This window comes from Dermacentor albipictus, chromosome 8 (genome assembly GCF_038994185.2).
Source record: "Dermacentor albipictus isolate Rhodes 1998 colony chromosome 8, USDA_Dalb.pri_finalv2, whole genome shotgun sequence".
In the NCBI taxonomy this organism is placed as follows: Eukaryota; Metazoa; Arthropoda; class Arachnida; order Ixodida; family Ixodidae; genus Dermacentor; species Dermacentor albipictus.
The window spans coordinates 42212067-42356245 of record NC_091828.1 but is presented as its reverse complement, the minus strand read 5'-3'; the positions used below and the strand labels follow the sequence as shown (position 1 = coordinate 42356245).

Sequence of the window (144179 nt, the reverse complement as noted above, 5' to 3'; positions counted from 1 at the left end):
AGCTGGGCTAACACGGTCTCTTCTCCCAATGCTCAGTATCCTAAGATACAGGCTCTCGAGGCAGAACTCCAACAAATGAGGCAGTTAATAGAACAACAGCGAACCGAAATCACTAAGCAGCGTGCAGAAATCACCCGATTACAACAAAAACAACAGGAGCGCAGTCAGACGCCGCGCCCTACCCCACCATCTAATCCCTCACTCAACACCACAGCACCACCACATAAACGTAAGGCAGAAGATCATACAGACAACTCTTCAGACATATCACCAAGATTCGAGAAACTAGAACATATGATTACTGAACTTGCCAACCAGATGCTTCAGCAACATCAGGAGAATGGTGCCCACTTGCAACAAATAAGCGCACGTCTAGACGCTCTGGAAACCAGAAGCACCAACCTAGAGTGTCGGGTAGCCGCGACCGAAGCCAAAGTACTTCGCTGGGAGTCGAGATTTACATCCACGGCCTCCGGCTCCCTTAAGGGCGTGGCATCCAAACCCTATGACCGTCCACCCCTATCCGAAATCTCCAAACCGATCGCTGAACCCCCGCCACCTCAGAATGGCTCACACTCCTAACTACAAGATCTGGCAGTGGAACTGCCGTGGGTTTCGCCGCAAACGGGGAAACCTTCAGCAGTTCCTTCGGGGTAAGGCGGCCCCTGATATCATTGCCCTTCAGGAGACGGGAGGCCACGCAAAATTGGCAGGGTACAAATCCTATAATGCTTCTGGGTCGGATTCCACCACCGCTATTCTAGTTCACAGAAATCTAACAGTCATTAAACATGATATTGAAGAAGTCGACATAGACCACGTCTTTATTGAACTCATTCCTAAACGTAAGGAGGATGAAAGCATATTCATTCTTAATGTTTATAGTAGCCCAAAGTGCCGACGTCACAAGTTCGGAACTCTATTCAGGAAGGTTCTCAGAATCTCCCAACAAAAGGCCATATTATTATTAGGTGACTTTAACGCTCCCCACACTGCATGGGGATACCGCACAGAGGTAGTCAAAGGTCGTAATCTTTGGCTAGAAGCCCAACAACAGGGACTGACTCTGATCACAGACCCCCAGACACCCACCCGTATCGGGAATAGTGTCAGTGTTGACACCACTCCCGATCTAACTTTCATCAAAAACATAGGCAACTATGATTGGACTAATACCGGGGAAAGCCTCGGTAGCGATCATTATATCATAGAGATCCACATTCAGGCGGGTCCACCCCGCAAGAAGGGCAAACGAGTTTCGCTCACGGAATGGGACCGCTTCCGCCAGATTCGGGAGACAACCGCCACCGAGCATATAAACGATCTCGAGGCCTGGATCGGGGATCTCAGAGATTGCGTGAAACGCGCCACGAGGGAAATCCCTGAAGACGATGGTCTGGTCGAGGTGGATAGCCGCCTCCTACACTTGTGGGAAGCCAAAAACAGTATGCAAACCCGCTGGAAAAAGAATAAACTAAATCGCACACTCCGCTTGCGCATCGCGCAAATTAACATAGAAATCGAGGAATACGCTAACCAATTAACCAAAAACCAATGGGAAAAGGTATGCGACAGCATGCAGGGACAACTCGGTCTAGCCAAAACGTGGAATCTCCTCCGATACCTTATGGACCCGGATAAGAGTAAATCCGAGCAGAGGAAATGCCTCAATAAGATCACTCACCAATACCAGGGCACGAACGACGAGCTCCTCACAGAGCTCAAAACCCGGTACATAGGCACAAATGCACAAATCCCCCAGAAGCCATACACTGGTCCGGAGAATCTTAACCTAGACGCACCCATCCTAGAGGCTGAAGTACGAGCCGTCTTGCTGAAACTCCGAACTAAATCTGCACCAGGCCCCGATGGAATAACAAATAAGACCCTCCGAAATCTAGACGACGTATCTATCACTGCCCTAACAGAGTACTTCAACCGCTGTTGGGAAACAGGTTCTATCCCCTCGCAGTGGAAGCATGCACAAATAATATTCATACCTAAACATGGTAAGCGACTACAGCTCGAGAACTTGCGCCCGATCTCTCTGACCTCATGCGTAGGAAAACTCATGGAGCACGTTATACTTAACCGCCTCCACAATTTTGCGGAGGACAACAACTTATTCCCGAACTCCATAATTGGCTTTCGTCCAAAACTTTCCACGCAAGACATCATGCTTCAGCTTAAACATCAAGTTCTGGACCACATACCCAAGAATGGTACCCGGGCTGTCCTGGGCCTTGATCTTATAAAGGCCTTTGACAACGTAGCGCATCAGGCTATACTAGAGAATCTGCAGCACCTAGGTGTGGGCCAGAAGACCTACAACTACATCAAAGACTTCCTCAACCACCGCACAGCGGAACTAAGAATAGGAGAACTACGATCGGACAAGATCCCTCTTGGAAGTCGTGGCACCCCGCAGGGATCAGTTTTATCCCCGTTCCTCTTTAATTTAGCGATGATCAGATTACCGGAACAACTTAATCAGATTCCAGGTCTACACCACAGTCTGTATGCAGACGACATTACCCTGTGGGTGGTTAAAGGTAGCGATGGAGATGTAGAAACCACGCTGCAACAAGCTGTAGACACGGTTGAAAAGTACGTTACCGACAAAGGCCTCGCCTGCTCCCCGCAAAAATCAGAACTCTTCCTACTCAGAGCCCCTACAAACCGCAAATCCGACACTGCGCCATCCCCAGAAATCACTGTGCGAGCCGGAGGAGGCGCGATCCCGGTGGTGACCACCATCCGTGTACTAGGCCTCTTCATGCAAGCTCACGGGCGCAACGGCAACACAATTCACAAACTGGAAGCATGCGTTCAGCAGACGATGCGACTCATTTCAAGAATTGCCAACCGAAACTCTGGCATGAAAGAAGCCAACCTCATAAGGTTGGTACAAGCCTTTGTTCTCAGCCGCATCACCTACATCACCCCGTACCTCTGCCTCAAAGCGGCTGAGAGAGAGAAAATAGAGGGGATTATCCGGAGGGCCTATAAACAGGCTCTTGGGCTACCTATAAGAACGGCCAACGCTAAATTGCTAGCCCTAGGTGTGCACAACACCCTCGATGAACTAGTAGAAGCGCACCTTATATCTCAATACGAAAGGCTAGCTCAGAGTGCCGCCGGGCGAAACATCCTCCAGAATCTCGGCATCAACTACGAGTCGATGCAAAGCGTTAAAGTAGACATTTCTCACGATCAGAGGCGCCATCTCAAAATTAATCCACTCCCTAACAACATGCACCCCGAATTCCACAAGGAAAGGAGGGCCGAGCGGTCCAAAGCCCTACATCAGAAATTCCACGCCTTCAAAGACGTAGTCTATGTCGACGCAGCAGAATACATAGAACGCAACTGTATGTCCCTTGCAGTGGTGGACTCCTCAGGTCAAATACGCGCTGGTGGTTCAATTCGCACCAGAAGCTCCGAAACAGCGGAAGAGGCGGCTATCGCTCTGGCAATAGCCTCCACACATTGTCATTACATTATCAGCGATTCCAAAGCAGCAGTACGCAATTTTGCGAAAGGTCGGGTCTCGGCTCCCGTAAAACACATAATAGACACAAACCAACACCCACGACCAATCCACATAATTTGGGCACCAGCACACTCCTCCCTACCCGGCAACGATGCCGCCCACACCACCGCTCGAGGACTCGCCAACCGAGCACCCGGACGGCTCACGCTAGGATCAGGGAGGGATCGCATGGTCAGTTACCAGGAAATAACTCAGCACTACAGGTTAGCCAGGGCAGTGTACCCGCCAGCACACAAATCGCTTAACAAGCGACAAGAAGTAGCTTGGAGACGACTTCAGACGAACACCTACCCCAACCCCGTAGCCTATCACTACTACTACCCGGAGCAATACCCTAATACATGTAAGCATTGTCAGCAAAAAGCGGATCTATTCCATATTATGTGGTCGTGCCCAGCCGAAAATCATACAAATCACGAAATAAGTAATACTGAGCAGTGGGAGGCCGTGTTGCTCAGCTCCGACCCTGACCTGCAGGCCAAGGTCATCGAGAGAGCTGAAGAAGCCGCCCGGGCCCAGGGGCTCGTGGCTGCCTAACAACAAGGTCATCCGTCAATACCTTGTTTTCAAATAAAGTCTTTACTCACTCACTCACTTAGGTTGGTCAAATACCACTATACGTATATTACATTTATTTTTGCGGCTTAGAGTGGCATTGGGGCAAGGAAACAACCAATCCCATCGACGGCTACGTCAGATTGTAGGAATGAACAGAAAAAAGGGTTTATTGCACGGCTCCAGTTACGGAAGCCCACCCCATGCCGGAGAAAGTTAAACGTCCGATGTTCACATCAGGACCATCTGTCCTACTGGTCGAAAAGTCTCCGTTTTTAATACCGTCGTCTTCTCTCGGCGAGTCGACTAGGGAATCTGAAGACTGTTAAGCAACAAATCACAATCGTCCAATCCGTTGCGATACCACGCACATGCTCGCAATGCTCCGGAATAACCCCGCTTCCGAAGCTCGATGGTATGCAACCTGCGCATCCAAGTTCACCGTCTTGTTAGATAGCATTTGATGGTGGCCCCCTTCATCATTGTCAGGTGATGCTGACATTTTGTGGCCCTTTGTGGACCCATCAAGAGTCGGTGTCCACGCCGCGCTGACGTCTAATTAACGGCTTTGTGGTGTTGAGGCGTAAGAATATGCTTGGTGTTTTTTTTTTTGCCCTGTGGAACATGTCATCTAAAGGGGATCTCATTTCTTCTACGGACGGCTGCTTACGTAGAACGAGTGAGTGCGCCGTAGGATGCGACGAACAAAATCGACAAATAAAATCGCTCTCGTCCTCTTCTATCGCGAAAAAGGAAAAGATAGAAAACGTACGTGCTAACGCCGCAATAAGACCTCGCATGGTCATGCCGCATGCCTGGGCAATGCACCATATTGAGCAAGCAGAGGTCCATAACCATGCATCTTCCACTGCTTCTTCGGACGCTTGCGCAGTCCGCTGCAGCTCAGCCAACCGCTCGACAAGTGTAATTCACGCTGCGCGGTAGGCTTTTATTATTGCGATAGTAATTATATGCACACTCCAGGCGCATTTTTGCCGTTGCGTTCGCCCTAAGCGTCGCCATGATGTTCTGTAAAAATTCTAAGGGCGATAACCGTCGCCGCGCGCCGTATGCTGTATGTGCGAGTGCTGCACGCGAGAGGAGCCGAAGACCGCGGCTGATTCTCGCGCGAGCGAGGGAGCAATCGCGCCGTCTCCCTTCGCGCGGAATTAAGGCCTGGGTGGAGGGGAAAGGGGAGGGAGGTGGCCGGCGTTGTACGTGGTTGTACATCGGCACCAACGACGGATTGCGCGACCACGCCTGAGGGGAGCCCACGACAGCGTCTCAATTTGGCGCGCGCAAAGGAAGGAAGCGGGACGGTCGCGCGCTGCTTTCTTGGCGTGCATGGTCGGTCCCGAGGGGAGGGGGCTGGGCGTTGTACCATAGGTTGTACGCCCGCAGCAACTGCATATTCCGTAACTGAGGTTTCTTAGCGCACGAAAAGGGATGAAACACAGTGGCAAGACGCCGCTAAGAAACCTCAGTTATGGAATACCAACACGCCCTAACCTACGCTCTTTCAAGTTGCGTATTCCGGGGCCGCGCGCGTCTTCCGGTCGCTCCGCTCGCTGCTACTGCTGCGCTTCCTCACGCCAGCGTTTTGGCAATGAGTGTCCGTGGTCACTGAGCGTGAAATGTTAGTTTACCTGTACGTGCTCACACTTGTTAATTTAATAACTAAGCGAATGCTTCCAAGTTTATACGGCCGACAAAACTACTATCCTTATACTTCGTATAGTTGCCTACTTATTTGATATCGCAAACGATATGCTTCGCCTTTCGGGTGAAACTGCAACTTCTTGCTTGTAAAAACTGCTTTATTCGTGGGAGGAAACGTCGTGCAGCAAATTATGTATCCGCACATTGTATCAAGAGATAACAATTTCAACGCCTGTAAAAGTAAACAGCGCTCCTTATTTCGTAGCAGAACAGCACCCACACTGCTGGCATCGTCATATGTTTCGGAACTACTATTTGGTGCTAGATCACAGCTTAGAAGTTGAGTGACAATGCTGCAGTAATGTTATAGTAGTGAAACAAATTTTCAGATGCATAAAACTGATCTCCGAAGCTAACTGTAGGCCCAAACAAGCACGCGCACATTGCGCTGGGTGATCTGTCCACCTCATCACCGCAGGAACTACGGCCATGCTGACGCGAATGGATTCAGTACGTCGCACAGAATTGTTTCCCAAGCAGATTACGCCTTTTCGTACTAAAAAGACCGCGCGACCCGAAAGTCCCCACCAGAAACTGCCGCTGAGCGTATGCCTGACATACAACAGCTCACCCAAGCCAGCATACCAACTGCACATAAACGACGCCACCGCATACGCAATACGGTACCCAATCGCGTCATTGGGGCTACAATAAATATGTGGTGGTGCGTGTAATCTGCAAAGGAGTAATGGTGCCTGCGCTAACGTTCGCAAATGCCGTTGTGTGCTTAAAATCGGATATCTTGTCTGGGCTCGAAGCTAACTGAAGATCGGCAAGCCGGTTGGCTTTGGACGCCCACGGTCAAGCCACAATTGAGGCTGTGCAGAATGACATGGGTTAGGCCTCGTTTGAAGTCACAGAAACGCCGAGCAAAATTAGTATTCAAGAAAGACTCGAGAACATTGTTCAAGATAAATGAGCGGCTAAAGTGCACCAGCATCTGTACCTGAAAAACGTGGACGCAGACTGGAGGAAGAGGTCAAGGAAGTTGGCAACCAAGTACCTGGTTATTGAAAGTGCAAACAGACAACCAGGAGTCATCAGAAAGAAAGTGAGCAAAATAGAGACAGTGAATTGGATGCAAAAAAATGGAAACAAAAATACCATAGAGGTTTACAAGAACATGAAGAAATTAGACGGGAAAATTTACGATAAAATGAAGCAAAGGGCGTTGCTATTTGAGGCTCGAGCTAGTTGCATAAGGACAAACACATACTCGAGCAAATGTTCGCAAAAAGATGAGGCATGCGTATGTTGCAGTGAAAATCCGGAGAACACTTAGCACATTCTAATGGAATGCGAAGGGTTTCACCCAGTGGGACCCGCAGGTAACACTTCCCAGAAGTGCTTGGATTTAAAGCGGATGGTAGCATCAACCGGCCAACAGCTAAGATAAACAAGATACGTTTAGAATACTGGCTGAAAAAAAGGCAGGGAAAAGATTGATTTGACTGGGTCCGTAGCAAGGTAGATAGAAAAGTTTTGAGGAAGAGTAGCAGGAATAAACTTTATTTGAAAGAATGAGCTGATGGTGGAGTCGTCCGAGGTGGACGGCGTCCCTAGTCCAGGATGCCGTGGGCCTGAGCCAATAGCTCGGCCCTAATCACCGGACAAATGCTGCTCTTCAGGGCTCGGGCTTGTCAGCTGGGCATCCCACTCCTCGACGGTTGGTCCAGATATGTGTGGTGTCAATGGGTTGTGTCCACACTCCCATACCACGTGGTAGATGGTATTGGGCGCAGGGCAGAAGAGAAAGATTAAAAGAAAGATTTTGCTAGAATGAAAAGCCTGTATAGCATACCTCGGTAACTCAAGCAAACTAGGTGACTGTTTGTCACCGCACCACTTCAAAGGGGCTGCCAATGAATCAACATCTTCATCATCACGTGGCGGCACCCATGATAAAAACGGTCTAAATGCCGAAGTACTTGTACAAGTGAAATTGTGGCGGGGCTAGCAAACTTCATTTTAATGCTTTACTGAACATGATTGTGGAATGGTTTTGATTTAACAATATAGGAGTTTATTTTAAGGCGCCATCTTTGGACGTTGTTTTGAAGCACCGTCAGTCATTTTAGACACGGCATGCCAAAAGAAGTCGCCAGATAGCCAGCACAGGCACAGCGGCTACTTTCTCATTTATTCAGATGTCTCCTCCTACATCTGTTTGCTGCCGCTCAAGAATTGGAAGACACACGCACTCGCATGATAAAAGCTAAACCTTCATTAAGTATCTGCACAAACTTAAAGAAAGGTCCTGACTGGAGCAATTTCACAAACACAGGACATCAAGCGCAACTCACCCCAACTCGTGCACGGTCCCTTCTGCCTATTAGCAAGCCCGTCTGTCTTCTAGGTATATTTCTTTGTTCCGCATAAAATGTAGTATGTTTCCCCAGCTCGTCCACTGGCGAATTTTTCTTAACTAAGACTGTTCAACAATGAGATACAACGAAATGAGGCAACAAATTTAAGTCCGTAGGCTAAAATCTTGGCATTGGTACTTCCTGTACCCCGTAAAAAAACACGCAAGAATTTAGCCTTGGGTATCGTTCATCATCCGAAGCGCAGAATTTTTGGACGGGAATGTCGGCGTAGGTTTCCGTTCTAAATCAGAGGCCATTTGTGACTGCTGTCAAGACCGTACGGACCAATGTGCCGATATCTAGATGCGGCCACAAAATATGTGATGATACTGATTAGTGAAGTTCGTATTGCAGTAATCGCTGGATGATGAAGGCCGTTGCTCCATTTCAGAAATCTAAGACTTTGAACATACAAAAGCCTCTCAATTATGCCGTTCGTAAGACGGCCGTCACCAACATTGTCGGAGCACTATTTATGCCCAACATGTGCTATTGCAGTTACATTGTGTGTACATGTACGCTTCTATTTCCTGGAAGCTTTTGTTGTTTATTTAGTTTCTCTCTAAGGTACATGGTTGGCGTCAGCGTGTCTATTTTTTCTAGTTTCAACTTCAGTGGACAAAATTGCGTCATAACTAATATTGTTAGCATGGCCACGCTGTCTGCTTGAAATGTTGCCCGAAGTAAGCATCCTTGTCGGGATTCGTACATGCACCTCTTGGTGCACTCTCTTTTGCATTGCAAAAAAAAATATAAATTATTCACTTCATTAAATCAATCAATCAGTCCATGGGGTTCGATCAATCTGTGAATCAACTGAACAATAATTCAATGCACCAGAACGTTTTTGGTAAACAGTTAAAATTTGACCATCGTTATCATATTAGGATACTAAATCAAGAAAAAATTCGACATTTGTTATACAAGACAGTTGTTCACAGAACCCATGCTATTAACTGCACATAATGCAATATTTAACTGTGAATATATATTTCAGAATTCATTTCAGTGGAGCAAAGAGGGTGTGTGGTGATGCCCCACGCTTAAAAGCCTCCCTCGTAGACTGGAATAACATTTCTTACATTCCATTCAAATGATAAACAACCATTGGCTATGAATTGTTTTATAATATGTAAAGCTAAATCGACAGTGGCGTTAAACAATGCTACAGCTGACAAGGAGATATGTCCGGACCGACAGTTTTTGAATTTTGTACTTCCCCTGTAAAATTTTCCTCTCATTCCTGCCGTATTAATCTGTGATGGCTGCACGGCCGTACACTCCTAATGCGTGCAGCTACGCATAGTAGCTACGCGTGAGCAGAAATTGTGCCCAGGTCGTGTGAAATTGCTACAGCAATTCCCCAATTAAAGCCAGGACTTTTTGCGTGCCATTAGTCTGACTGGCTGCACATAAAGAACTCATAGGCAGCTGTTACATATCGTTGCAATGCCCGCCAGCTTGATCAGATGATCGCTGCGTGATAGCAATGATCATAATTTTCATACTATGGCAGATACCCATGACAGGAGTCTGCCAAGAAGCGTGTCCATGTGCTGATTATAATCATTAGTCTCGCACTATGGCACATGCCTCTAATCAGCGATTGACCAAGAAGTGGCTGGTGCATTTAAAATTAAATAAGAAATTGGGAAATACAAGCCTGTATAACATTTGTCACATTTCATAACACAGATGCACAAGAATACATGCAAGCTCCAGTTTACTTTACGCTCAAGATGTAGGAATGAAATGGGCTAACTTATAGATTCCAAAAACTACTTTACGAAAGCTTCACTTGAAATAAACTACACCAAATGTGTTTTTAAAATGCCTCTTTATTTTAGAGCTGCAGATGCATGGGCATAACTGTGCCAGATTGTTGGGTGGCGAAAAAACAACGGGCACCCCATGCCTGTTAGCTACCTTCTTGATACTGTGTGAAGTCTTGTGCAGGTACGGCACAACCAAAGGCTTGTCGGTCTTCCGGCGGTCGTCTTTCCTTCGTGTTTCTAGTTTTAGCTTCTGAAGGAGGGTCTCACACACAGCAATCAAGACTAAAAAGGGGAACCCCGCCGCCAAAAGTCGGCTGGCCTGATTCTCAAAACTTTTCTGCATTAGGTGCAGGCACGACTTCTGAAGAGACGATTCCGAACAGTGCGACGCTATAGCTCTTTTTACAGTTTTGGAATGCGCTGAATCATATGGCAACAAATCCTTTTTTGCGCTAGGAAAGTAGCCCCAGCAAATGTGCTTTTCATGAAAGGTTAGTCTTAGGTCTAAAAACTGTAAAACATCTGCGTCAGGCAGTTCATGGGTAAAATTGAGCCCAAGTCCATGCTTGTCAAATGCGTTTAAAACTTCACCTACTGTATCTGTATCTTCACCTACTCTTGCTGTGTCTGAGACCCTCTTTCAGAAGCTAAAACTAGGAACATGAAGAAAAGACAACCGTCGGAAGACCGACAAGCCTTTGCCCTAGTAGCACGCTTTGTTGCCTCAGTGTGGCCACAACGTTAGCTTCTAACATTGCCTTAACGTGGCTAGCGTCCTCTTTTTGCAACGTTAACGCAACATACATAAGACAACGTTGAGACAATATTGCTCCAATGTTACATCAACTTTCAGTCAATGTTAAAGCAACTTCTGGAGACAATATAAATGCAACATTGCTACACCTTTTTATTTGCACACATGCAACGTTCCCACGACAATGTCACTGCAATATTGCCGCAATGCTGTCATAACATTTCAGAAACTTTGAGACCGCATTCTAAATCACTGAAATATTTCAGCTATCAATGGTTGCTGGTCAATAAAATAATCTCGTGAAAGGCTAAACAGTCTGCAATGGTATCCTCATACCACAACGGTTACGGCAGTTTAAGGTCGCAAGAATGAGCAACTGACCATTACTCCTTGCTACACAGTGATGCGGTGCTGAAAAAGACCACTTTAGAGCAACGTTATCAGCATGTTGCTTGGTAACATTGCAGCAACATTATCTAATGTTGAAGAATGTTAGCGCAACATAATACAACATTGGCAATGTTGTTGCAACGTTGCAGTAACATACTGTGCTACTAGGGTGGTTGTGCCGTACCTGCACAAGACTTCGCACAGCCTCAAGAGGGTAGCCAAACAGGCATGGGGTGTCCGTTGTTTTTTCGGCACCTGACAAGCTGGCACAGTTATGCCCACGCATCTGCAACTCTAAAGAAAAGAGGTTGTCAGCTAAAACATGAGAAGCCGTTCATCAAGTGTTCCACAGGAGTGGTATAAGCCATTCCCTTGAAGTGTGGAAAGGCTTATGTCGGCCAAACCGGCCGCTGCATTAATGAAGGCTTGGGGGAACATACCCGAAACTTAAGTAACTTAAAGGACAAGTACGCACATTTGGTCGCGCACGTAATTGAATGCACAGGCTGCGAGGCTCTATTGGGAGAGACGAAGATTCACGGTAGAGTGCCGACACGGCAGCGCGCATCAGTTTGGAAGCGTTCCACATACAGAAATATGGCAGCAAGCACGTAAGCACCCCCTCTGTATCGCTTTTTGCGGCAGAGCTTCAATTTTTGGAAGCGACCGCTTACTGATTCGATTGTATATTAGTATACATCGCCTTTTTTCTAGTTTTCGCTTCTCTGCGCCTGATTCCAATGACTGCTGGCACATTCGTTCATCGATGCGCATAGTCATTTTCCCCGATTGTATCACTCCCTTCCCCCTTCACTTCTGCCTTTCCCCTTACATAAGGTGTCCATTTTCCGTCAATAAAATTTAGTTGACAGTCAGCCCTTGTGTCTCGTCCTTGTTACTTTGTGGTTGCATGTGTTCGCGCTGTTATAATTTTTATGTCACGTATATGAATTGACGGCATATGCAGCTGGACGTCGGTCTTTACGCAAGCGCATTCATGTTTCCAAAAAGCAGTGATCCTGACATTGATGTACCTCAGTGCTAAAGGCCTCAGCATTTCGACTGAGAAGTGCGCCTTGGTGGCTTTTACCCCCAAGCCCATGACGTGGAACCCCGTTTCTATTGACCACCAAACGATTTCATATACAAAGACTCAGCGATTCCTAGGCGTTATTATTGAGAGAGACCTTTCATGGATCTTCCGCATCTTACATTTGAAGGTGACATTAATCTCTATGCTCAATCGCCCACTGCACATACGAAGGTTTCTCGCCGGTAAAAGATAGGTCACATCCGTGATATCTATGGTTCAACTTTACAGGATGCTCTTCCTAGGATACTCAATTGGGATACATCAGTGCTGTCCAGTTCTGGCAAAACTAACATCCGTGTTCTACAGCGCATTCAAGGCCCAGTCCTTCAAACATGTCTGGGGATACCATTGCTGAGCTTCAATCATAGCAACAATTGTCAGCGCAAGAGACCTCCCACCAACAGCTTTTATAGGTATTGATACACGCCGGGCACATATTTGCCATATATCCAGAGTTCCTGACCACCATCTTCTCTCGCTTTCCAGAGAAAAGACCCAATGAGTCATTTCCCAGATCAATTACGTCTAACTACAGCACTCTGTGTCATTGAGATACTCGCTGATAACAAGAACCCTACCCCCTATGTAGTGCCTGAAAAAGCCTCCTGTTTACTTAGCTGTTACAGGAATTGCGAATAAGGCTAGCCTGTCCTCCGCGGCTCTCAAAAAGATCATAAGGAAGCTTTTACATAGTTCATACACTAACAGAATCCATGTTTACACGGATAGTTCGTTCTCGGAAAGTTCGACGGTTCCCATTGTTATACTATTCGCAACTTTCACGTACGGTGGCGCCGTCATGCGGCGGCGGCCGGAAATAATCGAAAGCTTATACTCGCTGCTGTCTGCCGCCCGTTCGCGTAGCGTATTGGTGTTGTCTACGCTTTTCCTTCACTTTGGTTGATGTTTTAACGCGTTCAAAGCTCCCGTGGGATCCTGAAGGACACTTAACATGCTCAGAATGCGCAAACATAGATGTAACCGTATTTGCTGCGTGCCGCAATGGGTGCCGAGCGGTAGTTATGCGGTAGGTGATGTGAGCCTTCACTCATTCCCACCGGCTGCGTCCATGAGGAAGAAATTGATTATTAAGCTGCGAATCGGCAAAGCTTTCACAGAAGCGATGAAGGTTTGCAGTGCGCACTTCATGCCGGAGGACTTTTTTTTTGGAATACGACAGATGAGTGACGATTCCGAGCTCTTGAAATCACGAATAGACGCACGTCCATAAAGACGCAGGCATAGCACTATATTATGTGCAGGGCAAGAAATAACGCGCAATTTTAACTCAAATGTGTTGTAGGATGATTGGTGCTTGCGTTCTTGCCACTCATGCCCTTGCGGCTACGTTGGAACGCAAACATTCTCCGTGAAGCCTTGTACCTGCTTCAAAATTTCTTGTTCTCGTGCGTGCATTCGTGCTCTGCAACGCTTGCTTGACATTCCACCATTTTCGAACAGAGAGACGAGTTTCTCATTTGTGCATCGCAGCAAAGTGACGCAGGCGTAGAGGGACCTGGAATTCGTAACTCGTCTGCCATTTCGATGCGCGGTTGCAACGTGTGCACAGGCGCGCATGACTGCACTCATAAAGTAACAAATCCTAGTCCAACTAACGTTAAACTACTGTGCAGTGTTTGCGTAGCGAACCCTCAGCTGATCTGCGAGCATATTATTTTATAAAGATAACTGGAAGAATGAAGCGAGCGTTACCGCGGACCAGTAAATATCGGTAATGTATCGCTTGATCTGTCTATAGGCAAGACGCGGTAGGACTCACGCAGGCTGTAAAGCTACCGCAAGACTGTAGCTTGCACAGCACGCATAAAGCGCAATAACTAAATTACAAGGGTGAACTGTTATCGTATTAGCTCGCAAAAGCGGTCAGATATGGTTGTCTGCTTATTTCTCGATTTCTACATCCAGCTTTGTGAACACAGGCAGGGATAACTAAACAAGAAATTTTCGCACACAAAACACTGCTTTAGGGCTACTTTTCACGCCGTCGATGTAAAGGACTTCGGTCGCGCAACACCAGGAAGGTTTTTTTTCTCGACACGGCGGCTTATTCAAGCGGTCTAAGTAGCAACTTGCAGAGAGCACCACACCGTATAAAAGCTCATGGTACCCGTTCAACGAGGTAAAATTAATAGAATAGTAAATAGAAAGCACGGTCACTTCTCCTAATAACACCGTCGCGGTAAAACTGAAACCACAGCTCGTGTAGTTTGCTTCGAAGCCGCGAAGTTTGTATGCAAAGGCCTTGAACAGTCACGGACTTCGACGTGCACGCTTTTATGCCGCAGCACACAAGATGACCAGCGTTTAGGACTTCCTCGCCTTCAAGCAGGCTTCGAATCCTGTGTTCTGCTCGCCCAATATGAGCCATTACGCAGGCTAAGGATAGCGGGCGTGTAAATTGAAGATAAATTTCAACATGACGACGCGAAACAACATGTCACTGAGCAAGACGACCGCAGCACTGCACCGACTGTTCTAGTTCTTAATCTCTCGGACAGCCATGTTGGATTTAAGGTGGTGCCCCCTATAGGTCGTGAAAGTTGCGAATTCTGATTGGTCGTCATCAAGTTTGACTTCACACGTAAAGACATCTACAGTTTCGAACTCATGTGGCTAAGTCTTAATATTTAAAAAATATCCACCTTGCAAATGGGCAATATTTGTGACTCAAAAGCAGCCCTTCAAGGTGCATGCAGTTTACGATGAAGAAATTACAAACAACTGGCATTCCAAATCAACGAAATTTGTCATTGCATTTTTCAACGAGGTCATGATATAATCTTTCAGTGGCTGCATGAACATTGTGACAAAGTTGATAACCACCTCACCAATGATGCTGCCCGACGTGCCTAAGCTGTAGCACTGACACTTATGCCTTAATCAACAGCAGACGCGACAAGAGAGCTTTGCCATCTCACACATACCATCAAGTCGAGTCACCGAAATACCCCGCAGAAATCTAACCATAGATTACACAGCCTAGAACGATCACTAAATCTGCAGTAACAAACAAATCTTTGAGAAATTGATGCAGCACTACTGAGTCAGCTGTGGCTAGTAGTAACCTTCACTAACTCATGTAATTATGGCATTGGAATGGCTGACTTACCCAAGTACGCTGAGTGCAGGTGCGAAGAGACCGTCGATCATCTCTAGTGCCCCTGTTCACGCTTCAATAAACGCTATACTCTCCAGTGTGGCTTCAATAGACTGGACGATTGACCATTCGCTGAAACAATAGTCTTAAAAGCCTGGTATCACAGCTCATGAGCCCAGAAAACCACTCAAGCTCTTCTACAATGCCTGAAGGCCACAGGCTTGAGCGCCCGACTATAGATATGCTGCACCTGGCTTAGTGCATACGAAGGCGTCACCAAGACTACTGTCTCTCTCTTTCTTTCCCTCCCTGATTCCACCCCTACACATAGGGTAGCAAACAAGACAGTCCAGTTAACCTTCGGGTCTTTCCTTCCTTCCTTCTCTCTGGACGTTTCTAGTGAACTAGAAAACGTTCTAGTGCTCTAGCTGCAAAGTACAAGAGTAGCCAGAAATGTGCCTCGCTTGTGCCAAAGACGTTTCTAGTTCAGACAGAGTGTGAAAAGGAAGAGGTACAATTCACAATCGCTTTCTAACTACCATTAAGCTTGAAACTGGAAACACGCTTTACTCTTCTTCTTCTACTCATTCTCTCTTTATTAAGGCTAAAGTCTTATGCCTCATCAGTCAGTCAACCTTCAAAGGCCTCGAGCGAAAAGGCTTCGACGACATGAAAGGTACAAAAAGACTACGAACCCTCGACCTTTGGTGGAAGTCGAACCCATGACCTTTGGTGTTGGCTAAGGCTATGAACCTCGATCTTTGGTGGGAGAGGAATCGCGACCATTTATGGGAGTCGAGCCTACGGCCTTTGGTCTTAATAAAGGCAAAGTTAATTCAGGCACAGTTAATCAAGTTAGAGTTAAGGCACTCGAACCCACAAACATTGGTCGGAGTCAAATCTATCACCTTTGGTGGTAACTAATGCGAAGTTAATTAAGACACAGGTGATTAAGATGGAATTAAGGCAATCGAACCCACGACCTTTGGTTGAAGTCGGAACAACCAGCTTCACCCTTGGTGGTAATTAAGGCAAAGTTAGTGAAGGCCAAATTATTTAAGATAGAGTTAAGGCACTCGAACCCACGACCTATGGTGTTAATGAAGGTGAATTATACTTCAGTTAGGATAGGTAACCGAGGCTGTCGAACCGTCTACCTTTGGAATAAATAGGGATGAAGAAGTGAAGTATACTAAGTGAATTAGGGGGGACGACTAAGCAAATTAAGAGGATGAATAAGGTTAGTGGCAGAGGATGAGTGGCAGGTTAGTGCACATCTCTTCTTCTCCATCTGCGGCTGCATGCGTCCTATCTTTGAGGCAATCAGGCAATCTGAGGTGGGTTCGAAGGCTAGCCTACCTGAGATAGCTGATGGCGTCGTGTGCTCTTTGTTCTCGAGCGAGTAGTTTGCGTTGAAGCGACAGGCAGAAAGGGGAATTCGTGCACCGCTGCTGCCGTTACTAATCACACCAGCATTCCGACAGCGTGTGTTTGTGGTCATAGAGCGAGACGTCTTCGTGTTTGCCTTTGCGCACGTGATAACATGCTTAATTTACTTCGTGGGCAAATGTTTACAGCAGCTTATGCAACTAATAAAATGACTAACCTTACTTCGTGTTGCTGTCTCATAACTTGCAATCGCAACCAATGCTTCGCCTTTGCGGCAAAACTGTGACTTCCCCATTCCCTTCCCCAAACACCGCGATTCAAGTGTCCACCAGTGTCTAAGACAATCACTGAAATTTTGCTCTTTTTACAGTCACATCTCTCTCTTTTTCCAAGAAGCGGGAGTAAAGAGAAGAGGAGAGGAGGTAATTGCAGCCACGTACTGCCACGAGGTACGCCTAGGAGTGGCAGATGCCTTGTTGATTTTCCCGGCCGCTGCTGTCGCTTCTCTATGAGCCTTTGACACCGGACGGGAATGCGTGTTCGCGAAATTGGGGCAACATGCTCCACGACCACCAGTGGTTTCAGTGCTGCCGTTTGGCGTTGGCACGCTTTTGGGGAAAGCCTTGGGACAATGCAGACGTTCAGAAATGTGAGGCATTTCTCTGATTAGTCAAATAACAGCCAAACGCAAGGCCCGCCAAGGTCATGCAGACCCCCATGGACTGCTTGCTCGCTGCTACAGGCAGCGAGAAAGTGAGTGGCGCGCACACCGCGTACTTGTGTGCGCACCACAAATAGGCATGGCTCGGTTGCGCTAGGTGTGCCATGTTGCACATAGGCCTTTACTCGTAGATTGATACAACAATGGGCCCACGAGAGTATCAAGTGGAAGAGGAGCGTAAAAGTGCAAAGGCTACGGGGAGACACAAGATCGAGGTATGAGATGCGTACCGTAGTGGCGAGGCAATAGCAGAAGCGTTGGGACCACAAGCAACGAGTGGAAGTGCTCAGCCGAGGAGCAGCGCCTTGCCATGCAGCGCGAACAAGAGTAGCAACGTGTAGCCTAAATACAGTCAAGCGGACGAACGTCGAATAGCCCACCGAGACCAAGTGGCGCCGAATGAAGGACCTTGCGGAGCGCAGACGTGTACGTTCAAAAGCACTTCGCCGAAGAGAAATCTGGTGGAGCGTGTTGCGTCTGCGACCGCCGCCTCTTGTTCCCATCACATGTTGTCATGGTGTTGCAGCCCTCACATGTGGACGTCCTGCGAGGGACGTCCACTGGAGGTATTAGACATTCCTACGATATCCATGTCCCGATAGTGGATATCCATAGGACGTCACTGTTGTCACTGGGGTGTGCCTGGGCCCATCTGTGGCAGGTGTTACACATAAATGTTTTGTGTCAGGGTCGTAGTTCAGCTTACACTATGTGAAACCTGGCTTTCTACATGGTTCGAAATTTCGTTGCAATCTTTGACTTACCATTGGCTTAATTTTTTTTATTGAATGAAAAACGAGTCTTCGAAACCTCTCAAAGAACATTGGCGGCAGGCATCAGAGTGCCATAAATACTCTAAAATAATACCTTTCGCAAATCTGTTTAGATACCGTGTAGGTGGATGCGTCACGACCTCAGGACACGCTGGCTTGCTTTATTGCTGCTACGGCTGCGACTACCCCAAACGAGTGCCACCACATGAAACAAACTGCACATATTTTTTTTTTTTACGAAGAACATCATCTAATCTCTTCTCACTCATTGCACAGCTAGTCTCGATCTTGGCAACCTTGTCATGAGGTACATAGCATAAGGGGGTTTATAGGCCACTTACCTGTAAAGTTCACATACTACGTGGCGCCTGCCATTAAAGAGATGTTGCACACAAAGGTCGGCAGAATAAGAGGATAGTCACTCACTAATAATTTTGCAGGCTACGCAATCATTCACGTGCACACATCATAGTACATACTCACACGAGTTCATAGTCGCTTCCATTCACACTTACTGGCACCCACTCATGATTACACTCACAACCGCTCCCATTCATATGCATACTCACATACGCTCACACTTGCCGACAGTCATGTCCATACTTATCACTAGTCAAGCTCGCCGTAACTGACTTTCAATCATACTTACGTAACCGGCACTCACTCCCTTTCCTATTCGCACCCAGTCACTCTCTGTCGCTCAGTAATGCTTTATCTGATCAAGCCTGTGAAACGAGCGTGGAGCGATTGTATGCACTAATATGGCGACACATGGTTCCACATACTCTACCATTGGCCGTGAAAGGCATTGGCTAAAACTCCCAGGGCTAATCATGTACAGACGCGGCCACTGCTAGCAGTTGCACAGCACCGCATGGTGGCGCTCCGTGGAACGCAAAAGGTAATGAAGTGGTGGCAATTTACCAAGGACAGAAGCAAGGATGTCCTTTGTTTCCATTGTTGTTCGCACTTTATGCTAAGGGTGTAGAAAGACTGGAAAACAGCGAATTAGGGTTTCGTTCATGCTACATGCGTAAAGGACAAATGGTGCAACACAAGCTCCCTAGACTGACATATGCGGACGACATAGTGCTAAAAGCAGACAATAAAAGAGGTTTACAGATACTTGCGAACATATGTGGCAATGCAGCAACAAATCCAAACCTCAAGTTTAGCAAAGAGAAATCAGGAATTATGATTTAATGAAGATGCGAGAAATTACGTGGTGTCAATTCAACTGCATGTCATACCCATAGTCAAGCAATATAAATAACTTGGCGTATACATAAACGAAGACTTACTCAAACACCCACTAAGACCTGAAAATAAACGGGATGCGGAATGCTGCAATAATCAGCACTGTGGACCAAATTAAGTATAAGGTGGTGCGTGGAATCTGGAAAGGTGTAATGGTGCCAGCGCTAGCGTTCAGAAATGCCATACTATGGTGAAAATCGGATAGCATGTCTGGATTGGAAGTTAACCAACGATCGGTAGGCCGGTTGGCTTTGGGAGCACACAGTAAAACCACAAATTGAGCAGTGCAGGGTGACATGGGTTGGGCCTTTTTTGAAGTCAGAGAGGCACATAGCAAAATTAGTTTTGAAGACTCAAGAACATAACTGAAAACCAATGGGCAACTAAAGTGCACAAGTATCTGCACTTGATAAGCATGGACACACAATGGAGGAAGAGGTCAAGAAAGTTGGCAACCAAGTACAAGGTCACTGAAACTGTAAGTAGACAGCCAGGAGTCAACGGAAAGTGAGAGCAACAGAGACAGTTAAATGGATGCAAGGAATGGAAACAAAAAGGATAATGGAGATTTACAAGAATAAGAAGAAAGAACTGAGAAGGGAAAGTCTGTACGATAACACAAAGGGCAGTGCCTTGCTATTTGAGGCTCGAGCCGGTTCCCCAAAGACAAAAACATACCGGAGCAGATCAAAGCAGAAAGCTGGGCTAGTTGGTGTATCATCATTATTCAAAAGACTAGCGCAATATAGCAGGGACAAAGACAGAGAAGACGACAGGACAAGCGCTAAACATCAACTGGTTTTTTACAGCAAGAGAAGGTACATATATACATTTCGTTGGTGCATGCGCACACAGTGTTAAAATAGTACAAACTCATTCTAATGAAAATGTGGCAGACTGTTCTGTAAGTACATTTTTTCTTTTCTGGACAAGGCAAGTGAAGCCGTGCTGACACAGTTATCACCCTCCCTGTCTATGTGATATGCCTCACTAATCTCGCGCCCCCACCTTGTGCCTCCCCTACCAAGCACACACGTGGCGTCAAACGCAGGCACGCACCCGCATCGCTTACAGTGCATGGCCAAATGGCCGCCCCCCGCTAATGAATCTACTAGCGTTCGGTGCTCTCGTAGCCGTTCATTTAGGCAGCGTCCAGTCTGCCTCACGTAGCATCTACCGCATGAGAGAGGTATGCGGTATGCGACCCCAACCATGCAGGGTACAAACTTGCATTCATGTTTTTTGGCGCAGACCGGTTTATGCTTCTCGTTTACGGCTTTGCACAAGCGCACCAGCTTTTCGGGGGCAGTGAACATCACGTCCACGCCACACTTTTCACCAACTTTCCTCAGCCGGTGCGATAGCTGGTGCACGTACGGAATAGCTGTACGTTTCAGCTTCTTGCAGCTTTTTTCGGCTGCTACGCCAGGACGTCCACCTGCTCTGATTTCTTTCAGAAGGCATTCCGCCACAGCCGTCACGATCTCTTTCGGAAAACCGGCGTTCTGCAACCGGAGCACTTGCATCTGCAAGCTAACCTCAATCTTATGGTGGCAGGACTTTTCAAGAGCACCACGCAGGCAATTTTTTGCAATGCCCCTCTTAACCAATTTTGAGTGAGCCGAATTATATGCTAGAATTTCCTTTTTAGTGCGAGGCTGATACGACCAGCAGATGTGCCCTGTGCCAAAGTGCAAACACAGCTCGAGGAATTGGAGACATCCGTTCATCGGCACTTCAAGTGTTTGCACTTTGGCACAGGGCACATCTGCTGGTCGTATCAGCCTCGCACTAAAAAGGAAATTCTAGCATATAATTCGGCTCACTCAAAATTGGTTAAGAGGGGCATTGCAAAAAATTGCCTGCGTGGTGCTCTTGAAAAGTCCTGCCACCATAAGATTGAGGTTAGCTTGCAGATGCAAGTGCTCCGGTTGCAGAACGCCGGTTTTCCGAAAGAGATCGTGACGGCTGTGGCGGAATGCCTTCTGAAAGAAATCAGAGCAGGTGGACGTCCTGGCGTAGCAGCCGAAAAAAGCTGCAAGAAGCTGAAACGTACAGCTATTCCGTACGTGCACCAGCTATCGCACCGGCTGAGGAAAGTTGGTGAAAAGTGCGGCGTGGACGTGATGTTCACTGCCCCCGAAAAGCTGGTGCGCTTGTGCAAAGCCGTAAACGAGAAGCATAAACCGGTCTGCGCCAAAAAACATGAATGCAAGTTTGTACCCTGCATGGTTGGGGCCGTATACCGCATACCTCTCTCATGCGGTAGATGCTACGTGGGGCAGACTGGACGCTGCCTAAATGAACGGCTACGAGAGCACCGAACGCTAGTAGATTCATTAGCGGGGGGCGGCCATTTGGCCATGCACTGTAAGCGATGCGGGTGCGTGCCTGCGTTTGACGCCACGTGTGTGCTTGGTAGGGGAGGCACAAGGTGGGGGCGCGAGATTAGTGAGGCATATCACATAGACAGGGAGGGTGATAACTGTGTCAGCACGGCTTCACTTGCCTTGTCCAGAAAAGAAAAAACGTACTTACAGAACAGTCTGCCACATTTTCATTAGAATGAGTTTGTACTATTTTAACACTGTGTGCGCATGCACCAACGAAATGTATATATGTACCTTCTCTTGCTGTAAAAAACCAGTTGATGTTTAGCGCTCGTCCTGTCGTCTTCTCTGTCTTTGTCCCTGCTATATTGCGCTAGTCTTTTGAATAATGATACTGGAGCAGATATTCTGAAATAGATGAGGCATGTGTATGCTGCAGCAAAAATCCAGAGACCACTCAGCACATCCTAATGGAATGCTAAGATATTCACCCACTGAGAACTGTAGGTAAGGTACACCTTCCAGAAGCACTTGGGATTAAAAGTGGATGGAAGCACCAACCGGTCAGCAGTTGAGATAACCAAGAGACGTTTAGAGCATTGGTGAAAAAAAGCAGGGAAGGGATTGATACGACTGAATTTCTTAGTCATGGGTAGCGGTACAAGGTAGATATTTAGGGGAAAAAAAGATTAAGGAGATCTATACAAAAATGCTAGGTAAAAGACATGTATTGCACACCTGATTAAGTGAAGCAGGCTTGGCAACTATTTTTCCCCTGTCGTTCCGAAGGGGATGCCATTAAATTATCATCATCACCACTACCATGACACTTCATGAAGTCTTGCAGCGTAAGCGCAATCAAAGTGGTAGGCGGAGCACCGGCACGTCGTCTCCTACGGTTCCTCCCAAATAGTGTGCCTGCACGCAACATTGATAACTCAAAGCTGCGAGTATACGCAATCAAGATACCAATGTGCGCGGCAGAGAGGAGGAACCATAGGAGATGATGCACCGGGCACTTCCTCCATCGCTTTGCTTGCGCCCACTGACCTCCACTAAAATTGTTCTAGTGGAGATCGGTGATTGCGCGTGCCCCATAAGGCTTCGAGATGCGTCAGCGGTGGCGCTTCATGGAGTGATGCCACGGGCTCTCGTGTTCCCGCTAGCGCGGCCCCAACCTGTACTCGCACACAAATACCCAAGAATGTCTATGGGAAGATGGCCACTGTGGTAGCCTAACGTAAAGCACCGCAAACATACGTAATATGTAACATGTGGGTTTGGCTTCAACCTGCAGCAACTTGCCTTTTATATTTTGCTTTGACTGATCATTTCTCCAATTTTATGAAAGAAGCCGCCGTTTCATTTGAAAGGCGAAGCATCAAATGCGATAGCAAATTAGTAGACAGCTATATGAAGTAAGGATAGTAGTTTTATCAGCCGCATAAATTTGTAAACATTCGCTTACTAACTGCATTAACAAGCATGCATGCTCGCACAAGCAATTATGAGCACATCTCACTCTATAACCATGGAAACTCGCTTTGTCAACACTGGAGTGAGGAAGCGCGGCAGAAGCAACGAGCGAGAGGCCACCTCTCGCTTCAAACGTGAACTAACCAGCCAGAACATAGCGTCCACAAAGCTATGAGCCCGTGGCGAATCCAGACTCTGTACTCATCGCGAATCACTTTCAAGATAAGCCCTGCGCAGCCGTGTCATACACAGGAGCAGCCGGAGTAGAAAGCACCTCAACCCGTACCTCCCCCCGGCGCCTTGCTCGTGATGAAAGACGATGCACTTCTTCCCCACTTTTCTCCCTTGCGCACGCGAGGTTGAAGTGCCATTGTCGGCCCACCGTAGCACGCTTTCACTCGCACACACAGCAAACGGTCCGCGCTGACGATGTTATCACTCTTGGACTTGATATGGAACATCACAGCGACGACGGCAAAAATGAGCCTGGAGTGTCCATGTAATTGCTATCACAATAAAACAACAGTTATTGCCTTTATGCTTTCCCTGGCCTCCTTGTCTGTTTGCTTCATATGTGTAATTACCTTAACTCGCTGTGTCGCTACACGTCAGCATATGCTGGCTCTGTGTTACAATAACCTGCCGTCATCTCCAATTCAGTATCAACTTAAAATATCTTATTTAACAACTCAATTCTTTGCTAAGCATCATCCTTTTGAGTGCTAGGAGCGTGTACAGTTTCTAAACATTTTAATATATGGGTCACTAATCATTTAAAGCACAAAACGGATGTAATCATGATTTGCGGTTTTGAAATAAGCAAGCATAACTGGACAACATCTTTTTGTTTCTCTTAAAATCATGTGTTTTTCCAAACTTTTACTAGCTACAGCATCATCGCATCACAAGCAGTCAACAAAGATACACGCAGTTGCTTTTTCACCAGGTCTCAGAGACCCAGAAATTCCCTTTCCACAGCTGCAGCCATCTCTTCATCGACAGACCCAATTGACCCATTCGACCAGTCATCTGTGGACTTTTCACTGTTTGAACGTTCACTGTCCTCCGGCAGTTCACTTCTCGGAAACTTTGGTGGCTGCGATGCCTCATCTTCTGTCAAACATTCGCGCCCTCTTTTCCGGCGCCGTCGCTTGCTCCATCCACGTGGACACTCGCCACCCGAGAGCGACTCGGCGGATGATTCGGTGTCCGAATTATTCCTCGTAGCCCCTCCAAGCACGGAAGAGTCTTGGCTCGACTCTTCGTCTTGCGTCTTTTCTGCATTTTCTTTGCTCTGCTCTACGTCGTCATCGTCATCATCATCGTCGTTGCTGCATTCGTCCTCAACTTCGCGATCCATTTCCAGCAGCTGCTCCGACGACATGCTCAGGTACGGGTTTGCCTTCTCATCGAGTTGCGGGTGGTCATCTTTGCTTGACGATGGTTCGCTGCATTAAAGAGAATAAAGAACACAATTCAGTTAAAGTAGTAGTTCCTTACCTCCCCCTCCTCCCGTTTTCCAGGGCTACCCTGTCTGTCTGCCCTTTGTACGGTCGTAAAGAAAATCAAGCCTGAACACCTTGATTCCCCTTATTTTCTTCTTGATCATTGCATGGCAACGTTTTGAACCATGGCGGCTTCAATGTAAAGGCAGCACACCAGTGTTTATTGATCACTTTCATTACCAAGATAGAAGGACCTTCCTCAAAATAAGTGTTAATTCGAAGGCAGGGTTGCTTAATTTGACAAGTGCAAACAAAAACTTTCCTAGCACCAGGTCAACTTCATTTGATACAGGACACTTGCCAGTGATTCCCCAGCACAATGCACAGACTATGGAAAACTCTCAAACACTCTAAAAACTATAGCTCATAGCTGGAAGTGCTTTTTGTGTAAATATGTCTGAAATGTTTCTTTCTCCCACTCTGTAGCAGCCCGGAAGGGATTAAAGGGCCCCTCATCAGACCACAGAAAATTTCGGTTATATGCTGGAAGTTGTTACATGTCCTATAGGGAGCGTTCTGCTTCTTGGCATGCAGAAACTGATGAAATTAGTACGCACTTGCGCAGCCAAAGTTTAAGCCACTTGAACAGCGTGCTGTAAGGTGCTAGCAGCAGTAGCAGGGCCAGTAGCAGTGGCCAGTAGCAATGCTGCAAAGCTGTCTGAATAATCGAGCCTGTCTGAATTATTGGCGTCCAAATTATCAGTCAGTGACTACAATGTCTGCATATAATGAATGTTTGGGGATCAGTTGTATTATTAAAGAAATTTGCCCACATTATATAACATAGACTTCCATAACTCTTGATTGGCACTGATAAATTTCTGTGGGTCAGTATTTTCATTTTTTCTATCGTACAATTGGCCCTCACCAATTATTTTAAAACTGTTCATTTTGTGCTTGAACCCAAGTGCGACCCAAATGGCTTCAGACTCTATGCTGGCGGTGCTATGAGACAGTTAATCCACAGACGAAATGTTATGTCCTGCTGAAAACATTTATTTGCAGCCTATCTTAGGAATATTTTTTGGCAAAAATGGCAGCTCACAGTGAATGGTTACTATATTTGCTAGATCCTACAGCACCTTTCTTTCTTTTTTAGGAAATTGGTCTGGAAAGAGCCTGTATGGTGCAATCGGATAGAAAACTGAAATCCTGTTCTCAGAATTCACAAGAGCTTACTGCCAGAGCCAGCGTGATAGCCATTGTCGGCAGAAGATGGTGACAGTACAAGTTCTCACACAGTATGGTGAGGACAACACACTGCTTTCAGTTTGATTACGAAAGTTAATTCAAAAGCTAAATTATTTTACATGCTAATGCTAGCGGCAACAAAATCGCATCACGTTTTCTTCGTACGGGGAATCACATACGTGACAGGGTGAACTAACAAAGCGATTAGTCCAAGCGTGAGCCATCACTCCATTTGCAATTGCTGCAGAGTCATTTGATAAATGCAGACTAATATCAAACATGCAATGGCACGTGCCAAGGACGACATGCTGTGGTTTGTAAAATGCAATAAAGTACTGTCTCAGAGAAACAGCAATGAACATTAAGCATGAATGAATTTCTATACTGTGAAGGTAAACTTTGCTGGTTTTATCCTTATTTGAGTGCCGGAATTAAGAGGCACGCCATATTTTAATTTTTGTTATAAAATTTGGTGTGCTAGGCCTGGATTTACAATTCTTTTTCTAATTTGAACCCACAAATTCTGGGTGCTCGTTAGAGTAGGGTGTTTTAGAATTGGTAAATACGATTATATTAAACTCGGGTAAATCAAATGATCTTTTATGTTGAAAACTTTTAAACACTGTAATGCTTTACCAGCAATGAATAAAAAATCAATGGCTACATCAAAGAAAAATAGCCAGAATATTTGAGAGACAGAACTTAAAATAGTACAAAACACTTCAAGTTGGCGTTTCCATAACATGCCAATAGAAGGTGGCTTTCCTGCATGAACACCGGGAAAGCAAGTGGTGTGACTAGAAGGGTACCACATGGAGTGACTAGAAACTACAGCTTGTCATCACTTGCTTTGCTGCTTTGTCTTGTGATTCCTCTTTTTTTCTTTTGCAATGAGATTGTCATGTGATTCTTTGTTGTGACTGCATCAGATGTTGACTCAATTGTTTGACCGTGTGAGGCGTGGCTATATTGCTTTGGCATGCTTCTCTGCTCTCTGCCTTTGATTTAACGCAATGACTGTGAAGCTGAAGATAATCTAGAAAGCTGAATGCAATGCATACAAGTCTAATGATACTGCAGCATACAGAATCCCAAGCAGCATGCTGGGGCCGTATACTGTAACGGTTCACTTTGCAATCGCTTGGCTCTGGCTGTTATGTCAGGGTTACGTTACTCGGAGAAAGAGCTGAATGGGGCAGCAGGAGGGAGACCAGTGAAGAGCAGCAGTCTGCCGTAAGGTAATATCATCATTTTTGTTTGTATTTTGGGGACAATATAGTAATTGAAGGATGTTGTTTTGATAAAAAATATATTGGTTTATATAGAACACTTTCTCATTTAATTTCAAGTAATAAACCTGAGCTAGCAGCAAATACAGCCACTGATGTTCTAATTTTATTTGCATTGTTTTCTTTTATAGCTGCTAGGTGGTGTGTCATATGATAAGTAATCGTAGAGGTTCTCTGTGTGCAGACTGTGAGTCTAATAGGATTTCGTTTTGCCAGGGCTGAGCTTTTTAGGGCGGACAATTGCGATTAGAGTTCTGGCCACACATCCCACAATTTTGAGAATCTTGCTGCAATCAAGGAAGCGTTCCTTGACTGCAGCTTTCTCCTGCGCCGTGGAGGGGAATCTCACCCACACTTTTTATTTTCCCTAAACCAATATTGGCCCTGGCGATGGCGGTAATGATGCGACTGACTGACGGTTGCGACATTGCACTGGCTTCTTCATTCAAGACGCACTGCTGAAAACAACCAGGGGCAAAAAAAAAAGAATGCAGCACACACAGCACTTCTGTCGCAATGTCAACAGCACTAACTCTTCTGGTCCGAGATCGCACTGTGTCTTCCGAGAGCCTAAAATGTCTTTGGAACTCTCCTTCGCTCCTGTCAAATGCATCTCACTGATGCCTCTCGTCACGTTGTATTTCACCAATACTCGCCAGCAACACAACGAAGGACCGGCCATTGGCACTTCTGTCTCGTAGTACCGGGCAGCGCTAGACTAGCAGACAGCCACGGTTGCATATCATGCTCGCGACCATGCATGCCCATTAAGTGAACTGCTTTTCCATGGATCTGTTCGTAGCAGATGACAAGTTCGCTTTTCAGATGGCTGACAACCTGTGTGACAACAAAATTTGTAGTAACGCCCACCAGGGATAACAACAACGAAGCTCCGGCGATTGGCATTCGTGAGTGCAAACCGGTTGCAACGTTACCCATTACAGAATACGACCCCTAAATACGATATCAAAGAACAAGGCCGACATTATGGCTAATGCAGACGAGAGGCCTGCTGCTTCCAGCACCTGATGAGTGTGCACAGCTGCAAATCAGGGTGACGAGATGGCAGTTTACAAGTGGCTCCTTGACGTTACACTGACGATTTGTGGAGTGAGCTGTCCGGTTTTTTAGGTGCCATTTGTGATGGAATGGCAGCAACTGACTTATTGTCCTTATTGAGACTACTAGAGAGCTTGCTGATGAAGGCGTTGCAAGTCTTGCTAGGGATCGAGCCAGCGACAGTAAATGTGAGGACTCGACGTGTTCCCATGCATTTCACGGACTAAACACTGTTCTCCGCTTCTGTGTGTCAATAGAAGGCTGTGAGTTGAAAAGTGTATGTTGAACAATGCTTTAAAAAGAAAAAAATATTGCAGGCTCTCCCTAGAGAGTAGATGTAAGCATGAAATGGCAACCAGCAAAGGAGATTGGTCGGAGATGATAATAGCCAAAATCTTAAAATGGGTGCAGTGCATATTTGCAACAGCACGCCGCACCACGCCATACTGTGCACTGGTCCATATGGATGTTGCCCAGTTAGAAGAAGACAACCGGCTGAAGGCTGCATGACGAGCAGCAAAAGACGCCAGGGAGACAGAGTGCACTGCCCAGCTAGAAGAATGAACTGAATTCTGTGGTTTTTACACCGTAGTTGGGGACTCTGGATTAATTTTGACCACCAGGGGATCTTTACTGTACCCACAATGCACGGGACATGGGCGTGTTTGCATTTTGTCTCCATCAAAATGCAGTCGGCACATCCGGGACTTGATCCGGCGACATCGTGTTCAACAGCGCAACACCATTGCCGCTAAGCCACTGTGGCGGATAGAAGCACCTGAAGGAGGCGCCATGCAACGCGCTGCCATCTCTCGAGGTGACGCAAAACCAGTGCTGTGAAACTCACAGGCTGCTGGCATTCAGCGCTCAGTGCCAAAAGACGACAACTAAGTGTGTGGTGCCCTGTATCTGCCTTTTGAATTTCACTATTGGGTATGACAAAACTTCAGCGTACTAGCAATTAAGCTTGCATGATATTGTGAACAAACACTATGAAGAACTTAGAAGCAATATTTTTTGTAACATGTTTGGGCAGTAATTAGCCTATGTAATGCAGTCCTGTACAAAGGGTTGGGGGCCAGAGACTGCATTATTTCTATACTGGTTGCCCGGGTGATGTCATTTTGTTCTCACAAACTTGCCCAAATATTCCCGTTTGAGTGCCCAGATAACGGCTCTGGCTTTTGGCTTAAGGTCATTTGGAGGTCACCAACAATGGGAACTAAAAGCATTTCATGCTTAAAACAAAAAACAATTGGAGACTATCTTTCGCTCTAGTATGCACATGCTGCATGCATTTAGAAAGTAAGGAAGCTTCTTTACGAGATACATATTATATCCAAGTTCTATATGCAATTACACAACACAATCCATGACCAAGTTTTTGGACATGTCCAATAATTCGGATGCCTTTGCGGCACCGTCACGTACCCCATGAAGGCAATGTATATGGGCGTCTGAAATCTCGGATACTAGATCTTTTGCCGTGTGATCTTCTAGAATTTTTGCCGTAACCGCAGTTCCGAATGGCATTAACTGAAGCCACCATCGCACCAATTTTGACTATATCACATGTCAAAATGACACTTGCAGCCGCAGCCAATACCAAGACAAAGCTAGGCTTAGCTGCTTTGATGTTCGCTACCAAGCTTCCTGCTGTTCCCTACCCCGTTTTTCACTGAAAGAATTCGCCACTGTCAGCAATGGTGTTAACCCTGCCTTTGTGATCCCGCCGATGGCTTCGAAGCGGGAAAAGCATAACACGGGTCAAGTGCTGCATAATGCCAGTTTCTAGTAGTCAGCTTTGCCGCAATACAGCACTGTTACACGGTGAAGCATAGGTGATGTATTGCGGTGAAGTATACTAAAACTGGAAGGGAGCCACTGTCATGGGACACATTTTGCATTTATTATACACGTGTGCACTCGCCGTCTGCTGTAACAGCAAGAGCACCGATACGCCTAATAACTGTAATGGCAAAGCTTCAGAGTTATTCCAGATGTTCCTGTGGCGATTTGAGCCCTTGGGGACAGTAGAAAGCATGCATTCGTTTTTTCGGAATTCCAGATTTTTCACACTTTCACGGCACCTAGGGAGCCCGAAAAATATGATGACTAGATATTGAACTAATTCCCCACCCCTTTTATTGCGATGGCATTACATGAACGCTCCAAGCACATTTTTGCCGTCGCCATCATGTTCCATATAATGTCCATGTGCGAGTGAAAGCACACGAGGGAAGCCCGACAATCGCGGCTCAATCTGGCATGCTCAACGAAGAAAGCGGAGAGCAAATGCGCCGTGTTCCGTCGCACGTCGCACTCACCCAACTTTCACTTCTTTGTAACAAAAGTCAACTGTATACAGTAAAAACTCGTTACTAAAACTTTAGATCAATACTTTTTTAGAATAGTGAAAGTTTAAAAAATTCCCAGGAAAAATTTCATTGTTCTAATAAAAAAATATGCAGTACTATACTATTAATTCTAAAATGCCAAATATTTCAAATAATTAAAATTTTATCTTGCATCTATTACTTGCATATCAAAATATTGGATTTGTACCCCGAAATGTCCTGTACATTTGCAACTTAAGAAACTGAAAAATTAGGCGTGCCACCATGTTAGCAGGTATTCCTGGATAGCTCTGGTCACAAATCCCCACCAGCTCTATTGTGATTGCCCGCAGTAATGGTGACCCACTCAAATATAAATACACAAATTGGTGCTGTCGGCACAGCACCAATGTGAATTGTGATGTTCTCTGAAGCCATGGGATCATCTAACCCATCTCATTGTTCAAAATCGGGACAATCAAGAAGGATTCAGAAGAACAATCACCGGCAAAAGGAAGGTTTTCTATGAATGCCACCTGGCTCTGAGATTGATAAGCAAGTTGGCAAATAACACAAAGAAAGAAATAAAATTTGTGGATCCTTCCAAGTTTCAGTAACATTTGGTGATGGTGCACAGTGTCACAGTTTGTACAGTAGGACCTTGTTGATACGATCCTGTTTTGTAAGATTTCTCAGTGCCAACAGCAGTAGATGCTCACCTATGTCATATGAAAATGCTGGAATGCACTCAGACTCCTCTCCTGTCACCAGCCAATCTCCACGCTGGTTGACACTCGTCACATTCATTGCTACCGCCACCAACCCCACTGCGATAAGCATCTTCATCTAGCTGCTTTACAGCGTGTGTAGCATAGTGGCGTTCGAAGCATACTGCATGTCTTAGTAGGCGATCAGTGAAATGCGCAGCTGTTCCCTGTTGCAGGCAACTTGAAGAGAGCGTCACATTGTGCACTGGCAGCAATGTATACAGCCGTTGCACACCAACTCGATTTCGTTTCAGCTTCCCATCACCACCTTAACACACTACACAATAGCAAAACAACAAAGTGTGACTCGGGCCGCTTGGGCCCTGCCAACTCAATGCACGTGGGTGCAACGATTCTCGTCGAGTGGGCACGTCAAACCTTTCCACCAAAATGTGCCGATCAATGATGCTGCCGATGTAGGCTCAATTCGAACAGCGAGTGTAAGCTTGCAGAAGACACAAAAACAACATGCGTCTCTTTGGAACAGCCCACGACAGCGTCTCATGCTGCAATAATGACTACCTACAATGTTTTGCGTTACGTAGATATCAACTACAGTTGAGTCTGACAATTTCTTAGTGACTTCGAATCACGTGTTTTCCCGGTTGCAGTCAATCCCGGATATATCAAACTCAGATACACAGAATTATTGTCTATATCAAACAGTTGTAAAATCCTCTTGAACAACAAGTCATGTACCAGGCGTACATTGAACTCCTGTTCACCGCCACATTCAATATATCGAATCCTGTGCCACGCCACACATCTGCAAGTGCACTTCTCCTTAGACATGTAATCCTTTCTCTTTAGAACTGAAGTTAAACAGCGCGAATAAAACAAGGACACAAGGAAACAAATACCACAGACAAGCGCTGACTGCCAACTGGAAGTTTATTTGAAATTCACCAGCCATTTATACCTTATTCAGCATAGGCATGCGCACACCCAATCCTTTCTCGCATTGTCGGAAATATTTAATGCTGATGAATTCAAAATGGCACTCTTTTGGCAGATGCTGCCCAACAAGAGATTCAATCTGAAGGACAGTACATGCTATGAAGGAAAAATGGGCAGAGTGCTCTTCATTTTGCTCACTGTGAATACGGATGGCTTCTGCAAACTGCAGTCATTCATTTTTGGGAAGAGCAGATAGTCACTCTGCTTCAAGAACACAAAAGGCTTTGTGGTACAATACTTATTCTACATGAAAGCGTGGATGACACTTCATCTTAGTTTCACTGAGTGGCACCTGGCATGGGATGCCGAACTGGAGATGCTGTGCTGCCAGAATTGTCTTGTAGACAAGGGCTTTCCTGCAACGGCATTTCAGGATTCCGCAAGTGGCCAAAATAGATTTCATCCTAACCTACACTTGGATGAGTCTTTACCATTACAGTTTCAATTTAGCAAAATCACCGCATGACACATCCGCACTGAGGAAAGACCATTGCGGTAGTGGTGCACAACACCCATTGCTGTGCAGTTTGCGGGTCTGTGCTGAATGCATTTCATTTGTGCTGAAACGGTTACTCAATGTTCTGCAAGCTGAAAGCCACTTTAGAAACTAACAGTATGTGTGAAGCGTCGGCAGCCACTGACACAGGGGCCAGAGCAGAAACGCTCAGAATGAAGGGATGTACCGACCACGAAGCATCGGAGCACTGAGCGGCATGCAAGAAGAGAGGCACGACTCTTTAGGGTGGTCGAGAACCAAGTACGTTTGGCTCCAACATCAGGTAGGTTCAGAAACCGAGCACAACAGTCTGCCTGGCTCATTGCCCATGTATGAAGATAGGTTGCTTAAATGGAGTAGTGTTCGTAACGGACATGCAGCCAGGCATGTTCATGTATGATTCACAGTGCAACTACGCTGATGTCGGCAAGGCACATATCCATGCAAGCTAGCGTGCTTCCATGGTGAATCAATTTCTACCTTATCTTGAATCAAAACGACCAACAAGCACATAGACATGGGCAATGAGCACTGCAGGCTCATGTCTGGGTGATTTGGGCTTTTAAGGTTAGCAGTGCGATCATCCTGTCAAAGGCCATTTTGCAGCTCGAGAAAACCAACATTCGTGGGCAATAAGAAAGTCATTTTAAGTCACTTTTGTATGTACAAGGCTCTCATTTCTTCTTATTTTGGATTTTGCGTGCAAGAACCACGATTTCATTATGAGGCATGCCATAGTGGGAGGCTCCACGTTAATTTTTACCACCTAGGTTTCTTTGATGTGTACACAATGCATGGTACACGGGTGTTTTTGCATTTCACCCTATAAGATCAGACCTTGGAGGAACAAATTGGTAAGTTTCGGCTTTTCACACTCTCAGGGAAGTGTCTAAGACATGGAAAAAGCTTCACATACGCACATTTTACATTTCGAATTCTCGATATAGTGAGCTATTTCATGATCTCCTTCACATTCGATATATCCGAGATCGACATTCCTACAGCTTACACCACTTACAATGTGACCACCTACATAGTGCAGAGTTAGCTACAACGCAGCTTTATCCGACTCCCATTTACTTTCCCTTAGAACTCTACATATATGCATACCGCTTACAGTGCAAATGAGCGAGACAAAATACCAGTTATCGTGTGGATTCAGCAGGAAACTTCCACATATAAGCGTCGTTGTGAGGGAACTTCTCAACTATGTGAGCCGGTCGATGGGAGGGGACAGCGATAAAGGCGATGTGGAGGGGCAAGCGTGGAATTAACGGACAAGATATTTTTAAAAATGATGAGGATCACTCGCACTGTGGCAATCGAAGAAAGCAAAGTTTTCGGTGCTGTTTGTACCTGTTCTTCGGCTTTGATAGCACCATGGCATCAAGCACACGAGGATTATAGCTTTACACAGTGCACTGCACACAGACGACCTTGCTTTGTCAGATGGAAGAGAGGGCAGCTCAAAAAGTGCTGTCCCCTAGTGAGAGTTCAGATCTCAGCCGACCATCATCATCTGTACAACCGCCTCAAACAAGGTCTCCAACACCGCAGGGGTGAAGGAGATTTGGGGTTCGAGGCGGAGGTCATGTTCAGAACGGGAACAAGCCACCGTATTCTGGTGGGAGCGGCTCTCAGCACCATAGCACTGCATTTGAGCGCACTACCAGCGCCTTCGTAAGTGGCGATCGAGTTCTTCAGAATTCCACAACTATCTTTCCTTGTCGTTGGGAGAAAATTATCATAGGTCGGCACCAAGTTTGGGAGAATGGGAGTGTACCCAAATGACGTCTCTCCCTCTCCAGGTGGAACCACAGTTCCTTCCTGATTTTTGCCAGTACTTCGTGGAGTCCCGGTTGTTTGTGAGTGAACGTTGCTTTGCATCTCACCAGCCATACCTGATAGCTACACTCAATTATCAATAGAGTAAACTGGTTTATCCCTTCTTTGGGGAGTGGGTTCATGTACCGGAGAGTCAGGTATGGCACTCCCGGCAGTTTGAAAATATTTTTCACTCTCTCAATCAGTGCTGCCAAGATCAAGCACTCGTAGAAGATGTGCTCAGGCGTCTCTTTGGCGTTATCACCTAGCCAACACCACTAATCATACACACAAGCAGCAGCAACAAGATGCACCATGGACGAAGGCATGCATGAAATGCAAAAGCTACATTGGCTCTGGCTTTGGTTGGCCAAAAGACGCCCGACAAATTTTCAGAGGCAGCAAGTGCCTTTCAGATTGTTGCGAACTCCCTGTGACAGTGCAACGACTACAACACAGAACACCTACATAAACTTGAAGAAAAATAATTGTACCTCCCATAGTGCAACGGAAATAAGAGTAGCGGTGCTGTTGTGAACTAACGTATGCGACCGAGAGATGTAGCTAGCAACATCAATACTAATATCATCATTATTACATAGTGAGCAATATGGCCACTATGGTAGCAGCTAGTACAGCTCATTGTGCTGCTCGCTCGCTGGTTTTGGGCGCTTTGTTACTGCTTTCAGGGCAGTATTCATGTGTACGACTCTCTAACATGACTACAGATACCTTTATTACGTCGCGAGGTGACCGAGAGGCCTCAAGTGGCAAAGAAACACTTCAAACAAGTAAGCTTACATTGTTTATTGTCAATGGTGAATGAAGCAGTACATGCCCACAATTTTCATACAGGTCAGGAGGAATTAATGTTGTCAGTCATTGAGTTCACAACATAGAGAAACACAGATATAACCTATTTAATGAAACTGAAAGCAGAAATTGAGTTTTCTCATCGTGTTTGGCTAAAGCAAGTGAAACGAAGCTTCAGACAACGATACTTATGCTGGGCTATCCTTGTACTTGTACTGCGCATAGTGCTGCTTGACATGTTTCACAGTATACCGTCTGTGTTCAACGATTTCAGGTATATTAAAAAAAGAAAAAAAGAAAGGTGCTCGTCAAAGATGCACTGTCAGCAAGATAAGCTGTAGCTGTAATGTCCCATTGTTTTCATAACACAATGACGACAGGCACAAAGTGTAGCGGGAAAAAAACATTATGCTAAACTCAACATCACACATTGTCTGCCCTTGATGGTTCTGCTGCACGTTTAGTGTTCAGGTGCGGCAGTAAAGACTTTAACACAAGTGGAGTACAGCCGACACTCATAACAACGGACCCTGATAATCCGACAAAAAATGTCTGTTTTACCTGAAATCCATAATATCTGAAACGCTTACTTCCAAATCTTTTTCATGTTATTGCAATGAGTGAGTGACGATCGACCAAAGTAAAGAACAAACAAAAAGAAAAGGTTGCAGTTACACCCAAGAGATGAAGCACCGATTGCAATAGCAAATTAGTAGACAGCTATGTGAAGTAAGGATAGTAGTTTTATCGGCCATATAAGGTTGCAACATTCGCTGACTAACTACACTAACAAGCATGGTGTCACGCGCGAGTAGGTAAACATTAACACATCTTGCTCAATGACCGTGGAAAGTTGTTGTCAAAACGTTGGGAGTGAGGAAGCGTGGTAGCAGCAGCGAGCGAATTGCCCTTTGTGCTGTCTCTCACTTCAGCGCAAACTAAATGTCCAAAGCACAGCGCATACAAAGCTAACGGCACTGGACGCACTTTATCCACACTGTAGAAGCTCTCAAGATATGGCACCCGTGCGGCCGTACCATAAGCAGAGCCGTAAGCAGCAGCCGCCGGAGTATAACCCCCCCCCCCCTTCCTGTTCTTCACGTGCAAAAGAAGACGGCGCGTTTCCGCCTCGCCTTTCTCCCTCGCATGCGTGATATTGAGGAGCGTTCGTCAGCTGAACCTCGCAAGTCACTTGCCAGCCCGCGTCGACATGGCAAACGTCCGTTTTATACAACTGATCTTGATGAAAATTGCCACTAATTTCATCTGCTGCAGCCGATAGTCCGTTATAGTGCGGTCCGTTAAAAGCAAACCTCGTTGCATTAATAAAATAGGTAGAGCAAACTAAGGCTGAAATAGTGTTACGTAGGAAGACGCAGACGAAAAGCTATGTACAAGTATATTTACAAGGAAATACGTCGCATTTGGACAAAAGGCAACAGCTCGCGCTAGCCTGTAATCGTTGTTGTCTTCACCCTGCTTGCCTCTTTGTGATTGCAAATACTGTTCCGTAGCAATATGATCCGTTATATCCGAAAGTCTGTTGTATGCGGGTCCGTTGTAATGAGCATAGACTGCACTCGTAGGAAAGTGAGGAATGTTGTGGACACAACAGTGCTTACAAGGACCTCTGCAAATATTGTGTGAGTAAACAAGGACACTAAATAAACACATAAGTAAGGCCAATTAATGCTCATGGATCCTTGGAAAATGCAATTTACAGTTTCATGTTGAAAAGACATATCGGTTTGTGTTTTCACACAAGTCAAAGAGGTTGCAAGGAGATGAACATTTAAATTGAGTAACAGAGGTGAGCAAGCGAAGCCTCAGCCTGGAGCCAATGTTTCAAGAGGCAAATACAGTCGAAACCCGCAATAACGAAATCGCCGGGGAAAGCAAAACATTTCGCTTTTGCGGGAATTTCGTTAGGGCAAGAATGAGGCAGAAAAAACAGGGAAGGGAATTGGCTTGCAAAAAAAAAAATGTATTGCCAAAAGTCAGTCAGCTTACTTTGCCGAGCCTTGCCTTGCAGCAATTTCACTGCTCTCGACTCGCACTGCAAGAAGTGGCCCATTGCCACGTCGTCATCATGCTCACCGTAAAATGATCGAATTACATCGAAGGCATTCAACACATCCCGCGGGTTCGCAGTCCTCTCTTGATTTGGTGCATGGTGGTCGTCGGCGTCGGCGGCACCTTGGCAAACGTTACTTATGATGACCTCGTCAGTCATCTCTTCATGGACGACAACACCTTCATCCACACGAACAAACTCATCGATGCTGAGGCCATCCGGAACACCATCTGTCACGGCAGAAAGTTCATCCCATGCATGAGCCAGCGATGGCAGCACTGCGCCGTCAGCACCGTCAACTAGTGCACCTTCAGGCGAATCTTCTTGCGATGCCACTGGATCAGCGCATGATGCTTGCCGAGTGGCAATGAAGCCAGCATGATTTAAACAATTAGCTATCATGGCTGGCGGCGTCGCAACCCATGCGGCAGCCATCATCTCAAATGCCATGAACATGTCCATTACGGTGGGACGCTTCAACTGGAGGTACAGCAGCAGACGCTGAATCAGCCTCTTCTTGTAGGCGCACTTGACGCTACGAATGACGCCTCGATCAAGCGGCTGCAGCACGGAAGTGCAGTTCGGTGGAAAAAAAACCAAGCGCATGTTTCCCAGTTCCATGTCATCGACATGATGGGCACTGCAATTGTCCAAAAAAGGCAGACCGATCTGCCTGCCTTCCGCATGTCCGTATCGAAGGCCTCGAGCCAGCTGCCAAATATGGCCCGGGTCATCCATGCCTTCAGGTTCACGGTGTACTGTACGGGCAGCCGACGATTTCCATTGAGAGCAGCGGGCCTTCTTACTTCTGCCGATTACAAGCAGTGGCCGTTTATCTGTGCCGTCCATGTTGGTGCACAACAAAATTGTTACACGCCACTTGCTGTGTTTCCCCCCGCGGCATTTCTGGCCTTTTAAGTCCAGGGTCTTCGATGGCTGCATCTTGTAGAATAAGGCTGCCTCATCTGTGTTGTAAATGTCCGAGGGCTTGTACTGGTCCAACACTTCTTCGCTAGTCAGTAGCCGACGACGACGCTGTCAAAGGGTCGACGGCTGCTGCCTCCCCGGAAATGACTTTGGCCACTATGTCGTGGCGGGCTTTGAAACGGCTTAACCAGCCAGGGCTAGCCTTAAAATCAGCGTGCCCGAGAATGCATGCCAAGTCCAGCGCTTTCTGCTGAAGAACTCTGCCATACAGCGGCACTTTATTGGCATGCTGTTCACAAAACCATGCAAACACCGCCTTGTCAACGTCTGGAAAAGCCGCAGCGCTCACCGTTTTGTTTTTCACACTCACACCATTTCTGAGCGCGCCAAGAATAGAGGCCTTGTTTTTCAGAATTGTCGATATCAAACTGCACGCAATTCCAAATTTTTCGGCGATATCCATTTTCTTCCTGCCGTTTTCAGCTTGGGCAATAATTGCAGCCTTATCCTGCAGTGTCATAAGTTTCCTCTTTTTGGCTGGAAGTGGCATCTCAGCAGGCTGTCAAAGCAAATGGTCTGATTGGCACAGAGACACACAATTGACGCACTCTAGCACCAACGGCACTGAGCACACGACCATGTGCGGCGGTACACAAAGCCCGCTGATACTAAAGCGTCATCCGGGTTATCGGAGCCTTCAGGTGTAGTAGATGTCGATATGGCTGCCATGCACGCAGGCGTTTCGCTCCGCATTTAGCACAAGCGGTAATGGCACAAAGGATTAAATAAAACGTGCTCACTGCGAGATCGCCTACGGTTCTTGTCTTTTTTTATTTGTATCATTTAAATGCTAATTGCATTTTTGGCCCGGACACTGCGCAGTAACCTGTTGCGACGGGCGAACAACCACCATCATCATCATCGCTGTCGTCTGTCACGAGAGGTGGTGGTATTGTAAACAATGATGGCGGCGGCCACGCAAGTGTACTGTGGCGGTAGTTAATGCAATTTAAGTGCACAACAAATGCATTTGAGCAGTTTCCGGACACAACTACTGTTACATGAGTAGATTATTTGCAGACTGTCATTTCAGAAAATTTCATTGATGAGGGATTGCTATAGAGAAATGTTTCGTTGTCGTGAGATAGGAAATGCATTGACTCCTATGGCTGTTTGCCGGGGATCCGAAAATATTTCGTTGCGGCGAGAATTTCATTCCCTCGGGATTTCGTTACCACGGGTTTCGACTGTATATTGGTAAGGGCCATGAAGAAGACAACTTCCCACGCTTAGGTACATTTATAGATCAAATAGCCTCATTGAGCGCCCTAGCAGAAAAAATACAAATTAAAGTATGTGACCAAATTATAGTAGCTTCTCTTGTGCGCTCCATGCTGGAATGCACCACGGTTGATTTTTCGCCATCTGTAGCGATCGCTGGAACTTGAGATTGTTCGGGACCTGTCTACACTTTGTACAACGCTGCCATTATGAACCAGACGAAAAATGCTTTTGAGGAGCATGATACCGACATGCTCTATGTGCCTGCGAGGTGCATGAGCATCCTGCAGCTGGCTGACGTATATTGGAACAAGCCGTTTAAATCCACCCTTTGGCGTTTGGGGGAGGAATATAAGCGCGAGGAAGAGAGAACACCAAAAGAAAACTTGAAGAAGCCATCGCAGCAGCAGGTCCTTGATTTTGTTGCCGAGGCGTGGGCCGCTGCACCGGAGTGGCAGGCTCCTTCAAGGGGTGCATCATTACAAACGCACTCAATGGCTCAGAAGATGGTGACCTGCATGGGCAGATCACCACACTGGCAGATGTTTGAGCCGTGGCGCCAGAAGACCGGGGTGGACTTCAAGCGGAGTGCTGCGAGCTTTTTTTGCTACTGACTCTGAGGAGTTTTTCGATCATTTCGAAAGTGACTAACAGCAGTAACATTTATGGGCTAATAAAGTTCATCTTCCTAATAAACTTTTAAAAGCATGCAGACTGTTTTTTTTTGCGCGAGAAAATTTTGTTGTCACCATCTTGAATTTTGGTGCCATTCCGGGTTGCGCACCACCCTTCCCCCGCGCTTTGCCGGTAACTTCAACTTGCTGTGGGGGGGGAGGGGGAGCTTGATCAGAATTTTACAGTAGTTATTGGTTCCGAGTCCTAGCTGCATGTGCATTTTCGCAGAGGCAGAGAAAATTTGCACACACTAGGGGGCCAACAGCCCGTCTGTCCCACCTGGGAATTCAAAAGTGCGAAATCGTAAGCAAATTCACACCACGTGAAATGGACTATACTCTGTTGTTGAGGTCGGGGAATATTAGACTCACCAGGGCCACTCTTCTGAGGCAGCAAGTGTTGGCACACTCCCAGCAGTTGCCGCCTGGGGCCCAGAGGCGGCAGCACGCTCCCCACTCCGCCATATCCTCTTCCCAGTCACCGCATCGTACACGGGGGCTTCCACCGGCTGGTCAAGTTGTTTTTCATGCAGAAGGGCCACTTCAGCCACAGGCTCCTAAGCAACCAAAGAGAGAAAAAAAAACACATTTAGCCATTTCATGCCAAAGTAGGTTAGTCGGTTTGATGTGCTTTCAGTAAAAACATCCCTTTCCTATCAGTCTAGTCTTACTTTTGGATCAGCTCGCCGCCTTGACCCGTTGAGAGTCAAAGACGTAAACATATGGCACTGCAAACAAGTCCCAAATGGCCGATGCCGTATAGAGTTAAAGCTGGACGTGACGAACTTGAATGTAAGAAAATTCTAGACGTAAAGAAGTATCTAACTTTTCACAACCTCTTGTCATAGAACACCATGTATTAAGGACCTCAGTATAACGAAGTGAATTTGTATTCGATTTCCATATAATGAAACTTTGCTTCTGCCACAAAGGAATGTCGAGAAAATAAATAAGAACTTTAGCGAATGCAGAAAAAGAAAATTGAGAAGAAAAGTGTAATGATTGAATTACACGCAGCTGCTTGAAAACGCACCTCTCAGCCGTGGCTGCACATGGCTGAGCACATATGCAGCCGCGCACCCTGTTTTAGAGATAATCTGCGGCGTGTGCAAAGAGTGAGAGTGTAGAGAATGCGTGGCATCATGTAAGCTGTCCTCCCACGCGTTTAGTATTGGGGGTTGCGTAATCTCAAGCTTTGGTGACCCGTTGGAGCGAGAGGCAGACGAAGCATTTGCTCCTCACTGCCGGCGCTTCTCATGATAGCGTCGTCCCAGTGCGTGCGACGCTATCAGCCGCAAGGGCAGAGTGCACGCGAAAGCATGGCTGGCTTCGCTTAATTTATACAGCCGACATTATCATATCGTCGATGTGGCATGGAACCATGTCATTCATCGCCGACTCCCAAATTTATGAAAATGAATTGTTTTCCTCTTCAAATTTACTTTTTCGATTGCCCGATAATTAGGAAAATTCTACGGCCCCTTTCTGTGCAGGAAAAATCCATCGGCAACCGTACTTATTTGCATAAATGGTCGAATTTCAATACAATGAATTTTTTATATAACAATGCAAACTGATGATTTACCTACTTCGTTATATGGAGGTTTAACTGTATTTACGACAATGCCATCTCTATGTTTGAAAAACACGCTACTTCTACAACTCTGCTGCCCAAGAAGTGCTGCCACCTTGTATGAATACAAGAAATTTTTTTTGTTACTCCATAGTCTCTTGGTTTTAGTTCCACGACTTGCTTACGCCAGTGTGCCAACGACTTGCTTGTTTATTGCTTACAGGAGTGCGATTACATCTGTTGACAGGTGAGTGCTAGTACTAGTAGGTAAGTGATGCGTCTGTATGCGAACGATGCTGCCATGCCTGTGTGTCTTTTCTTGAGACTTGAAAGCTGATTGCCCCTCATTGGCAATGGTACAAAGGATTACTGCAAGTTTCTGACTCATTAGGTTCTTCTAATGTGTGCACAACCATTGAGTTTGGTGGCCCGCACGCCATCATGTAGCGTGGGTGGGACGCGCTGAGCGGTTAATGGCAGCAGATACGGACGCACGTAGGCAAACATATCTGCCCGTCTCGGCATCATTAGTTTAAGTGGAACTTAGGAATGCAAATTCTGCATTAAAACGTCTTCCAGAGGGCAAAATTTTCATCATTATATCCGATACACGGTGAATAACGTATCGTAATATATGTTTTTTTTTCGCATAGCCCTAATGTATAAGTTGACACCCTTAAGACGGCTCATCACTATAACTGATATATACGTGGTATCGCTAACAGTGGACTGCCCTGTAAACAGTGCATGTTTACCTACGGAAAATATTTTTTTGTTACTTTATGGCCACTGCAAAAATATTACGGTAAATTTTTTCAGAATGGGTCACTCTGTGATGATTTTAAATCTGCAATAAAAAAATCAACCCTGGGGCGTTGAATTAGGCAAAGAAAAATTTACTCTCAAAGGGTTAAAGGGACAGTAAATTGAAACATGGAATAAGTTTAAGTTGATAAGGTATTATTGAAGGACTCTACCTTCCTTGATTTCGAGGTGGTAGCTTGATTATTAAAAGAGCAAATTACAGTCGAAGTTCTCATTTTCAAGTTTCATGCCGAAGCCTCAGGGCTGGTGCGTCATGGCAATGCCACAGATTGCAAAGTATCTTTTCACATTTACACTATTCCCAGATAGCCCAGATGCCCACCGGCACCATTGTGCCTTCGGCACTTGCTTGGCATCGAGCCGACAGCGGCAGGAGGCAGTGAGCCATTAGTGTGGTGATCCCAAAAACTCTCCAGAGGGGAGTCAAGCGGCACGAAGCTGCAGAAGGCTTCCCACTAGTGTGTTCATTCCTTGAGAAAAAAAAAAAGAATTTTCATACATATCTGCAAGTGGCCGGAAATATTTGCGCGCTTGGATTGAAGCAGTGAGGTATGTTGTATATGCAACATCTAGACAAAATATGCACAAAATGTTTTCCACTGTAGCCCATATTTCATTAAAACCGGGTCCGATAAGAGCAGAATTTATTGCAGGAATAATAGTATAGGCAAACCAAACTAAGTGAGAAGAATGGTCTGTTATATCTGAAAGTATGTTGTATGTGGATCCGTTGTAACATGCATGGACCTATTTTTGAAAGGGTAATTCACTAACACAGCTTAAATAATTTTCCCTTTTAGGGCTCCTTCTATGTTTCCTCATCATTTTCCCACTTGTTTCTCAGTGTACTGACTGATTGACTAATTTATTGATTCATTCGTTCACAGGTGTTAACATCCCAAAGCAACACCAGTGCAATGCGGAGCACCTTAGTGGAGGATTCTGGATTAACTTTGACAGCTTAGAGTTCTTTAGTGCACTTATATATAAAGTATGTGAGCCTTTCTGCATTTTGCACCCACCAATAATGCCGCTGTCATATCCAGGAGGAGAACTAGTGACTTCATGTTTAGCAGCAGAATGCCATAACCACTCTGCTATTGAAGAAGATGTTCACTGGCTACAGTGGGACAATAAGGCAAATACTACTCAGTCAAGATTAAAGTGACACACATTTTTCAAATAAGAGGCAGAACCGATGAGCCCAATTTTTGTCTGTCCCTACCATATGAAGTCCCACCATATGAAGCCAACAGATAACAAAACGAAGGAAAGCATAGGAGAAGCTATCGTATTTACTCAAATCTAGGCCGGCCCCGATTCTAAGCCGACCCCCGAATGTCCAAAGCCAGAAAGAATTTTAAAAACTTACCTCGAATGTAAGCCGAACAAAAAAGTGAAGACAGCGTTCACAAAATGAAAACAGCTGCGACGAAGAAGATCGGCAGGCTGAAAAGCCCCGTTGCCATCGCGTGGCACGTACCCAGTTTGTTCGCTGGCTGCGCCCTACCTGCTGGAGCTGAGTTTGTCGCTGCTGCTCTACGAGCCGAATAAACCCCCTTTACAATTGGTGGAGGTGCTGGGTACAACCAGAATTCTGGAACTTCGTAATCGGACACTGCAGCCCGTCTTCATAATGCCGGAAGAAGGACCACCACAACCACAACCTGCTGCCCCTGTGACTACCGTGGTCTGCCCCGGCCCGTTGCGGCAACGCGACCCACCCATCTTCAGTGGTACAGAAGACCATGATGTCGAAGACTGGCTCGCTGACTACGACCGGGTGAGCATCCACAACCACTGGGACGACACCCAAAAACTTAATTATGTGTCGTTTTACTTGAGCGGTGTCGCCAGCATGTGGCACCGCAACCACGAACGTGATCTGGCGACGTGGACGGCCTTCAAGACTAACGTGACAGAGGTATTTGGGCGCGCCGCGGTTCGCAAGCTTCGTGCCGAGCAACGTTTGCGTGGCCGTGCGCAACAGTGCGGGGAGACATTTACGAGCTATATAGAAGATGTTGTCGACCTCTGCAATCGCGTTGACGTCGCAATGCCTGATGCCGAGAAGATCCGCCATATCTTAAAAGGCATTGAAGACGACGCCTTCCAGATGCTGTTGGCGAAAAATCCCTCGACAGTCTCTGAACTCGTCAGTCTGTGTCAAAGCTTTGACGAACTGCGCAAACAACGCGTAGCCACCCGCCAATCTACACCTCAGGCCACTTCAATGTCGAGCTTGGCTGCAGCCCCTGATAACACTTCGCTGCTGCTACAGATCAAGGAGTTCGTCCGTGAAGAGGTGGCTCGTCAGCTTTCCTTGATTCCATTTGCACACGGCCAGCCGAGTACTCCGTTGGCGCCCGCTCTCCAATCTATCATCAAGGAGCAGGTAGCCGACCACATTTCGCCTTCTCTTCAACAGGCTCTGACGGCCGCTCCCCTGACGTACGCCGAAGTCGCGATGAGGCCTGCGCCACAGACCTATGGCCCCCTTCGCCCACCTTTGCGCCCACCCGTATCCCCTCCAGTCCGTCCACTGGTGAACTATGCACGACCACAAGACCATTGGTGCACGGAAGACAACCGTCCGATTTGTTTTTATTGTGGCCGTGCTGGACACGTTGCACGTCACTGTCGCCTGCTTACACCGAACGTCCCGAACAATGTGCGTCCGTATGCCCCACGTTTCCAACAACGCCGTAACTATTCGGACGCCTTTGAATCTCCTTCTGCCATCGACACCGCATTCTCCGCCGCTCGCCGTTCACCTTCTCCTCGCCGCCGCTCGCTTTCTCCCATGCACCGGCGGCGGAGCCCTTTGCGCCAGGAAAACTAAATATCGCAGTTCAGGAGGCGAGAACTGCGGTGCCAGCGAAATCTATAAGGCCTCACACTTCTCCGAAGAATGTTATTGAAGTCGCAATCGAAGGAACATTGACGCTAGCACTTGTCGACACCGGCGCTGCACTTTCAGCGATAGATGCCCGTATTTGCCGCAAGATCGGAAAAGTGACGACGCCGCTTTCTGGACTGTCTCTTCGAACTGCCAATGCGCAGCACATCGAGCCATCCGGCGCCTGCACTGCTCGTGTCGTAATTCAGGAGGTCCTCTATATCATAGAATTCATCGTGTTGCCATCATGTTCACACGACGTCATATTAGGTTGGGACTTTCTCTCCACACATCATGCGATCATTGACTGCGCCCGCGCTGAAATCGAGCTCTTTCAGTTTTCGCACGATATTATCACTGACCATAAGGACCATTGTCGCAAAATCGCTGTTTCAGATGACACCGTTATACTTGCCTGGTCTTCCACTCTTGTCAGTATCTCTTGCGAATCTGTAGATGACGGCACAGTACTCTTCGCTCCGTCTGAACTCTTAGTTCGCCGCCGTTCACTACCACTGCCATTCGCCTTCCTCGAGTTCAAAGCTGGTGCCTCTCTCATGTGCGTCTCCAACCCATCGGCTGAACCAATTATTCTACGCCGCCGTGAAAGCCTTGGCAGAGCGGAGCCACTGACCTCACCTTCAATTTTTGACACGTTGGACGACTCCACTTATCTTGCTGCTCTCGAGGCATCACCTCCTCAGTCACTGCCGCGTTCTTTTACGCCAGCTATTGCCAGTGACCTTACGACGCAGCAGCGCGACGAACTTCTTCGCTTGCTCCTAGGCTTCTCTTCGTCTTTTGACTGCCAAGCAACATCACTCGGCCGCACCACGACTGTTTCGCACACTATCGACACTGGGAGCCATGCACCAATTCGACAGCGTCCCTACCGAGTATCGGCGACTGAAAGGCGCGTTATCAATGACCAGGTGAACGATATGCTCAATCGCGGTGTCATCCAGCCTTCTAGTAGTCCTTGGGCATCACCAGTCGTCCTAGTTAAAAAGAAAGACGGCTCCATACGATTTTGCGTCGATTATCGAAGGCTTAATAAGATTACCCGAAAGGATGTATACCCGTTGCCACGTATTGACGACGCCCTTGACTGTTTGCAAGGAGCGGAGTTTTTTTCCTCCCTAGATCTCTGCTCTGGCTACTGGCAGGTGCCCATGGCTGACGCTGACTGTTCGAAAACCGCGTTTGTAACACCTGACGGCTTATATGAATTCACTGTGATGCCGTTCGGTCTGTGCAATGCGCCCGCCACCTTCGAACGCATGATGGACAGCATCCTACGCGGCCTGAAGTGGCATACTTGCCTCTGCTACCTCGACGATGTTGTCGTCTTTTCTCCTGATTTTCCTACCCATCTTCGGCGTTTACATCAAGTTTTGACCTGTCTCCGGAATGCTGGTCTCCAGCTTAACTTAAAAAAGTGCCGATTTGCAGCTCGAAAACTGACCATATTAGGCCACGTTGTCTCCAAAGAAGGCATTCTTCCTGATCCTGCTAAACTTCGCGCTGTATCCGAATTTCCAAAGCCCACTAACTTGAAAGCACTACGCAGCTTCATTGGCCTATGCTCTTATTTTCGACGTTTCGCTCGCAATTTCGCTACTGTGATCGCACCACTAAACCAACTTCTCCAAGGCGACAATGAACTTTCTGCTTGGTCGGAAGCCTCTGATGATGCGTTTACGACTCTTCGTCACCTACTCACGTCTCCGCCAATCTTGCGCCATTTTGATCCCAGCGCACCTACAGAACTTCACACTGACGCCAGTGGTGTCGGCCTTGGTGCCGTGCTCGCACAACGCAAAAACACTAATGCCGAATACGTCGTCGCCTACGCCAGTCGTGCCCTCACGAAACCTGAGGCCAATTACTCAGTAACAGAAAAAGAGTGCCTGGCTATCGTATGGGCTCTTCAAAAATTTCGTCCGTATCTCTACGGTCGACGCTTTGACGTTGTGACGGATCATCACGCTCTTTGCTGGTTGTCCAATCTAAAAGACCCGTCGGGCCGCCTCGCTCGGTGGGCCCTCCGAATCCAGGAATACGATATCCGAGTCGTCTACCGCTCTGGATGCAAACACGCCGACGCCGATGCCCTCTCGCGCTCCCCTGTTACTTCAGACAGCAGCACTTCTACCGACAGACATGACATCTCACCACTTGACATCCTCGACATGGCATCGGAGCAACAACAAGACCCATGGATCGTCATGATGTTCGACTTTTTGTCAAATCCTCCGGCAACTTCGGCACCTCGAGCGCTACGCCGAAAGGCGCAGCATTTCAGAATCCGGGACAGACTTTTATACCGCCGCAACTACCACAATGACGGCCGCAAATGGCTTTTAGTAGTGCCTCGCCACCTACGACAAGAGTTATGCTCCGCTTTTCATTCTGACCCGCAGTGTGGTCACAGCGGAGTGTCAAAAACTTACACACGGCTTCGCCTACGATATTATTGGCGAGGGATGTACACCTTCGTCCACAAATATGTACGCTCCTGCATTGCCTGCCAGCGACGCAAATGTGTCCCGCATCTCTCCACCGCTCCTCTCCAACCACTTCCCTGCCCAGCTCAGCCATTTGACCGTGTCGGCATTGATATATATGGGCCTCTTCCATCTACTGGCGCTGGCAACCGATGGATTGTTGTCGCCGTAGATCATTTGACACGGTATGCTGAAACCGCCGCCTTGCCTGCCGCATCAGCAAAAGACATCGCCTCGTTCATACTCCACAACTTCGTTCTCCGCCATGGCGCACCACGTGAACTGTTGAGCGATCGGGGCCGCGTATTCCTCTCAGATGTCCTGCAGTCACTCTTGTCTGAATGCCAAATTATTCACCGCACTACTACCGCTTATCATCCACAGACCAATGGCTTAACAGAACGATTCAACAGAACTCTTGGTGACATGCTATCAATGTATGTTGCATCTGACCACTCCAACTGGGACCTTGTACTTCCGTTCATCACTTACGCATATAACACTGCCTCTCAAGCCACTACCGGATTCTCCCCATTTTTTCTGCTTTACGGACGCCATCCCTCCAGCACCATTGATACGGTTCTCCCGTACCGGCCGGACCCTGCTGAATGCTCACCTGTTGCTACGGTTGCTCAGCACGCCGAGAAATGCCGCCAACTGGCCCGTTCGTTGACGTCTGCTCAACAGTGCCGCCAAAAAGAACGCCATGACCTCAATCCTCCCCCTCACCCCTTCCCCGTCGACTCACTCGTGTGGCTTTGGGTACCGCCTGTTGCTGCTCCTGGCCTTTCGTCCAAGCTCCTCCCGAAGTACCACGGGCCCTACCGCGTGGTTGCACAAACATCACCAGTGAACTACGTGGTCGAACCCGTATCGCCATCTTCCGATCTGCGTCGTCGGGGGCGAGAGACTGTGCACATTGACCGGCTGAAGCAGTATTACGATCCGCCCACCTCTTCCTAGGTCGCCAGGATGGCTCCTCTTCAATTCCGGGGGTGATTGTGACGAAGAAGATCGGCAGGCTGAAAAGCCCCGTTGCCATCGCGTGGCACGTACCCAGTTTGTTCGCTGGCTGCGCCCTACCTGCTGGAGCTGAGTTTGTCGCTGCTGCTCTACGAGCCGAATAAACCCCCTTTACACAGCCTCCATTTACCATGAACATGCCGAGCTCACTCTACATTATCATAGCTGCTAGCCTTGTCGCTCACCCAGACCACACGCACACTTGCGGATGCGCAAGCTCGCGTCCTCGCGCCCATGCATGCACAGACAGTACGGCATCACACGCATCAAAATGCGGCGCAATCTCGGTGAACAGCTCCTTTGTGTTATTGCGTGCTTATCTTCCTTATCGCTGTCATCTCTTCGTTGCAGTACAGGCAAAAGCATATCCCACTGCTCCTTCCAACGCAGAAGTTTTTCTCATCGATGCTGAAGTCCCGCTTGTCTTACTATGCCTCTGCGGCTAGCACAACTTTTCGTTTGAAAGTGGCACTATAGTGTGCCACTATGATAAGACCATGCCATACGCCGATACCATCGAACCAGCTCTGATACGACACAGGTCAAAGCAACGACATCGCTCATGTACTTCAGTTGGCTATTAGCCTGGCTAGTAGTGGCTGCTATACTGACCTTTCTAGATGGCGCTAGCTATGAACTATATTTACCATTTTCAGTTGCAAACAGGCACATTTTCTAAAATCTTCAAATCTAAGCCGACCCTAAAGTTTTGTATATGATTATTTGGGAAAAACTATTCACCTAGATTCGAATAAATACAGTATATGTAGTTTCTATTTGAAGTGTACAAATGATGACTACAGCAGAACCTCGATACGGTCCCATTTTGCAGAATTTCCTGATGCCGATGTTCGCGATCAAGAATACATAAAAAGACAGGATGCAGTCACATTTCTTTTGTACCGGTTAATAAGTTCCTGGAAAACACATTATTTCCACACCAACGTCCACTATATCCCACATAAACCATAAAAGGTGCAGGACAGGCACGATCGAGAGCCGTGGGCACCGCAACGGCAGCTTCCCCACAGCACTTGCCAGCCCATACCAAGTGAAAAAGTCAACCCCACTCGGATTTCATTCCTGCACTAGCAAATGTCCTCGCAGATCGTCACCCCATCACCATTCACAGCAACAGCACAATAGCCTCCAACCCACTGCGATAAGTGCCTTCACTGGTCTGCTTCTCACCACTACACGCACTGTAATAACCCAAATGCATCGCCGTTCTCTCCTGCAGGTAGTGCGAAATGAACATCCCGTTTCGCTCTGGCAGCATCGTGGCATTGTATTTCGACGTTGCCCACGGGCTCGACTTCACTTCGGTTTCCCATCACTGTCTTAAAACAACAACCCGCATCTAGGGCTCCCCAAGCTCGGCATGTATTGGCGCCGCATGCCACAACTATTCTCCTCACTGAGCAGGCACTTCAAAACTTCCCGCCAAAATGCATGCCTGAAGAAGCCGCTGAGCTAAGGCAAATTCAAGGAGCACGAACGTAGGCTTGCCAAAGATACAAAACGGCAACACGCATGTCTGGCCGCTAAGGCCCGAGCAGTGCTTTGGCAACGTGTGTTGCTACACTTGACACAATGCGTCACATTTTGTGGATGCCAACTACATTTGAGCCTGGCAAAGATTTTCGCTACATCAGATCTTACATTAACCCGGTTAGTACACTTTTTTTCTTTTTTTCAAAAATGTGTTGAATAGAAGTGAATTCTGGGGTTTTATGTGCAAAAACCACAAGGTGATTATGTAATAAACGAGAAGAAAGGGGGTTAACCGAGGGGTCCAATTTTTATTAGTCATATAAGAAGCCAACAAACACTGACAACATAGGGGAAACTACTCGTGCTTAATAAATAAAATAAAGAAACGATAAATTAAGAGAAATGAAAGTGGATGAAAAAACAACTCGCTGCAGGTGGGGAATGATCCCACAACCTTCGCATTTCGCGTGCGATGCTCTACCAATTGAGCTACTGCGGTGCCAAAAGTAGACGGGGAAACGGCACCGCGGTAGCGATTGAGAACAAAAAAAAAATGATGCAATAGAGTTACGCTTACTTTGTGCTAGTTCATACGTTCCAGGAAAAACACGATTTTTCGGCACCAATGTTCGATACATCGCCAAACTGCGATCATACGATACGTTTTCAGGCCACTAGATTCCATGCAAACAAGAAAATGCACAAAGCGCATGCAATCGAAAACAGTATACAGTCAAACCTCGATATAACGAACACGCATATAACGAATTATTGAATATATCGAACTCTTCCGAAATACTTTTGTCAAACACATGTATTTTTAACTTCCTTTAGCGAACGCGGTTTGGCATAAAACGGATATAACGAACTTCGCGACGCCAAGCCCTACCTCCCTTTACTAGTAGGCGGCAGGCTTCGTTGCACTACAGCTGTGTTGTTCGGCGCAGCAAACGTTCAGGACTACCTCGCAGGCGCTGACAGCTCCACAGATGCCACGTCGTCATCGATAGTTGACAGCCAAAGAAATCGTCCGCATCTCACAACCGCTGACAGCGCCGCTTCAGCAGCGGCGTGATCGAATGTTGCTTTTGCGTTTTAGTGTTAGCAGTGGCGTGGCCGTCGTAGCGTTGTGTGGAGGCTCTTTCGGTGGTCGTGTCGAGTGCGGTGCGCGGGTGTGCGTAGTGCTGTGATGGCGATGAATGCGAAAAAAAGAGTGGCACTGACGTTAAAGACCATGCTCGAGATTATTCAACGTGCAGTGCTATTGAGGGCAGTGGGTTTGCCCTTGTTGAGTGTTTGCAAACTGTGGAACAGGGCGTGATACGGTATGCGATCAACACAAAGAAGCAGGCCGGGATAACGCAGTTTTTTGTGCGTAAATAAATGAATGTGACCCAAGTAAGCATCGTTCGAGTTGCTGTGCCTTCTCTGATTGAATTTTGCTCTTCTTGCATGTATTTTTTACGAAATTTTATATTACGAATTATGGATATAGCGAACTAATTTCCGAATTTTTGACTGTTCGTTATAACGAGGTTTCACTGTATAGCCACCCGCTATGGCAGCTTCACTGCAATACTCGCCCACAAGTCTCACGAGAACACGACGGGACACACACAGTTACTTATTCCGGTACCAGCAAATCACTTCCGGGGTCGTCGCAAGCAGCATTCACAGCTATCGTTGCCAACCCTATTGGAATAACCATCTTTGCCTAACTGTTTTAAAGCACGTGGGGCGTAGTGTCATTGGTAGCGTACTGCATGCCTTTAGTAGGTGATAATCCAAACGCGCTGCCATTCACTGCTGCAGGCAGCCCTTCGGCAGCATACAGCGTCGCCCACCACCTCGATTTTGTTTCGGTGTCCCGTTGCCATCTTTAAACACAGTGCAAAGGAAAACAACAAAATCTGTCTCAGGCTGCAAAAGCCCCACCAGCTCAACATGCATTGGCATCTCATGCCTCGTGTGGAATGATTCACCATTACGTACATAAAAAATACAGTTGAGGCTGTCATTTTTTGGTCACTTTGGATCTTGCATTTTCTCGGTTAGCATGTTTTTTTCTCAAATTTTTTTCCAGAACGTATGAACGATGTTCTACTGTAATTGCTATTGTAATACAAACAGTTCTTTATGTACTGTTCTAGTAGAGAATGAGCCGTTCGTTCTGGCAGACGGAATGACACTAGCCAGATGCACCTTCAAGCGTGCTGGCTTTGCGACAATGCCGATCCGAAGCCACCCCATCCAAGCATTCCCATGCATACAACAGCAGCACAGCGCCAGTTTTCCCTCTGGGTAATACAGTGACAAACTCTATAGACTAAGAAAAAGGCATGACTAAGTTTTCTGGGGTGATGAACACACTGGTGCTACAAAGTGGATAAAACGGTCTATAGTGATCTGTTGACAGCACCTCGTGCAGAACACTCGTTGCTTGACCAAGGGTCAGTGTCAACCTGCCATGGTTGCATAGTGGCTTCGGTGTTGTGCAGCTAAGCACAAGGTCACGGGATCAAATCCCGGCCACGAGGGCCGCATTTCGATGGGGGCAAAATGCAAGAGCACCTAAATACTTAAATTTAAAGAAACCAAGGTGGTCAAAGGCAATCAGGAGCCTTCCACTACGGCGTACCTCATAATCACATCGCGGTTTGGCACATAAAACCCCATAGTTTTTTTTGTTCCCCAAGGGTCAGTAACAAAAGAACCACACACCCTGAGGTTTGGGCTGATGGAGGCCTGCTGCGGACGTCTCTCGGACGCGCCTTCTCGACTGGACGGCCTGAGTGGGAAGAGGGCTTCAGCGACGTGCTCCCAACGCTCAGCACAGCACCACAGCCACGATGGGTGCACCACATGAACACCAGGCATGCGGCGAGCCTTGTTCACCTGGGCAAAGTCGTGAAGGGGAGGGAGCACACAGGTGTGACCAGGCACAAAACACAGTACATGATGGGCCACTCAAGTATAACCTTGGCGCCACCATTAGAGGGACACTAAAGAGGTACACTTTATCAGTTTAGACTGGTAAAGTATTCTTTAAAAACTATATTTTCATAAGTTTCCCAGCAAGGGTTTGATCAATGGATGAGAAAATGAAGGGCAAGCTTCCATTTTCTTATCTAATAACCAACCTATTAACATGAAATTAATGAAAATAGAGATTAGAAAGGATGCTTTATCAGTCTAAACTTATTTAGCATCTCTCTTTAGTGTCCCCTTAACAGAAAATGCTGTTCACTCACTTAACCTAAGCAATAACTTATTTATACGGCTCATTGCAGACATGTCGGTTTCTTTGTCTTGTTGCGAGATAACCTGTTGGATAGCCTGAAGCGCCAGGATGAGAAGCAAGTGTCGATACTAATCCTGGGAGACACACGGTTAGCTGCCGGCTGAATTCTTTTTTTTTTCTATTTGGCCTCAAACATATACCATTTGGTAGAGGTAGCATGGCCTTCCAGTTTAGAGTTATATTATTTCTTTGTTTCTAGGATAGAAATGGTTGCTCCCATTAAGAATGCTTTGGAGTTTCATAAATCTAGATTCTCAAGCTGATGACCCTTTGGGATTACTTTACTACTACCATACTGCCTTTACTATTGAACATACAATGCTGCTTTGAGGCAATGACCCTACTGTCACGATGTAGTGGCAGTGAAGAATCAGTCAGTGGCAAACTGTGAGTTACAAATGTAACTCTGTATTGGGTGAACCTGTACCCAGCAAAGCAAGTAACACTTCGAACATGACGATAGTGGCAAGCACAATCAACTGACGTCGAGAGATGATCTATGGATCAACTGCGTCTGCTATTTATACATGACTCAGTGTAGATTCTAGCATAATCATTGGTGCTAGCATACATTCAAGGAAGTACAGTAGAACCCAGTCATATCGAACTCGAAAAAAATAAATAAATGCCTATCAGTTCGATATAGGGCATAATTCGATATAAGCCTGCTAAAGAATTGAACATCATAAAAGCACATAACATATACAAAAATACTTTACCTATGAAATTAGCTTATTTTGGCGTGAAATCGTTCTGTATCTTCTTCCGCTTGGGCAACTTCGCTGCCTGCGACAGCATGCACTTACCCACATTGTCTAAAGAGTCGGAGCAGCTGATGCCGCAACCTTCCACATTCGCGCAGAAGCGCCAGACTAGTGTGAGTACAACAATCACCTCAGAAATTGTGGGCAAAGGATCGTCATTGCTTTCCTCATTGTGCCCACTTTCACTTGTGTTGAGTAGGATGTCAGCAATGTAGTCTTCGTTTTCAGACTCCCCGTGGTCGCGACACCACTATCCGCACTCACAAACTCGTCGACTGTTGATCCGTCAATGGCTTCTGGAAATGGTGACAGCTCGCTCCAAACTTTGGTGACACCAGCAATGGCTTCGTCGCACATATAAGCACTTTCAGAGTCATCACCAGGCACATGAAAGCTGGCATGTCTAATGCTGTTTCGGATGAACCACTTGTACACGGCCGCCTTAATGCTACTGTGGCTGTGCGCACACGTCGGGCACCATGGGCACCGTGTCGTTTGTCCACTTTAGCCCTAATCTCCCGCTTATTTTTCAAGACCATGCTGAGAGTGAACCTCAGCATCTTGCACGCTGTGGTGACAAATGACTTCTTACCGCAATTACGATTACTTGATTTATGATTTCGAACTTCACGGCGAAAGGCAAATTCAGTGCGCTTCGTGCTAGCCATCATGGCAACACTGCAGGAGAAGGCCCTCAAGGCACAAACACAATGAATGAGAAAAGCAGCAAGGCAACTCGGACTTGCACTATCTTGCATGACGAGTTCACAAGAGCCTCTGATTGGCTGTCTGAGCAGGCGCTGCGGGCAGGACAGAGTGATTTTTTGCAGGGGGTGTCAGCGGCGCGGTCACGGCAGGGAGAGTGGGAAGATGGAGCCGCGCCGCTGGGCTAAACCACTTTTGGTATGTGTTGGCGGGTTTCCTTGCCAGCGCGATCAAAAGCCAACTTCTGGGGGCACTTTTGCGCTGCTTGACGTTCGATACATCGGGAGTCACTGCTGTTTTTGTTCGACGTAAGCGTAACTTTTGCTATATATTCTCATTGTAACTATACCATGTTCAGCAGTTGTTGGATATACAGGATAATTCGATGTAAACATGTTTGATATAGCCGGGCTCGAATGTACACCACTATTTGCATCGCACACGCATTTTCATCACACAAGAGTCTTTAGCTGCAGAATTAGCAAGTTCGAGAAAGTGATAACAATGTAACAGTTGTTAGCCAGTAAAAAAAGGTCGACATAAAAAGATAAACAATGTACAGTGCCAATATTACATGCAGCTACACATACTGCAGTTCTTCTTTTGTTCCTGTCTTACACTGCTTCCAATGTTACTACCAGTATGACATTTTAATATGACATGCTACATATACAAAATATGGAAGGCTAGCACTTGGCTGTTGATGATTGTGCGCTTCGTGTCATTTGTGTTCTCACCGCTAAGTTCGCATTGAAGCGAGATGCAGCATAAAGGTCAATTCGCTCGTTGCTGTTGCCGCTGTTCCTCATGCCAGCATTTTGATGAGCGTCCGCAGTGATATGTTCATGTTTCCCTGTTAGTACTTGAATGTTTACAAGTTAACATGGCCGATAAAACTACTATCCTTACTTCGTATAGCTGTCTAATAATTTCCTATCGCAATCAATGCTTCACCTTTTGGGCAAACCTGCAAGCTTTGTTTAGTGACTTCACTCTTGCCAATTTTGGCTGCTTCTGGAACTTTTCTGCATAAATTTGCTTGAAGCAAGTACTCCACTAACGTCGGTCCTCCATCAGAAGACTTCCAACTGAATGTTTGGAGACCAACAGGCAAAAGTTTTGGGAACAATATTTTTGTAAACCTTGATGCAGCATTCGTAAGAGTAAAACGAGTCCCAATTTGTCAACTTTACAGAACATTCTGGAGAGTTGGCACATATTTGCATCTCTGTGCACTTTTGTCAATTCTTTTCTTTGTCAATATGTGCCCCTCTTTCAACTGCTATCTTTCAGCAACTAGCCAAACAAGAAGTACCTCTAAGAGCAATCTGACAAAGACAGTATATATGTTAGACTACAGTGAAACCTCGTTAAACCGTAGTTGGCCGCAGCTCAGAAAAAGTACGTACCAAATGGTAGTACTGCTTAACCGAAATAGCATGAGATCGCTCACTTACCTGTCAAAAACGGAACTTGGAGAGAGTGCGATGAAAGGGGAGAAAAACATGCAATATTTATTCACTTTGTGCGACAAAAGTGTTATTTTCGTTTGATGCTGCCACAGCTTAGCAGCGACGACAGCGGCCTGTCGTCGACTCAGTCATGATATGCTCATTTGCGCAAGATGCGCAAGCCAGCCAATCGCAGTCGAGAATTCCAATCTGTATCTGGCTTGATCTTGATCAAAAGTGTTCACCGGTATTACTGAAGCTGCGAGCCAGCTTTTCAGCCAGCCCCCTCTTCTCGCCAAGCACTCGCATGGCAGATTCCTCATCGGCATTGCATGTTCTCCATGCATGCAGGCGGTAGCACTGCAGAAGTCGTGGGGCACCTTTTTCATTGCAGGGTGCTGTTCTCATCGTGGCGATTGCACTCATAAGGCTGACGTAATGCGCAGCTTCTGCCACTGTCGGGCCTGAATCGTCCGTGCTGTCGCTTTCTGTATTGTCTTCGTCACTGTCGCTGGTGGACACTTCGGCAAGAACCGAGGCAACGATTGCGAAAAGTCGAACCTCGTAGCCGACACCTCTTCGCGGTTGCAGCAGCACTGCCAAGCAACTTCTTCGCATCTTAAATGACACATGCCGTAGCCAACAATAGATCCTTGTCGCATTCCAGCGCCGACTTCATGTCACGTTTGATAGCACAAGCAATGCCAAATTTTTCTTCTATACTGAGCACTCAGTGTCTTTTTTATCAGAGCTTCGGCATGACGCAAGTCCTTCTTCGCATGATGCCACAACGCTCTCTAGCATGGCACCGAAATGATGTTCATGTGGCTTCACACGCAAACGCACACGGCGCTTGGAGATTGTTCTGATTTCTGAGGCTTGTTGTTCTGCCGGGCCGCGCGATGGAGACAATGCACCGCTGTGTTTGCGTGACGAAAAGTGGAAACACTATGTGTTAACCTATATGTACGCAATAAGCTGGTGCGGTTTATGTGGATACAAAACACATTATTTTCAATGGCTGCTGAGTTGGCGATTTGACTTTACTACTTTTAAAACGAAACTACTGTTAATGCAGGTACGGTTTAACAAGGTTTTACTGCAGTTACTCTGTCATGGTGGAAAAACGAGCGGCTCAAAATGATAATACTTAGAAAGTATAAAAACAAATAAAGGTAACTTCGATGCTGCAAGCCGGCACCATGCATTAAACTGCCATCATTCTTTTGCACTATACTCTGTTTTATCAGACTAACTGTTCCTCCAGCCAAGCTTGCCTAGCCACAGCGACACAGTATTACCTTTGCTGTGCCAAGCCTTGCTGCTACGAGATGGGTCACACCAGGGCTGAGGTCACGAGACACAGTGGCACCTAAAGATTTCGCGACTTGCCATGCACGGCTCTTTTCAGCAGCCTGCATAGAAAAGAAAGAAAAGCGTAGACCTGACTCAGATGCCGGCCACGACAACACTGTGAAAGTCACTGATTTTGGGGGAGAGGGGGGAGGGAGTCCAATGTGATGGAGCAACACAAAGGCTACGAGAGATGCATTCCACAAAAAACAAATAGGTGTAAGTGACCGCTTGTTCAGCTGCCTTTTTTTTTTGAGTTCATCTCTTTTTGATGCCCTTTCTTTTTTCCTTTCATGAAGATGCAATACTGCAGTGCTCTGGATTGATTTTGACAAGACGAAGCGATAATAACCTTTTAAGTGATTTCACATTCGCAGCAAGAAATGACCTCAGGTTGCATCTTTCTTTAACTAAAATATTTTCGAACTTCCCTGTTAATAGAACACTTCCCATGTGTTTTCAAGTAACTTACAACTTACTTCATATTCTATGTGTGCAAATCTTATTTGAGCTCTTTACTAAGCATTATACACGCATTTGCCTTCGCTACAAATGGTACTATTGGAAACGAGGAAAATCCTTTTTTATTCAGTGCTTCAAAATTTTAACTAATCTGTAAGGCAAAATAAAATAGCAGCTTTCTTTTGGATGTGCGACCCACATGCAAGCTGTCAATGGCAGACGCCACAGCAAGTGCTACAAGATGACGAATGACCGATGAAAATCGGCTTGGGCATGCATAAGGACTCTTTCCTACATACATTTGCCACTGAATTCGATACCTGTCACTGAGTAAGAACAGATGCATGTGGGTGGCAGAAAGGTCAACATAAAAGCTAGCCATGTTTACGGTGCACTAGCACAAGCTTTCTTGCATGACAGCCACAACAAGACAATGAGTACTAGTTAGTGTGTATGGCTGGTACAGCTATGACACCAGCTCCATTTACACCACCAATACATGACAATGAGAGCAGAGCATGCACACAAGACACAATATTGTTCCTCTTCAACCTCAAAATGACATGCATTGGCTGGAAAAAAAAAGAATAAGGGGAGAATTGAGGGGCATTATTTTTTGTTAGTTACAACCATACATATGAAGCAGCCATACAAAAAGTCCGGCCTCTCAGTTGAGCTCATTTACTTTCATCGGATAGCAAGGGTCTTGACTATGGCAACTGTGTTGCCTTCAGGTAGCATAAAAGAGTTTATTCCCATAGTTGCCAGCTCCTAAGTTCACATACTACGTGATGCTTGTGGTTGAAAAGGATGTTTTGCATCCACAGCCATGACTGTGATAGGTGCTGGCTAAAACTCCCAAGGCTAATCTTGTAGACATACATGTGGCAGAACAGTGCGGCGCTGCTTCTGCATCTGCGCGCCACGTCGGCACTTCTCAAAATGTGTGCCGGTAAAGGTAAGAACACTCTTGCTAACAGAAGCTAGATAAACCATGCGTGCACCCCGAAGGGGATCAGTTGCTGCAATCTGTCTTGCATGGAAGCATTAAAGCCATGTTTTCCCACACCTGGTGGCTCAGAAACTGAACCTATTGCACCGCCATGGCCGACCAGGAAGCCCTTGCCGCTCTTCACCAACAAGTGCAACCACTTCAACACCAACTGCAGGCCCAGCAACAGGTGATCCAGAACCAAGAGCAGCAGCTTCAGAAACAGCAGCAGTGCACCCAAAACGATTCCGCACAGCCCCTCTCGGGCCACGCCCACCAAAGCTCCACTCCAGCGGTCGCTGTCACACAGGCACTGCTACTACTGTGGCCGTCACTGACCCGGACGTCTGTCACGTTGCCGTAAAGCGTCCATCGTTTTGGACAGACTCACCGGAAGTGTAGTTTGCACAAGGAGAGGCACAGTTTTCTGTGGAACGTATCACCCAGGATCGGATGCGCTACGACTACGTCATCGCCCATCTGGACTCTCATTACGCGACTGAGCTTAGCGTATACTCACAAGTCCTCTGGCTGACTAGTGTTACCTGTAGCTGAAGGCAACTGATCCCCTGGCTTTTACCTTCAGAAGCCCAGAAAGTGCATCAACTACTTCAGCCCAAAGAGCTCGGTGACTGCAAGCCATCGCAGTTCCTGCGCCATATGCGTGCCCTCATGGGAACATGCGGATTGACGACTCCCTCCTCCGAACCATCTGGCTTCAGCGCCTGCCGTCAATGCAAAGGCCATCCTCAAAATTCAGCCAAATCTACCGCTGGACCAGCTTGCCCAGACTACGGACCAAGTTGTCGAGGTCGCTCTATCATTGGCACCACTCACCGCCCATGCCGTCGATGCCCCACAGCCCACCCCTGAGCTCGCGCGCCGTATCGACGACATCACCCATCTGCTGAACTTGATTCAAAGGCATCTAGATCAACGCCCACAGTCACGTCCCTGCAACTGCTCCCAAAGCAATGACCGCAACAACAACTCATCGCATCATAACGATAACGGCCGCTGCTACTACCATCGTTGCTTCAGCGACAGGGCCCAGAAATGTCAACCACCCTGTTCAGCCGGACATCAGGGAAGCTTCAACAGCAGCCTGTAGAGACGGCCGCGAGCTGCCCACTTGGAGGCCGTCGCATTTTTGTCAACGACCAAGTCACTAAGCGGCGGTTCCTCATCGACTGCGGTTCCGACATCTGCTGCTTTAGACGAGCCTTCCTGCACGTTAAAAACCCTTGCACATCCTTTGAGCTAAGTGCGGCGAATCAATTGAGCATGAAGACCTACGGCTCGCTCCGCCTTAACATCCACCTCAAAACATATGCCGTGAATTTCCATGGAATTTAATCATCGCCAACGTTGCAGAGCCAATCATCAGGTGCGACTTCTTGGCGTATTACAATCTCCTACCAGACTGCCAACACGACCAACTTATTGACGGCACAACAGGTCTCTTCTCGCCGGGTCAGCGTATGACCATTCAACAGCCCAGCATTAAGGTGCTTGCCATCCAAAATCAATCGCCGTACCGTGCCCTCCTCGCAGAATTTCCCGACTTGACTCGACCTAACGGTGCCCTGGAGAGGTGCGCCATACAACCATCCACTACATCCATAGTTTTCCTGGCCCGCTGGTCTCCTGGTGTGCCCGTCACCTAGCTCCGGACCACCTGCAAATCGCCCAAGCCGAGTTTGAAGCCATGCTCCGTGAAGGAATTGCCCACTGCTCCTGGGGAAATTATGCGTCACCGCTCCATCTGGTGCTAAAGAAGACCGATGGCAGGCGACCCCGTGAAGATTTGAGCACCGTCACCGTCCCTGATAGGTACTCCATCCGTATACAGGATTTCGCCCACCGCTTACACGGCAGCACCATCTTCTCGGTTGTCGACCTCGTAAAGGCCTAAACGCAAATTCCTGTCAACCCAGATGACATCTCAAAGACCACAATCATCATGCCCTTCGGCTTATTTGAATTCCCTTTTATGAGTTTCAGCCTTCGCAATGCGGGACAAACCTTCTAACGCTTCATCGACAACAACGTCTGTGGCTTACACTTCTGCTTTGTCTACCTAGACGACATTCTGGTGTTCTCTCCCAATGAAGAGGGCCACTGCCAGCACGTTCACGAACTTTTCCACCATCTCAACGACCATGGCTTACTCATCAACGTCCAGAAGAGCATGCTCGGCACCCCCGTGGTCACCTTCCTTAGGCATTAAATCTCTTCAGAAGGGACTAGACCCTTGCCTGACTGCATTCTCACCCTTAAATACTACGCTCGGCCTACCATAGCAAAAGACCTCCACCGTTTCCATGGAGCTGCTTCTGCTTCTGTGCGCCGCGTCGGCTCTTCACAAAATGAACGTTGGTGAAGGTAAGAACACTCTCGCCAACAAAAGGTAGATGAACCATGCGTGCACCCCAAAGGGGATAAGTTGGTGTAATGTGTCTCGACTGCAAGCATTAAAGCCTTGCTTTTCCACACACACAAGCATGCGATAATTGGACAATGGCCATTGCAGCAGTTCTATAGAGCAAAGCACGTAGAATGCAGAAGACATGGATTTGGCTCTGACAGCAAATTGCCTTTTTGTCCACTTTAATTTCCCTTTTTCTTATCATCTTTTACATTTCAATCAAACATAACAGTTAGTTTGTCTTGTGCTTTCTCTGATTTCACAATCTGTTTGCTTTATATGGATGTGTGGGCTGATTCGCACGTGCCCAGCCATTCTTAACTATAAAGAAAACCCGCAGGCATACATTTGAGCAAGACGGTGCATTCTCATGCCTAAAAGTGCTCCCTGACCTTTTGCACAGGCAAAGATTGGGATAGGGCTCTTAGAAGCTATCTTTAAAGCCTAGCAATCTGCTGCCGTCACTGGCAATGAAATGACAATGCTGGAGCTTGGTTAAATGTATGAGTGCATGCCATATTGTCTTTGTACAGTCAAACCTCGATATATCGAACACGGATATATCGAATTATTGCGTATATCAAACAATTTCGATATCCAATGGAAAATCGCATGAATTTTTAATTCTTTATTTCGAACGGACCCGGATGTAAAATGGATATATCGAACTCCGACGCCCCAGACCAAGTGCACTTTGTTGACATGAGGCGAGCTTTCTTGACACTCTCAAAGATAGCGGCAGCGCGATGGGCGTTCCAGACTGCTGCGTACGACAGCTGCCCACATCGGTTGCGCCGAGGGCGCCATTTGAACGTCGCGGCGTACACACGCGGCGGCTTGGAGCCAGCACGGCCGCCTCAATCACGCGCGCATCTATGCGCGCACAGCGGGGCAAGTCGCCTCGATCACGCCACACGGCGAGGCTTTCCCCCGCCGTGCGCGCGTGATCGAGGCAGCCGTGGAGCCAGTTGGAGCGCTTTGTCGGTGCTGAGCCACACATCATGCGCATTGAGGACTTCGTTTGCGCGGAGCCGTCCGTCGTGTGGATAGTGCCGCGGACGCTTATTCCGCCTCCCGTCTGGCTGCGAAGCGCATCCAGACGACGGACGGACTCAGCAGACGACCGCGCCGGAAAAATAAAGATGGCGGCACCGCCCGAAGCGACTGCCGTCCGCCTCGAACCTGTCAAGTCGTCGTCGTCCACTGCGTGGCCCGTAACTTTCAAACTGAGGATTGTATTTGGCTTAAATGTGTGTCCAGAAGCTTCGACAGCAATGTATTCGTGATGAGTGGGCACCGTTTTCGAAAGCGATACTCAGATTCTCAGCGTGTAGGCTTAGAGTGGCTATTTGGCTGAACATGGCCTCGAAAATGTTGCGGTGGCCCGGGCGGATCACAGTGGCCGTAAGTTAATATGATTGCTTGTTTCTACTCACTCTAGATGGCGCCATCGGTGTAACAAACACTTTGTCATAGGTGTTTTCCACTCTGAATGAAAATGGAGATCGAAAGGAAATGACAGCTGGCCGCAATGGCTGTTGTTTTGTCCGAATTGGACACGAATGGTGTCAGCAGCGATGAAGCTGTTTCAGAAAGATCCCAAAGCCGTGCTTGTTGCCAGACTGTAGAGCATGCTAGGCTAAATCCGCAGCATTCGACCCCCAAAATCTGGATGCGAAAAATAGCTCGGCATTTTCCGTCCGTGGGGGTCGCGGACGACGCGCGGACGGCACAAATCTGTGACGCGTAGTCACGTGATGCGCCGTCCGTCGCGAAAAAGACGGATTTCGTCCGTCGTGTGGATCCACCATAAGCAGCAGCCGCCGAAGATCGTCCCCCGTCCTTCCCTCGCCTCACCCCCCTGCCTCGCGCGCGACACGAGAGGGCGCGCTCCGCCCCACCTTCCCCTCTCGCGCACGCAAGATTGAGTCGCGTTCGCCGGCTCACCCTCGCACACTCGTGCACAAAGAACACGGCGCGCGGCGACGCCAGCGTGCTCCCGCGCACTAGCACTCTCTCCATCCACGATGATGCGGAGTTCGAATTATCGGTGGCGGTGCGGATTTCAGTGTGAATTAGTGGAATGTGTTACATATTGCTTTCAATACATTGTTGGACGGCCCACGGCAACTACTTCGAATTATCCGAAATTTCGAATTAACAAGTAGTTAATTAACGAGCTTTTACTGTACTGTATTTTCCGATTTATAAGTCGCACCTTTGTATAAGTAGCACCCCCCTCAAAACAGCAGTTTTTTCCGAATAAAAAGCGTATATCACCAGTGTGTAAGACGCACCTATTCGTTTGGTAAGTGATAAAAAAAAAATACAGTGACGTTTCACTTCGTGAACGCGGGTCATGCGTAAGCAATGATATGGACACTCTAGGCACAATTGTGGCATCATGGTCACCGCGATGTACCATATAAAGTCCAAGGGTGATAACATCGTCCCTGCACACCGTATATGCTGCATGTGCAACTGAAAACGTGCGAAGGTAAGCCAAATCGTGCACAATGGTGGAAAGCGAGAAGGCAGCGCGGAAGGGAGGGGGGGCAGCTTTTACTCTGGTAGCGAGGAGGGGGGGGGGGCAGCTTTTACTCTGGTAGCGACTGCGTAGTTCGCGCGGCAGCACGCGCCGTATCTTGAAAGCAATCTGCAGATGCAACAACTTCAGAGTCGGTTGACTTGCGGCCTGCTGCCGCTTGTGTTGCTGCTCTGTCCTCCTAACATTGCATTCCGCAACTCGATCACGAGAGGAACCCGGTACCACCATAGCACGCACACACCACTGTCCTGCTTTGTAACCAAATGGACAGGTGAATACCAATTGCTGAAGAAAGGAAGAATAACACCGAGCTGAAGCATGTGTTCGAACTCATGGCAGGCGACTTCCAAACTCCGTCCAGCAATCCTGTGTGGCCGGGTGGTGACAGGTAGACCGATGGTGGTAATATGATGCATCAACCTGTGTTTCACGGGCACCGCATCATTTTGGGGCTTCGTGAGTTGCAAGTACTCAGCAAGTATCCTGTCATACGTTGAGAACGGCCGAAACATACGGATTCCTAATGAGGTGAAGCTGGACTGCAGGCTAAGTACATCGAGGGATGTGACATTAACCTTTACACGCCGACTGCAAACCTCACATCTAGGTTGGAATGGCTGAGAAACACTGCTCCCACTATGGCAAAGCTGAAGTCGGCGATCACTAACATCCATCTGTACAAGCGACGGAGTCTGATGTCTGGCACTTTTGACCGGAACCCAAACGACACAATGACAGTGTTGTTCACTTCATGGATCGTAGATCTGGACTTGCCACGCTGGCGATCTGCTGCCATGGCGGGAACGATGGGCCGCTTCGCTCCGGTGTCGACAGGGAGGCAGGTGCCGCCGACTACAAAGAATAGGTGGCTTGACAGAGGGCCGATGTCACATCCCGCCGTTAATGACTGGCTGGTGTGTTTCCTGTCCACGAACAGGGCTGAGTGCAGCAACTAGCTTGTTCATGAAAGTGACAGTGATACCAGCACAACTGCTACGGCAAATCTCTAGGTTCACTGCGAGACTGTGAAGGCGAATGGTTACACCAAAGTTCGTCGCCACTGTTGCCACCCGTCGTCACATTCTCCAGCGCACTGGCAAGGCGATTGACTGTTTCCTCCAGGTGCGAGAGCCGGTCTCCTGGCTATGGGACTCTCGCAGTGGCGATAGGTAGCTATTCCACAGACAAGCAGTGTAATATTTGACCACGGAGTGCAGTTAGCCGATCAAGACTCGTCGGAACCCACCAGTACCATGCGTGTGGACGTTGGGAGGCATTGCAAGAACAGCTCGCATAAAACTGTAAGCTGGCTCTTGTTTACGGAGTGCTCACTCAGTAACTGATGCGACCGGTGCGGGAGTTGTGAGAGTTATTGGCCACCGAGTTCCTCGGAGAGGTGCTGTTAAAGCCTACTCTCTTGTGATGGCTCGAGGTGCTACAGGACCAATAGGTCATTTTAAGCTATGGCTGAAGGTGTACCGCTAGCAAGTCGTCTATGGCATCGGCGATGTCAAAGGGTAGCGTGGTGATGCCGTGCAGGTATTTTGCTGTCTGTGAAGAGCTGCGCCGGAGTTGTAGATGGGCCTCTACTTGCAAAACCAATCTCGAGAATTTTTGGACCAAAAGCTGAGAAGCTGAAACTCTGCGGTGATGACAGGAGACGTAAACCTGGCGTCGTTTCTGTCAGCAGGAGCAGGAGCAGCGTCGTACATGGCTAGTGTTTGATAAAAAAAAAACGTAGATGTCCTGGGTCACCACCTGTTGGAAGCTCAGTTCAGCGGAGGCAAGGAAAACACGTTTTTACAGGTTGAGAGTGGAGAGTCGACTGGCTTTGTTAAAGAGTACAAGGAGGTTTACTGACTGGCAGTGTTGGCACCACAGTCAGGCAGCCACCTCGGTTCCAAGAGCAGGGGGCAATGACCCCCACGGCGAGACAAGTCAAAGTGACGGACGGCCGCTACACATTTACAGTCGCCAACTGCTTTTCCGGACTCCAAAAATTCGGACATGCTTGATTATTCGGTATGCTTCGCGGCACCGCCATTCTCCCCAAAGACTATAATGTACAACAATTGCCGAAACTTCGGACACCTTGCAACCTCTCGTCTGATTTTTCGGACACTCCTTGAGCCAACTCGATCGAGAACACCATGCACCAACTCTGACCGTTGCATGGTTCGACTTGCTGAACGCCATTTTTGTTTTGAACGGAGCCTCCATGCTGCCCCGCGAAGTGGCGCTGCTGCAAATCCCCGCTCATCATCATCATCGTTTCTGCCTGGTTCGATAGCATGTTCGATAGAGTGGCTCTACAGCAGTTCCAGTTTCAGCTTAGTAAGCCATGTCAAGACAATCCAGCAGCTGATTTGCCTGTTTGCGCACATTCGCGCACGACGCTGCGAGTAGGCCATGTTTTTCGTTTGTGCGACTGGTGTCGGCATGATGGTGTGTGCTTTGCATGCTGTGTCGAGGTTCCGGTGATCCAACGCGGCATACAAAAACATCGTATCAAGTGTCTAATGGCACCGACAGTGCCCGCGCGGACTGTGCTGGGGATTGTCGGCAAGTGGGTGCCGGGAGGCCTAAGATTTTGTCGCCTTCCGATATGCTCCCTACTGACGCAGAAAATGTTCTGCCGAGACTTGCGCAGTGGTTGCATTGCGATTCCGGACACTGTCTCATTTGACAGTTTCACAGGAGCTGACACTGCTGTACTGACAGGCGCAGAACTCGATGACGGTGAGATCATTTGTCAGGTTTCTGCTGCACCGCCGGACGATAACTCTGAGTCGGAAGATGACACACCATGTGCTACGCTGCCGTCGCATGCAAAGCGCGTGCAGGCAGTGACTGTGCTTTCATCCGCCTATAGTGACCATACGACCCTCTCAGAGATTCAGGCTTATCTGATTGTGCGTAAACGGAACAGCGTGCAACGGCTATTTCTTCAAGCCTACTGCCAAGCCCAAATAAGTGCGTGGAAATAAAGGATTTCATTTTTTTTTTCTTAATCTGCTTTTTCGGACACCTGTTTATTCGTACATTTCCGCAGTCCCCGTGAGGTTCGAATAAACGGTCGGCGACTGTATTTAGAATTGAACACTGATTTCAAGGCCTAATGACATGTTTCACCACAGAGAGTCACCCCGCGTCATTTTAGAGCACAGCTCTTAGGTGCTCGTTCCTGCGGCGAGTGTTGGCGTTGGCACAACCGAGTGAACAAGCACAGCAAAGGATGTAAAGGTGAACACAGAGCACTGCTGAGGATGAAAGACACAAGGAGGAAAGAGGAGGAGGAGGGTGCAGTAAGACCATGAGGGGGAAAGTGGAGGGGGAGGGTATGGTGAAAGCATGAGAAGAAAAGTATAGTGCGGTGACAATGGCTACGTGACGGTGCCAGAGTAGCGCACGTCGTCTGGGAGGTCTGTTTGCAGCAGCTGCTGCGAATTGCACCCACGTGTCACCCACACGCTTCCTCTCGCAATCTCCAGATTAGCAAGGAAGTCGCGCCACAATTTGCTCTGCTTGCAACGTGCCGCACGAGGCAGATTGTCTGCGCCAGCCAATGTATCACTAAATGAAAAAACGTCTACAGCTGTGCTCGAATTTCGCATTAGGGAGTATTGTAATTGTCGATCAATATCCTTTTTAGAGGCTAAAACTTACAACTGAAAGGGACAAAGTAAATCTTTTCATAGCGCACTAGATGAAACAGCAATAAAACGCTTTTGCAAAACTAAAATACAGTACATTTTATGAAAGATAATAACACAAGGGTTCCTATGAAATATGCAGCACTTCAATAGGCGCAATAATGGTAATGCTGTGGTAACAAAGTGCTCTGTTTCACTATGTGTGAACGTAGTGGACAGCAACCATACAAACTCGCTGATACACACTTGATCATACAAGAACTCACCTGATTCATGGGAACCACTCCCGAGAACACAATGTGGACTCCCTTGAGAACCTTGCGCCGCACATAGGGAACGACATGCTTGAGGTCGGGAATGCGGCCCCCTTCCTCAGTGGTCATCTGGTCATAGATGGCATAGTAGGCACAATGGATAGTTCGCAGTATCTCTTCCAGATACAGGAGGTAGTCATCCTCATCCTCGTCCTCGTCGCGCTGCTTTTCGGGACTCTTGTCTCCTAAGCTTTCGTCAGGGCTACCAGGTCGCTCCGGAGTTGCAGCAGCTGGAGAATCGGACCCTGTGTTGGGGCTACCACTTGACTTTGCTGTAGCGTCATCCTTGTCTGCAGAGTCGTCTGCAGAGTCGTCTGGCGTTGTGTTTTCCTTGGCAGCCGAGTCATCAGCTGCAGTGGCAGACGACTCTGTGGCACAAGTGGCATCATCTGTCGCGACTAGTTTCTCCTGGTTGTTCCTATCCAGCTCTTCAGTGGATGGCACGGATGAAGGAACAGGCCCTTCACCACCAGGGCTGCTTTGTATGTTTGCCACATTGTCCTCAACCTTGCCATTGTCAGTGGTTTCTTTGCTGCCATGAGCTTCAGTGTCCATGGCCTCTTCCGCACTGTCCGCTTTCTGGTCAGTGCCATCAGGTGGTTCTCCAGGTGCAATGGACGGAGGATTGGACTCTGTGCCATTACTCTCCTTTGGCTTTTCCGCATCTTCCTGCTGGACGATGTCATTCGCTGTGGCTTCCTTACACTCTTTGGCTGGTGCGTCTGCGCCTTCTGTGACGTCTGGCTCCTGGTCTTGACTACTGGATGGCTCCGTGAGCATTTCACTGGGGGAGCCGGAACTAACGTCAGGGTTGTCACCTTGGCTCAGAGAGTCTTTCTGGTGAGCCGAGTCTACAACCGCGCCTTCGTCTCTTGAGGAAAGAGTATCCCCTCCAGCTGCCTCAGACTTCTCGATTGTGCCATTACTTTCCTTTGACTTTTCTCTTCTGGGAGCCCCTGCAATGTCTTCCTGAAAAGGACAGAACAGATACTGGCTGTTACAAAGCACCATCAGGTCTCATCATCTAGTAACTCATTAACGTTCGTAGCGGTGAAGGCCTCGAAATTTCCTTCGCAGTGAAGCTGCGGCACGTCTTCATCCGACACACATATTTAACTTCCGCGCACACATCCCAATTATTTTTTTGCCAGGTAGCTGGTCGCCAACAAAGGGGCTCCAACCATGGCTCGAAAAGCCTTTTAAGCAATAAAACTTTCCCTCTCCACCCATCGCAATGTAGTCAATGGTCTTCATCCTCAACAGCTTCTGCCATGTTTGTGACACTGCAAGCGCAGTCATTGCACCGAGTCAAAACAAAAATACTGTTTACTGCAACCGCTGTGGACAAAACGGTGGTCACTATTGACGACTCATCAACGGCAACTATGCAGTGCTGAAGGCATGTGGCCGACATACTCAGTGAGTCAGAATGAAATTACGATTTGCTACAACCACTCTGGACAAAATCGTGGTCGCTATTGACACAATCATGAATGGCAAATATGCAATTAAGAAGGCCCATGACCAACGCGGAGTTATTATGCGTGGCGAGAAGCGCTAGAATAAAGAATATAAAGGCACAAATGAGCCCGATACGTTCCTGGTACAATTTCCGCTGATGACTACGGCAATGCCGACTCCACCACTTTGTTTTGATTGGACGCTAGCGCTGCTTTTGCTCTTTTGTGTCGCACATTTGTGGCACTCCAATTAATTTGAGCTCCAAGAGTTGCCCAAATCAGCCAGTGTGCAGCATGTACATCCGAATTAACAAGCTTGATTTCATGAAATATTGCATATGACCGCTCGAACCAGAGGAAGAGTCCAAATTATCCGATTTAACGAGGCTCAAATTACCAAGGCTCTACGGTACTTTCAGTTTCCCGCTCGGACCGGTCCCACAACTTTGGTTATTACCGATTAAAAGCATGCGGTACACTTCCAACAGCCCTGTACCACATGTGCTGCCAAGCAGACAGGTGAAAATGCTTAACATAAACAGGTTGGTGGCGTGGTAGCTATGGGTGTGACGGACCATGAGGGGATTTGACCAAATCCAAAGAGGAAATTGAGTGCGCAGTGGCAACATTCCTGGAGAAGACAGGTCTGGCGTCTCACATAACAACACTTCATGGATGAATGATACAGTTTCAAAAGTGCGGACAGCCAGTCAAGTTAATATAGTTGCATTCTTTAAAAACTGAGCAGCTAAAGACAGGGCAAGCATAAGCAATTTGACAAGCCTTGGCCCAGTTAGCCGACAGGCGAAGGTGCTTAATGCGATACGGCTGGCGGTGATAGTTATGTGTTCCACATGTGCCCATCCTTGTCGAATTTCTTATGGTTTGTCCCGTCTTTAAAAGTTCAGTTTTCAAGAATGAAACAGTTGCTGTTGAACATCTATTTCTGTTTATTTTGACCACTCCTTTACTTTATAATATTTATAATCATGCATCTATTGCTAGATCCCGTCTTCACTTTTTCTTATATTCTATGTCTTATTTTAAGGTAATGCCCTCGCCTCAACCTTCTCTCTTAGCCTCTATTTTGACAGTTCAGGTGCCTGCAGGAAAGTGAGATAGTTACGATGCCCACGGCCTTTCATTTCCTTCCTCCCTTCTTTTGTTTTTGATACAACAAACTACTACTGCTGCTGCTACTACTTCTAGTAGGGCGATGCACTGAACGTTGGTGCCAAAAGATTGAGTTTTCCGGGAATGTATTAGCCGGTAAAAAATAAGCACAACTGTATAGAGCCCATTTTTTAGTTTCCGATCTCAAAAGTTGGTGCCAGGAAATTGTACTAAATGGGGCATACCAATGAGGTTCCACTGTATATGCAAGTGCATTCAAGAAATGAAATATACATCTATACACCTGAAACAATATACCTATTGCACCTTGGCTACCTTTGGCTATTGGCTACCTTTGTCGTCACAAACTAAGTCACACAAATGAGCACACTCATGTTTAAAAAAATAATTTTGACGACATTTGCGATCAAGACTTGTACTACTAAATTTGCCACAGAAACCAACGCATTTTGGGTCTCATTTTATGAAGCAAGAGTGTCCTATACAGTAGACGTCCATTAACTCGACTCCGGTTAATTCGATCCTGACCTAAGGTCCCGGCAGGTGCCCATATATTTCTATGGGTCCATACTTCTGTTATGTTGATTTTAAAATTGGCTTTGCCCTTTGAACTCCATTCATCAGCTTCGCCAAACACAGCCGTGATATGCAGCAAAGCATGCCAAAAATTAAAAAAACGGAAAAACTGAATTGTGGGGTTTTACATGCCAAAACCATGATATGGTTATGATGCACACCGTAGTGGGGGACTCCGGAAATTTGGACCACCTAGGGCTTAGTGGGCCTTGCTATTTGGTTGCACCTGGACTAGTAAAGCCTTGACTGCACATTAGTTCTCAACACTTTTTTTTTCTTTTTTTGCCAGTGTCACACGCTACTCCAAGCCTGTTGCCCGAGTTTACAGATTTCCTTAACGTGCCCCTAAATATAAGTTATTCAATTATACAGGTATGGACGCACCATCTCTGGTCACAGTACGAACACCTAGACACTTAATAAACATACTGGCATTCATCCAGAGCTGTTTCTGAAGTTGCTGTGCCTATATGAGCCCTCGTTTCACCCGCCATGCTAGTATCATTTATAAGACCATTAACGGGGCCTAGTATGCATCCTTTAATTATATGCATGCACGTACGCACCATGCACCATGAAGTGGAGAAAAACTATCTGTGCTTTGGAAAAGCTTGCGAAAAGGAAGGCGGTAAGATTATTAAACTCCGAAAGTCAAGCAAACGTTTACTGTCAAAAAAAGAGAGGAGTCTATTTAAAACTCTGTAGGCCTGCCAGGAAACTTAGTAGCTCTCTCAGTGTTCATACAGTGACCGGAACTGTGCAAGTACATGCATAAATTAAGGAACACATGCTGTGTCCCGCAACAGTAGCACCGTTCCACGTTTAGTATGCTTCACCGCATAACACGGCTGTAAAGTGGCAAGGCTAACTTCAGAGGCAAGTACTGCCAAAGTGAATTAAATACGCGCTTCGCCGATTTTTCTGCCTTTTGTTTAATTCGACCTGCCGGATCATTCGACCAGTTTCGTCGGTCCCACCACAATCAAATTAAAGGAAGTCGGCTGTAAATGATACAATGAGCGGCTCTTGTTTTTTTCTAGTCCATACTAAAGATTAACTCATTTAGCACCTTGGTTGGCTTTGGCCTTCGACCAAGGCCAACGAAGCGATCACAACATGCCAGTGAGGAGCAGGGAGCCGCAACACAATTGCTGCCTACTGCTGAGCGACATAAGCAAAATGACGCCTCAGGGGGCGCAGCAACGTGTGTGCTGCAGCCTGCCAGTTTTGGTTTTGTGCACTTAGATAGCCAAATTTCATTGTGCGCCAATTTGGTGCGTAATCATGTTTTTCCACATCCGAAAGTTCATATGGCTTGTAGGAGCACTTGCTTACAATGTGTAAAAGTTACTTGATTCATTACACAACAAATCACTTAATGATAATTACAATGTATTGAAGTTGATTAGAGTTGTTATTGACTAGCAACTAATTACTTTGTGTCACTCGTCACCACTCACAGCATACATCCAATGGAACCATCCTTTCGTTTCAAAATGGCCATTTCCAGACATTGCTTAACACTTTCGTAGAAACACTCTGTATATAAACCGTCTTTACCGCTGTAGGGTAGTAAGTCGACTCAGGCTGGGCACATGGTGGTGCGTTTATGTCGCCCGTCTTGTCGAAGAACAGGTACGGCTTCACCGGCACCAGGTTGGGCGCAAAGTTCCACACATCCTCGCGGTCGTCTATGATGCACACCATGGAGTCTCCACAAGGAAACAGCGCCCTGAAAGAAAAAAAATAGGAAATGCATCCAGAAATGCCAAGTGCGCATAATTTTGCTTCCTGCTTCTGAGTGCTTTGACAGAATTATCATTGTTATCACATTATCACTCTTGTACGAGAAGTGCTTCCCGTCTCAAAAACTTAGTGGACATTGCTAACAAATCAACCGCAACACAGGCCGGTGTAATCACATTGTATGTATGGTGCCGATGGTCATCTACATCAATTGTTGAGGAAAATGTAATGATGCATATAGACAAGGTGCAAGGTTGAAGATCAGCATGCAAAAGACAAAGGTATGCGAATACTCGAATATTACCGAATCAAAAAGTGCTAGTTCAAATTATTCAAGTTGCGAATCAAACATTTGCTACTCGACTTTTCAAATATTCAGTATATTCAATGTAGAAACCCACGCAGCGCCACGTAGCACATCCTGCTCGTTGCACGCTCAATGCCGCACAAACGAGCTGCTCACTTCGTCGGTCCAAAAGGAGAGCCGAGCACACCGAGTAAGGACCGATCCGGCTCATGCGGTAGCGGATTTCCCTTCTGCGAGCATTTCCCGACATCGGCCAGAACCACCTCTGTCAGCCCAAGGTATGTTCAGATCAACAGGACCGACCAAAATGATAATGCGAGGCAGGCAGAGGGAATGGCTACAATTGACGACTTTAACAAAATACTTGCACCCTAGCGACCGCGCCGAGAACCAGCCGATTTAGGCTCAGCCTCAGGTTCACACATTCCACCGTGCGCTGCAACATTTTCTCGTAGCTCTCAAATCACCATTCTTGCTTTCATTGCTTTGCTTTGCTGATCATTGCTTTCTTCTTATATATTTTAAATATGTTGCTCGCGTTGCAAATCTCGGAGTGTACTTAGTTTAGGCAGGTGCTATAATAAATTAGTGACATGCACTTAAGCTTCACATGGTTTCCTTAGTTTAGTTTGCTGACCCTGCATTATTGTTACTAATGCCTTAAGTAGCAGGAATATTCTTGCTAATGTACTTATGTCTGCAGGCACCTGTAGCAGGAACCATAACTATAGCTCGGAAAGAATTTTCCAGATTATTGGTCAATCGAAGAAAGCAAATTTGAATGAGAAAACAATTCATTTTGATAAATTTGGGAGTCAGCGATGAATAATATGATTTCATGCCATGTACGTCGACAATATCTTCCCGGCAGTATGAATTGCGCAAAGCCAGCCACACCTTCCCATGCACTCCACCCCCACGGCTGATATGTAGCATCAAGGCTGCCATATTCGAGACCTCAGCTATGGTGGTTCCCACCGGCCTCAACTTATCCTTTTGCCCCGTTCATATTCCCCTCTTCATCATTATTTCTTACATGTCAATTTCAATCACAGCTAATTACCCCTATGCTTTCCTTGGCCTCATTACCTTCTGTGTTTACACATGTCCCTTGGAAGTGACACTTGACTCTTGGTGGGATGGTAACAGGACAGCTAAGTTCTTCTATCTCCTCCAGCAAAGATTTAATTTTAAAAATTATTTCAGTAAAACACACCTCATATGGCATTTTTTCCATTGTATAACCAAACTTTGCAATGGGGCCCGGTGAAGGGCCCAGCCCTTTAACGGGTCAAGGGAGTCCATAGCGTGAACAGAATCTCAGCATGCCTACATTTCCCTTAAGTACATCATTAAATTGGCTGAGGCATGGCATTCACTGCATTGTTGAGAGGTTGTTAATGAGTGTTAAAAACCTGAAAGCACTTTGTTAAATGGGAAATGTTGTAGAATCAGGTTTCAAATCAAGCTTGCATTTGTATGATTTCATGTTCATCCATGTGTCAACAAGTGCGTTGCCTTTTGAACAGTACTGTGTATACAGCTGTAATAAGCTCAATTTCTTTCAGAAAAAAAAACTAAACCAGAATTGGTGTTTGCGCTTATTACACTAGTTACAAGCTAAGGTCAGCAAAGAGTTCGGTATTTCCTGGCAGACAACTTTGTATTTCCACAAAACTAAGCTGAATATCTGAGAAGTCAGCCAGGAAATATACCGGGCTCAAGAAGAAAGCATGCAAGTCAGGGTGTCTACTCTAAGCTTGAAAAAGCTCTGAATGAGCATGTGATTAAATGTCCTGATTGCCAAGCAAGTCCCGGTCTCGGTTTGCATATTGAAACTAAAGTGCAAGGCTCTCGCACTTCGAATGAATGTTGAGAAGTGGCTAAGAAGTTTAAAGAACCAAAATGATCTCAGGTTTAAAATGTTTGGTGAAAGCGGTACTGTCAACAATTCAGCTGTTGCACAGTCTCACAGTGGAAAGTCTTTTTTGCAACAGCTCGTGCCTGAGAACATTGTGAACTGTGACGAAACCAGGTTATTTTACAATATGCTTCCAGAAAAAAAAAAAGCTTGCCTTTGCTGGCGACCTCTGCCTGGTACCAAACACAGAAAAGAACGGCTGACTGTCCTCAATGGCAGCACCATGTCGGGCAGCGAGAAGCTTCCTATGCTCGTCATAGGGAAGTCAAAGAATTCAGGGTGTTTTAAGGGGACAAACCTACCGGTTCTGTATGAAGTGAACAAGAAGGCTTGGAGAATGCAAAAGTTATTCAAAGAATACATCCACAGGTTGGCCAGAATGTCTGAAAAGCAGAATCAGAAAGTACTGCTATTTGTAGATAACTGTGATGTACAGATGGAATTCCTGCCACTGAACATAACCGTAATGCTTCAGCTGATGGACCAAAGCACAGCACATGGTGCTGTGCTCGGACCGCGGTAAAAGTTGCATTGTTGATCTCATGTCTGCTGCAAGCATGCATTCGGACACGAAGAAAGTGGTAACACAAGGCACACTTCACAACGATTTTTGCCACATCGGCTTGTACTGAGACGGCCATCTGATCTAAAAATAACGATGTGCCCAATCAGTCCCCTTTCATGAACCTTGTGACACACAACCTGTGTGCCGCTGCTGTTTCAATTCCCACCAAGATAACATTTGACCAATTCGCTGATGCTGACGAGCCCGACCTCTGTGTAGAATCAACCAATGATAAAATCATCCTATCAGTGATGTCTGTCAAGCGGATTCAGCCAACTGGGACATCAAAACAAAGAGCAAGCGCACCTGCGCTGCTGACAAGCTCCAAATTGACGCAGCACTGATGACACCGTCATCAGTGTACAGTGATGACATTGCCCAGCCAAAATTCTAGCAAACATTATTGCATGCAATCAGAACAACACAAAAGAGTGAATTGATAAATTTGTGAAGCCACTAGAGCAACATAAGGCAGCATTCTGACTTGCTTTGAGAAGCCCAATTGAAAAAGGCGCCGGCTAATTTGATGACACCACTCGCGATCAACATCTCTTTGTTCTTATTTGTGTAATTATCTTGTTATCGCCTGTCTTTAGAACCCCCTCCACGATTCGTTAGCAAAGTTGCATAATCATGCTACTCCATCCTTGACCTTTTCCATCCAGGAAATACATGTAAAATGGCGTTTTCTGCATGCATGATTTTTTTTTTTTTTGTACAGACTGCCTGCTGTTTCGGATGCTTTAATCGTCCTCAGGGAGTTCGAAAAATTGTATGTTGGCTGTATAATGAAGTACAGTACTTCACTTGCTGATATCAGCAGACAATGTATATATGCTTATGACAAATAACAAAAATAAGATGTTTTCCTGTCAGATCAGTCTCTGTTTTAATAAAGTTTAACTGCAAATAAAGAGATAAAGACAAGGTGCCCTATACCTTAGATTGCCAGTCTTGGATGTGGGATTGAAGCACTCGTCCCGCGAGAGGATCCGGTGCGAGAAGTAGCGTCCATCGGGGTCCAGCAGGGCAGCAATAGCGTGTGCATAAGGCCTTGCCCCAAAAGTGCAGATGTGCAGTTCATACAGCTGGGACACCTGCTCCAGGAAGTGCTGCGTCCTTGGCCGCACCCTTGTATGGTACCAGGGCGACTGGGGCCCACACAACTGGAAGTGGTGTACACCCTGGGCACCCACAGAGCATCACACGAGCTTGTCACTTCTATGATTACCAAATTAATTCTGCATTACTGTGTCACTTTTACCACCTCCAGTAATTTCTTGTTATACTGAAACTGCTTCATTTGAAGTATCACTTAATTCAAAAATATTTTATGCATTAACATTCTTAAGGCACTTCACACACTTTCTGGGGGCCACACACGTATGTATGTACCTATGTATGTATGTGACCGCTTTCCCGCCTACCTGGGTCACTGGGTAGTCCATGGTCCCATGGTTAGTGCATCAGGCTGCTGTGATGAGGGAACAGTGTTTGAAGCAAACCGTCGGACCAACTTGGGTTCCTGAATAGTATGTGGCAATGTTTATATATGTGCCACTCTTCAACAAAGCTCTTTCACGCCGACATGTGTCTCTGTGGATGCGGGACTGGGTAGCACTGCTGTTCGATGAAACTCTTTGATGCCAACTTGGATCACTGGGTATGTTCCACTGGGTTTATGCTGGCGTTCAACGAACCTCTTTGATGCTAACTTGGGTCAGCGGGTATGTGCCAGTAGGTGCGCGTTGCTCTTCGACGAACTTCTTTGACGCCAACTTAGGTAACAAGGTACGTGCCAATTGGAATGCGCAGCTCTACAGTGCAAGAAAGAAAAAAAATATCCCTTCAATTTCTCCGACACTGAGTGGAAGCAAGCCAATGCTACAAGGTTTCCTCTAGGACAGTAAACTGACTATGTGCCACTAAGTGTACAGCCACGCGAGGCAACAATTCTTAGCATTCGCAGGCACTGGCGTGCCACGCCTCTCATCTCGGAGGCCACACGCGGGCTTCTCTGCGGTGCCACTAGATGGCACAGCGTGTCCAGAAAGAAACACAAGAGAGGTGCCCGGTTGCCGTATGACACGTTTCACAGCGCTTGCATGCACTGGTGTGCCATACATTTCGAAGGCAATGAGCAGGCTTCGTGGCAGCAGCTTTAGGTGACACCGGGTGTTCTTGGGGTGGCACGAAAGAGGAGTCAGGCTACAGTACTCACCACATACAAAAGTCGTTTTGAAGGTAGCAGTATGTCATGTCGCTATAATGATTCAATGCTAATGCATTACCATCAACAGTCATAGTGAGATGGGTTCTGCTACAACTTTTTTTGTGATTCCTACCATAGTGTATGCCTTTTAGACTGGATTACTAAAGTGCAGTAGCACCTTAGGACGTAGTGCGAACAGAGAGATCCGCATGGGACCACTGCAGCACACAATGACCCATTGTGCTTAATAGTACCAAACTGCCAAGACAAAAGGGCTCTGCAAAATGTAACTCCTCTACATGGCAGTAGCATCTTTATTGGAACTAATTGTGTTCAGGCAGCTGTTCATGGGCATTAAAAACATGTCATAACTGTCATACCACCACTCTCTAGTACAGCTTTGCTTCAATATACATTTTACACGTTTCCACCCTATTGGGGTGCATAACCTACAATCATCATCATCATCAGCCTGGTATGCCTACTGCAGGGCAAAGGCCTCTCTCATACTTCTCCAACTACCCCGGTCATGAGCTAATTGTGGCCATGTTGTCCCTGCAAACTTCTTTATCTGATCCGTCCACCTAACTTTCTGCCGCCCCCTGCTACGCTTCCATTCTCTTAGAATCCAATTCGTAACCCTTAATTACCATCGGGTATCTTCCCTCCTCATTACATGCTCTGCCCATGCCCATTTCTTTTTCTTGATTTCAACTAAGATGACATTAACTCGCATTTGTTCCCTCACCCAACCTGATCTCTTCTTATCCCCCTTAACGTTACACCCATCATTCTTCTTTCCATAGCTCGTTGCATCGTCCTCAATTTAAGGAGAACCCTTTTCGTAAGCCTCAAGGTTTCTGCTACGTAGGCGAGTACTGGTAAGACACAGCTATTATACACTTTTCTCTTGAGGGATAATGGCAACCTGCTGTTCATGATCTGAGAATGCCTGCCAAACGCACCCCAGCCCATTCTTATTCTTCTGATTATTTCCATCTCAAGATCCGGATCCGCAGTCACTACCTGCTCTAAGTAGATATATTCCCTTACCACTTCCAGTGCCTCGCTACCTATCGTAAACTGCTGTTCTATTCCAAGACTGTTAAACATTACTTAAGCTTTCTGCAGATTAATTTTTAGACCCACCCTTCTGATTTGCCTCTCCAGGTCTGTTAGCATGCACTGAAGTTGGTCCTCTGAGTTACTAAGCAGGGCAATATCATCAGCGAATCGCAAGTTACTAAGGTATTCTCCATTAACTTGTATCCCCAATTCTTCCCAATCCAGAGCTCGGAATACCTCCAGGAAACACGCTGTGAATAGCATTGGAGAGATCGCATCTCCCTGCCTTACGGCCTTCTTTATAGGGGTTTTGTTGCTTTCTTTATGGAGGACTACGGTGGCTGTGGGGCCGCTATAGATATCCTTCAGTATTTTTACATACGACTCATTTACACCATGATTCCGCAATGCCTCCATGACTGCTGAGGTTTCGAATCAAAACGCTTTCTTGTAATCAATGAAAGCTATATATAAGGGTTGGTTATATTCTGCAGGTTTTTCTATCACCTGATTGATAGTGTGAATACGGTCTGTTGTTGAGTAGCCTTTACGAAATCCTGCATGGTCCTTTGGTTGATAGAAGTCTAAGGTGCTCCTGATTCTATTTGTGATTACCTTAGTAAATACTTTATAGACAACGGATAGTAAGCTGATCGGTCTATAATTTTTCCAGTCTTTGGTGTCCCCTTTCATATGGATTAAGATTATGTTGGCGTTCTTCCAAGATTCTGGTACGCTCAAAGTCATGAGGCATTGCGTATACAGGGTGACCAGTTTTTATAGAACAAACTGCCCACCATCCTTCAAGAAATCTGCTGTTACCTGATCCTCCCCAGCTGCCTTCCCCTTTTGCATAGCTCCCAAGGCTTTCTTTACTTCTTCCGGTGTTACTTGTGCGATGTCAAATTCCTCTAAACTATTCCCTGTTCCATTATTTTCGTGGGTGCCACTGGTACTGTATAAATATCTATTAAGCTCCTCTGCCACCCACCTCACGTTATTATGACTCTAATCTAGTGCCTTTGGTTTAAATAAAACACATTACCACTTACAACGAAGTTGATGACTTAGTTATAATGAGTGTTTCTGTAACCTACAATGTTCAGGAAACAATATCCAGTAAGCAACCAAGTCAAAACACAAGACAGATATTTTAATCACACGGAGTAACTTTAATGATTGCCATTTGTCAACAGCTACCCAATAAAGCAAGAGCAATAAAAAAATGGGGACAAGGAAGGTATGACGTTTTTTGTGGCGGTAGTCCTATGAAGGCCAGCTGCAAAAAAATTTCAGACCATGCAAAAAAGCCTCATTTAAAGAAATACAGATACAGAGGAGCTTCCGTGCATAACTTGTTTGAAATATGAGCGGGAGTGTAACAAAAAGCTAATAAAAACAGCTGCTTTTGGTACTGAAACTGAAAAAAAAAAAACACGCCTCACTGCTCGCCAGAAGTGGCGCATAACCTAATGAGCCGCTCCTCTGCATGACCTTTGAGAATCTCGAAGGCTTAGATACTGTGGACTCTGCGGGGTGCTACTACGAGCGCTCTCGCTCTTGAGACACTTGGAACTACCACATGCTCTATGTGGTCTCTGATTCTCCAGGTTGGTTGCAATGCAAGTTAGCTCAAACACACGGCACCCACAGCACGCTGAAAATGGCTGAAAACCTCGGACGCAATGTGCTGAGATTTATGTAACAGTGACACCAGCAGGTACACATATCGTCTGGTTAGGTGCTGTTTAAAGGCTGCTTACACACACACACACAAAAAGACTACAATTGCAAGCTTTGCACCTTCGCTGCACCTTAACTAACTTAAAAATTTTCAGCAAAAGTTAAATTTTGTTGCAGTTGGCCTTGAGGCAAGGAATGCCTCAAATCCCAGTGTGGTTCCAATATGGTTAAATCCACATCGAAGCAAAACTGTGAATCCAGTGAAATTCAAAGTGAGCGCAAAGAATCCAGCACAAGTAATGCCTGTACACTGCTATGGGACCAAACTTTCAATCATTTTCATCTTGAACTTAACTTTTGGAGGATAATTTGGACTCAGTTGGTCGTAACACACGCACCTGACCCTAACAGTGATTACAGTTGGTGACGCCACTAGCCGAAACGTTCATCATGGCAGCACTTAGGGTACAGTGAATGCCTCAAACACACATCTCCCGTCCTAAACACCTATTTTCAGCTTTCCCCAGAAAGATTTGATAGTGAGAACAGTAGCTCACAATGAAGTGAGCTACTGTTGAGTGAGCTTCACAATATTTAACCAATTCTATTGCATGCCTTTCTTCCAGGAAAGTGTTTGAAAATTGCTTAGGCGGTACAGTCTGATAGGAAACTAAAAACCAAAACTGGATTCGCGGCGCTCAATTGTCAGAGCCAGCCTACAGTGCCATGGATGGAAAGAGAGTGAGTTTTCTCACATAGTACAACAATGACGACGTGCTGCTTTCAGTCTAATTATGGAAGCACATTCAAACAATAAGTTATTTTACACATTAAGTTAGTAGCAACAGGTCAGGCCACAGGTTCTTGCTGTTACTGAAAATTGTACGTCGCAGGATAAACTAGTGGTTACCGTATTTACTAGCATAATGATCGCACTTTCTTGTAAAAAAAAATGACTCAAATTCAGGGATGCGATCATTACGTGGGTTAAATTTCCCGAAAAAATTATGTTTTTTTCATCCCGCGTTTGCTGCGGGATGACAACAGGTCAACAAACAGGCGGCTGCCACTGTTACAGTGCAGGAGACCAAAACAAGAATGGCGGCCGGCGGAGCAAGCCGAACGCTCCGAAAGCGATTTTTTTTTTTCATCTTGCGAGTACATTACGCGCATTGAAACAGTTTCTTCCATGTCAGTAATGAATAATATTGTTAATATCAGCAAGTTTGCGACAATAATGTAGCCATGTCGACTTTGAGGGGACAGAAACAAAGATGGGCGCACATAGCTGCCAGTCACACCGCAACACATGGCGGGCGTGCTGCGGAAACTGCGGCATTTGCCTTCACTACTATCCTAAGACGGCACGTTTCCGCTAAGGGTGGGCAAATATCTTAGCTGTGTTACAAGCATCAGCATATGAATAGGATACACTTCTAACCTATTTGTGTAAACATGGTCACCATAATTGCTGCTCGCGATTTGTGACATGCTCACGAGTGCACACGAGAGGAATCGAAAGGCGCCTTTTTTGTTGGCCAAAACCATTATGAAGCCTACGAGTAATAAAGCCAAGGCAAGTTTGGTTGTAGCTTCCTTTTTTTTTCATGGAAGTGCGGAAAGTGATGAAAGGAATGAAATGGGGCGTCTCCTTAAGAATATTTGCTGCGTGCAGACCGCTTGGTATGTCTTCAAGAGTAGTTCGCGTAGCATTTGACAGCATTCGACAGATGATAAGCGCAATCCTTATTCTTAGCGCTGTTTGAATTTTATTGTTACCATGCAACACCAACTCACAGTTTTTACACTACATCATTCTTCACCATCACTACAATGTGGCATCTGGTGAAAATGCTTCGTTGTTTATGTTCTGGACACCCCCATAGATCCGTGAAGTATAAGCCCCATCCAGGAAGACAGCACCAACGTCACCGTGGACCATTGAGCCAGCCGCACGCTATAAAACCTGCCCTAAGAGTATGGACTTGTATCCGAGAAAACCAGATGGACCAATACCAAGTCAGTAGGCACAATGACAGCTCTAGCATCACTTGCCCTGCGCCAACAGCCTCGGGAGCCACCGACTTTCTATGGATCATCGGCTGATGACCCAGAAATCTGGCTTCAGATCTACAAAATATTCACAACATTCAACAACTGGAACTGTGAGGACAAGGTGCACCATGTCTATTTCTCTTAGGATGACTCTATTCAGACATGGTTTGAGGATCAAGAGCCAACCTTAACGTCATGGGACCGGTTTCGGAGCAGCTTTCTTCAGGCCTTTACAACTGTTGTATGGAGAGAAAGGACTGACTGAAGTCCTTCAAGAACAATGAACGCAGCTAGACCCGTCTGTTCTGCCATGCCAACCAGAATATGTCTGAGGCAAAGAGAGTTTGTTTCCTCATGCGGGGAGTGAAGCAAGACTTGTTCATTGGTCTAATTCACGAACCACTGAAGACCGTCGCACAATTTCCCTCAGAAGCCACTGCCATCGATAAAACGCTGGAAATGTGCACCAGACAATACGATCACCAAATGGCTGCATTGACATACAAGGTCCAAGCAGTTGGCACCAACAACTAGCGCGAGACCATCTGAGCAACTGTGTGCGAGAAGCTACACAGGACGTTCCCTAGGTCGCAGCCTCTGGTGGCCTCAATCGCTGACATGCAAAAAAAAATACAGCGGTCATTTGGAAGTTTCCGAAGTGCATCCAGAATCAACACAGCCCCAGCCTGAAGCAGTGACCTACATTGCCATTGCCCGTCACCAGCTTCCTTTACCGCACACGTGCCAGAGCCCAGTAACGCCGCAGCTTCACCACCAGCAACTGCTATTACCAGCACATCTGCCTGCGCAATGCCCCGAGGAAGACAGACATGCGGCACACTCCCAACCACCACCTTGCTTGGCTATCACTGCAGAGAAGCAAGCCACGTCTACCACCGATGACCACACCCGGAGATGGTACTACGAGGCTTCACCGTCAACACGCCACGTCCACAGCTAAGTGAACAACCATGTGACATCACCAGCTACCTCACTGCAAGGCCCGGCGACTGTCCTGTTCGCCGTCACTAGGGCGCTACCTACCACTGCAGTGCAGACTATACAGTGGCCCAGCCCTGGGCCGGTTTAAACCTCGAAGCCAAGAAAATGCTGTTTAAAAAAGAGCTGATGACCCAACATAACATCACTGAGACAACCCAATGCAGCCGTGACCCAACACTGCGTCAACACTGCAATGCAAAGAACCTCCGTCCTCGACATGCTTCTCTACGGTCACAAAGTCGCCACTCTAGTGGACACAGGAGCCGACTACTCTGTCAGAAGCAGATAATTCGCAGCTCAATTCAAGAAAGTCAAGACTGCATGGGACAGCACTCACATTCGGACTGCTAGAGGACACCTGATAACTCCGAGTGGAGTCTGCACAGCAAGAATTAGAGCTCATGACCACACCTACCCTGCGATGTTCATTTTCCTTGAACAGTGCTTGTGAGATGTAATTCTGAGCATGGACTTCCTGAGCCAACACGGCGCAAATCATCAACATGAAGTCCAAGTCGATAATGCTATCCCACGACCACATGATACCACCGGAGAGCTCTCGTAGTCACCATGCTTTGAGTGTGCTCAAAGATCAAGTCAGCATTGTGTCTCGTTCCAGCATTGTTATTTCCGTCAGCAGCGAAACACCCGCAGATGTAGAAAGCGTCATCAAGGGTGACCAACGTATACTGCTCGATCGTGAAAATTGCGTAGCAAGAGGGGTCGCTCAAGTTCACGAAGGGAAAGCGAAAGTAATGCAGGAGTTCAAGCACATCAACAAGGGCACGACGATCATGTACATAGAGGAAATTGTGGAAACCAGCAATGCGTTTGTCCTCTCTGATTGCCACATATGCCTTAACGACCATAGTTCCTGAGGCAGACTTCGACATAAATCCGAGTCTTCTCATGGGTAAGCAGCAACAGCTCAAAAGTCTTCTCCAATGGTACAAAGACTGCTTTTTTAAGTCATCGTGGATTCGACAAACACCAATTGCTAAGCAATGCATAATAACGGAAGAATTAGCTCAGCCCCTCCGTCATTGCCTACACCGAGGCAAATACTAGCAAATCAATCAGCTGTGTGTTTTCGTGTTTTTTCTGCCTCTTGTTTAATTCAACAAAAGCAGATAACTTGACCAACTTCGAAGGTCCAGTCAGGGTCGAGTTAATGTAAGTTGACTGTAATGAGGTCTGAATGCGATACTATAAAAGCCCAGCTTGATGCAATTAAGTTTTCACACAGCCAAAGCACAAGGTACCTTCACATCTGGTGGCACGTAATTGCTTGTGGTGTGGATGAGCGTCTGGTCGAGATCCACCAGAAGGACGAGCTTGCGTAAGCTGCGCAGCCGCTCTTCATCGGCTTTGCCCAGCTGGCGAGCTTGCTGAAAAAGTTTAAAGCACTTTAGTGAATAAAGGTCTTGCACAAGTGTATAAGCACATAATTCAGCATTAAAGGGACCCTAATCAACCTCTAACATTTTTTTTTACAAATTTCAAGTTAATATGTGCATGGTGTACAGAACGCTCTGACGACCATCTGTGGCTACTGCGGCAGAAATAAGCGGTGTGGGCATACTAAAAATACAGAAAGCAGCTCCTCTCCTGGTCTTTTTTGGCACCTCTTTCGGTACTCCTTCGCGAATCGTGTCACCAGGGTGAAAAACTGTTGACTGGTTGGTTGATGAGGAACAACAGTGCCGGCATGAAAACAGCCAGCTGAGTGTTCTGAGAATGGAGGGAGGCTCGCCCATCGTGCACCCCTGAACCTCTCGTGAAGCTTCCATTTGGTCGACGTTGCGTGGAGGCTGATAAGGGGCAGACAATGGAGGAGCCTTTCTTCTGGTCTGTTGAAACGACCTGCAGCTTTCACTGTGTCGCATAATGTTTGTGAGAGTATGCAGCGAGGAGGAGCAAGAGCTTAGTGGGGAGAGCAGCGAGGGTGAAAGAAACTGTGGTGGCCGCGTAGACGTTCAACAAATGGCTGCAACTTTGTTACCACTGCATCATTCTGAAGAAATTACTTAAGTGATATGCGTTCCTTCTAGACTAGGACACATCAGCCACTATGTAATTTTTGAGCTATGGGTTGTTTAGAAGCCTTTTAAAACACAACCACGATCACAGGTACACTGACATCCACCACAGGCACTTCTGAAAGGCTGCAAGGTACACTCGCTTATGGCAACCTTTTCTTAGAGTAAAACAAGTCTTTTTAAGGTCGCCTGTGGTGACCTTAAAGTCCTATTCCTCGAGCTGGATTGCTGAAAAAGATGAGCACTGCTTGCAAAATAAATAAATAAATAAATAATTACACATAAATAAATAATTAACAACACTTTAATTCTAGGGTTTTATGCGCTAAAACCACGATTATGAGGCACACCGCAGTGGGGGACTCCGTATTAATTTCAACCACCAGGGGATCTTTAACGTACTCAAAATGCACAAGACATGGGTGTTTTTGCATTTCATCCCCATTGAAATACCTTCGTCGCGGCCAGGATTTGATCGCACTACCTCATGCTTAGCAGTGCAACACCATAGCCGCTAAGCCACAACGGCGGGTAATTAATAACCCTTCACTATGTAAATTTGTAATTAATTACTTACGGCACAAATTGCGATTTATGAACTGCAGCTGGCGAGCTTGCACTTGATGGCACCAAGTACAATGAGGGCGCAGCTTGTGGCATCAACAAGACAGATTTAGTAGCCGAGCTTACGGTAACTTACGGTGCGTCATGTTCAAAATTTTCCATTCTTAAAAAAAAAAGTATAGGTCAACCTTTACTTGAATTATGTTTCTATTCCTCGGAGAGTTCAACATACAGGCATCTACCTATATCCCTCTTTGACCTAATGTCGATCAGATACGGTAAGCATACAAATTGCAAATTGGAAGGGAGAGCCAAAGAAAGCTATTGCTTCAGCACGCAAACTGAAGCTCTGCATGAAACTGCACAGATCTGTCACAGAGACATTGACACGATTGGACAAGCCCAAATAGACGGGAGCACAAAAGGCTGGTGGTGCCGCCTGCCTGAAGTTCCCTCACCAACTCACAGTGATGTCACAGATTATGACAGTGTCTGCTGGGGTCCAGTTAATTGTTTATTGGTTAATAAGAAATACACTGCGTTCTATGCATCGTAACGGGATCAAACACTCTTTCATAATTACGTATGGATGCAGAACTATGTTGAAATCTATGATGGCACATTGATGTACACTGCTCAGCAATTCGAGTGCGATAATTGGCCCAAATGATGGCTCGCACTTTTCGTGCCACCGGTGGGTGTTAGTAACACCAAGCTGATGCACTATGACATGCGATAAAGGCAAGGGCCTTTGTGACGCATTGTGACTGAATTTGATCCTTCCAGAAATCGCCCAGCAATCATCAGTGGTTCAAGAAGTGGTGCCCGTAATGTGGGCCGATTATCACGTTTGAATTGTCGAGCGCTGTACCAGTGCCGAGGCTTTGGCGTGAAATTCAACATTACACATTACAAGGCCTGCTCTATGCCATTCCCTCTTCTTACGCAAACCGACAGTTTCCAAGAATGTGTTACAAGATTTTCATGGAAATGAAAAGGGTGTGATTTATAGTGATAGAATCGAGCATGCTGTCCAAGGTTCAAGTAGTCTGCAGGTATAACCATAACACCAGATCTCACTTGGTCGTTCTACATAACAAACATTTCTAACGAAGCAAATGAAGTTATTGGCTACCTCAGACGAAACCTATGACTTGCTCCTCCTTCAGTGAAACGTTTAGTATATTTAACACTACTTCGTCCGAAACTTTAATACGCTTCCATTGTCTGGGACCCACACCAATCTAATCTGTCCAAAACGCTAGCATCTGTCTAGAATAGGGCAGTTAGGTTTATATAATCAGATTACTCACGTCCCTCAAGTGTCACCAAACTAAAGAACAAAGCCCATCTTGTAAACCTAGAATTGTGACACAAAGTCGCTCGACTAATTCTCTTTCACAAATTCTTGCATTCTTTATCTGACGCATCTGTTATCATGCCCGCACATCACACATCTTCCCGCACTAACCACCAAAACACTGTTTATTCTGCGCATGCCCGCACAACAGCACATGTTCACTCATTTTTTTGTTCAAACAGCCAAGGACTGGAACGACCTTCCGCCCCACGCCGTGCACCACTCCAGCCCCGCTCTGTTCAAAGCACACATTGAACAAACCCTGTACGAATGCCCACCCCTTCATGTAACACCCCTGCACTGGGGTATTCGAGGTATAATAAATAAATACATAAATAAATAAATAATTTTCAATAAGCATAGAAGGTAAGAAAAATGGCACGTTGCACCCCGCTACGGTGAAACCTTTGTATAGATATGGTTGCTGACCATGTAATCATAAGACTACTGCACGTAAGTTGGCTGTTATTAAGAGGACTACAAGTATAGCTTGTAATTCCAGTCTTTGCATTATATAGGCATTTTACGCTTTATTCTATGCATATTATGACCTCAAAAGGTTTCGAATAAACAATTTCACTGGTTTCGCAGAAACAAGTAGAACGACAGAACCTTGGTGAGCCGTGGCATCACTTACTGCATGGCAGCACACATCAATGCTTTTGTACGTGTGAGTTTGTGAATGAGTAGCCCGAGTTCTGCGGCCTCCTTGTGAGATACAGAAAGCCATCGACTATACTTGTGCCGTAAATGGGTGCCAGTTCTGCCTCAATACATAGCATATACAAGCATATCCTACCACTTCTCACTAATGCCAGCTTAGGACTGCTATCACACTCGCCTACAGGGTGTCTACCAAGTTTACATTTCCAAATTCCCTGAGTTTTCCGGATTTTCCCTGAGTGCCTTTGCAAAATTCCCTGAGTGATGCAGAACTATGTTTTATGTCAAGACGAGTTGAAACCATATCGCTCAATGCTGTCACTCTCTAGTAGGCATATGAAAAAAAATTAAAGAAAAGCAACTTAATCCAATTTGAATACTAAGGAGTAGTGTTCATGTTATTCAAAAAGAGAATAGAAGGGAGGGGTTAGTAAAGTGCACAGCAAATAAGATGTCTTCGAAAAAAATTTCGAATTGAGTCGGACATTCTCATATACGAATAAAAAAGGAGATGCATACAAAAGCAAATATTTTCGATTATGTGCTATTTCTATCAACTGAAAGCAAGCTGAGTAGTATGAGGCCCGAACTTTGTCACAATTGAGATTCTCTCTCAACAGCTCGTAAGTCAACATCAACTGTCCTGACATACTCTCAGCCTGCGCATGATGCCTCAGTGTTGTGTTTCGCTGCTTTAAAGATTGCAAATATTGGCAAGTCTGTGAGCAACAAAGTGCATTTCGAATGGCACTTAATTTTTATTGGTTCCCGAGCAGCCGGTGATGTTGGTGAAACAAACAAGAAGGTCATAGCGCACTCTGGCCCATTGCAGGGTGCCTACAGTACTGCGCGTAAGCCAACTTTGCGTATAGTATTTCAAAATATCTTTTTACAAGCATTCTCTTGAAAGAAACACTTTCAGTAATATATTTTGGACCTTTTCTTTATGTATATGTATTTGTTAGTATTAATAAAGACCATTGCTGTCTTTAGGTAGCTTTTGCAAGAGTACATGGTAGTAAATGGATTAATCTTAAAAGGTGTTGCAGCTTTCAAGTTGCATCACTTTTGTTTATCCTTTCCGGCACAAAAGAAGGTCGGTGCCTCTGCATTACCGCTATGACGTCTATGTCATATGAGTACCTGCATCTTTTGGTGCATTCAGCTTCACTTGTGCCTTTCTGTTCAATGATAACTGGTTTTATTACTTCCTCCTGCATGTGTATCAGGGCTATGCTTGCATGCTTCACTCAGAAGAACTGTGTGTGGCGTGGCTAGTTTATGATCAGACCCCGGTCAATGGGAAGGATGGCATCATACTCACCTCGTGAGTGACGCGAAGTTCAGGTACATTGTGAATCATACTGACGGAGGCCACATCGGCCGCGGTCGGCACTGCTTCCCCCAGCCTGAACGCAAAAAACAACGATCGCTATAGCGTAACGTTGCTTGTTCTCGAGTTAATTGATTCGCACTGCAGTAAAGAAAATCAACAATGGCGAATTCGAATACAAGGACCGCAATTTGCCGTGTTGATCAAGCGTCTCTACCAGTTTCACTTTCTTCTACCACGGTCCGCGTATTCGAATGCACACTTGTTCATATTCATCAGAACGTTCATCGTAGCTGGCGAACACAAGACGACGCACTTACTCTCTCAGGTCGGCCCCGCATTCGGCACAGAGGTCCTTCATGACGACGGGATGCGTACACAGGGCCAGCTTCAACAACACATCCCTGCAACACGATAAAGCTAATCAATATCCACTCAGCAACTGCGCTTTCGAGACGCGCTCAACGCAGCGTACCCGCGTTATTTCTATTTAACCGCATACGCACAAGGAAGAAGCAATAGGACGCGATCGGCAAATAAGCCAGACACAAACAGTGAGTAGGAGTCAAACGGCACAACACGAGAGCGAATTTAATCTGTCGCTCGAGTAACTGCCCGCTACGAATGCGCTGGAAACAGAAGAACGCCGAACGCACGCGCATGTCGGTGTAGCAAGGCTCAGTGCGAGCACAAAATGACTCCGTTGCTCCGATAATCGTAAGCTCTGCATTCTTTTCGCAGCTAATGCGCCCAACTCGGCAACGCGACTACGCTGTTCAAACGAAAGCGCGCGCGCGCGCGCGCATCGCAGAATTTGAAACGGTGTCGTTCGGTTCGGCAAACCTCGCCAAAGAAAGAATCGAACGTTACTCGCGAAAAGCAGCCAGGTGCAAATAGAACTAGCTGAACGAACAAAACCGCAATCGTTCGTACCCTGGTTTCAGGACGTCTCCTTCTTGGGCCACCAATGTGTCGACGGTGCCATCGCATTCGGACTTGAGCTTGTACAACTGCGCGTCCGCGTCGGAACTTTCGCCCGATTTCTGGTACAACAAGATACCAGTGCCATGCGAAATCCGGCTGCCCGCTTGGATCTTCCATTTGGCGATCTTGATCGGCGTACGGCCTGTATGCCGAAGCACGGAGGCAGAATTGTTTACGTTTTCCATGTGCCGGAGATCAATAAACAGGACTCCCGAAGGGAGGCAGCCATTACAATAAAAGTAGCTCCGCAGCACAATAATAATGTGCAAAATGTTATGTTGATATATATTTTTTAAACTTTTAATAAGTAAAGTTTTTCTTTTTTGGGAAATAGCTTAATTTAAAGTTTTTTCAGTTAATTTTTACTTTTGCTTAGTGCGAGGCCGTCGTCGTTACTATGACCACTATGACATTTTTGTCAGCGATCACCAACCAACGCACCAACGATCGTTGATTGATCCACTCTGTGCTGCCAAAGAGGGTTTGAGTAACTTTATTAGATACTATTCGACAGCACAGCTCCTTTCCTCGAGGACGCTTTGTAAGCGACGTAATAGTTCAAGCGTTATCATAGGAAGGTGTCAAAGCGTACAAATTCGTGCAGCATTAGAAGCGGGAAATTCAAAACTAACGACCAACGTAATTGTAGTGATTCGGTTGAGCCGGTTGTGTGTGATCGGGTAGGGACGGTGCGAAAGGCAGGGACAGGAAGAGAAGCACAGACGCACATAAGCCTGTGTGTCGCAGTGGTTCTTTTTTTGTAGTTTTTATCAGTCACGCTGCCAGCGCATCCCGCGTGCATGCCGTGTTGTTCGTCTACCCAGGTCACTCTACCCAGGTGTTTCCTTGTATGCGGAAAACTTCCTTTTAAAAGCAACTGTTGTGCCTAGACCTCTGCCGTCCTCGTAGGAAAAAGTTTATTAATATCTATTCACGGCCATTACCAAGGGTAGGGTTAGAGGGTTCTCTTTTGAAGATATTGCCACAGTACATTCCTCTGCGTTGGGAGCAGGGAAAACGAAAAGAAAGCGCAACCATACGGTTGACGATGGTGACAGGGAGCAGAGGCTAATCACAAAACGGGCAAGTCTACTCATAGCCTATAGATCGAGTCCGGACGCATATTTTTTCGAAAATCACTTAAGGTCCAGACGGACTTAAGTGATTTTCTATTCTATCTAATATATTCGCGCCAAGGCCGGGTTCGGCAACACTGGGTGCTGTCTGAGCCAGCCTTGCTCCGTCCAGAGGGTCCGCAGTGGCCAGGGGGCGCCTTGAGAGTGGCGCCAGACTTGACTGCGGCTCAACGGGAGCCGCACAACTGGCAACGCTTGCAGCCTCCGAGGTAGGGAGTGCTTCGCTGGCAGCGACTCGTGTTGCCGTTGGTCCCCCTGCGGGCTGGACTTCTGAAGTGGCAGCCGACGGTGCAAACCAGGTCCCGAGGCAAGGCCTAACATGGTCGGCGTGCTGATGCCACGTGGCCCTGTCTGGCATGCGGACGAGCAGCGATGAGGCGCTGGCAGAAGACACCACCTGTCCGGCGGACTAGGGTGGGCCAGGACGAAAGTTCCTGGCGAAAACTGGAACTCCCGACTCCTGCAAAGGCCCGGGACGGCACCTTCGGTCAGCAGCCAGCTTCTGCTTCAGGAAGGCTGTGGATCGGAGGTCCGGGTGCAAGACATCCAAGGGTGTCTTGACCATCCATCCCAGCCGGAGCTCACAGGAGGTATGGCCTGTGACATAGTAGGGCGTGGTACGGTAGTGGAACGGTACTCTAAGCAAACTGCGTCCGGGAATCCCCAGCCTGGCTCTTCTTGAGCTTGTCCTTGATGGTCTGCACCACGCACTCGGCTGCACCCTTTGAAGCAGGATGGAACGGCGGAACCATCATTCGGCGGATTCCGTTCTTTGTCAGCCAGGCCAGGTACTCTGTGCTGGCGAAAGCAGGACCATTGTCGGACGCGATGACGTCCGGCAACTCCTGGTTGGGGAAGACCTGCTGCAGCGCTGAAATGGTCACGCCTGCTGATGGAGTGGTGACAGATAGGACCCCCACTCACTTCGAAAAGACGTCTACCACCACTAGGAAGTAATGGTCCTTCAAGGGCCTCCCAAAATCAACATGCAGGCGGGACCAGGGTCTCTGTGGGAACGGCCAGGAGGCGATTTCCATATGACGTGAGGGCCGCTGATGCTCCTGGCAGACTTGGTAGTTCTGTACTATGTGAACGATGTCCTGGTCCAGGCCACTAAGCGTGGGACCGGACCACCATCTTTGTCTTTTCCACGCCAGAAAGACCCGAGTGCAGCAACTGCAGGACCCTGGACCAGAGACTTTGGGCTATCACCGACCTGGAACCCCACAGTAGGCAGCCCTGCCGCAGGCTATCCTCGGTGGCCTTGTGGCTATAGACCCGCTGAACCAACTCCTCCCCTCGGGACACCGCCTTGACCACCTGGGAGAGGACTAGGTCCCGGTTGGTGGACTGTGACACCGCAGATCTAGAGAGTACCTCCGGGTACGCGTGCTCTCGCATGAACACTTCAGCAGGTTCTCTAACAACGGCAGGCACCTCTGGCAGCGGCAGGCAGCTCAGGGTATCAGCAGATCTCTGGTCCTTTCCCGGACGGTAGACCAGCTGGTAGCTCTAGGCTGCCAGCCTCAAGGCCCAGAGTACCACTCGAGGTGATGCCTGCACGGGCACCGCCTTGTCAGGTCCCAGCAGCCCCAGCAGTGGCTTGTGGTCTGTGACCGCCGCGGGTTTCCGGCCCCACAGATACTGAGGAAAGCGCTCGACCCCGAGCATGAGGGCGAGGTTTTCCTTGTCCAGCTGGCTTTAACGTTGTTCTGCAGCATGAAGCCGACGAGAAACAAATTACACAAAGCGTTCCTGGCGATTCTTGTGCCGGTGCGCAAGGACGGCTCTCATGCCGTGTGGCGACGCATCTACGGTCAGGACGACAGGCTCGGCAGGCTATGTACATCCATTATGCCTTATCTGGTAGTCTAATAATCATGTAGATAGTACATCCTATAAACAGCCATGCTTTTTCTTATAAAAACGGCACATGCGCGAGACGTGACACGTACGTGACTTCAAGACGTTGTCGTTTGGATCAATCATAGACGTTGAAGAGACGTTCGTGTTTCACAGGACATTTGAATGTGTCCTTGGTACCTTTCACGTTATAATACTGTACTTACCATTTCCGGGATACCATATAAGTATTTCTCATTTTTCTTTTCATTTTGTGTTCTTGTTATTTATGCCCTTGAAGAATTGCATAGTAATTTTGTCACGTTGCGCCTTCCTTAATTGTGAATAACATTTTGAAGGAGTCGTTAAGACTCCCCTTATAGTGCTACAGCATTTACTTTCTAGAGAATTCAAATGTTTTTTTTCTTCATTTTTTGTTCAGGTGTTTCTATGAGTGACAGAATAATTTTGTATTTCTTCCCTACTGAATACCCTCTAATGTTTTTAGGGGACCTAAAGAATAAAGGAAGAAAAGATAATATGCAAAGTGGATACCGTCTTAAATTAGCATCAATCGGTGAACTTGCCCACTTCAACTACTGCACTTGCCTTTACTCGAAAACAGCAAGGAGCAAGGCTATGGATTCATCCACCCTGATGCGTGCACTGTAAAATAATTAACACAATGAAAATTTAATACGGGTGTAAATCGATCGTTGACTCACACTCTTATACGCCAAAACAGGATGTCACTGTGTGAGTTATATGCCAATTTGCACCATTATTGACTGTTAAGGGTGTAAATTATGCTGCCCTGACCACTTCTTTTCGTCGCAGTGACAGGCAAAAAGGCCGCATATAAGGAAAGAGTAGAGATTTCTTGGGCGGGGCAGGCGACGCTGACCTGGACAGGCTACATCGAAGCGCATGTAGGCTAGAAGGTGCAAGCCTATCGCCGTCTTAGCTTTCTGGCAAATAGGTTTTCACCGATTCTATTTGGCTAAAACCCAAGTCCAGAAAGCAAGAGGAGGCACTTTTTGTTTTGGTTTAAATTGACAAGGCTGATCACTTGTAATTTCGATTATTTCTTCAAGTAATTCCCGTATCTTCGAGTAATTCAAACACAAACCTAATGTTCAAAAGCTTGGCAAGGGAAAAAGAGAGAGAGAAACGAAGAGGGAAAGGTAGGTAGGTTAAACAAGGACGTGCCTGGTTGGCTGCCCTACACTTGGGGAGGGGAAGAGAACAAAAATTGAAGATCGCCAGTCAGCCTATACAGTCTGTGAATGAGTACATTTATATAGGTGAGTTACTCACAAGAGACCCTGATCACGAGAAGGAAACAAGAATAAAAATGGTTTGTATAAGGCAGGCGTTACCAAATCCTGGATAGGAGCTTATTCTTACCACTGCCTTTGAAAGGAAAAGTGCACAATTATCACATTCTACCAGCGCTAACATACAGGGCACGAACATGGAGGTTAACAAAGAAGCTAGAACAAGTTGGGCGGAACGACAGGGGACAGGAAGAAAGCGGTGTGTCTCAGAGAGCAAGCAGGGATAGCCGATATTCTACTTGACATTAAGAGAAAAAAATGAAGCTGGGCGGGCCATGTAAAGCGTAGGATATTTAGATAACTGGTGGACCATTAGAGTCACAGATTTGTTGTCAAGGGGAGTGGAGTGCGGTCAAGGAAGACAGAAAACAAGGCGGGGTGATGAAATAAGGAAAATTTCAGGGGCAAGTTGGAATCAACTATAGTGCAATACAGAGGTAATTGGCGGTCGCCTTCGTCCTGCAGAGGACGTAAAAATAGGCTGTGTGTGAGAGAGAGACAGCGTCTGTGTGCGCAAGTGCGTGTTTGTCTGTACGTGTTTCATCAATTCTTACTGCTCTTCGACCTGCGGCTGCTTGCGTCCACGTTTTTTTTTTTTTCCCTTCATGGCATCCTCGCCGTCTGGGTCGGCGACACGCACCTGCATGAACGTGCAAAAAATAATCTCCCTGCACTGGATCTCTTTACAAGCTGCCATTTCACTTTGAATTGCGAAATACTTTAGTGCAGGTACGTATTGAAGTGTCAAAACAAGCTTGACTCAACATACAGCTTTCATTTGGCATTTCACGACCCGGAGGCTGATTGTTCATTCGGCACATTCCTGTAGAGTGTACAGCGGCTGAGTACACAGCGTGATACCTTAGTGCAGGTGTTGAGAAGGCTTTGCAAACTACGCCGTTGCCGTGTTGTCACGGCGCCGTTCTTGTCGCCGACAGAATTTGTGTACTGGTGACAGCTGCATATTTGGTGGCAATTGTAAAAATTCGGAAAAAATAAAGGTTGGGGAGGAGCGTTGTTTCACGAGGTGTCCTCTAGCAGATGACGCTGCCCTTGATCTACCCTCGCTTATAGGGTAGTTGTACAAACTTGCTAGGCATTTCTCGGGTTGCGGAGCAATATCTTCCTTCCACTTCCTAGAAACAAAAATATACTGTTTTGGATTCAATGTGTGAAGTCAAAGCGGAAAGATCATTTGTGTTGGTTCCCTTCAAAAATCTATTGTTCAAAGACCTCGCAGTCCACTGTGTCAAATCAATAACTACAACAACTAATTTATTTAAATTTAGTAACTTTTTAATGGGAAATAATTTAAGGCCAGAATATTGAGCATCTGCCCGTAACACGAATAATAAAAAGGATTAGAGCTTTCAGTGACTATTTGCACGTTCTATGCAACAATGCTCGCGGCGGTTTTAGCAAATATGGCCTTAAAACACAGCAATTCGGTTCGGACGTCGTCTTCTTTTTTTTTATTGACATGCCAAAGCTAGAAATATATAATAACACCTTCCGAGCTGTAGCCGTATCGATGAAAATTTGGCGAAGACACAATGACTGACGATGACTGGACGCCAAATAACGCCCATTACTTGCCAAATCTACATCACTTTTGATTAGCTGACGTTTTTCGATATAGCGTCGACGCCTTTTGCGAAATGCTTGGGTATTGCTGAGATTACGCTTTCTCTCTCACTCTTCTTTTTCCTGTCTCTCTTTTACGTCATCATCACCATAGTCATCATCATCTTCTTCTTTTTCTCATTCCTCTACTTCTTTGCATCTCACTGCCGAAGGCTGACCGAACTTAAAGGGACAATAAAGCGAAACAATAAATCAGTTTAGACTAATGAAGCATTGCTTGAGAACCCTCCAAGCAGTCATTTAAAAAAAATAGTTTGATTATTAGATGAGAAAATTAAGGTCCAAGTATCAGTATTTGAATTTCGCGCCGAAACCCCAGCGCCGGTAGGTCAGCGGGACGTCAGGGATTCCAAAGTATGTTTTCGCATTTGGGCCGCGTTGGCTGAATAAAGGTTCCCGAAACTTACCATGTTTAATATTTGGTTCCTTTAGAACACAATGTAGTCAATCTGTACCGACATACATAATTAGTAGGCCCTAGAAAATGCCATCAAAATCCAAGACGTCACAGCCCCCAGGTGCGGGAACTTAAGTAGGCGTCGCCACCAGTATTTCGTTCTTGCGCTTTTTCTGGCTTACCAAACGTCTTATCGCTGTAAGAGTGGTGTTTTTGGTATTGTAGAACGGTAATTTACTTATGCAGAAGAAATCATTTTTCACTGTAGTGTCCCTTTAAGAGGAAGCTTTAGCTTAGGATTAACTACGATTTTTCTACTAAAATACATTTGAAACGCACAAATGCTTTCATGAAGCAACCATTGCACCATTTTGAACGAAATTTGAGGCAACAAATTCAGAGTGATATCTGAATTTCTTTTCTTGCTCCACAATCGGTATAGTTTAATATCAATCCTGGTATATCACCGAGTCAAAGATACTCGGACCGTGGCCACACCCGTCACTGGCTCGAAAAGCGATTCGTGCACTAGTGCAGTACTCGAAGTGCACGGGCTTAACAGACCGTTTATAGTGTCCTTGTGTATGGTGTCCCTCCCACACGTACTCAGTGCTTACTCTCTCCCTTTCTTCCGCTTTCTATTCCCCTTTCCCCCACCCCCAGTGTAGGGTAGCAAACCGGATGCTGTTCTGGTTGACCTCCCTGCCTTTCCTACCCTTGTTTTCTCTCTCTGGTATATACCTGTCTCCCACTTTTTCCAGGCGGACCGGACATGTTCACAATCACGACCTGACAGAATGCTTCGCACGCACTAACCTTTTAAAAAAATTATGGCGTTTTACGTGCCAAAACACGATTTCATCATGAGGCATGCCGTAGTGGAGGACTCTGGAAATTTGGACCTCCTGGGGTTCTTTAAAGTGTAGCTAAATCTAAGTACATGGGTGATTTCGCATTTCATCCCCATCGAAATGCTGCCACCGTGGCCGCGAGCCGATCCCGCGATCTCGTGCTTAGCAGCTCAACACCACAGCCAGTAAGCAACCACGGTGGGTACACTAACCTTTTCAAACACTTCTTTTTTTTTTTCCGCGAACCATCAGTGAATGGAACGCACTGCGTTCAAATGCTTTTCAGAACGTGGCCTTCCTGAGTTTGAAAAACACATGTATCATTTCGTGTAAACTTCATTGTTGATAACGCCATATCCTTTTTTATATTCTGACAGCTTATGAACTAACTTGTGTTTGCTTTTTCTTTCTTACACATAAAAGAGATTTTACTCTCACTTTACACACAAGCGGCGTTAATCCCTCCTGACGTTATTTGCCGTCAAGCGGTGAGAGCTCGACCGAAAGCGATCACGGGTTACAAAACGCAAATCGACCCGACACAACCCAAAGTGACCACGCTCACCCGGAAGGATCTGGCAACGGCCCTTACGGCAGTTCCCAACGATGACGCACCACATCACATCCTCACGATCTCGCCAGCCAAGAAAGGGCGACCGAAAAACAAGCCCTGTGTAACGTGTACAGTTCCTCAACACCCCCCCCCTCCCCCCCTCTAACACAGGAAGGCAGATTTCGAGCGAGTCTTCCAGAACCTGCACGGCTTGCTGAAACCGCGTGATCTTCTCACCATAACTGGAGACTTTAACGCATGGCGCACTACGTGGGGATGCGCAAAAGACAGCACCAAAAGCACCAAACATATAGAAACCATACATAGATACGACTATGCACTGCTCACAACATCTGGCACGTCGACCGGACGCGGCAACAGTGACACGAGAGATACCACACCTCGTCTCACGATAGTAAACAACGCCATGAGAACGAGCTGGAGAGTCCTAAACGGCTCGTTGAGTAGTGACCACTACATTATAGAAATACCCATATATATATATATATATATATATATATATATATATATATATATATATATATATATATATATATATATATATATATATATATATATATATATATATATTGCGATGAGGTTTATTCTCGTTCACGACGTTGTGGAACGCTAGGCAAAACAAGGCACTGCAAGGGCTGTCCGAAGCACGGGGTCGCTCGAGATCACGGCACGGCCCTTCGTCTTCCTCTTCAGACGGCACATACACAGGGGCGCGTCTGCTTCATTACAATGCCCCGGGAGCTACGCGTAGCCATCCTGGCGACTCAGGGCGCGGAGAAGATGAGCGGGTCGTAGTACGGTTTCAGGCGGTTGACATGTACTGTCTCTCGCCCACGACGACGCAGGTCTGGTGACACGGTGAGCGGCTCGACGATGTAGTTGACCGGTGAAGTGGCCTCGATTATACGGTATGGACCGTGATAACGCGCCAGGAGTTTGGAAGAAAGGCCAGGAATGTTGGCTGGTATCCAAAGCCACACAAGTGAACCAGGAACAAAGTTGGGCGGTGGTTGATGAGCACGGTCATGTCTTGTCTTTTGACGTTCTTGAGTCTCACTAGTCAGGGCACGTGCCAGCTGACGGCAATCTTCAGCATATTTGGCGACTTCGGAAAGCGGAGTATACTCTGTAGCGTCAGGTTGGTACGGCAGTATGGTGTCCAAAGGGCATGATGGCTCACGGCCATACACAAGGAAAAAGGGGGAAAAGCCGGTGGTCGCTTGCGTCGCGGTGTTGTACGCGAACGTAACAAAGGGGAGTACGGTGTCCCAGTTGGAGTGGTCGGATGAAATATACATCCGCAACATGTCGCCAAGTGTGCGATTGAAGCGCTCGGTAAGACCGTTGGTTTGGGGATGGTACGCGGTCGATTTGCGATGAATTATCCTGCACTCAGCGAGGAGGGCTTGGATGCCCTCCGACAGGAAGACACGGCCCCTATCACTCAGTAATTCTCGGGGAGCACCGTGGCGAAGGACAAAATTGCGAAGGATGAAAAAACCAACGTCACGGGCGGTCGCTGCTGGCAGTGCTGCAGTCTCAGCGTAGCGAGTAAGGTGATCTACGCCGACAATAATCCACCGATTTCCACGCCCGCTGCATGGAAACGGGCCGTAGAGGTCGATGCCGACGCGGTCGAACGGATGAGACGGGCATGGCAGCGGCTGCAACGGTCCTGTGAAACGCTGTGTAGGTGTTTTGCTTTGTTGGCATGTAGTGCAAGACTGAATGTACTTTTGCACATAGTTGTACATGCCTCTCCAATAATAGCGCTGACGCAACCTTGTGTAAGTTTTGAGGACGCCGGCATGAGCGCTTAGGGGGTCAGCGTGAAAAGACGCGCAGACGTCAGAGCGCATATGACGAGGTATAGCGAGGAGCCATTTGCGTCCGTCGGGCATGTAGTTTCGGCGATATAGAATGTTGTCCCGCACTGAGAAGTGGGTTGCTTGGCGACGCAGTGCTCGTGGTGAAGGGACATCAGACGGAGCAGCAAGGTAGTCGAGTAACATTGCAAGGGATGGGTCCTTGCGCTGCTCTGTGAGCATGTCAGGGATGGTGAACGGCGACAGGGTGGACGAGGAAGCTGACAACGACGCCAAATCAGGCGTCAGTGGGGAGCGAGAGAGCGCATCAGCGTCGGAGTGCTTGCGACCAGAGCGGTACATGACGCGGATGTCGTACTCATGCAAGCGAAGCGCCCAACGTCCCAAGCGTCCAGACGGGTCTTTCAAGGAAGAAAGCCAACAAAGGGCATGGTGGTCAGTAACAACGGCGAAAGAACGGCCGTAAAGGTATGGGCGAAACTTGCTTAATGCCCAGATGATCGCTAGACACTCCTTTTCTGTGACGGAGTAATTTAATTCTGCTTTCTTTAGAGTACGGCTCGCATAAGCGACGACGTATTCATCATAGCCAGCTTTCCGTTGCGCTAAGACCGCGCCAAGGCCAACTCCGCTGGCGTCAGTATGGACTTTCGTGGGAGCATCAGGGTCGTAATGGCGAAGAATCGGTGGTGAGGTCAACAAGTGGCGCAATTGCTGAAATGCTGCATCACATTCAGGTGACCACGCTGCTATGCCGTTACTGGCGGAAAGTAAACTTGTCAAAGGCGCCATGATAGATGCGAAATTGCGTACGAAGCGACGAAAATAAGAACATAAGCCAATAAAACTTCGGAGGGTTTTGATAGACGTGGGCCTTGGGAACTCTGCAACAGCGCGGAGCTTGTCTGGATCCGGGAGGACGCCGTCTTTTGAGATAACGTGACCCAATATGGTTAGCTTGCTTGCAGCAAAGCGGCACTTTTTGAGGTTAAGCTGTAGACCGGCAGAGGCGAGACAGGTCAGAATGTCATGCAGGCGAGCGAGGTGCGTCGGAAAATCGGTTGAGAAGACGACGATGTCGTCGAGGTAACATAAACAGGTCTTCCATTTGTGGCCACGAAGGATGGTGTCGATCATACGCTCAAAAGTAGCAGGCGCGTTGCACAACCCGAAGGGCATGACGTTAAATTCGTAGAGGCCATCGGGTGTAACGAATGCGGTTTTCGGACGGTCAGGCTTGGCCATGGGAACTTGCCAGTACCCGGAGCGCAGATCCAAGGAACTGAAGTATTCTGCGCCTTGTAAGCAGTCGAGAGCGTCATCGATTCGAGGCAGAGGATAAACGTCTTTCCTCGTTATCTTGTTTAGGCGTCTGTAGTCGACACAAAAGCGAATGGAGCCATCTTTTTTCCTCACCAATACGACAGGTGAAGACCAAGGACTTTGAGAGGGACGGATGACTTTACGTTGGAGCATGTCGTCCACGTGCTCCGTGATGATTCGGCGCTCTTCGGCAGAGACACGATACGGGCGCTGTCGCAAGGGGGAGTGGGAACCAGTGTCGATGATGTGAGAAACACCGGTGGCACGGCCCAGTGACGTCTGATGACAGTCGAAAGAAGAGACAAACTTGTGAAGGAGAGCGAGAAGTTGGCGGCGATGAGATGGGGAGAGTGCAGGGTCGATGGCCTTGTCAAAACCCACTGAAGGTGATGAGCCGGAGACCGAAGCGATGGCGTCAAGGTGACGGAGGGAGGCGGCAGGAACATCGAAGTCGTCGACGTAGTCGACCGCTTGAAAGTATCCTACCGTCTCTCCACGCAGTATGCTGATCGGGTACTGGTAGTAGTTGGTGACCAGCATCACAGTTGAGCCAGAGGTTACAGTAAGCACGGCAAACGGAAGAACAATGCCCTTGCGTTGAGCAAACACATCGGACGGCGTGAACACTACGGTGGCGTCGGATGCGGAGTCAGACGACAAGACAACAGCCATCGACGACTCAGGAGGTACGGTTGTGTCGGCATCAACAGTGAGTTTGTCGGCAAAGTGAGGAGAGCGGGTCGGCAGTGATTCACATAGTGGTAAAAGCGACACTTCTGCACGTGAACAGTCAATGACAGCATGATGACGTGACAGGAAATCCCAACCAATGATGAGGTCGTGAGAGCACGATGGTAGCACGAAACATTCGATTATGTACAGAACGTCGTTGATGACGACACGGGCCGTGCATACAGCTGAAGGGTGGATTCGCTGCGCGCTGGCAGTGGCGAGCACCAGGCCAGAGCGAGCTGTAGTCACTTTTCGTAGCTTGCGGCAAAGGCCCTCGTGAATGACGGAAACGGCTGCTCCGGTATCGACTAGTGCCACTGCTGGTACTCCCTCTACAAAAACGGTAATTACATTTTGCGGCGAAGATTGAGGTCTTGAGAAAATCGACGTACTTGCAGTTCTTGCCTCAGGAACTGCAGCAGTCAGTTTCCCTCTTCAGTGGGAACTCGACGACGCAGGGGCGAAATCGAACGCCGACGAGGGGAAGGGGAACGCCGAGTTTCCAACCGGCGATCAGTGTCGAGACGTCGCGGTGATATTGGAGGCGTGGCGGCGTATTGTGGTGCGTAGCGGGGCCTGTCAAAGCTGGTACCCGCAGTTGAGGCGCGGCGGCGACAGAAGCGTGCCACATGGCCAGCAATGCCGCAGGCGAAGCAGATAGGCCGGTTGTCTTGAGTGCGCCACGTCTCGGTGGGACGAAAAAAGTGTGGTGACGGTCGGGCAACTTGAAATGAAGCCGGATTCATGGGCGAAGGAAAGGAAGCGGTCTGCGCAGGTGGCCGTGCAACCACGGCTGCATAACTGAGCGGCAGTGACGTAGGGTGGTTGGCAAAGTTGGTATGGGCCAGCGGCACACTCATAGGGTTGGGTGGGGGGGTTGTAGGAGCTGCAGGAAGCGCTTCAGATATGTGATTTCGGATGGCTGCCTGCAGCGTTGGAGGCAAAGCTGCCGTAGGTGCGTCACTGTGAGGCAGCAGCGAGAGCTGCCTGGCCACCTCTTCACGGATAAAATCTTTGATATGCTGCGAGAGGGTCGAGTTGGTGAATTCGGTAGAAACCGCGATGCTGGAGACGGAATCGGCGTGCTGGATGTTCTGGCGGGCGATGGAACGTTGGCGGCGCAGCTCGTCAAAGCTCTGGCAGAGGTTAATGAGGACGGATACGCTAGTTGGGCCTTTGGCCAGCAACATCTGGAATGCGCTGTCCTCGATGCCCTTGAGGATGTGTTTGATCTTGTCATCCTCTGACATGCTGGGATTGACCCGCTTGCACAAATCGAGAACATCCTCGATGTAGCTGGGGAATGTTTCGCCAGGCTGCTGTGCGCGCTGGCGTAGACGCTGTTCAGCGCGTAGCGTACGCACAGCTGGGCGATCAAACACTTCTGCAAACAGAGTCTTAAAGGCGGACCAGCTTGTAAAGTCTGATTCGTGGTTGAAGAACCAAAGTTTGGCTACGTCGGCGAGGTAGAACGGCACGTTGGTCAGCTTAGACTGGTCATCCCATCGGTTATGGGCACTTACACGTTCGTACGATGAGAGCCAGTCTTCCACGTCGTGTTCGGCGGTCCCACTGAAAATGGGTGGGTCGCGCTGACGAGGGACGCCGGCGCAGATGACAGTGGCAGCCGGTGGGGCGGGCAACGAGGTGGCGGGATCAGGCATAGTGCAAGGCGATCTTGTTGGCAGGGTTCGAGTGCGGAGCTCCAGGACGAGGCGAAGGATCTCAGCAACCTCCACCAAATGCGATGAGGTTTATTCTCGTTCACGACGTTGTGGAACGCTAGGCAAAACAAGGCACTGCAAGGGCTGTCCGAAGCACGGGGTCGCTCGAGATCACGGCACGGCCCTTCGTCTTCCTCTTCAGACGGCACATACACAGGGGCGCGTCTGCTTCATTACAATATATATATATATATATATATATATATATATATATATATATATATATATATATATATATATATATAGTCATATGATAAGAAGCCATCATCCATTTTCATTTCCATTAATTGATCGCTTCTTCATTTCATTTATTAAGCACAGGTAATTTCCCCTATGTAGTCCTAGGTGTCAGTGTTTGTTGGCTTATGATATGACTAATAAAAAATCGGGCCCCTGATAGTAAAAGGGGGCGTCACTGCATACGGAAGGTGTTACCAAATCCTGACTCGGAGCTTACCACTGTCACTGAAGAGTGTACAATAATTGCATTCCACCGGAACTAACATATGGGGCGGAAACTTGGAGGTTAACTTAGAAGCTCCAGAATAAGTTATGTACCGCGCAAAGAGCGATAGAAGGAAAAATGTGAGGCGTACCGTTGAGAGACAGAAAGAGAGCGGAGGTGGATCAGAGAGCGAACGGGCATAGCCGATATTCTAGTTGACATTAAGAGAAAAGAAATGGAGCTGGGGAAGCCATGCAATGGGATTTGTTTCTCTACAACAAACGCCACTATAGTGGGGTCGCCGGCGCGCTCTGCAGAATCCATTGAGCTGCAATTTGCGCTAGTGCTAACGGTTTCGCTAGCGGCGCACTGGATGAGCTTGCCAATGTAAGCTAGCGTTACACTCCCGTAGACAGTCCTGCGGCACTACTCCGGGAACCGCTCAATTCATACGCTACTTGCAGATAAGCGGGTGTGACGGCATGATGACGTCGCACATGATGACGGCGGGACGATGTACTCGTAACTTGCGACCGACGACGTCTTGAAAGTCATCTAGAGCGGAAAGGACGTCAATGTCAACAAAAGCATTTGTGATAAAGCGCCGGCAAATGAACCAAGAATTTGGATGGCCAGGGCGGCGACAGCGGGAGTGGACGATGTGGAGCTTTAGAACGCGTCGCTCCAACATTTCGCTTGAGGCAGTACAGTCGGTGAACCTTGATGCAATGATGTCGGTTGCGCGGTGGCCTATTTCGCACGACAAAGTGCTTACAAAAAGAAATTACGATGAAAAAGTGTACGTGAAATGCGGGAAGCCAGCCACATGGTAGAGGTAGCGGTAGGTCAGTCAATTGAGCTCCTCAATAACACTGCAGTGGGTGAACGCAGTTCGAATAATCAATCCGGGACTTCACAGATGTGTGACGTAATGCTAACGCATTTTTCTCGCATTTACCGCTACATCGCCGCTAAATTCTGAAAAAAACTTATTTTCCCTCCAATTTGTATTAAAGGCTTTGTGTGGTTGAAAGAGCTTAGCCTGCTCTATTGTGAGCGGTATAATGTGCTTTTTTTACAACGGAGTAACCTGTATACCGAAGGATTTTGGCAGCCCTAAGCACTTCTTTGTAAAGGCGTTTGATTGTAATCATGCGGCTTAAAATAAAAAAATTCAGTGGGAAGTTAGCGCTTGTCCGTATTCGCCTTGTCGCCCCTGTTTGCCTTCGCGCTTCAAGGTAACTATAGTATCTCTGAAGTTGCTATTGTAAAAACTTACCTGAGGAGATATTGCAGCTCTGCATGTTCTTGTTTTCTTGCTGGCGGTAGAGAAACCTAACGTACTTTTTGTAAAGCACAAAGTTTAGCCATATATCTCTGCTGGAAAAAGGTGCACGTGAAGTAAGTTGCAGGAAATTTCATTCGATAGAAGGCGTTGCTTGCTTTGAATTATTTGCCGGTTTCATAATTTTATTTTGATAGTAAGAATAGTAAGTAATTATTAACACCTTTATGTAAAACTATGTTTTTAATTATTTAAAGGATGCTTTATTGAGTACATAGCCCAACGTATACTCTAGGCGAAGGCCGCGTGAAGCTGTTAAGATCGCCAAGTAGGGTGTTTTTGAAAAAAGAAGAAAGACATTGTTGGCAACACTGGCTGGTGGGATTTCCCATTGTTTTGTATGTTGTATGCCAGTATTCTAAGATTTGGAAAGTTCCAGTTCTGGTGACGATTAAGTGAAATTCGTCGAAAAAGAAAAGTTGCAAAAAAGGTAAAGCAAATGCAGGGATTATAAGCCAATCGAATGCCCGGTTTGCTGCACAATGCAGGGCAAATAGTGTTAAAAGATGGAACAAAGAAAGGCGAGAAGGCACTTGGGGTGTCGGTTCGTTGTGCGATGCACACCGAAACTAGTCACTCACGGAAGTTTGTCGAGTTCGGGAACTGCAGCAATGCACGCATCGCTTTCTGGGCTTGGGAGGTTTTAGAATGGTGCCTACAATAGACGGCGAACCAGAATACGGTGACATGCGTTTTCATTGTAAGGATATTGCTACGGCACAATATGTGCGATCACGAAAGGCCAGCAGTGTGAAGACGACGACGACGACTAGAAGCTAGCGCGGGCTGTTGCCTCTTGGCCAAGCGCAGCGTATTTTCCTTGTAAATATATTTGTACATAGCTTTTCGTCTGCGTCTTCCTACGTAACATATCTGGTGGAGGTGGACGTTCCCTGTACCTCGTCACTGAGCTTCGCAGTGGACGGTACGTCGAGCCTTCCTTCATGGCTCCCGGCGACGACAACCCGACTCCGCCGGCTCCGACACCTGCTGCCTCTTCGACGACCTACATCACTCTCACCGCTCCCCGTGATCCTGGCGTATTCTCGGGCCAGGATGGGGAAGACGTCGATGACTGGATCCGCCTGTATGAACACGTCAGCCGCAATAACCGGTGGGACCCTACTATTATGCTCGCCAACGTAGTCTTTTACCTCGGTGGCACACCTCGAGTTTGGTATCGCACGCACGAAGATGAGCTCACCAGTTGGGATTCACTTAAGACACAGCTTCGAGACTTGTTCGGCAACCCCAACGGTCAACAACTTGCCGCGCAGAAGGCGCTTTCCGGCCGTGTGCAGACGTCAACAGAGCCCTATGTCACGTACATTCAGGACGTCTTGGCTCTGTGCCGCAAAGTTGACACCCACATGACTGAGTCAGACAAGGTTTCCCACATCCTCAAAGGCATTGCCGATGACGCCTTCAACTTGCTCGTTTGCAACAACGTAGCCACGCTGGATGCTGTTATAAAAGAGTGCCGCCGCCTGGAACTCGCCAAAAGCCGACGTATTGACCAGCAGTTTGCCCGTCTGCCCAACACCCCAGCGACATCTTCCTGTGCCGACGCTCCTCGTCCCAACAACACTGCCGATGTTACCAGGATCGTCCGGCGTGAGATCGAGGCCGCCTATCCAGCTGCCTTCGACTCCAGTCCCACCAACACATCTGCAGTCACGGTCTCACTGATCCAGGCAGTTGTCCGCCAGGAGTTTGAAAACATGGGTCTTCACACCATCTGCTCGGCCCATCGCCCTGATACCCGCCCGGCTTCTTCGATTTCGCCCCGTCCCGCATCTTCTTACCCACCACGTTTCCGCAACCCATCTGAATGGCGCACTGCTGACGACAAGCCTATTTGTTTCCACTGCCATCGAATCGGGCACATTTCTCGGCACTGTCGTAGTCGCTGGAGTTCCCCGATCCGGTCTACTTATACTGCCTACTCTCGCCCCTCAGGTGGCCCTTCTCGTCCCTATGCCGCACGCTCCGATAATGCCGCCACTGATTCTCCTGCAACGAACCGCCCCTATTCTCGTTCGCCTTCGCCCCAACGACGACAATCTCGCTCTCCCCAGCCCCGTCGCTCCTATTCGCCGACTCCCTTCGGACGCCGCTCCCAGCCGGAAAACTAGACGATGCAGCGCCTCGAGGTGACGCTGCATTGCTCCCTACGCCGCCAAATCCTCTATTGACTTTGCCCACTCATCTGAACCTTCTTGACGTGCAAGTCGACGGTGTTTCTGTGTCTGCTCTCATAGACACTGGGGCGCATTTGTCCGTAATGAGCGCTGACCTTCGTAAGCGGCTCAAGAAAATTATCACGCCCGCCACGACGCCTGTTGTCCGTGTCGCCGATGGCGGAACAGCCCCCGTAATTGGTATGTGTACCGCCCGCGTCTCCTTCGCCGATCGCTCAACAATCGTGCTATTCACAGTCATCGCCCACTGTCCTCACGACATCATCCTCGGCTTAGCCTTCCTCTCCGCACATTCTGCTCTCATCGATTGTTCCGCCAGTACTCTCCGCCTTGACCTGCCTGTTCTGAATCCTGCTGAACCACACCCCAGTCGCCTCAGTTCCGCCGACTTCGTTCGCTTGCCACCTTCGGCACTGACCTACGTTGACCTAGTGTCATCCCCACCAGTCCCCGACGGTCACTACATCGCGGCTCCTATGCAAGACGTCCTCCTTACACACGGGATCACAGTACCCCATACAGTTTTATCTATTACGGCGAATTGCGTCTGCCTGCGCAGTGGTCAACTTCGGCTTGACGCCACAAGTGCTGCCACGTGGTATATCTTTGGCCCAGCTTTGTTCATTCGAGGATCACTCAGTAGCATCCATTGCAGTAGACGACACTTCATCCGATACTCCTCTACCATCGCAGTCGACAAATTGTACCATGGCTGACTTACGGAAAATGATTGCCCCCGACTTGCCCTCCGAGCACGCTCGTGAACTCTACCGCGTTCTGTTTTCATACCACGATATTTTTGACTTTAACGATCGTCCTTTAGCCCAAACTTCAGCTGTCAAACATCGCATTAATACCGGCGATGTCCCTCCTATTCATCGCCGCCCGTATCGAGTGTCACCAGCTGAGCGTCAAGTTATTCACGCAGAAGTTCGGAAAATGCTTGCCAAGAACATTATTGAACCGTCATGTAGTCCTTGGGCGTCACCGGTTGTGCTGGTAAAAAAGAAGAATGGCTCATGGCGCTTTTGCGTGGATTTTCGGCACCTTAACAGGGTTACCAAAAAGGACGTGTATCCCCTACCTCGGATTGATGACGCCCTTGACTGCCTCCACGGTGCTCGCTATTTCTCCTCTATTGACCTTCGCTCCGGCTATTGGCAGAGTGCCGTGGACGATCTCGACCGCGAGAAGACTGCCTTTGTAACACCCGACGGTCTTTATCAATTCAAGGTGATGCCGTTCGGCCTATGTAACGCTCCTGCCACTTTTGAACGCATGATGGACTCCCATCTTCACGGTTTCAAATTGTCCACGTGCTTGTGCTACTTGGACGACGTCATCGTATTCTCCCCAACGTTCGCTACGCACCTCGAGCGCCTCTCAGCAGTCCTGGACGTTTTTCGGCGAGCCGGTCTACAACTCAACGCATCGAAGTGCCAATTCGGCCGTCGCCAGATTACCGTCCTTGGACATCTCGTTGACGCGAACGGAGTGCAACCGGACCCAGGCAAGATCCATGTTGTTGCGCACTTCCCTGTTCCGAAGTGCGTCAAGGATGTGCGCAGCTTCATCGGCCTTTGTTCGTACTTCCGCCGTTTCGTGAGGAATTTCGCCGCCATAGCACGACCACTAACCGACCTTTTGAAAAAAGACGCTCCTTTCCAGTGGGGCGATAACGAGGCCTCTGCATTCTCTCATCTAATCGACATTCTCACAACGCCTCCAGTTCTGGCCCATTTCGATCCTTCTGCGCCTACCAAAGTCCGTACTGATGCCAGCGGTCACGGAATTGGAGCAGTACTGGCACAACGCCAGCGTGGCCACGACCTTGTTATCGCTTACGCCAGCAGGCTCCTCTCACCCGCGGAGCGCAATTATTCCATCACTGAGCGTGAGTGTCTGGCCCTAGTTTGGGCGGTTGCGAAATTCCGCCCATACTTATATGGCCGATGCTTTTCCGTTGTCACAGACCATCACGCGCTTTGTTGGTTATGCTCATTGAAAGACCCTTCAGGAAGACTTGGTCGCTGGGCCTTACGCCTCCAGGAATATTCGTTCTCTGTCACCTACAAATCTGGCCGACTACACAAGGACGCTGACTGCCTGTCTCGCTACCCGGTAGACGAGCCTGACGACGCCGACAGTAGTACCGCCGACGGCATTTTCTCTGTGTCTGCCTTCGCTAACATCGCCGATGAGCAGTACCGAGACCTATCGCTGCGAGTACTCATCGAGCGTCTGCGCTCTACACCTACCGACGCATCCGTTCGCCGATATGTCCTCCAGGGCGGCATTCTGTACCGAAGGAGCTTCCTCCATGATGGCCCTGATCTTCTTCTTGTCGTGCCAAAACATCTACGACAGACTGTGCTCTTTGAGATGCATGACGCACCAACTGCAGGACATCTTGGGGTAACCCGCACGTACGACCGCGTCCGCCGCCGCTTCTATTGGCCTGGTCTCGCTCGCTCCGTTCGATGCTATGTTGCTGCCTGTGATCCCTGCCAGCGTCGGAAGACACCTCAGGTGCTACCTTCCGGTCATCTCCAGCCGATCACCGTCCCTGTGGAACCCTTCTTTCGTGTTGGATTAGACCTGCTCGGTCCCTCTCCCACGTCATCCTCTGGGAACAAATGGGTAGCCGTCGCGACCGATTACGCCACCCGATACGCTATCACTCGGGTTCTCCCTACCAGCTGCGCCACTGACGTCGCGGACTTTCTCTTGCGTGACATTATCTTGCTTCATGGCGCCCCGCGACAGCTGCTTACTGACCGTGGTCGAAACTTCCTCTCGAAAGTTATCGCTGACATTGTGCGTTCCTGCTCCGTTCAACACAAACTGACTACTTCATACCATCCTCAAACCAATGGCCTGACAGAGCGGTTAAACCGTACTCTTACCGATATGCTGGCCAAGTACGTTTCCAAGGACCACCACGACTGGGACATTGCCCTTCCTTACGTAACATTTGCGTACAATTCTTCCCGGCATGACACCGCCGGATTTTCTCCCTTTTATCTACTGTACGGTCGCGAACCTACCTTGCCCCTAGACACGGCACTTCCTCCTGCTGCGGTCTCAACAAGCGAGTATGCGCGCGACGCCATCGCCCTCGCCGACCATGCACGCCAGCTTGCCCGTGCTCGACTTACGGCCTCACAGACCACTCAGCAGTGTCAGTACAACGCCCGCCATCGTGACGTACAGTTTTCACCTGGTGCGCTCGTGCTCCTGTGGTCGCCCTCTCGTCACGTCGGACTTTCAGAGAAGCTTCTTTCGCGATACACAGGGCCCTACCGCGTGCTGCGCCAGGTGACGCCTGTGACTTACGAAATTGCTCCTGTGGGCTCAACCTCGTCCTCTCCTGTGGCATCTAGTGATGTCGTACACGTCAGTAGGCTCAAGGCCTACTACACTGCTTCCGAGTCCGATCTTTAGACGCTCCGGGACGGCGCTTTTGCAGCCGGGGGTAGTGCTACGGCACAATATGTGCGATCACGAAAGGCCAGCAGTGTGAAGACGACGACGACGACTAGAAGCTAGCGCGGGCTGTTGCCTCTTGGCCAAGCGCAGCGTATTTTCCTTGTAAATATATTTTTACATAGCTTTTCGTCTGCGTCTTCCTACGTAACAATATTACAGGATTTTGTGTGTTTACGGCCTGCTTTGTTTCATCTAAAACTGCCATGCCAAAATGTCATTTTCGGTCATCGTTACTCAATAAGCAATTTGCAGGTTTGTTCGACTGGTTTATCTTGAAACAAAAATGCACAATCGTTGTGCAATAAGCCGGTTCATTGGTGGAGCGAGCTGCTGAGGAGGCTTTGACGCCTGTCGGAATACACGGAGACAGCGATTCCAGACGGTTCATTGATAAATGCGTTTAAAAAAAGGAAGTGCAGTCTCGTTGCGAGATTTCAGGCAGAGTAAGAATGATTGCAAAATGTTCCCTTAAATTTCTTAAACTACAACAACAACAACGACGACGACGACGACGACGACAACAACAACATCAACAACAACTACGACAACAACAACAACGGGGCATAGGCCATGAATCAGGCGATGTCGGCATGCTTTCGTCGTCGCCGTAGTCTTGTCGTTCCCGTAACACGCGCTCAGATTACACAAATTATACGAAATTTTGACAGCTTTGTGCTACGCAGCTATATCGATTGGCTTAAGACAGTCATCGCTAGATCGTATGCTATAATTTTAAACCGAAGCTTCCGGTGCGTTTCCTCTGATTTTGCGTAAGCTGGCTGCTGTGTCCTACGGCATGCAAGCCGATCCCGGAGGCCGTGCACACCACGGTCGCTCGTATTGGCAGTTGATGCAAGTGGATGCGAAAGCTCAAACATACAGAAAATATGAGCGAAGCATATAATTGCAGAGGCAAGAGAGTTATTTATAAAGTAACAGCACGGAAGCAATACTTGGACACAAGGGATGAAAGGCGGCGCTGACTTCTAACTGGTTTATTTTTTCGAAACATACACACTTTTACTCGATACAGAGACTGGGAAGAAGCGTCACGCGGGGCCGAAAATTCTTCAATACGACGACTATAAAACTTAAGTGGAGGAGCTTCGTGTGGAAGTGATGAGCACTGAAGACCGCTGGAAATATTCCTCAAAGTGGCGGAATGCTCTCTACTGCGCCAGCTTGGGTTGCTTCTTACGAGGTCATTCTGTCTGTGGCGTCTTTTATTCATTCACACCGATGGTCACCGTACTTCTAACAAGCCGTATTGATATTTCATGAACATTTGGGGAAAAAAACATCTAAAGAAGCTATTGAGTAGACGTCTTGAATGCGTTAACCAAAGTATTCTGTGGCGACACTAGTAATAGTTTGCTACCGCTTATAAGTTAAATACGAGTGCATTTCAGGGAACCTCAGTTATGTTTGGAGAAAGACATCAATCACTCGTCTTCGCTTAGACGAAGACGTCTATAGCCGTTGGTAGCTGTTTCGAGACGATTTTAAGAAACTGTATTTCGTGCAATTAAACGCGAATCGGGGCAACGTCGATACGCAGCGAATGGCCAGGAACGCGTGAGCGCACTTGTTTTTAGTCGCGAAGCAGGCGCAGCATCATCGGCAGTGAGCAGATAAGCGCGGAAACGCACCGTGGATTTAAGAGTGCAAACAAGTGCTTTGAGAAACACTTACCGTAGCACAAGTTCGGTACGGTGCTCAGTGCATGCAATATACTCTATAGTTTCTGTCGTACGTGTCTGCGATGGCGCAGCCCCACCATTTTACATTGAGCAAACCCTTTCCCGGAGAATACGAGTGCGTGTTCAACTTGGTCATGCGCTCTATATCCATGCCAATAGCTACCGAACACGTACATCGTTCTTCGCAAACACCAATGAAAGATCCGTTTAAACCACTTGCCACAGCTCGTGATACGTGCACAATTTTGTTTATATTCGCTTCCCCAACCTCCTTATAGGTTTTTTTGATCACCAGCAGCCAAGTACAACCGAAGCAATAAAACTCGATGCCGCCGTTAACATTGATGGATGTTCTCTCTTGGCCTTCGAAACGACCGTTCACGGTTCGTTGCTTTGGCTTGTCGCTATCGTTATGTTGTTGCATGTGATAATCTTGGAAGCAGTTCTAATCCTGACGAGGTAGTGGATTTTGCTGTTAAGAGTGGCACCAAGGTTCTGCTTATTCATGTATGTGGCGGTATTAGCACATGCTTGTAGTTCACGGCGGTAAAGTCGTACTGTATTTATTACTACGGTGCATGGTTTCCTTCCGCTATAGAAACGTTTTAAGGTCCCCTACCCTCCAGTATTCCGTTTGTACCGTTTTGGGATCACATCGAAAATCCCATGAACAGATGCATTTACCCGCTTTGCGGTAACGTCAGTCAAGATCAAAGAAATACGCCTATAGTATAGCGCTTTTTTCGCTATTATTGATGCGATACGAGTGTTACAAGTATACTCAAGAGATAAGTCGTGCTTGGATGCAGCGTTAGCAGCCGCACGAGTTATTGAGAGCGTCACGGGTAAATGAGTGTTTAGTGATGTGCTGGAGTGGATATGCCGGAGAGTAAGGTGACCGAAGCAAGGTATACTGCCCGGCAGAAATATGGTTACGTCGTAATGTCCAAATCGAAGCTCAGAAGTCAGTGTACAAATTTTATACTCTACTGCTAACGGCACTAGATAAATGCGAATGATGGTGACGAGCGCTTTCTACGGAGTGCTTCTGTTTGGACAAGTTAGCGCACCATACTGCAGGTTAAACAATGCAAAAAAAAAAAACGACTGCGCACAAGTACACACAGCACCAGCGCTAAACTACCGATTGAGGTACGCAAATCAGGGAAAGTGAATGGGAGGGGACTGTTCTCTGAATTACGAACTGTTCAACCCTGGTTATCAGTGTGCACTGACGTCTACTGCGCGGTGTTTGTCTTGCATATTTCTTTACACGTCAGTACATCAAGGTAGCCGGAAACATAAATAAAGATGTGGCTGTGTTGCGTACCAATCTTGTTTTGAAGTCGTGGTAATTTTATAAGTTGTGTTCTTAGCTTACACAACACGAAAGTAAGCGCGGAATAGTAGGAGCGACTTTGTCACAAGAGATCAACACTAATCTAAAACGATACAAGCAAAAAAAAATATACCTAGAGGAGGAGAAGATTGCCAGTCTTAGAAATAGCGGCACTTATTAATAGGGTGCATTTTGGAGCCAGGAGAACACGAGAAAGCCCTAGCAAAAGGTTCAAAGTTTCTCACCGCCACAGAGCAATCAGGGGAGTACTGTGCTCCCGTCAGCACTTCAATCCTGCACGTAGTGTGGCAGAACGTGAGAAAAAATATTTGCTCCGGAGTGTACGAGTCTAGGCCCTGGAGAGGCAAGTCTTTCATCGGGTCACGAAAACGCTTGTACGCTGAATAAGCGATATCTAGAGCAGGCAGCATGGGGAATACCACCTGCTCCCTGTCATCTGCTGCAGGGCACGAGAATGCATCCCAGAGTCGCCATGTCGAGCTGGTTCCCCAAATCGTCTCGTTGGGAATCGGGCGCAATATCATTAAATTTAGCGCGTCGACCAGTTCCTTCGCAAAGAGGAAACCGATGCCCCCATAAATCATCGCGCTTGTGCCGTTTGAGTAATACAGCGGTGGGTGTATGCTGGCGGTGGATGCCGAGACGGCGTTCGGGATGTACTTGTACTCGAATAGCCGGTTGTTGCTAACGCGGTAAATCTTCACTGCCTCTTCATATAGGGAGCTGCCTCTGGACTTCTGTAGCGTTAGACGAGCACTGTACCACTGCGAGAAAAAGTCACGGGAGTCGTTGTCAACCGCGCCATAGAGCCTGTCGAAGCTTCCCTGCGACCGAAGGCCGCCTTCTGGCCAAATGACGGTAGCTGTTTGCTTAAGGACATTCAGCAAAGTAGACTTCGTGGTATGGTTCATGCGGTCACTTGAGCTGATCTTTTCGATCGCCAGAGTCTTGATGCGATGAAAGTAGCGAGGAATCTCACGCACCTCATCTTCCGTAAACTGAGACTTGGTTATGGCAGCCAAAAGAGCGTTGTAGGTAAGTTCCACTTGCAAAACGCAGTACACGGTGTTCAGCACACTTCCTAGCTTCCCAAAGTCGACGGCTGCTACGATCGCAGGCAGCACATTGCTCGAAAAGGTGCCCACGCTTTGAACAAACCACCAGGTCGTGTGAAACCAAAGCGTCTGCGCCGAGAAGGCCACGAACAGCTCCTCAATGGCTGCCATTAGACGCTCGTTGGTCGCCACGAGGAAGTCGCCAACCATGACGGGGGCGTCACTTCCATAGACCTCGCGCAACACGTCCATCCACATTACGGGTGTGAGCTTACTCGCTATCGCCGGTGTGCCTCCTAGTCTAATGAGTCGCGGCCGGTACACCCTCGATTTGTCGGCATTGCCGAGGGCTCTCAAGATGGCCGACTGCACGTCAGCGCTGTCCTTGAGGAAATAGTGGAAAGCCCCGTGAACAGAAAGGTCGTCCCGAAACAAGCAGATCTCGAAAAGGTGCAGGTACCAGTCGTAGGCGCCTCTGTAGTCCCGGAGTTTCTTGTTGAAGTACTGCCACACGGACGCCATGAAGGACGAACTGACAACGAACGTTCGCCCTCGGCTTCCGAAAGTGTCGTGTCGCTCGATGTGGAACCACAAGGGGAGCGCCCAATTCACGTCCAATTCGATCAGGAGTTGAAGGAACTTGGCGTACTCGTCGGGGCCGATGTGAAACTCGTTTTCTGGCCACGCAAACCTAAGGGCCACCATGAAGCTCTTGAGGCCGCTCAGGGACGCAGCGTAGTCGTCGGCCTTCGTAGCGCAGGCTATCATCATTTGCTGCGCTTTGTTCGAGGCGGCATTCGCGGCCGCCTTGCTCGAAGTGAGTTCCGCTATTCGATAAAGCCAGTCGACCAAGACGTCGTGGACGAGGGTCTGGGGGATTCTTTTATATTTGTGTATCCAGCCCGAGCAGACGAAGCGGCCGAAGTCCTCACACGGGTCCGCGCCGTGGATTCGGCTCAGGCCCAAGGCGCTGACATGGTCCTGGCAGTCGGAGGTGTCGCAAGTGGCCATTACCTTGGGCTGCGTGGCGGCGATGTACACGACGATCAGGACGACCGACACCAGGACAACGGAGAAGGAGCCAAACACAGCTGCGAGCGCCATGGCGATGCGGGAATGCGTTTTCTGTCGAGTCTTCTTTGGTCTTACTTTGACTGACGCCTGCAAGACGTGGAGCCAGAATGGGAAAAAAAATTATTCGAGTTGTAAAATGAAGCAGCTCTGCGGTCTGACACCTTAGTTTGCACATGCAGCGCTTATATAGTTAGCAGTACAGCTGTGCATATTAAACACAAGGTAGCTAGCAAAACACGATTGCCAGTACAGAGATCGGAAGTAGACTGCTATGCGTGAAAGACGCTCACCTCCGGCCATATATAACGGGCTTCAGGCGAGTTGCTGGGTCCCCTCCTCTTAAGTGAGACACCTATGTAGCACGGGTGATAGCCTAACTTGAACGTTTCTTTTTCTGCTTTACAGGTGGACAGAATGCCCCGAGTACCTTAGGGCACGTCAATGAACTATGATCTTGCGCGCCCCGTTTCTGAATTTGAGGTGTTATTAGTACGTGAACATTATTGTGGTGTTTTTTCTTAGAGTGAAGGATTCTGTATATGCTTCTATAGCCATATTTAAGTGAAATCACTGTTATTTCTCACTTAAGCGACTAATCAGATAAAATTTTATACATGACGCAGAATAAGCGAAGACATTCTAAATACTACTACCTGAGATCCCTTCGTTTTCAGTGCTTGGAGCACATGTTTGCGCACTAAAGGTTTGCTTCTGCGCTAAGCATCATTTCCGTGCGAATATAAAATAAATAAATAAATAAATAAATAAATAAATAAATAAATAAATAAATAAATAAATAAACTAAGGCATCGAAATATACAGTTTTTCAGCACTGAGATTGCTACAAGCAACTCAGGATCATGGTCATTCAACAAACAGCCGCAGGAATAGTCGGTCTATACGTGCTGATTATCTTAAAATGGAAATGCAAACAGTTTTATTAACGTTCCCCTGTCCTAGGTCGAACACTTACGTCACATTATCTGGGTTACTTGAAGAGGCAGACAATATAGATAAATCGCAGTGTGCCACCGGTTGATCAATGACGCTGAACATATAATTTTCCTTTAATAACTTTCGGACACATGTCTCCGTTGCAGAATTGCAACCAAGCAGTGTGATAAAAGAATGCCCAATTTATAATCCGGTCCTTAGCTCTGGATCCAAGAAAAACGTGTATGCGGCAAAATGGCAGCTGCATAGAGCACTTATGGAAGTCCCTGTCATGCCTCGTCGAATAGCTTCCGTCCATGCGCACTTTCTCAGCGGGATGGTCTTCCGGCAACACAGCAGTACGATCGTGATTACCTCGTTCTTTTAAGGGTGATGCGACTTCTGCTGGGCCACGAAGAGTCAGCACTGCGCGTTCGAAAAATCTTGGGAGCTCGCGTGATTATTCACGGACTCGTGTGCAACGACTTCACGTGCATGCGGCTGAGTGGCCGACATACATGCCCAGTCCGATAAAAAAAGTCAGGACCGTGTGTTTCTCGCCTGCAGTCATTTCCAGGGAAGCTTTCGGGCGAAGAAACATCGATCGAAATTACGACTTGCAGAGCCATATTCTATGGTAGGCTTGATCATTGATGTGCAAAAGATTGAATTATTGTTCTGTAATCTGGCGATATTAGAAACAAAAGTGTTGAATAAATAGTAAGCGCCCTAATGACATTTGATTAGCGCTACTTCTTTTTGAAACAAGCCTCTTCCCCTCGAAGCCTCGACAGCTCTGGTTCCGTTTCGGTGGCGTGTCCGGGATCAAAAAAAAAGAACGCATGAGAAGAGTGCTGTTCGATAAGTTTGGACTGAACACAATCGCGCGTGTTTACATTTTCATCGACCAGCTGATTCAACAAAGCAAGGTGGAGCCTTGCTATGAGGTGGTAATAGTCAATATTCGTTATCCTGCATGGAATTTGCCAGCTGTTTTGAATTGTGTGCAGAATGCATTCGGAGTCGAAGCGTGAAGCACGACGAGCAAGCAAGCTCAGGTGGCGGCACGCGTAATATACGCGTTCACTATGGATGTACATTGTCGCTTCGCGCGAATTTATCTGGTTCTCAAGCTGCGGTGATAACACGCAAAGCAGCATGCTGCAACGCCCCCATGCAGGGCGACCGGAATGGTGTCAGTGTTATCGCGATCGGTGTCAGTTGCGACACGTTATTTCAGATTGCTGTACTACGTGAGGTAAACAAGCTTGTTGTCGGAGATAAAAAGATAGAGGGGGGCTCTTCTGTCCCAAGATATATCAGTGTCCCCGTGACCCCTTGTTTAGACACTTTCTTCCATCGCACACGATAGGTTGTTTGAAAGAAACGTTGCTCACTGCCAAAGTATCTAAAGACCAAAGGACACGGTCTTGTAAGGCCCATTTTCTTGGTAATAAAAAAGCTGCGCTCTGGGTCTGTAAACCTACATGCCAAGAACACTTCCCCTTTTGTTTTTCAATGGCATTCGGCATCCATCGCTTTCAATCAATAATGTTTATTTTTGAGAAGACTACATAGAAAAAAACTAAATATAAATAAAGTTTACGCTGCTCCGATTGCTGCGGCTGCCCACACTGTTCGACAAAGCGGTGATGGTGGCATACATATGTCAGAGTAGTGTGGTATTGAAGGAAACGTTAAATGCAATATATTAGGGGAAATCACGTGCAAGTTGCAAGTACATGAGGCTACAGACATTGAAGCCAGTCATTGTCGGTTGACTTCGTGTGGTTGCAACTGGGTCATTCCACGCCAGCTGTTCCAACCGTGGTACTCGACTGATATCAAGTTCTCTCTCTCTCTCTCTCTCTCAAAAAAAAAAAATGAGGACCACTTATGTAAGCATTGCTTGTAGAGCATTTTTACAGAATATTTTAAGCGAAAAAAGTTATTTCAGCCCGTGAGGCCATCTGAATTTCCCGAAATGATGGAAAACAAAGTGCGAAACAAAAATTTTCCGGAAATCAACCGCAGCGCGAATTCATTCGAACATTGCGTTCTTGCGTTGTGTGAACATTGTGACTTCCTTATCAAACAATTTCACAAAATACGTTTGTGTTCGGTAATACTTAACACCGAGGCAAAAATGCTTAAATTAGAGCGTTTTTGGGAAATATTTTACAAAGCATAGTTAGAGTGTGCATAGTCAAGGAACAACACCTGTAGTTAGTTTAATAGAACTGTCCCAGAAACGTACTATCTAGTTAAATTACTTCCCCCCCCCCCCCCCCCCCCCCCCTGTGCTGCGCACATGATCTAAAATAAAGGCCTGAAGTTGGCACAAATGCTAGCTATTCTGGCCTCTGCTGAGACGTCGGTAAACCACTAAAGGGGGTCCATAAAAAAATGCGCAGCGAAGCGGATTTATTCGAGAAGCATAGCTACTTTCGACACGAAAATTTTAATCGAAGTAATATGCGTTTTAGTCGAGAAAAATATTTTTTTGAATTTTGAATTTTGAACTGAAAGCAACACTTGCACGACACACGTTCAGTCACCGTGGAACCAGCGAAAGAAGACGAAAAGAGTTGGTGAATATTGTTGATAGGCAGGTTTATTGAGCATATCTCACTACCCCGTGACGCGACTCTACCATTAAATTTTCAGCTACTTGGGGACAGATAGACAGTAGCCGACAGCTTTTGTTAGGACACGCAGCACGGGTCCTTTGTGTTGTCAAGCCTGAGGAAACCAATGAGTGCAGCTTTGTATTATTGGGGGCATTGGGATGTACTTAAGTCAATGATATTGTCAGATTTCTGAGACTGCGTTTGTTATCCCGTACATATACGGGGTGATCATCTTTTAAAATTTACGGAATTAAAAAAAAGAAGAGGCAGTTGCAGACAACATAATTTCAGTCCTTGAGGGGGATTAGTCAAAGACGCGGACATTTCTTGCACGAGAAATCAAAACACATGTTCAACGAATTACCAATATTTCACTATTTAGCTTCTCAATTGTAAATGAATTCTGGGGTTTTCTGTGCCGAAACCACGATTTTACTATGAGGCACTCCTTAGTGGGGTCTGCAGATTAATTTTGACCACGAAGGGATCCTTAACGCGATCCCGATGCGTAAGACACGGGCGTTTTTGCATTTCACCCCATTGAAATGCGGCCTTCGCGGCCAGGATTCGAGCCCACGACCTCGTGCTTAGTAGCGCAGCACCATAGCCGCTAAGCTACCGCGTCGGGTCATTTATTAATTAGTTAGTTTACAGCACATATCGAAATTTATGGATTGGAGCCGGTGAGCTGACAAGGCGTACTTAACTTGGAATGAATTTCCAGAATGACATTAGTTTCGAGATATGTGCCAATAATCTCACCGCAATACTGCACTGTTGTTCTACTTACATTTTAAACAGTACGCTCTTGATGCATTACGATGAGCAAAACGCGAACAAGGTGAAAGCATAAGCCAACGTTTCGAGAAGTGGACTTGTCTTTTTCTAGGCAAGTCGAAACGTTGGCTTCGGCTTCCACCTTGTTCTCGTGTTGCTTATCGTCTTGAATTTCCATATCCCGCCTTCCCCGTGTTTTCTTTCATGCATTGAAGCACAAAAGCAACTGGTATGCCCAAGTATTCCGTTCCACATTCCGGGAAAGAATACATCGAAGCTGATGTCATTCTGGAAATTAATTTCAAGTCGGTACGTGTTGCAGGCTCACCGGCTACGATTTGTGAATTGCAATGTGTGCTGTCAAGTAACTCAATAATAAGTAGTGATTTTTGTTAATTAGTTGAATATGTGTTTTGATTTCTCGGGCTAGTAATGTCCACCTCGTTAACTAATCCAGCTCCAGAACAAAAATTGGCGTAATAGCTCTGCGGAAAGCAGCAAGGTGTAGAGAAGTAATTATTAAAAGGAAATGCGGGCTTTCGCAGAATTATTAAACCAAACTCCTGCCTTTGCTTCAAATTGTTGATCATTTCGACTTCGCCCTGCCATCTGCTAGCCGTCCGGTTAGCTGAGGTGGTAGAGCGGCTGCCCCGGGCAGTTGTTGGTCCCGGGTCCGAGTTCCGGACCAGGACGAATTTCTTTTTTCAGCTGCGAGGCTTTTCTTTCGAGGAACCCGTATGAGCTTCCTTTGTAGGAATTGTTACGACTGAATGGATGTCTCATTTTCCCTTTATTAATCAGAACAATAATTATGCTTACTGCCACAGATGCTTTTTAAAAATAACGTACAACATAAAAATCATCACCTCTTATAGTATACAAGGAATGCAAAAGGAAAAATAAAGAACCGCAAAAAAATATGCCGCGAATACACCCCCTATGTTTTTGTTTTTTTGCGCCAGCTCGAGCCAAAATATTGCAATGGTGGAACTCAAATTGATTTTTTTTCTCGGTGAAAACGCAAATTACTTAGATTAAAATTTCCGTGGTGAAAGTTGGTATGCTTCTCAATTATATCCACTCTTCGGCGTATTTTTCCATGGACCGCCTTAGTGCGTTACCAACGTCTAAACATAGGCCAAAAATAACATTCTTGCCAAAGTCAGGCTTTTATTTCAGAGCTTGTGCGCAGGATATATATTGGCAAAAATAAAATTTGGGAAATAGTAAGTGTTAGGGGCAGTTCTATAAAGACAATTCCAGGTTTTCTTTCGTGACTGTCTTTTGTGAAAAATTTTCTTAAAGCGCTGTAATTTGCGTATTCTTAACTAGGCGTTAAGGATTGGAAAACATAAAATGATTTTATGAAACTGTTTTATAATCAAAGCACTACGTTCAGACAACGTGAAAAAGAAGAACGAAAAGTATAAAAGAATTAGCGAAACAGTCAATTTTTGGGAAATTTTTGTTTGACACATGGTTTTCGACCGTTTCGTGAAATTCAAATGGCCCCCTCACAGGCACTAAGATAAATTCCCGCTGAAAATATTTTAGGAAGATGATGTGCAAGTAATGCTCATGTACATATGTTTTTTTTTGTAATTTTTTGACAGAAATGGATATTGCTCGAGCGCCGCGGTTGAGACAGTTGGCATGGAATGACCGAATGAAGAGAAATTGAGCCCCTCTGGTTTTGTTATTTTTTTAGCCCATGAAGCACAAGCAGTATAAGAAATACAAAATCATAATTATCGAAATGAAACAAGAACAACAAAACAAGGAAACGCATAATTAAAGCACGTAATATTAGAACTTAGGAACAGGATGTAAAGGGTAGATCATGATTATGAATTACGGAAACATCGTCATAATGCAATAAATAATAAAAAGCGACGAAATCAAACAAGAGAGAAATGCACAGGAAGGTTGAGGCTTGCGGTGATTAACACTGGCTAAACCGTGCCTTCGTTCGACAACTGTTAGAACGAAGAAAGTGGTCCTTCAGTAAGGTTAATCTTGATTAAAATTAAATTGTGGGGTTCTATGTGCCAAAACCACTTTCTTATTATGAGGCACGCCGTAATGGAGGACTCCGGAAATTTCGACCACCCGGGGTTCTTTAACGTACACCCAAATCTAAGCACCACGGGTGTTTTCGCATTTCGCCTCCATCGAAATGCGGCCGCCGTGGCCAAGGTTAATCTTGCTGAGTATTCATAATGAATACGAATAAGTTACTTAACGCTCGCGCACTCCACGGCTTCTGAAGTGGCGCTGCAGCAGAAACGCAGATTTTTTTCAGCGAAAGGAACGGTCGCGTCGTGTGTCGTCGTTACTCTACAACGAAACACAGCGCCGGGACAACCAACTGGGCGAGTTGTTTGCACTCATCATACGGCAGCACAACGAATGGACGCTTTGAGGCGGCACAGCGCTTGTGTTCTTTTTCCTTTCTGGGCCTGTTGCGTGTCTACAGCAGGAAACCCAGAGCGCGCCGTATTTTACCGATGGATAGATGGATGTTATGAGCGTCCCCTTTGGAACGGGGCGGTGGGTTGCGCCACCAAGCTCTTGCTACTATACTGCCTAATATTCTACCTAGGTTAAACAATGAAAAAAGACACAAAAAAAACACTATCAACTACCACGCCCAAATTCTCTAATCCCCTATTGCGAACTGTGCTTTTGTACGTCTCCGTCTTTTGTCGTTTCCCTACTTTTCTTCCACCAATCCTCCAGTCGCCTCTTACTAATGTCTATTGCGGACATGTTTGCTTTACCACTGTTCCCTCTGAACCCAAGGGCTTCAAGGAGGCCAGTGGTGCCTAAATCGACCGGTGGGTAGACGTCTTCACATTCTAACAAAACATACTCTGTAGTTTCCCTAGCTTTACCACAGCAAGCACATGCTTCTTCTTCCTTCTTATATCTCGCTTTATAGGTGCGTGTTCTAAGGCATCCTGATGTCGCTTCGAAAAGTAATGAGCTTCCCTTTGAGTTATCATAAATGGTTTCTTTCCTGATTTCGTTTTTTCCTCTTAAGTAGTCACTCATGGCAGGTTTATTTTCCATTGCCGCCACCCATGAGATTAATTCAGCTTCTCTGATGTTCCGCTTGACCTTTGTGGTAAGCTTCCTAATTCTTTTTCTTCACTGTGAATCAATGTTTTTCCTGTACAGATACCTGAACACTCTCCCAGCCCATTTACTTTCTTCCATATTCCTCAGCCGTTCTTCATACTCAATTTTACTGCGAGCTTCCTGCGAACTTACTGTGCACCGGAACACTGACAAACAGCGCCACCTGTCCCCTTTCACTGACGAAAACCTGCATTTCTCGGCCAGCGCCGCCGCAGACGACGAATGAGTGACCTATTTTTGGCAAGATTGAAAAGAGCTGCGTTCAAACATCGGGCGAAAGAAAATGTCTCGTGAAACGATGACGATGATGATGACTCACGATGTTTAACGTCTGGAGGAAACACTAATGCCTTGAGAGACGCCGCAGTTAAGGGCTTCGGATTAATTTTTACTACCTGGCACTTTGACCTGCACCCCAGTTTAGGTACGCGAGCGTTTTCACATTTCGCCTAATTATAGTCGGGTAAAACTCAAGGGGGGGCATGACACCCAATTTTCCATCATAATATGTAATGGGTGAGGTAATATTTGTGCGTTCGAGAACACGTTGGCAAAATTTTAGCTCATTTGAGCCAGCACGTAATGTATAATTTTTTTTATTATACTCGAATTGCATAACAGTCGAGCAACACTGACAAGTTCGATAGCCATGACGTCACAAGCTGCATGCTTGCCGAGCAAGCATGTATATTCCGGCGAAGAGTCCGTGTTTCAGCTGTGCACGCATGCGGAAAACTTCTGCTTCCCTTGCTATTGGAATTGTTCAACTTACAGCGGCTGAAACAATGCCACCGCGGCACCTGCGTAGCGCAGTGGGATGCCAGAGCTAGCGTAGCAAGGAGTGCTTCGTATCGTTCTTCAGTTTCCCCAAGGAGCCCATCAAGCGGAAGGCTTGGGAGGCGAATGTGGGCAGCAAGGGTTGGCTCACATCTGACGCTTTTATTTTGTTTTCGGAACACTTCACGCCAGACAGCTACAACGACGATTTGTGCTTGCTCGCCGAGTTTCGGTTACCCACGAAAAAGCTGAGGCTGCGGCCAGATGCGATGCCGACCGTGTTCACCAACCCATCCTACAAGCAGTGCCTCGGCTAAATGATAACCTTAATTTTTTTTTCCGATATCGGGAACAATGAAGCAGGTAAAGGTTTAACAAACCATACATCGCGCAAAATCTTTGCTCTACGGACACATGTGCGCAGGCATTTGTTTACATATGCCGCAAGCAACTACAGAGAGAGACGAGAGAGAGAGATTAGAGAGAGAGAGAGGGAGGGAGGGACGCGCGGCTGCTAAAGATCGTAGTTTTGTTGAGTACGGATTCGAGAGACATGCATGCATGGAATGCATGCCACCAAACAATATGCGCGCATAACAATTCGCATTGTGCGAAGTGGCTCCAGGCTTCGTCTCTCGTGTACGGCTGGCTAAGTAAGCGGCGCAGCGATCGTGAAATTTGATGAAATATAGCACTAAACAGTACGAAAATGCATCAGCAGCATTTCGCGCAACACCAATGTCGCCATCTATGTCGACCACGTTTACTACGCTCTCTTTGAACGCGCCAACCGAAGCACAAAAATCTCGGAGGCCGTGTTTCATCGCTTGAGGTGCTGACGATGAAATGGAAGTCTAAATGTGCAATGCATACGACGCCATCGCTGCTTTTGTTGCTCAAAGATTCGTCGCTTGCTTCTTCACGCGAATTTAGCATCGTCGAAGACATAGCACGCGATATCTGGAGCAAGTACGGCAACAAATGGCTGCTATGTGCGGACCTCACGTGGTGCGATACCTGATTTTGCAGCAGACGATGGCTCGGTTCCATGCAGCCCATGACGTCACACATGGCATGGCAACATCGTTACTAGATACTTTTCAGTTGTAAAACTCCGCCTGGGAGCGGCGCGAGAACGTGACCCTCTGCCGTCTCCTCTCGCGAGGTGGCGCTGCCGCCACGGTTGGCCCGGTTGGCTACAGAAGCTTCCCAAGGCAGCAGCGCGCCGCCGACTCAATGCCAGTTTTTTCTTTTCTTTTGCTGCTTTTCGTGGCGCTAAGTATTCAAAGAATAGCATTTTTACATTGTGCGCTCTGTAAAAAGCAGCTAATAGGTGAATGAAGAGGACAGTGAGGCTTTTCATTTGTGGCATGTTTTATGTACAGATGAAAAAAACCTTCCACACTAGCACGTAGCGCTGTTTTAACAGGTGTATACAGGCTTAGAAGGCGGAATCTGCGGGAAGTTGATTACAGTAGGATGGGACTCATCACAATCGAAGGAACGCACTAGTCCAATCTATTGCTGAAAAAACATGAGTGGGGGAATTTCCTAGAAAACAGTGCAACGTGTATGCAGTCACAACAAATGTGAACAGTGTGCCTTACCTCCAGTGAATCTTGATAATTAACTGGCTGTCGAAACATAGAGCGCAACTGGACGCGGCAGATCATCGACAATGTCTAAAGTCGACGTCAAAGTTACTCGCAGCGACTTTGTCGTTTGTTGTGATGCAAAAAGCTTCAGGTTCTTTTGAATTGCACTCTGTTCTGTCAAGTTTAGCTGTTCCGAAAAATCTTTGATGACCTGAAATGATTAGTGCAACAAGTTTATAGCCCTTGGGAAATGCGCACGAACTTCAAAGCCGGTAGCCTGGTACACTATTTCGTCGTAGAATGCTCGCAAGTTTTTAATAAAACACAAAAAAAACAGGAGTGAAAACAGACAGTGATAGTTAGGAAGGGCGCGGCACCCTCCCTAGCTATCACTTTCTTTCTCGTGGTTCGTTATCTCTTTCTCGTGGTTTTTCTTGTTTCATTGCCGTTTCATTGTTCCATTGCAGGCATGTTTGCTCACAAGGCGAGCAGAATTTTCCTGGCATACAAATCAGAAACACGAGCAAAACGTGGCACGCTGCTGCGCTCATCGGCGTCTTTGTCCGCCCGCACAAACGTTGCGCGCACCGCCCGCCTTCGGGCCGATAGTAGAGAGTTTTAGTGTAGGGGACGCAAGCGGCTTGCGTACGCAAGAGCTAGGGGCCACGCTACTGCGCATGCGCAGACACCTACGTCTGACTCTGCGCATGCGCAGTACCATCGCCCCTAGTTCCTGCGTACGCAAGCCGCTTGCGTCCCCAACACTAAAACTCTCTAGTGTCGCGCGCGCCACCCCGCGGGCGCGACAGAAAGAGGTCAGGTGCCGCGGCGGAGTTTGACAACTGAAACCAATCTAGTAACGTTGGCATGGCAATATGGCTGTCGGCGCCGGAGGGCGGGACTTTAAGCCGGCGAGTTCTAGCTCATATTTTCGGCAGGAATGTGTCTTTACTGCCCAGTTTTTTTACTCGTGTATAGCCATAATGGACCCTCTACTACAATTTGTCGCGTTAAACCGTAAATTGTTGGGTAACCGTGTCATGCCGTTTTAAGGCAGGAGAGACTACGCTGAGATGACCGAGGGGCGGCAGCGAATTGCCTCCGCGACTAAAGAAATAAACCCGCTGACCGGACTCGGCCCAGTTCGAAGCGCGAGTTGCCATGTTCTTCGTCGGCGGGGTCGCTGGCCGTCCGGCTCAGGACGTCCGTCCAGAGTGCGCGCCCATTGGTGGACGCTCGTGTGCACCCGCCTTTGAGGGGCTAATGACCCTGCCTTCTGTAGTTGCACCTAGCTATAGGAATGCACCCGCCGCAGCTGGGAATCGAACCCGTTACCTCATGCTCAGCGGCAGAAGCCAGCGTACACAGTGCAGCGTCCGCGGTAAAACAACTTCAGCGCGAACGAGCTGCTAGGTGAACAAGACGCTTCATTTATGCCTGGTTCCGACTTTCTCGATGTGACCTATTGTTGTCTTTATAGCATGCAAGGAAGTTAGTGGAAGTGTGTAGCCGCTGTCCAAAAGAACTACGACCCACCATGTTACCACAAAGACGGGAGAAAGTGCACTGACCTTGACAATTCCATCATCCCGTCTCAACCGCTCGTTCCCTTGTGTCGTTCTGCCGACGCTTTGGTCCGATGGTGTGGGTGCTGTCACCGGCGTAGGCGCAAAAAATAATAATAAAGTAACACATTGTTCAAGCACTCGGGATGAAAAAACACTCACACGAATTAAATTTTCGCTAACGCTTGACGTTATACAGTTAAATCTCGATACAACGAAGTAGGCGAAATCGGCAATTTGCTTCGTCATAGCAACATTTCGTTGTATTGAAATTCGACCTTGTATGCAAATAAGTAGAGTCACCGATCGATTTTGCTCGCATAGAAAGGAGACGCAGAATTTCCTGAATTATCGGGCAAACGAAAAAATTGGAAATTTGAATGAGAAAACAACTCCTTTTGGTGAATTTGGTGGGCTGTGACGAATGATATGGTTTCATACCACGTACATCGACGATATCATTTCGGTTGTACGAATTAAACGAAGCCAGCCGCGCTTTCACGTGTATTCCGCCCCTGCGGCTGATAGCGTCGCCCGCACTGTATCGTGAAGAGCGCCGGCAGTGAGGAGTGAATGATTCGTCTGTCTCTCGATCCAACGAGTCACCGAAACTCGAGATTACACACCCTTCAATACTAAAGACGCGGCGCGTGAAGACAGCCCACATGATGCCACGCCGTTTCGGCACCCCTACTCTTGGCACACGCGGCAGGTTACCTCTAACGCAAGGTGCACGGCTGCATGTAGACTCAGCCACGCTTACACGGCCGAGACGCGCGCCAGAAATCGTGACGTGCGCCAACTATATCGAGAATTTCGTTATATTGAAGTTTGTTATATCGAGGTTTACCTGTACTGCTGGTAAAATATTTTGATAAAGGAGGACCAGCACTTGTAGGTCCTTCGTATGAATCGGTAAGTGCTGCGTACTATTCTTCGAGCGTTTTGTGCAGCCTCATTTTGGGAAAATGGACGAGATAGCGCCTCCCCATTGCCCGCCCCTGTGCTCTGCATATGCGTATTACTTTACTCACTGCGTTTATAATCATATGGCGCTACGTGCAGCTCCGAAGCTCAATAACGCAGCCGAGGAAGTGTAAATTTTTTGCTACATATTGCGCATTTTTGGGTCTCGAAACACCTGATAAACACGAGTTTACCAGTGTGAGTGATCAATTACCCCTACAATGACATGTTGAGCTCTATAAAACGCCACCATTGCTGCTCGGATAGACAAATGCGCGGCCGAGCTGCGCCTCTCTGAACGCCGCGCGCTAGGCTAAATTTAGCTCCAGATACGGCATGAGTAATACGGACCGCGCAAAGAGCGATGCAATGATAAATGTTAGGCGTAACGTTAAGACGTACGAAGAGACTGGTGTGAGGCAGAGAGCTAACGGCAATAACCAATATTCTATTTGACAATAGGAGAAAGAAATAGAGCTGGCCAGACCATGTAATTCTCAGGGTAGATAACCGCTGCACCATTAGTTACATAATGGATGCGAAGATAAGGGAAGCGCAGTCGAGGACGGCAATAAATTAAGCGGGGTGATGACATTGGTGAATATGCAGGGGCAAGTTGGAATCAGCTTGTGCAAGACATAGGTATCGCGGGGAAAGATCTTGGTCTCGCTGTGGATATAAAAATAGGTTGATGATGCTAATGAAGATGACGTCACAGGTGGCGTGACAATGGCGCCATCTGCGAACGCGACGCATATGTGGTCTAATAACGGCTTCTTTTCTATGCACAACGACACAAAAGTAAGGTCCGTAAATAGTACGGTTGCAAAGATACAAACAATAATTCCACAAAATGTTTTCGTTACATCGGTTTCAGCAATGGGCCCCATCTGACCATCTTGAAGGGCATGCCACGCGCAAATAAGTTCAAAAGAACAACAGCATAAAATATGACGTATTTCTGAAGCCTAGAAGCGGACACTATAGACTGTAGTTCTAACGGAACAGAACCGGTCAATCAACATTTCACGTTATAGAAACACAAAGTAGAAAGTTGACTAAAGTGGTGTGGTTAAAGGCGATTAATTAAATTCTAAGGATTCACGTGTCAAACCTACGATCAGGTTATGAGGCACACTGTAGTGGGGCTCTCAATATTAAGTTTGTCCACTTGGGGATCTTCAACGTGCACTCAAGACACTGTGCATGGGAGTCTTAATGTAGCCCCCGTCGAAATGCGGCCAGCGCACGCCTGGGATTTGATCCCATGACCTCGGGGGTAGCAGCTCAACGCCAAAACCACTGGGCCACCTCGGCGGGTGGTTGAAGGGGCACAGACGGAGCTTTCAACTTGTATCGAGTGAACAAGAATTCCACATGGATGCATTGTTCCCGCACACAGTGTGAAGTCGTGCGAGAAAGGACTTGACTCATTATTGCGGATATCCCCAATAGGGACATTATGTTAAATTCTGCTGTCCAAAATCTTATTTTACGACCAGACGACACGTCATCCACATATTACCGATTGCAAGACGGACATTTGTGGTGAACTTATGGTACGCCTAGAGTGTATCCCGTAGAGCAAGATCAGATAGAACACAAAAGTAGCATTCAAGAGGCCGCATCGGGTGAACACGCATGTACTGCAAAAGAGCCTTCAGCGTCTGATTGTTCAACATGAAAGCTACTTGCCCCATCATAACGTGCCAGATGAAAATTCACTCATCACGTGAAATCGTTGCTCCACAACAAATTCGGTGTTCCCTCTAAAACAGTGCTCACGGCTATGTAGGACGCGTTCGCTAGTCACTCACCAGTTCCCGTTGGCGCGGTGGAAGTCCCTTCAGTTTGAAGTCTGCTCGCGCTGGCTGTGTGGGCAGCGGACTCCAGCGCTGTCTGTCCCGTCGGTAGTTCGGCGCCAGTGTAGGGCACCACACTCCAGACAGGAGTCGGGGTAGCGCTTGCCGTGGTGGACGTGCTAGCCGACTTGCCGAACTCTGCTTCCTGTTGAACACTCGAGGTGCCCAGTCCGATCTTCTTCAAGATGGGGCGCAGTTTTAGCGGTGCCTTCTTCGACATCGCGAATGGCGTCGTACTAAGAACGCAGAACGACTTCTTCGTCTTCTCCTTCTCCGTTTACGTGGCCCTCGCCCGTACTGGGAAATTGGCCGGTCAAGAACGTAATTCGAAGCAACATTTTAGTTTAGTACATTGGCTTTTTTTTAAGCTGCACCAAACATGTAAAAAATGCCTGTGGTAGATAGCACAATTCTAACCCTCGTCCTAAATTAATTGGTGACGAGGCCATTTCTTCTGCTTGAAATTAAAATTCAGAATTGAATTATTAACATAGTTGTGCTAATTACCTTCTAAATTTATTGTTGTATGGCACATATTCTAATCGAGGAATTGTAGCTAGTGAGTTCGCAAGGCGTATCCACTTGTAACGAATTCTCAGGAGGGGCCCAGTTTTGATATATTAATTTTCAAAGTGTCTGACGAAATGCCTTGGGGTTACAGTTACCTTTTTTAAAGAAAACGCTGTTTTGTGCACTTAGGCTCAAAAGTAACATTGTACGCACAGACAGCGCAAACGTGGACACAAAATTAACACAGAACCCATTATTTGGGTGCGTTTACAGTCGTCATTGCGATTGGAACTCAAATGTGGGTTCACATGTCACCGTCGTACACCATCTATCCGCAGGTGGTGACAGGCTCCTCTCTCGCGCTTCGGTAATAATGATGATGATGATGTATTGGCACTCCCTTCGAAACGGGGCGGTGATAAACAGCCACCTAGCCTGCTTGATTTAATCAAGTATATTGTACATGTTTTTCATTGTAGCATTTTACAGCGAAAGCCGTATATGGCTAGCCGATTCGTCCGTCCGTCTCTCGCCTGTACGCAGAAAACTTCTCCGGTGCAAACTCATGCGCTTGCGCGGAAAAAAAGAAAGAAACGAGAGGCGCATGATTTACAGCCCTTTAGCGCGATTGTCATCGCCAGTAGTGACGGCGCTGCTCCCCGTCGCAGCCGAGTGCGCGCGCAGCAGTTTCTCTCAGGCTCCCAAATGGGTACGCCACGCATCATACGTGCTCCTGAGGAGCAGCCAGCTTTTGATCAGCAATGCCGTGAGCAGAACCGGGAAGGGGCTCGTCCACGCCATGTCGATCCTGCAGCCCGGGCACAAGAATAGGCTCGTGCAGCCGAGCGCAAGCAGCAACTGCATACCGAGGATCCAGCAAGCTACCAAGCCGTCGATTATTGAATGGTCGGAATTAACCCAGTGAGCAACACCGGGGCGCCACGTTTCAGCTTTGCTGGTTAGCCATCTGTACGACGTGCTCGGTGTTGTAGCTTCGACGGGGCGGCCGGATGAAAAGTTTACGGCATGAGGCCTAAACGGCCGGGGCGCACAGCGCCGCAAGATAAGAGCCGGACTGTTCCAGTCGGGGACCAGGCGAAGAATGCTCTTTTATTTCTCCGAGGGGAAGCAGGAGGCAACTTGCAGCGTTTGGCGCTGAGTAGCGTCCTGAAGTAAACGACCCAAAACCGAAACCAGAAGTTAACACAGGATGCCACATCACCTCTCCCTTGAAAGGAAAAATGCTCTACTCACTCTCCTCGCAACAAAAGTAAGTCATGGGTCAAAGAACACATGTTAGCACTGTAACACACATGATTAGTGATGACATCTTTACACAATAGAAACTGATATCTTTGGCTTCCCCATTAAAAAAAAACGCACATGAAAACTGAATATGAACTATTGCACTCCAGTTCTGCAGTTTCAGTACCCGTCTTGGGAGGACGATGAGATGTAGCCTTGCACACGCAGATAACACATAAAGAATTCACAAAGTACAAAAGTAGTAACAAACATCTGTGTGCCCCCTGGGACAGCACTGATGGGTGGCTCATTCGCCCTGAGCCCGACTCGAGACAGTCTCTGTGGCTGTCGTGGATTTGGCATTGTGCGTAAAAGCACTTTACACTCCATAGTCCCCCATAAGAATGGTGACGACCTTTAATGTTATAAACTTTTTGGCATGAAAGACAAATTAGTATGGCGGTCAGCACCGTAGTAATGATGTGCGCACTGCATGATTACGCTACGAGAAACGTAATGTAGCCCCTATACCAGTAGTAACTGGAAGAAAAGGTGGGAGACAATCATCAAGCGAAGGGTAGTCGCTGAAGTTACTCTTTTCAGTGAATTTTCCGAGAAAATCCTGTAGTGCAGGGCATTTCACAAGCTTGGATGCATTCCATCGTTTGCCATTTTCAAGCGTGAAAGTATTGCCACCTACCCTACGGTAAATCTTAAATGGTCCCGAGTATTTAGGATCGGAATTTCTCGAGTTGCGTACTCGGACAAGATCGCCTGGACGAAATTGAGTGCATTTTGATGCACGACGACGGTCCACGTACGTCTTAACACTTTTGACGTAAGAACCGAATTCGCATGCAATCACCTCCTTAATAGTCTGGAAGCTATACTCGGTATCCTGATCCCAGACAAACGGTTGTCCTTGCTTTAACAGTTTCCTAAGCGGCTCTACCAATTCATCGTACTGCGGGATCAGCTTAACGTAGTATCGCGTGACACCGAGAAATGAATGCAGCGACCTCTTGTCAATTGGCTGCGGTGCCTCAACAAATGACTGAACTTTGTTTTCCAGGGGCGAAATACTGTTTGCAGCGCAGACTTGCTCACGGAGAATCCGAGGTTGAGGAGGCAGTTTCGCCGAGACTGGTTGCATTGAAGCTCGAAGATGAACGTCGTGGATGAAATCCTTTACAAGTCCCGATTGTACTGAGTACGGCTGGGCGAACTCCGAGGGAGCGTTGTGCGGGAGAAACGGAAACTGAACGCTTGGGTCAGCTGGAACTCCTGACACCTGTTGGCATGTAGCGAAATCAAGCTGCGTACGAGCAGGGGACTGTAGATGCTTTCGGTTGCTCGAACGGCAAACTGAAGCGAAATGCCCTACTTTCCCACACGCACGGCAGGAAACGTGCTTGGCTGGACAGCCTGGATCCGATGCGATGTGGTGAGGGGAAGCACATCGGTAGCAATGGCCCCCAATGACTGGCTTCGCGGAGTTCGGGCCACGCGCCATGTTGGCCGGCCTCCCCAGGTCGCGACTTTCCGCCATGCCGCCGAGCGCCATTTTGAAGCCGCCGGGTCGAGGGAGAAGGGTGGCGGGAACCACCATCTTGCACGCCTGGGCGAGGAAGGTGATGGCTGTCGACGCCAGCTTGGCGTTGTGTCGGGATGCGCTGAACGGACGAGCTGTCGAAGACTTGAAGTTCTTTGTGAACTTGCTGTACGGTTCGACCGATTTCCTGGGCCTTCTTGAGCGTGAGGGACGCTCCTTCGTAGAGTAACCTTTCTCTAATTATTGTTGATGTGACGCCTTGGAGGATTTGGTCGCGAAGGGACTCGTCGTGCCAAGCGCCGAATGCACAAGCAGGCGCTAGCCTTTGTAGCGCGGCGACGAAGTCCTGGGAGGTTTCTCCAGGTAGTTGCTTCCTGTCCCGGAAGATAATGTGGTGCACCAGGGGATCGGTGCATTCTTCGTAGTGCTGGTCGAAGATGCGGAGAACGTCTCCAAACGTAGTAGCCGTCTGGTCCGTTTGCGACGCGAGGTCGTAGTATTGACGCTGCCCCTCGAAGCCTAAGTTGTTCAGTAAAATGGCTTTCTTCCTCTCGTCTTGTAGTGCCTCGCCTCCGATGCCTCGAGAAACGTGCAAAAGTACCGTTTCCATGTGAGCCACGGTACCGCAGGAGTGCCGCTTAGCGCCAGGAAAGGCGGCATGTGGGGTACGAACGCCATGCCGGGCACCGAAAACAAAAGCGGAGGAGTTGCGGCTGACGGAGGAGACGTAGTTGCGGCGTCTTGCATGCCGGTAGCAGGAGGAGGAGCAGAAGTAGTACGGCAAGGGTTTACGTAGGAAGCAGAGTAATGGCTTACCTCGTCGCCACTTTGTTGTAGCTTTGACGGGGCGGCCGGATGGAAGGTTTACGGCATGAGGCCTAAACATGCCTAAACGGCCGGGGCACGCAGCGCCGCAAAATAAGAGCCGGACTGCTCCAGTCGGGGACCAGACGAAGAATGCTCTTTTATTTCTCCGATTGGTTGATTGATTGATTGAAATTTTTATTAGAAGGGATGGCCCGTGACCTAAGATGGGGATGGGGGTTAGGTGAAAGGAAGGATGCCTGCCTCCTTCGCAAAGGAGAGCAAAACGTTGATTCTTCTGGTGGCATCTGCTTGAGGCGCGACCCAGTCTTCGTACGATGCCACCTTTAGAGGTCGGGTGTGCTTGTCCCTAAGGGTGGCTGTGGCAGGACAGGACCAGATCATATGTTAAAGATCAACGTTGATCGCAGGGCAGCTGGGCCATTCCACTTCTGTTCTCCACTTGCTCAGGACATCCGGTGTAATAGATGCCTTAGCTCTTGCTTTGTGGATGAGGACCTGGGCTGTTCTAGGAAGGCGAGTGGGAATGGGAGGAAGGATGCTAGGAATGGACTCCCGTAGTAGAGCCTTCCTCTCGTGTTTCAACCGGGCAATCTGTTGATCTGGTACAACGACGGATGACGGAGAGCTATAGGTATGGTCCAGCAGGGACGGGCTCACTTCACGGCTGCAATGGCGGTCTTCTCTAATTTTCTCGCCTGCAGCTTCATGGGCCGCCCTGTTCCCCGCTCCCCTCATGTTGTGGCCAGGTGTCCAGTGCACGAAAATGCGTGCATGTCTATTGTCCCGCAGGTGGCGGCAGGCTTGTTTTATGCCGTGCGCCATGGTAGTCGTGTAGGATCGGGAGTTCAGTTGCTTGACGGCCTCTTGACTGTCGGTGTAGATGTGAACCGTGTCTTCGGTGCGCGCCTCACAGAGTTGAATGGCTTCTTCGATGGCCAGTAGTTCAAGATCGGTGACTCTCCAGGAAGTAGAGCCGCTGTGGCTCACGGCGTGTGCTTGCCCGTTTTCTCTGTAAAAAGCGGTAGCAGCATATATTTTCCCTGAATGTTCATCGTATTGTAACGCAGCATCAGTATATATTTTTGTTCCTTCATGCTTTTGTTCCGCGTCTAGTACACTTTGTTGTCGGTGTGCCCTGCCTTCACCTTTGGTGTTCTTAGGTAGTGGTCTGGGTTCCGTAACCCGTATTTCATCCCAGGGTGGAAGGAGGTGATCCAGCTCTGGCAGGTGCAGGTTGATGCCATGCAGTGCAGATAGCAGTCGCTGACCATTCCACGTGTTCTTCAGCCTCGTTTCATGGTTATCCTTGTGGGTTTTAACCAATGCTTCCACCGTCGGGAGGCCGGAGTATCTGTGAAGGTCTTCTATTTTCGCGTGTATTGGTAGGCCGGTGATTGCCCTAATAGCCATGTTGTGTAGCTTGGCAAGTTGCTTGAAGTTTGCGGCCGGTAGCTGTTCTCATCTTGGCGATGAGAACAGCTACCGTAAGCCGCCGTGCAACCCCTGTTCCTGCCCCTCCACTGTGGTGGGTTAGCCTCCTGATAAGGTGCACCACCGGTTTCCATTGCTGCTTCAAATGTTGCAGCCATGTGCTTGCCATGCCGTCCTTGTTGATTGGGATGCCCAATATTCTGAGGTATCCCTCTTCCGGTTGGCGAATTTGGTGGCCATCGAAGTAAAGGGTTACGTCGGAACTTCCATGTTTGTCATGTATCGTGATGTAGTGCGTCTTCTCCGGCGAGGGCCTCATGCCTGTTGGTTTCAGCTCCTGATCAATTATGTCCAGTGCATTTTGTAGCGTTGTTACTTGTTCAGCTGAACTGAGCCTATAGGTCGTCCACAGGGTTATATCAGCAGCGTACATTGTAAACCAAAGGTTTTCAACTGCGTTTAACTTCCACGCGATCTTGGCCATGACGACATTAAAGAGTGTAGGGGAGATGACTGACCCCTGTGGGACTCCTACAGAGTTGGTGAAGTGCCTGGCTAGATGACCGGGAGATAGCTGAAATTCGTATGTCCTGTCTTTTAAGAATGCTTTCACGAAGTTTGGGGAAGCAGGAGGCAACTTACAGCGTTTGGCGCTGAGTGGCGCCCTGACGTAAACGACCCAAAACCGAAACCAGAAGTTAACACAGGATACCACACTCGGGCCGTGATTTTTTGTATACATCTCCATAGTCTTTTTCTTTCCTCAAAACATCTCTATCTACATTGTATCGCCACCTATTCGCGACCTTAAGTCAATGTCCGCTACCTAGCGGCCTCGCCGAGATACAGCCGGTTCAGGTTCAGGTTTGAGGGGAAAGAGGGTGTCTTATTACGGCATGTGCTGAATGCCTCGTAGTTCTCAGATCGTCGTAATGCAGTCGAGCCAAAGCCCAAAAATAAAAAGAAGACGGATGTCTAGAGACTATTGCTATGTGCAGTTATGCGTGTCATCGCGGTAAAAAGACAGCAATGTATGATTTCATAGTTTCCAGAAAGAAGCATACGACGCGCATCAGAGAGCGACTTAGATAAGAAATTTCCGCACTGGGAAAAGATCACTGATACTAGGCCGATAACGAAACACTTCACTCTGGTCGACTTTTAATTCCCTGTGAGTAGACCATTGTTTCATTTTCGTCTATTTTAAATAACTTGCTGGCGTTTCAAATTACGGTGTACTTTGTTCAGGCAGGCGCGAGAATGAATTATAGTGATGTATGCTTGAGCTCCATTTGGTTTTTTTGTTTCATTTACAGCTTTCTGCCCGAGCATAAGCGTTACTAATGCTTCAAGCAGCAGGAATATTCTAGCGAATGTACTTTTGTCTGCAGGCATGGTAGTAGAAATGATAACTGCCTCGGAATCTCTGAAGTTGATATTGACACATTTTATGCCGCGACGCGACATACTTTTTCTTAGCATGCTTTAGTTTCGTGCCACAAGCACAAGGTGCTGTTTTCTCATTCGACGCGGGGAGTTGCCAGTTGATTTGGTCGCGAGAAATTTAGAAGCTACTGCAAACAGCTCTCGTTCCAGCTCTAAAGCTTTCGACCTGCGCACATGGCCGCTAGTTTGCTTTCCGACACTGCACACATTTACCTTCCATTATACAGTTGGTTCAGTTCGTTTCCAAGCCATGCATTGCTCTAAAGAACTGACTTTGCCAAAAGAAACCCTCGATAAATTTTGGAAATCTGTTGGAAGAAACTAAACTTGGTCCAATTGGGTCTTATTCACTTTTTACACTTTCACTGTGTTTGAAAATTTCCACCGGTGGCAGGTGTCTGCTGTTTTCCCAAGCCCGGCCTTTTCCTCGAGCACTGCGTACTGCGAGCACGAAGAAACGCCAGTTATCGCACGTAGACAACCATATCACACCTATCAGCTAACTATTAAATAAAGGTGCGCGTCTCGCGTCAGAAATGGAACTCTCATTTGTTCTTATACGAAAAAAAAACACACTGACCAGGTGACTATACAGTTTTTAGTATCATTCTATCAGCCCAGAATATTCGCATATAGCTTCTGAAAGGACGTTACTGCCTATATATTGCGAGATGCAATATGTGATATACTGCCACGTGAGTGGCTGTGCGGAATTGCTTATGAAGGTCGAAAACAGCCAAGTATCGTCTCCGTAACAGTGGACCTACCCGCGAACAAGTGTTTGTATCTTTCAGAGACCGGCTACGCCTAAACTATTCCTTTTTTTTTACCTCCGGCTCGCTTGAAAGGCTCTTTGGCTATATAAAAAAAAGATCTGATGCAGTTCGCTTGAGCAGGCCGGAGGTTAATTTGCACGCACAGTGCAACTATTTCCGCGATTTCATCACTGAAATCCTTGAGACTGATCAGAATAAGGTGATCGGCAGCAAAGACTGTTTCGGCTTCCACGAAACACCTCGATTCGACGCCACAAACGAGGAACGTGATCACAGCACCTAGCGAAAGAACCACTGTGAACCTGGATGTCGTAGCCATCTTAGTTTGTTTGGATCGTGTCGCCAGGTTAACTAGCCGATTCTGTAGTTTCCTATGCCCTGCGTTTTAGAGCGCGGCTCCTAGGCGCTCGTTCCTGCGGCGAGCGTCGGCGTCAGTGAACGAACGAGCAGAGCGAAAGACGAAAGAGCGAACGCGGAGCGCAGCGGGGGATGAAAGACACGAGAAGGAAAGCGGAGGAGGTGGAGGAGAGTATGGCGAAAGGACGAGAAGAAAAGTGTAGTTTTATGGCGATGGTTACGAGATGGCGCCAGAGTAGCGCGCATCGTCTGGGAGGTCTCTCTGCGGCGGGCGCTACGAATCGCGCCCAATCGTCACTCAACACACTGGCTCTCGCTATCTCCAGAGTAGCGAGGCAGTCACGCCACACTTAGCTCCATTTTTCACGTGCCGCAGGAGACAGATTGTCTGCGCCAGCAAATATATCGCGCAATGAAAACCCGTATTGAGCGCACTCAAATTTCGCATTAGGGAGCATCGTAATCGTCTGTGTATTTTGTTCCACAGATACTCTAACGTCTCTTCTTTATGCCTTACTCTGGACACTGTCGCGTCCCGGAGTGACCAGCACTCATATCGTTGGTCACGACTGCCACCTCTAGCGCACAGTCTGAATTATGAACGGGTAAATCATTCCTATCATAGCTAACTCGACTGGTGAAGAGCTTCAAGCACATCGGAACAATGCAGCTATTTTCATTTGCGCAACGTTGCTCGCATGACTGGTGGTTGTCCTCAACTGCACTGCCCTGTCTACGTTGTGTTTAGCCCACTTTTCTGGCCAATTGAGCTTTGCACTGGCGCTCTTGTCTAATGAGCTGCATTCGGGACGTACTCCCTTGATAACTGCCAAATCATCCACAGCTGGCCTAGGTGCTTCTTTGGCATTCCATTGGCACAGCGTTTCGTCATGCTCAATCCGATCCCCATCCATGGGCTCCTCGACAACTACGCCACAGTCTTTGGATCTGACATTCCCTATGAACGTGCATTAATTAGAGTCACAGGGATCAGTCTCTCTTTCTACCATCGGCAGAACCGAGTGTGCCGATCCTTCGCACCTTTCATGCGCCACTTCTACGGGTGCCTGACATTCCTGCTTCTTTGCTTCAAACTCTTGTTCCAAACGTTCTATCTCTTGATTGAGAGTTTCTATCTCTTTCCTTGCTCAGCTACTTTTTTTCTTACTAATTTTGTCTTGTTCCGGCCTAATTTGTTCCCTCCTGCCTTTCTCACTCTTCGCGTTCCTCATTTTCTTGTTCTTTTAGCGTTAAGTAGTCGAAATATTCTATGTCTTCCTGATCACTATTACTTTCTAAAGTAGCCTCACGAGTTTCGGCTTCTGACTTGTCATCGTCTACCTCTACGTCGAGCTCCTCACACAACCGCAACAAGCAAGCCCTCCTTAATGTCACGAGGTCCATGGTCACTACTTTAAACTTTGGTTCAGCTGTCCTACAATATATACTTGCTGCGAAACTCGCACAAATCACGATGCAAGTGAAAAACTGCCATCGGTTGAATCCTGTTTTCTCAGAAGAATTTGAAGCCTGGTCAATACAGCAAAAACCAAGCGCCTATCCATCTAAGCCGACTCCAAGTTCTCCTCCACCATATAGAATCAGTTGCAAGAAGCCGTAAATCTTTAGTCGCCTTCAATTGTTCTGCATTCCCGTAGATTTCCCCGTGCCGATAACACCGACATAAGTATGGGTTCTGGCTTTAGTAGCTGGTTCAGATCTATGCTGTAGGCTGCTTTCTGCTGAGACATGCTACAACCACAGTATCATTATAAGCACCTGCATACGCTATACCGGTTTTGAGTAAGTCTGCGCTAAAATATCCGATGACCCAAACGCAAAGCCAGGCTCTCGCCCTGTACCGTGTAGTCATATGCGCTGCGTTCATCCAGCCGCTCGCGAACTAGTTGTTGGGATTGGCGCTGGCTGTAGGTTCCATCTCAAAGCCATCATCTATAGTCACTCGCGAACCAGCCGTCGTCGACTGGCGTTGGGTGCAGTTTTGGATCCCGCCGCTGCCACCAGTTACTGCGGCTCGGCGTAGTGTCTAGGCCAGGAATCTCCCAGGCACAAGAATGAGTACGTTCGGGAGCATGAGTCAAAGAAAAAGTTTATTTTAGATTATTTACACTGGCTCCAGATATGGCAGCCCACTACGCGTAGGAGCACTTTAAATATCTGGGCTCACTACATGCCTGAACGCGCATGGGGACACGTTAGGGCACACCAATGCATCCAGGATGTCCGCTTTTAAAGCAGTTCATATTCGCAGGGGACTACATAATGGAATCTGATGACTGTGTCTCGGCACAAACGTCCAATCGTTCGCCAAATCTCTCCCATGACATCGCATTGTTCCGCCGGTCTCCGCCTCTAATGTTGCAGAATCGCCTACACCTATGGTGCAACCACGTAGCAATCTGGGAACCTGACGTCGACGCGTTTCCCAAGGAAGATGTTGGCCCCTAGCGATCAGCTTGTAGTGCTCTGGGAAGCCTGGTCTTCATGGTGGTTACCGCGTCTATAGAATGCGGTGGTCGTTGTCACCTCGAAGTGAGCATCTTTGTTGGCCCGTCAACAGTCGGCGCCAGGGCTGCGTCGAAGTCTGAGTGGGCGCTATGAAGGTTGCTATTTCGTGGGAAGCATCTAAGAAATACCCCTTGTTAATTTGAGACCTAAGAACACCCTGTGCCATCTAGCGGTTCGCGCGCGAAGTCCGTAACCTTTTGCATGGTTTCCGTGTTAGCGCAGAGAATGGCTCCCTGTTTGCTCAGCGCGTGATCGAGCACGAGCGGATACAGCATCGTGCTGCTGTGCTCGGGGACCCCGGTTCGATACCACCCAGATCCGGAGCGTTTTAAGAATCTTCTTATTGGACATACCGCAGGATTAAGAAGGCGAGAACACACTGTACAAGCCGGAAAGGGGGGAAGGTAGACTAAGAATGTTCCTTGCATAAAAGATTAATTGGCACTTTCGGCCGAATGGTGTGCCGCGCTGGATTCGATAGCAAGGTTAGGGTTGCGCTTGATTTTTTCGGATCGTGTTCTAATTATGCACACGTCTGACTGACGCAGACATGACGAACGCGAGTGCGCCAATATTCCTCGCGCGCTTAAAGACTTTGGTACGCTGTGTAGGTCCTGTAATGACATCTCTCAGGCACCGCTACCCTGCCCGTGAATAGCCGCGCCAGTGAAATTACATGACTTTCAGGTTTTACAGCTAATATTGCTTCGCACTTCAAATACTTAGTACTCTGAGAACATTCAAGATAAAATGCATGCGCTGTGAATGTTATGTTTCATGACAACTGTTTGCGGGCTGGCATACTCAAAAATGAAGAATAATTTTGTCAAGAACGTAAGGCCCAGAATCAGCAATATTAGTGATTGGAGATTGTGACAATATAACCTGGGTATACGAAACGACTATGCATATAGAGTATGTAACGTAAATATATGCGAAGCCTCACGGCAACGCTGACGCTGACGGTGCAAATTCGCCTTTAGCGCCTAAATACCTCAATAAAAGCTCCATGTAAGCTTGCGTCGAGAGAGGTCGTAAGTGGATGAATGCGGAATGAATCTCCTTCCCAATCAGAAAGAAGACCCTGACCAGTGAACGTCGCTTGGAAGGGCGCGCGAAACAAGCGGCGCAGAGAAAAAAAGAAAAATACAAGGTGAAAAACAAGAGAAAAAAGTTCTTCAGAGACACGTAAGACTGCTTACGTGTGTGAATGCGAAAGCATTGTAGTCGCTTTTTGTATATGTTTTCGTTTAGGTATTCATCCATGTGTCATCGTACACATTGTAAACTTGCACAGCATTCCTTTTTGTGTTCCCTTGCTTCGTCTTCTGCGGCGTGCTCCCATGGGCGGCCATGTTTTTCATGTCGCTGGGGTAGACGCTTCGTAGTGCATCCTAGTCGACACAGCACCGATAAAGTCCGAAGAGCAAGCGCGCGAGGCCGCGACGTGACGTGTGCAATGGCGCACGCACTAGGCACACCTCGTTCAATACACTCATGATTTGGCGTCGAGAATGCATTGCAGTAGACACAGCACAGATGAAATCCGAAGAGCAAGTGACACGTGGGAGGCAGCGGAGGAGACAGTGACATGCGTGTGCAATGATGCACGCACCAAGCACAACTTTGGTCAAACATAACCGTGGCGCCACGGTGGGCATCTGGGAAGCGTGCTCGACTAGCACCCCGGATGTCCGGGTTCGACTCCAACCCAAACCAAAATGTACCAAATTTTCGTTTGAATTCCACTAATTGACTTTGTTTACGGAGACCGGTCTGATA

At 47.4% G+C, this 144179-nt stretch overlaps 3 protein-coding genes across 4 annotated transcripts; all 3 read right to left on the bottom strand.

Moving 5' to 3' along the window:
- Positions 1 to 24110: 24110 nt before the first annotated feature.
- Positions 24111 to 91655, bottom strand: Fcp1 (RNA polymerase II subunit A C-terminal domain phosphatase Fcp1). Of its 2 annotated transcripts, none has more exons than XM_065425274.2 (11): positions 91372 to 91655; positions 90759 to 90842; positions 90430 to 90514; positions 85742 to 85867; positions 77402 to 77646; positions 73484 to 73655; positions 68706 to 69722; positions 58306 to 58419; positions 53505 to 53678; positions 40835 to 41019; positions 24111 to 24717 (listed from the first exon to the last, which is right to left on the bottom strand). In XM_065425274.2, exons 1-11 carry the CDS (start codon positions 91605 to 91607, stop codon positions 24219 to 24221), a joined length of 2937 nt encoding a protein of 978 aa, XP_065281346.1. In that variant the 5' UTR covers positions 91608 to 91655; the 3' UTR covers positions 24111 to 24218. The 2 variants fall into 2 exon arrangements, with proteins under 2 accessions (XP_065281346.1, XP_065281347.1); XM_065425275.1 differs by lacking the exon at positions 91372 to 91655 and adding an exon at positions 91095 to 91222.
- A 1541-nt stretch (positions 91656 to 93196) lies between these two features.
- LOC139049232 (uncharacterized) lies at positions 93197 to 94229 on the bottom strand. The gene is made up of 3 exons (XM_070524602.1): positions 94101 to 94229; positions 93722 to 93995; positions 93197 to 93444 (listed from the first exon to the last, which is right to left on the bottom strand). Exons 1-3 carry the CDS (start codon positions 94227 to 94229, stop codon positions 93197 to 93199), a joined length of 651 nt encoding a protein of 216 aa, XP_070380703.1.
- A 19088-nt stretch (positions 94230 to 113317) lies between these two features.
- On the bottom strand, positions 113318 to 131973 carry LOC135896778 (membrane metallo-endopeptidase-like 1). The gene is made up of 3 exons (XM_065425284.2): positions 131679 to 131973; positions 128902 to 128981; positions 113318 to 117564 (listed from the first exon to the last, which is right to left on the bottom strand). The coding sequence occupies exons 1-3, from the start codon at positions 131941 to 131943 to the stop codon at positions 115486 to 115488; spliced, it is 2424 nt and encodes an 807-aa protein (XP_065281356.1). The 5' UTR covers positions 131944 to 131973; the 3' UTR covers positions 113318 to 115485.
- Between the last annotated feature and the right edge of the window lie 12206 nt (positions 131974 to 144179).

Bases quoted from the DNA above. Each gene is read 5' to 3' on its own strand.
- Fcp1 (XM_065425274.2), bottom strand. From the start codon at position 91,607: ATGGAAAACGTAAACAATTCTGCCTCCGTGCTTCGGCATACAGGCCGT. The intron at 69,723-73,483 runs GTAAAGACGGTT...TGTCCTTTTCAG, and splicing joins CGACTTACTACCCTACAGCG to GAAGACATTGCAGGGGCTCC. The intron at 58,420-68,705 runs GTGAGTTCTTGT...TTTTCTATGCAG, and splicing joins GAGTGGTTCCCATGAATCAG to GCTGCTGAAAAGAGCCGTGC.
- LOC139049232 (XM_070524602.1), bottom strand. From the start codon at position 94,229: ATGCTCGGGGTCGAGCGCTTTCCTCAGTATCTGTGGGGCCGGAAACCC. The intron at 93,996-94,100 runs GTACTCTGGGCC...CCGCTGCCAGAG, and splicing joins TGCAGGCATCACCTCGAGTG to GTGCCTGCCGTTGTTAGAGA. The intron at 93,445-93,721 runs GTCTTTCTGGCG...CTCCATCAGCAG, and splicing joins CCTGCAGTTGCTGCACTCGG to GCGTGACCATTTCAGCGCTG.
- LOC135896778 (XM_065425284.2), bottom strand. From the start codon at position 131,943: ATGTCGAAGAAGGCACCGCTAAAACTGCGCCCCATCTTGAAGAAGATC. The intron at 128,982-131,678 runs GTGAGTGACTAG...CGCCGGTGACAG, and splicing joins CACCGCGCCAACGGGAACTG to CACCCACACCATCGGACCAA. The intron at 117,565-128,901 runs GTCAGTGCACTT...CACGTCTTGCAG, and splicing joins GGGATGATGGAATTGTCAAG to GCGTCAGTCAAAGTAAGACC.